This window comes from Lathamus discolor, chromosome 8, assembly GCF_037157495.1.
Source record: "Lathamus discolor isolate bLatDis1 chromosome 8, bLatDis1.hap1, whole genome shotgun sequence".
Lineage (NCBI taxonomy): Eukaryota > Metazoa > Chordata > Aves > Psittaciformes > Psittacidae > Lathamus > Lathamus discolor.
In genome coordinates, this window is record NC_088891.1 from 10,534,427 (window position 1) to 10,641,735 (window position 107,309).

The following is a 107,309-nucleotide window of genomic DNA, read 5'->3' on the forward strand; positions in this document are numbered from 1 at the left end:
ATCTAAATCCTTAGCCTGAACAACTCCAGCTAAAGAAGAGCTCTTTTAGGTAATGAATGGATTAGTTCCTACAATCACTCAGTCATTCAACGAGTTACACATAGCATCCAGAACAAGTTATTTCCAGGCATTAACTGTGAAGTAAGAAAAGGTAAGAATTTACAGTGCATTACCTAATCCATGGCAGCTATTCATGCGTGCATGGCTTTCCCGTGGTGGGTGCAAGGTTGCTTTCACTGAGCAGCAAACTACCTGAAATTACTTTATGTTTACTGAGATGTAACAGCACATACCCCAACCATTAGCCATGCAGTACCAAATCCTACAAACTACCACCCCAGCTTGCCTCACAGGAATTTGTTCCCACAGCTATGTGTCTATATGCACTAAGCAAGGGGACTGCAAACAGGAAGAGAGGAGCACTGAGTCATTCCAAGACCTCTTAGTAAAGCGTGGGGAAGATACACAGAATTGGAAGAGAGGAACAGAAGTTTTTTTAAATGACAGATCTGAATCTGATCTATTTCAAGAACAGTAAATCAGGATTTTCTATGTTGAAGTCTTATGAAGTCTCCTCTGCAAGAGTAAATTTGGATCCTATATCAGAAGTGCAGTCAGACGGGATTTTTAAGCACTTGAAAACAAAGCAGAAGGGTAGGGTCTTGTTTTTTAAAACAGGGTATTTAAACTGAGCATATAGTAAAAGTCATATGAGAATGCAAGACAGATTTCTAGTTTAAAAAGATCATTTTTTAATTTGTTTGTTTTTTACAGTATAGACAATTCCTCTGAAAATTTCATCTACCACTTACGATTTTAGCCTTAGCACGCTGCAAAGTAGATGTATTGAAAGACGCAGCCAGCATCTCGTAACACCCTTTTGATGTGTGTGGTCAAGTTCACATCTTGCAAAGTTTAATATTTCAAACCCAAGTTGTGGGCATAGTGCTTCTCACACTCAATTTGTCAGTGCTGTGCCATTATCTATATACTGTGGGACAAAATAAGTGCTTTTTGCAGCTCAGTTCTTTAGTGTGAATTACAGAAATAATTAAGACACGGCTTTGACTTAGTTATATTTGAACCAAGCAAGTTTTAATTAGGAATGTGGCACCATTTTTTGCAAGATCCTTTTTACGTCATGGAGAGGTAACTCTTCAAACTCTGTACTTCTAAGTAAGTTGTATATAAAATATACATTTCTTACAGATGCGTAAGTTATGCTGAAATGTGTATTTTTACAATTAAACTTATATCTCTTTTCTGGTTAGAATGTATATTTATTTGGAAATGCATCTCACATTTGTTGGGCTGGCAATATTTGCTTTTCAGTACTTCACTGTTCTTCGGAATTTACTGTGGTTTCCTGTGAAGTACCATCTCCAAATCAAGAAAACTGGTCTCATGACTCAGAAAATATGTTCACCTATCAGATCTACTGATTTTTCTCTGTTGCTGGCATCAAGTCTGCCCAGGCCTTGGAACCTCCTTTACGTTATCAGGAAAATAACACTTCCTTTCTTCTACTTTTATTCTACAGGGTCTATTTGGCTGCAGATACAGTCTCAGCATGGACAGTGCTCAGCACACTGGGATTACAAATCCTGTTAGGGCTTCTTAGCACTAAAAATGGATGATAATCAGCCTATTTTAAGTTTCAAACAAAAGCACAGCTATCCAAGACATTTATATAGACAAGTTAATTGATACACAGAAGTACTGCAGCTTTACACATTCTTTTTCCTCTAGTCTGTAAAAATGACACTTTTAGCTCCTCATTGTTCTTGCTTAGACCTACTTTTCAATTTAATGAGTGAACTTTTCTCTTACCCCTTCACTCCCCTCTCTTTAAGCGTTAATCTCTTGGGTAAAACATTGTCAAATGACTCCTGAAAATCTAAAAATATGATGTCCATGGTATACCCTATCTTGGCAGTGTTATCTTCAAAGAGTTCCAGAAGGCTAGTGAAGCATGACTTCTTTTTTCCTAAACCATGTGTATACAACTAATCAGGCTGAAGGACGCTTTTACTAGATACTCCTTCTCCTAATATGCTAGAACTCTTTCAGATATCATTCCTATAGATGAAATTAGCCTAACTGGTCTGTAATTCCACATCTTTATTAAAGACTGGAGAGAATATGCTTTGTGAGGTCTTGATATATGCTGCTTATTGAGCTTTAAGAGTCAGAAAAGTCCTCGTTTGCCTCAGAAAGTGTTACATGAGTTATTATATCACAATGACTCAAACTTTCCTCTTTTTAAACACTGGAATTACACTGGCCACTGGCCAGCTCTGAAAGAGCCATCTCTCTCCCCGGCAGCAAAAGAGGAGCCCACTAGGAGTCTCAATTGTTTTGTATAACCCAATAAAGCAAAATTCCAGAATACTCTTTTCCTGCTATGTTTGCTACAGAGATAGATAACCAGCAGGAAGGAAAAGAGCAATGGATCTGGTCCCAAAAAAACTGATACATCTTAATGAAAAGCAGAATTAATTAATACTTCGTTATGCTCCCTTTTTTCTGTGTTTTATATTGTCCACTGCATGATGCAGCAATCCAACTGCAAACCCCAGAATGACAAATTAAGAATTCGTTGTTTCATGCGGTTCCTGATTTCACCATTGCCACTCACATTTATGGCCCCACTGACAGAACAATCTCTCAGCTGGCTTAAGACAGACTCTGCAGCTGGCATGGCATTCCTAATCAGCTGTTTGGCTGAAGGATAGCATAACCTTGCACCTTCACCCTGCAATAAAGATACAAGAGGAAACAAGATGAACAAGAAGTGAAACAGCACCGTATCATTTTCAGCAGTATGATTAGACTGTTTATTTCTTTACAGCTGGACATGCGTCCTTCTTATCTACAAGCTGCGGTGAGCCAAAATGCCAAAAGTGCAGAACACAGCTGTATGAGGTCACCATGGCATTACTCAAATTTTTAACTAAAAATATATATATATAAATCGAGATGCTGTTTGTTCTATTAAATTTATATACTGATGCATGATAAAAATCCTACCTCTACCAAAGATTCATGCAGGGAGACTCTTCAGTGGCTCAACATAAATGTGCAGCTAGCACTGATCATGTTTTTTTCCCCAGTGGTTAGAACTGTGATTACTCTTAGGTGCATTTTCCAAAGATTTTAGAATGCAAATTACTGACAAGCTTTGTTTATCAAATGCCACAGCTCATGTTTATTATGAAGTTACAATACAGTAAGTTTTACATGACAAGACTAACTGATTCACAACAGAACTACCCCTCTACCCTTTATTCTTCTGAAAAGTACAACTTCTTTTCCTAATGCAATGCTAAACAAATTATGGGCAAATATTCTTCTACCGTATGTAGTACGCAGTAGCATCTGAGTGACTGTGATGGAGTGAAGTCATCACAGCTAGAGAACAGCAAATAACCAGAGGGTGAAGGGAGTCAGAAAATAATTCAATCTGGAGTTGAAATGTCCCTTTGGCTGCTGGGGTCTGCAGTGGCAGTGTATTAATGAATTAAATGCAAAAGTGAGAATAAAAATTGATGATCTCTTACTTGAGAATTTGACAATGCAGGCTAATGAAACCTCTGGCCTTAAGTTTTATATGTCTACGTGTTTTTACTTTAAAGTTGTAGTCAGGTTCCAAGAGCCTGAAAAAAAGAATGCTTTATGCAGGTTTGTATTTAGTATTGTGCAATATAAATCTTTACACAACTGACAAACCTTCTACAGGTTTCTCAAATTTCTTCCTCAGACAAATATAAAAATTAACCATGAAGTCTGGGTATTCATTTGAAATTCAGTGTTATGTTAAGCACTCCACTAGGCCCAGCCATTCTCACAAATAGTTTTAAATGACCTTTCCCTGGCTTATCAATTTCCTGATTTAACAGTCAATTCTTGTGTATGTCTCTAGGTGTAGGATTCTGTTATATCAACCAGCTGTAACGGTTGCCTGTGGAGATTTTCTTGGACAAAGCAGATGACTCAATGCCTCTTCTTACAAAAATCTGAGGTGTGGTCACCTACTTCAGTATGCTCCTGTCTGGAACAGTAACCTCACATGACATAAAGGAACAAATCTGATAATGCTTTTGCTCCTTCTGTTCATTCCAAATATTCATGATGTCCTATGCCATTTACTTCTCACCACAAACATCAGTTAGAAAATGGTAATTTTTCAGGAATACAATTCACTCACAGTTATGCTTAGGAAAAAATTCCTCCTTCAGCATTGTTCTCACTCAGTAAGAGAGACTGAATTCCTCCAAGGAAGAAATGCTTGCCCTCTTCTCCAGCTCCCCTAGAAAAGATATGGGGAGCACGTCATCTTCCCATTCCATGTACGTTTCTTCACACCGAATGACATTAATTTGAATAATCCCAGTAAGAAAACCCAATATACAGGTCCTGGTAATATGACCTAATACATTGCACCAAAAACCTTAATGCGATTAATAATCACAAAAGCCCACTGGTTGCGGGTTTTTTACAGAAATCCATTCATGTGTTTTCCCAGTCAACAGTGAGCAACAGGAAAATAAAACACAATTTAATACAACTTTTCTGAAAACCTTTAAAGGTAAAGTTTCCAAAACTGGTCTGGAACTCTGAATCATAGCAGCCTTCCAGTATCTGAAGGGGGCCTATAGGGAAGCTGGGGAGGGACTCTTCGTCAGGGACTGTAGTGACAGGACAAGGGTAACGGGTTAAAATTTAAACAGGGGAAGTTTAGATTGGATCTAAGGAGGAAATTCTTTCCTGTTAGGGTGGTGAGGCACTGGAATCGGTTGCCCAGGGGGGGTGTGGGTGCTCCATCCCTGGCGGTGTTCAAGGCCGGGTTGGATGAAGCCTTGGGTGGGATGGTTTAGTGTGAGGTGTCCCTGCCTATGGTAGGGGGGTTGGAACTAGATAATCTTGAGGTCCTTTCCAATCCTAACTATTCTATGATTCTATGATTCTGTGATCTCCTCTGCTACTTAGTGGTGGCTAACCTTGCTTGTGGAAGTAGATCCACTGCCTTGGCTTCACTCTGTCTCTTTTTATTGAACAGACAACCTTTGAAAAGCAGAAAGGACATACTTGGAAATTACAACTCTGGCTACACCTCAGGCAGAGCTCTCTAGGTGAGGAAATTGCACACACCTCTCCATTTCAGTATGTTCATGTTTTGAAGAGAAGTGTTCATAACATATTTGCATGCCCAAATATTCACATCGATTTCAGAGTACCAGGATCAGTATTTAGCAAAATAGTGGGTGGGAAAAAAAAAAATGCAAGTAAGCATCTCAAACACCCCATTTAGGTTTACATTTTGTGCAATAACATGCATAGATGGTCACAGTCCTAATTCACACTCTCTCTTTTGTAGAGGCCAACTCTTTACTCCAGGGTTTAACACAACGCGGCACCATGAAGGAAACCCTAGGTCACATTCCAGCCCTTTACTAAATGGAATGGAAATTGTATATACTCATTCCAGGTATAAAATTAATCTCTTCCTAGTGCTCACCAGACTATTAGCTTGGCAGCCTTTCAGCACTATGCTTTTAGAGCATCAACTCATTTCAAAGAAGAAAATAATGAGTCTTTAAACTCCTGTTTATAGAATTGAAGATTCTTTGATTCTGTTTGAGAATCATGATGATCATGACATAAACCAGGAGAGTTGTGTATACAATGAGTTGTCTATAAGATCTCTATTATTCACATGCATCTTAAATATTCTGAATTTGAAAAGACCCATTTACCTGAAGAAGAAACATTATGGCTTAGGGAACTTCACTATTTCATGATCATATACTAAGCATTTATAAAAGATTCATTTAAGAGATGTTATTCTGTTGTGTATTTCCCACATTTTTAGTGCAAGACTAGATAAAGAGTGGTAGGAACTTCGCTCGTAGCATTAAATCAATACAACTTTTTCCCCCAAAGCAAATGCTTTGTGAATAATTATAACAACACCTGGCATTAAAGAATTTCTGTGCAGATACGTATAGATATCAAACCCCCCATATTACATGCACAGTTTGCCAGCTGTAATATGCTTAATTCGTTTATTTGAATATTTTTGTCTGATTAGTAAGTTGATTCTGTAAACACTTTCTCATGTGATTAACTATGGATAGTTGGTTGACTTCTGTTACTGTTTTCACTAAGACTCAATGAGATTGCAGAAGGTGTAAAGTGATTAAGGGGTTCACATTTTTTTTTTACACCATATGAGCATCTAACTACATTTCCCTGTTGATATTGTGGAAACATTTACAGTGCTCCTTGCTAAGTATATATTATTTAATAAAACTGTAAAGGTGCAAACTGATCTTCCAGAACTGCAAAATAACTTTAGCCTAGTTTAAAAGATACTACTTATTTTGGCAAGAATGCGCTATGGTATTTTTCCCCTTTGTTCTATGTATACGGTATGCAAAATTTATAATTTGTATATTGCACCCAATGAATATTCAATAGTCTCTTTTTTTATATGTATGGTGATCCATACCTTGGGGTCAGTATTTCTAAATGACTGTATCTTCTTTGAAAGGCAAAGAAAACCCAGAAAACTATGCACTTTTCTCTTCCTGACCACACTGGTGGCCCCTTTGCTAGGGAAGCTTCTAGAAGAGAAGATTAATTCCCTTGTCACTTGCCCCAGTTTCACACTGATGTAACTTCACGTGCTGCTGTGGGGTCACTCACACTCTGCACCATTTTAGAAGTCGAAGTCAGGCCTTTCATGAAACTCTTCCCAAGCAGATGCAGGGACTGACAGGAAAGGTCACCTCTGGTCAAAGGCGACCGAGCATCTTCCCTCAACGGGTGGCAGCGCTGGAGAGGAGCCTACTCCGCAGGTGGCCGGTGCCCACCAGAGACCGCCTTTCAGCACTGTGTCGGAGGAGGCAAGCACCGTGCTCCTCACCATCCCCCGGCGGTGACCTCCTCCAAGCCAGAAGCAGCCTCCAGGTCCGAAGCGGCTCCGAACCGCTCAGCCCACCGTGAGGGAGCTCGAGGCCCGGCGGTGCTGCCAGGCCCGCGGGGCAGGGCCGGCCTGCAGCTGCTGGGCGCTCGCCCGCACTGAGGGAGCGGCGGGGCCGACGAGCCGGGTGGCGGCCCCTCCAGCCGGGGCTGCAAAGCGGTGCCAGGTGTGGCGGGGCGGAGCGGGGCCGCCCAGCGGGGTGACAGCCGCAGGTGACAATCAGCCTGTCACCCTCCCCCGGCCAGCGCACAGGGTGTTAAATCATGAGGGGGAGAAGGCCGCCCCTCTGGGGAGAGGAGAGGAGGCTGCCGCTAGGCTCGGTCACCTCAGGCCCAGCCCCTGAGCGGGGTGCTTCGTGGCCCCGTCGGACATGGAGCTCGTAAGTACCTTCCGGCGGGTTAAGGGGGCAGGCGGGCGGCTTCTTCTCCAGCGGCGGTCTGAATGAGGGTTCTCCTCGGCGGGGTTCTGTGGCGCGGCGTTGGGAACGGGGGAAACCCCGCCGAAGCCTCCGGGAAGGGCCTGCAGGAAGGCCGCCGGGTCCCTGACTGGGACGTGCTGGCGGGTCTGCCTGGGGGACGACTCGGTCCCTGCGGCCGGGAGCTCAGACGCTGGCGGGCCGCCCCCCGGAGCCGGGCAGGCCGGACCCAGCCGCCGCTATCCCGCTCCCGCACGGCGGCACGTGGCAGCGGCCGCGACGCCACGGCCGCTTCGGGAGACGGGAGGGGACAGAACGGAGCGGAACGGGACGGGGACGCCGGGCCCGTGAGTGAGAAGGGGCGAACCGCGTCGTGTAAACGGGAAATAGCCCCTGCGGCCGTGTCCCCTCAGAGAAACGCCTCACGGGCGTGGGCAGATTCCGCCCCTTTCGATGCTCCGGGAAGGTTGCTTCGGCCTCAGTTTCTTGAATTGGTTTCATGTAACTGCGAGAGGACATGGGGTTTTGCCCTTTCTATGGACCCTCGAGCGTCACGCAGTGAGATGATGGTTAATTGCTGCTTTTTAAAGACTTTGATAGCAGTAAAGGAAATGTTTCTGTGATCATAGGAAGTTATTGAAATGTACGTGTATGTACATGAAATCACTGAAAAATTGACAGCAACAGTATAGGCTTTAACGTTAGGAATCTTCCAGAGCCCCTCTGGCTTCGTCTCACTCATTCTGCTATTTAAGGTAAATTCTCAGATTTAGCTTTGATAGTCAAGCTTTAAGGAGTTACACAAACACTTTGGTTTTGAGTTATGAGTTAATGTTTAAGGTTTCTTTCCTCCTGCATTCAAACGTCCCATCTTGTGTTTTGGGAGTGCCTTTTCTTTCTCAACTACTGAGAGGCTGGAACCCGCTTGAGCTCTCCTGTGAGCAAACTTTCTGATTATGTTTATTACTCATAGGTGAATGTGACCTTTTCATGTACAAAGGTCTCTACAAACAAACCAAAAAGGCAACTCTAAGGGAAGGCAAAAATGCTTTTATCCTTTTTTTTTTTTTTTTTTTTCCTTTATATCCTAATGCATTTTCTCCTGGAACCCTTTTTGCAGTTCCTGTTGTAGCCAAATCAGCACATGTGTTACCTTCAAAAGATTGAACTGCTTATCTGTGAAGTAGATTGTCTTAATTACACCATTTCATTTGATGTCTGCTTCAGTTGGTCACTTCTTCAGCTGCTGTACAACTGCTTTGAAGGGCAGTTTTGAATTAGCGAGGGGGTTTTTAATCTCTCAGGAATGCTTCTATTAAAAAAAAGGCAACTACAAATCAGTCCTCTGGCTCTTTTATAGTCTCATGTGAATAAAGAAATGGATAAAAAATATCTCCTCATCTATTGCTGTTCATACTGGCTGTCCCCATTCTAGGTTTTTCTGTCTTCTCCTTTATTTTTCAGTCATGGTAATTAGAAAAATAGTGCTGGTATTAATTCTGGGTGGGATAGCAAAACAAATATATGAACATGTGCCAGGTTTAATGATTTTAGCTAACATAGCAGTCTGTCAGCGATATGTGCTGGACAAGAACCTGTGGCAGATAAATCATGAAACACCATTGTTCAAAGTTAGATGCCAAAGACAGCTTTGGAAGTTTTCAGTGAACTGAATTCTTAGGTGAGAAGGAAGACTGGTTCTAAGTTTTGAGCCTTTTCTGAGTGCCAGCAATGGTCTCAAATATGTGTCCATCTTGCTAATGCAGAAAGCCATGTGTCTGAGAGAAGGGAAAAGAAAAGGCTGCAAAGCCAGGTTCTCAAATTAGGAATGGTGTTTGCCTGGACAGTCTTAATGTGGCTGCCTTCTGCATTATGGTACTCATTTAATTATTTATCATTATGTGCCTTCCAGGGAGCATGGTTCACTCAGCACACATAAAGGATAATGCTGACTTATTGGAGATCTTTGATATGTCTTATGTCCTTTTTAATGGATTAATCGGATAATCATACTCTAAGACATAAACCCAAATTGTGGTGCACACTTACATGCAAACCCTTTGGCATTTCATTACAGGGAAAATTTGAAACCTGAACTTTTTTCTTTCTTCCCCCCCCCCCCCCCCCCCCGCATGTCTTTTAATGTTATTTTTCACTTAAGCAAAAAACTTTGCAGTAAAACCCATAGAACCGTTGTTCATTGGCTATACAATAGGATTTAAAGGGCAGAGCCTGTAGAAGGAACTTCACACCCTGGGACTTCACCTCACTGGGCTTATTTGATAACAATAAACAGGCTGTTAAATAAGCTTAACTGGGGAAAGATCACAATTCTGTTTTGTAAATGTATTCGTAGCTGTTTGCTGTTGTTTAGAGAAATCTACGTTCCTGAGCTCTGAACCCTTATGCATTGGTCCACTATTCCTATCCCTATCTTCCCTGACGTTCGTCACCTAAGCATGCTTCTTTGCCTCTTTCCCTACAGTAAGAGCAAATTTTATTTTTCTTCTAAATCATCTGAATGTTTTGAACATGATGTGTTAAAAAAAGGCATCCTTCCTCCACTCTGTTCTGGTGCCTCTTGTTATACTGGCCGCTTTTTTCATCAAATAGGGGTATTTGAATCAAAATTCATGTTCAGTTCTTGCATACCCTGCAGTCCAGAGCTTTTGCAATCTCAAGTGCTTTATAAATGTTTATGAATTAACCCTTGCTGTACCTTTGTAGTAAGCAAGCATTTATTTTCCCATCTGCAGAAGAGAGGGAGGAAGGCGCACTGACAATTCAGAGGTGTGAAGCACTGGCTACTTCATAATCCTGAATCTGGGAGCTGCACATGAAACCCATAGTGTTTTACAATCACTTTGCCTAAGATTACAGAGATGCTTGGGCCAAGCCCAGGAGCAGAACTTTCACCCAAGAGCTGTGCTTTCTTCACCTCTTTCTCCTTCCTCGGTGGTCAGACCTTGTCTGCTGATGTTTTTCTTAAATCACATTCCTTCTTTAGCACTCCATCACAGAAGTATCATGTGCATAGTTAATGGAAGGAGCTGCCCTCCAAAAAGGAAAAGCACACAGCTCCATGCCTGTTCACCTTAATTTAGTCTGTAGCTTGAATCATTTTACAGGGGGACATTTATATCCTGAAATGCACAGCATGATAAGTAAGTAATATGATGCAGTAATAGATAAATCTTCTCCATTAAGCATAGGTTTTGCTAGGAAGCAAGACAGGAAGAAAAGGGGGGGAATTGGGATATTTCCTGGAAAAGGGGAGACATAACCTCCATTTTTAAAAAGGGAAAAAAGGAAGACCTGGGGAACTACAAGACAGTATCACCTGTGCAAGATCCACCTGGAAACTGTGCTAAGGCACAAGGAAAATAAGGAAGTGACTGGTGACAGCCAGCATGGCTTCAGTAAAGGCAAGTCATGCCTGATGAATGTGGTAGCTTTCTATGATGGGATTACAGCATTGGTGGACTTGTGCAAAGGTTTTGACATTGTCCTACATGACATCCTTCTCTGTAAACTGGAGAGATATGGATTTGATGGACGGACCACTCCGTGGATAAGGAATTGCCTGTATGGTCACACTCAAAGAGTTGTGGTCAATGGCTTGGTGTCCAAATGGAGACCTCAGGTGTTCCTCAGGTGTCAGTATCAGGACCAATCCTGCTCAATATCTGTCAGAAACATGGATAGTGGGATTGAGTGCACCCTCAGCAAGTTTGCTGATGACACCAATCAGTCTGGGGTGGTTTGCATGCTGGAGGGAAGGGATGGGATATAGAGGGAAATTGACAGGCTTTAGAGGTGGGCCCATGTGAAGCTGATGAAGTTCAACAAGGCCAAGAGCATTGTCCTTCTCATAGCTTGAGGCAATCTCAAGCACAAATACAGGCTGGACAGAGAATGGCTCAAAAGCAGCCCTGATGAGAAGGACTTGTGGCTGTTGGTCGATGAAAAGTTCAACATGTGCCAGCAGTGTGTACTATCTGTGGCCCAAGAAGCCAACTGTCTGCTGGGTTGTACGAAAAGAAGTGGTCAAGGAAGGTGATTCTCCCCCTCTACTCCACTCTCATGACACCCCATCTGGAGTACTGCATCCAGCTCTGGGGCCCTCAACATAAGAAGGACATGAAGCTGTTGGAGCGAGTCCAGAGGAGGACACAAAGATGATCAGAGAGCTGGAGCACCTCTCCTGTGAAGACAAGCTGACAGGGTTGGGCCTGTTGAGCCAGGAGAAGGCTCCAGAGAGACCTTAGAGCAGCCTGTCAGTACCTTCCAGGGGCTGACAGTAGAAGAGGGACTTTTTCAAGGACATGTAATGATAGGACAAGGAGTATTGGCTTTAAACTGATAGAGGATAGATTTAGATTAGATATTAAGAAGAAATTCTTCACTGTGAGGGTAGTGATACAGTGGCATAAGTTGCGCAGAGAAGCTGTGGCTGCCCCATCCCTGAAATTGTTCAAGGCTAGGTTGAACAGGGCTTTGAGGAAACTGGTCTAGTGGAAGGGGCGTTTGAACTAGGAGAGCTTTAACCCAACCATACTATAATTCTTTGTAGAGCAAAATATATTTCAAATTAAAAGAAAACCATAAGCTTAACTCTTCAAGTTCAATCTCTGCCTAATAAAAATTTCAAACACTTTTTAATTATAAAAGATTGGTTTTCTGTCTAATGTAATGTTTGCAACGCTTTGCAAATGGCTCTGAAATACTGAAGTATTTTAGTTCACAAAGTTAATATAGTATCTTTGAATACTACGGTTTTATAGAGACTTTTGCAGAAATCGTTAATTTGGGTTTTGAATAGCCTGGAGAAGTTGAGCACTGGCAAGTGGAATATTTTTTTTCTTTTTTTGCCTGTGTACTTCCTGGGCAAGTTCTGACACACACACAGGTGACAACACACCCAGGATTGTGTTTGAAGTATCTAAATGTTTTGTGACAAAAAAATCTAAACCAGAAGTCAGTGCCACTGTTTTTGCTTTTGCTTTCACACTGTTGTTCCAACAAGTTTTACCTCTCCTCTTCAGAATACACTGAAAAGAAACGATACTGTGCCTTTATGCTGAAACCTTGGTTGGTTTCTGCCAGCTACTTGTTGGGCTGTTCCTGCTTCAATCTTGCGTGTAATAATTCTTTTAAAAATAACTTTAAGTTTTATGATTGTGTTTAGCTTATATCTAACAAGTATTTTTAGTGCAAAGCCCTCAGTAACGTTAGCATTTCTTTGATTCTAGTCCAGAAAAGTGTCTTGTCACTCAGAATATTTATACTCACAGTTGGTTTTTTATTCATCTTCATGTGCATAGACTTTCTCTATACACATCTCTCTGCCCATTTTTTTAAGTACAAACATACATATATATCAATTTGTATATCACTATTTAGGTACAGGCTATTTGGCAGATGGTGATGCACTTTAATTTTTTTTCTGTCTATCGTGTATTGCTTCATAGTTCCCAAGTCAGGTCTTACACCATGACTGGAACCAAGTGTTACTTCCTAGTGAAAAGTAATGTATGATACATGGAGTGTCAGGCAATTCATCAGGAGTAAGGAGGAGATGGCCCTAAGGCAAACAGTTTGCTCTTTAGAATATAATGGTTACTTAACCCTTTAACTCATATAGCACTTGTGTAAAGGGCAAAGTTAGGGAAGAAAATTCTTCTCAAGATATTGGTGTGAACCGTGCAAAGAAATACTAATTCTCAGTCTTCACATATTAGTAAATGAGAATAAGCCCTCAGCCAATCAGTGTTGACATTTAGGAGCGGTTCATTTAAATTATAAAAACTCCATCTGTGTTTGTTTCTTCTGAACTGTGGATTCTTACTTTGAGTGTTTTTAACGTTATTAGTGGTATGTTCTCCAAATGAAAAATAGTTGCAGGCATGTTAATATTTCTCAACCAAGTTCAACACTGGTTATTATATGTTTGTTTTAAACAAGAGCTGAAATAACTATTACTTTCAGTGTAATTTCTTCCATAAATGATGGAAACCTGAAGTGTATTCTTTATAAGGGTTTAAAGAAATACTTGGTGTTCAGCTTGAATCCTATCCCATTGGAAAGGAAATCAAGAGTAGTTTTAGGAAGTGCACTCTTCAGAAGTACATTTGTCAATAGTACTAGCCTTGCAATATTTTTTACTGAGTTCTTTTGGGGGGGGGGGTAAATGAAAAGCCACACACAAACTGCAGAGGTGAACATATTTTTATAGGAGAGACAAATGAGATTGCCTCAATAGCTACTTTCAAATCTATAAAATAAACTAGGTGAAGAATAGGGCCCAGTCTTACTATGAGAACTGTGATCACTTGCTTGCTGTTTATATCCACAGATTCTTTTTCCCTACAGTAGCGTACAAAGAATCTCGGCTACAGTTCAAATTTATTACTATTATTTTGAAATAAAATTGTTTCTGCCCTTTTATTTGAAGTGGCATGCATTAATGTTGGCTGATGGCTGTAGCTGCTGTTTACCTACTGTTGGGTCAGTATGTGCTTTTAGGAATCAGTATGTTTATTTTGTTACATTTTTTTCCTTCAGTACAATATTTACTGAGGAAAATTGGTTTTAACAATGTTATTCTTTACATGGCTTCTGTTTTCATTTTAAAGTAGCTGTCTTAGACCCAGACTGAGCAAAGTACTTAAGCACATGTGCAACTTTAAGCCCAGGGACTATTCACAAACTTAGAAGTTGCATGCAAATTTATGTCCCTGGGGCCAGATCAGACCCAGAGAAATAGTTATAGAGTTTACGGTGCAGATTTGGAATTGGAAATCCTGTTGATTTAAGGCCTGACTTGTCTGTTTGGCTGAAGGGCAGTTAATGGGCACTCTGATTCCAAGAAGGTAAAAGACCAACGGTCTGAAAAAGTGAACATAAAACTGTTTTGGAACTTTTACTGTGCCATTTTAGATAAACCTGTGCACCAAAGCATGGTATGAAAGAAGGAATGTTGTACAACATTAAGTTTTAACTTCTAATTCCCATTTTTAATGAAATATAAGGACTATTTGCTAATTCTTACTGATAGCCCAATATCTGTCTTTCCGTTAGTCAAAGTTTTATTAAGCTGGATCAATCATGTTGTGGGTTGTTTTTTTTAACTCTTTCTATAAAAAAAAGACAGAGCAATTACTTTGTAAAGGCTCAGCACAAACCCCTTAGTATTAACTCCTGAAGGGGTTAATACCACAGAACTCTTCAAGACATCTGGCAGGAGCTGTGGGTGTTGGGTGTGGCAGATCCCAGGGCCGTACCAGTCTCTACAAGGGAGCTGTCATCCTCGCTGATTTATCCTTCCCTAATGTCACGGGGTATGGATGTTGAAACTGTGGCTAGAATGTGAAATACGAAAAACATGAAGATTATGATTTAGTGTCTGGGGAGGCTCATTGTTGGCCTCTGTTCACAAGTTGTAAGCATTGGAGGTAGCTTGACACAGGTTACAAAATCTGGTATGTAGCACCAAAAAAAAGGCAAGAGTATTTTGGCGTTTGGAACTCCTACATGTGTTAGTGCACAGAAATGAATGATGGCAACAATTAAATCAAAGAGCACACTGATGATATATTGCATTGGAGGCACATCGAAGGTGCTTGTAAATAACATTTAAATAAATGTACTTTCTGTTCCTTCACTGGCAAATAAATATAACGGGTACAGTGAATGAAGAATGTAGGGAATGAACTTCTTTAGTAAAGACAGTTTGGATAATTAACTGATGGAGCTCAGATGTAAGACTTATGTTCATGGTTTGGCATCTTTCAAACTGACATTTATAGGAAGTTAAGTTTCAATACAGGTTTACAAGCACTTGTTTTCATAATGCAATTGATGTTATTCTTTACTTTTTCTATCCTGACACAATTAAATGTTCAATAATTACAGTAGTTGGAACAAAATATGTAGCATGAATTTTTGTCAGAATACCCCCATATAATAAATGTTAACTAAGTGAAACAAGTTGGTTGGGTTTTTTTACACGATTCTTAATTTTCTCTCAGGAAATAAGTTGAGGCATACCCCCAGCTTGCAGAAGTGTAATACAAAAGCAGTGATCCTGTTTAGAGAATAACACTGCTTTTTCAGCTTCATTTTCTTAAAGCATAATGATAAATGTGATTGTGCTTTCATAATGGTGAAACATAGTGCTTAAGTATCAACATAATTTTTAGTATCTAAAAACTTTCTGATATAGCACGATATAATGTGTAAGGGTTAAAGTTCTATTCTTTTGGACGTATTTATCATTTGGATGAAAATTCCATTGTTTTCTATAGAAGTAATGTATTTTCATAGAATCACAGAATGGTTTGGGTTGGAAGGGACATTAGAAGGTCATCCAGTTCCAACCCTCTGAAATGGGCAGGGACACCTTCCACCAGGCCATGTTGCTCCAAGCCCCATCCAACTTGGCCTTGAACACTGCCAGGGATGGAGCAGCCACAAAGTCAATTAAACTGCTTTTTGCAATTCAGTTTTCTAAAATACTGTTTGCTTAAAACGTATTCCAGGACCTCAGAGCTCAATGTGATATCGATTCCTGAAGAAGTTCAAAATTATCCAATTGGGTCTGAAATTGGAGCCTCATTCATAATAAATAAGTTCCAAATTGGGAAACACATTTTGGTGGATTCAGGTCTGAATGACATTCCAAGGAATAAAGGGTATTTGTGCCAAAGCCAGGGATGCTATTTTTTAGAAACTTATATTATATATTTTGTATGTTATATATAAATAATAAAATATATTTTATCATTTATTATTTTATTTTAGTTTGCATTGGGATAAATCCCGTACCAGGACCTTGAGAACCAATTCTGCCTTCCTTATTGTCATAATAAAACTCATATTGACTGTGGAGCAAGAGCAATGTTAAATCCTTATTGACAAAGAAATACAATTAGGTTTTTAATATATAATGCATATTATATGAAACAACATGTTTAAAGCTGTATTTTAATTATTATTTCCTGATTTGTCGAGGGGGGGGGTGTTTTTGGGTTTTTTTCCCTGTGATTTGACTTGTTGAGCTTGCAATTATTTTAATGGAAAAAAGTAGTGTTGTGCTGTTATTGAGCTGTTTTAAATTGGATTTTTGGGTTTTTTGCTAGACACAGTTACTTACATGGGTAGCCGGGTAGTTCTTTTCATATTAATGCACAAGGATGTATGATAAAAATGCTACAGATCAGTTTATACATCTGCGAAACTACTGGGTTTAGCCATTCTTTGTCAAAAGTGTTTAGAAATTTGCAGTCATTTTTGAGATTTAGGGTAGGATTGTGTTTTCAAACATTGCTGACATTAGCCTGTTCCCTAAGATGTTATGCAGCTAGAATTGTATTGGGATTCCACATTAACCTGCTTCAAATCAGGGAATTAGCTGTTTCTCTGGTACCTTTCTTTGTACACCAGAGGCTGTCTTGGCATCACTTTATATTGACTTTGCACAGGTCTGGGTGATACACCTGATGCAATAAAAGCTGAAAAGCAATGAAGACTTAAGTATCAAATATGTATTACTCAGTGGATTATCTTTCTGATTATCTTTGCTGTCTGAATCTTGTTTGGATTACCAGGTCATTTGATTTCAGTTATATTTTTTGGGATCTCTTTATAATCTTATCTTTGTCTTGTGTTCTCATATAGTACCATCTGAGCTCATACACTGTAACTGTCTGAAGTAGTCTGGAATAGTGGAATATGGAGCCAATAAGAGTTTATTAAAACAACATACCAGGAGTAAGAAAGAAAAAAAAAAATCCAACCCAAAACCAAACAAGAGGATCACAATACCATAGGTATTCTCTCTCAAAATTATGTAGATTTGGACTAGTCAGGACTTCTGGAGGGAGCCTGAAGCCAGAAATAATGGCTCAGCTATACAAGGCCAAATTAAAAAAGAGGGCAGCTACACAGATTCATTATATGCACAAACCAGGAAATGAACAAAGTGATGAAGTGTAAGATCACACAGTGATGTGCTAATAAATAATGTCAGCCTACCCAGCACCTTGCATAAATGTGGTATGTTTATAAAAACATAAAAATCAGCATTTTTCATAAACAGAATATCCACTTTTTAACGAAAGTAAAGCTGCCACCCCTCTGTATGCATGAAAGTAAAAGGTTTGAAAAAGCATGTACCAGCAGAGTTCTGCTTCCTTTGGCGTCTTCACTGTTGCCTGTGTGACAAGAAATACCATGTGTTGCTCTGCTTATGAATTATGTTACTCATGTCTTGTCATGACCAGGCAGTGGCCCTTTTTAGTGTCCAAACAGTGTTTTCCCGGTAAGTATAGGTCTGGGTGTCTTAACAACCAGGCTACTCCGCTGTTTTGCATCACACTTACCTGCAAAACTGAGATCAGCTTCCTTTCCATTTATGGATGTCTTCATTTAGGAAATACGTTGGAACAAGCTAAAAGTTGTCATGGAGAGAAGGCTCATTCCTACTAGCTACAGAAAGCCTATGGGCTCATGGTTTGAAAGGCCCTTTTAAGAAAGGATGTAGGTACACACATAAATTCAAACATGTTGGACGTTTTTTTTCAAAAATCTTTGGATCTTTCCAAAATGAGTGCAGCACTTGAAGAAGTTTAATGCATTTTTAAGAGCTCTGTTTCAGATAATGAGAATAATTAGAAATACATTTTTACCCCATCTTCCCCTGAGTTGTTTTTGTTTACTTAGCCTACTCTCTACCTTACATACTGATAATGAAGAATCCAGAGACACAAATTGAGGGTGTATGAATTATTATACCTGTCTTTTTAAAACAGTGACAGATGTGGAAAATTCAGCAGGATGCAGGCAGAAAATAATTCAGTGACGAAACTATCACACACTTTTCTGAAAGTTGCTCTACATAGCAAAGCAGCTTTATTTGTGCAAGAAAAGGTAAAGTTTTTTTAGAGCATGAGATTTTCATATGCAAATCCCATTCAAGGCCATTAATATTTTTGCTGTCCCTGAACAGGCTTTCAGTCATTTCATTCTTAATAAATTAATCTGTTTGGTTTATTCATCCTTATAAAGGGACTGTTTGAATCACATGCTTAATTTGGAACATCCAGTTATTTTTTTTTTTTTCATAATGATGCTAAAAACAACTTGTTTTGTTGTTGTTTAGATTATGTCTGTGGGAAAATATACAGGAAAGTATAGTATATAGCCTACTTCAAGTCTAAACATGACTGCTAACGTATATACAATTAAATGAAACACCTTCAAGATTTGAATCTAAGCTGTCAGTTTGTTGCCACGTTACAAAACTTAAAATCCATAGCCCCTTCTTGGGACAGTTACTATTAGTAATCCGGAACTTGATGTAAATTTAAGCTTAGCATATTATCTTTGCTGTCTGTTTATCCATTTTAGGATGCAAGTTCATTATAGCTGAGAATTCCATATATTTTAAAGAATAGCAGTTTTATCTTAAATTCAGGCTTTTGGGAACTTCTGGTGAGCCATGACATATTTGACCACTGTGATAAATAAGATTCAGGTTGGAAACTACTTATTCAAACTGGAACTGTTCCTCCATTAAATTAATAAAATTATTCCTTTGAGTAGCTGTTCAGCAGTGTGGATAAGAGATTCACAATCTGCCTGGAAAACCACATGCATATTTTCCAAGAGTGTTACACATTAGCTTCTGTTAGGTCAAGCAGTTGCTTTCTATGTAGCTAAATCCTCTTCAGATTAAAGTAAATACGATATCCTTTGCTTTCTGTCCTAAACGTTACGTAGGAGTTGTGTCTGCTGTTAAATAGCTTTCATTCTCCACCCAGATGTAGCTGTATTTCAATGAAGAGCTAAATGATCCTTGTATATCTCTTTCCTCACTTGCCATAGAGGCAGGCGGGAGGGTAGGAAGGGGGGGTAATGAATTGGTTGTAAAGGAGCTTGCAGTGCTTACATGAAGTACGCTGCTACGGAAGTTTGAAGTTATTTACTTTAAAGATGAATAGTTCTTTAAGAGATGGTTTAAACAGTCTGGCTAATATACAAAACATTAAGTCTGTAAAAAGTCATTGTACATATCATTTGCAACAGCATAACCCCTCCCTCCATCTTAAGTTTATAGCAATAACAAGCTTTGCAGATGCTTTTCCTGGGAATTAAGGACCAGCTGGGGTAAACAGACCTCAAACTATCCTCTTAGCCAGTCATTAATCTTCAGGGAAAGCCTGTGCTTTGATCGTTATTGCTAAAATATGCTTAGTGCAGCCTGGTCTTACATGCCAGTAAAAGCAAAATAGTATTTTGCCAAAACATGAATATTCTTTTGTTTTCCAAGTAGCCCTGTGTCTTGGACTCATTTTTCACGTGTGTAAGCATGCTTGTGTATATGTGCACACATACAAACAGACATGAGGGGATGAGTTTCCAAGCTGAATTATTCATTCTGCGTTTATACAACTGTAAGTGAAGTGGGGTTTCTCACTCAACACTGTTGTATTGATTAACCTTGTAGGTAGCTTTGGTTCTTTTCAAAACTTGTGAAAAGGTATCTTTGCTTCTGAAAATTGGTAAGAAATATTTTATCCATTTATGATCCTATGGGGACTTACTTTAAATTATGCCAGTGTATGTCACTGAGGACCAAAAATAATCAGGAGCTGTGTAACATATTCCACACCAGCTTGGCTTTTCTTTGTGCAACTACTTGACTGAGAAGTATGTGTTGGAGATGTTGGTGCTTTAAGTTAAACAGGTGACAGATTTCCCAAACCAATTTTTGCTTATAGTTTTTGGAAGGGACTTGTGGCTATACAATGTATCTAGTAAATAATGACAGGCTTTAGAAGTCAGATGTGGTACAGCATTTCCACATGCAAGTACAGAGCTGAAAGTCCAGCAAGCAGCCTTCCTGAACTGCCAGGCTTTAGTCTTCCTGAAGAGTGCCAAATGCAGAACTCTGTGAGATCAGAGGTCTCATGAATCACCCTGCTTCCCCGATTATCTTGCCATGTGTTATGTCTTCTGGTCAAGAACTAACATGAGAACAAAATGTACTTCAGACACTTGCTGCTTTTTGCAAAATTACCTTTATTACTTTTCTATATTTTGTCATCTTAAGCCTGGATTAAGGAAGGTATTCACTGTTTGTAGTGTTAAAATGGTGAAGTGTCACTAGAAGCAGCAATTCTTGGTGAATTTCTACAAACATCCCTGAATTTGAGACTATACTGGTATTCTTGAGGGAAGAAAATTCCCCTAATTGCCTTTTGTAGTAACTCTCCATTTATTGAGGGAGGGGGATTACTTTTTATTTTCTTCTGTTTATCAGAAGCAGAGGTTGTGCAGTGCCCTGCTGAATGAGGTGTCAGGCACTGTAGCAACATAAAAGAAGGTGTAGTGAGGTAGATGGAGTTTACAACTGAATAGTATTGAATAATTCCAGAAGAGGAGAGCTTTTCACAACCTGTGTCCTTTGCCCTAAAAGAGACTTTTGGATCTTTCCCGCTACCACCAGTGTTGATTTTCTTTGTTCTATGTCCCCTAAGGGGAACCATCAAAGTAGCAAGAGAAGGAAATCATTCCTACATCTTCTTGCCAAGAGCATTTTCCCTATTTTACTATAAATGAGCACCATGGAGGAAGTGGAGAGGGGGAAAAATCCTGCAGGTCCTTACACACCCTGAGCAAAATCTCAGCTGTTACAGAGTATGAAGCTTATGATTGCCTTTGAGAGCCCTGATGGACCTTCTTGCAAGAATCAGGCAGCTGGAATGGAGAAGGCTCCTGCTGGTAGAGGGCTGGGTATTGATCACTGTATGGTGTGATCAAAGATAAAAGTACATTATGTACAGCATATATAATGGGAACTTAGAATATTTTTTTACATGTTTAAATCCTGTATTTTAAATGGCAGAAATTTACCACTTTGATATATTGCTGTTAGATTCAGTGGGCAGAATTTTGCACTTCTTTTGCTACCAAGTGCAGTTGTCCATGTGATTTTTCATCATTGTATGAAAATAGCATTTCAGAAAACACCAGTCTAGATACTATTGCTTCATCTTGTGTCTTCGTAACCAATTTTAAGGTGGGGTTTTTGTGCGGGTTTTTTTTTGGGGGGGGGGGGTTTGTTTGGGTTTTTTTTTTCTTTTTTTCACAAGCCCCCTCTCCCAAAAGTAAAAAGCAATAAATAGTTAGGCTGGGTGCTCTGTAAAAGTAGGCTTTTGACCTTTCTATTTATTGGTGTACTTTTAACCTTGCAGGTTTCTGTCAGTCTTTCAGCTTGGTGCCATTTTCCCCTGTCAAAGTGTGGCAGCGATGCAGTGTTGGATTATTTTCTGAACAGTTCTTGAACTGTTTCTCATATATTAAGGGTGTCTTTAATTAAAATGAGCAGTTGCAATTTAATATTTTGTATTTCAGCTCAGGCTGACTACTTCCCATTTAAAAACTTGCTCCTGCTGTGCAGTGATAGACTGTGCAGGCTTTTGGGGTTTAACTTCTCTGCCTCTATAGAAACTTCAACTAGAGTAGGTAAGTAAATCGAGGTGTCCGATTTAAATTCATTACAAACGCTGCATCATTATTGTTCAGCCAGTTTCCATCATCCCCTTGCAGTTACTTTGGTTTCCTTATTAGTAGACATCCCTGGATGTTCCTGGCCCGGAAAGTCATTTGAAAATTCCTGTCGTTTCCTGTGCTGCAGGAAAACTGCCTGCATGTTCCCCAGTCCCACAGAACCATTGCCAGCATTTTTCTTTTGCTTCCTAGCAACTGCCAATTTGGCAAAAATGAATGTGTGGGACCTGGAACTTTCTAAGCTGCAAGAGATGCAGAAACAAGGCTCTGTTTGTATTGCATGGATGTGCTTTATAGTTGCTTGAATAGTAAAGAGGTGTCAGTGTCACCAGCCTGCCAGCATGAGAGATCAAGGAATAAATTTTCAGGGCAAAAGATATCCCTCCTCTGTAAGAAGTGTTTGTAGAAAAGAGCAAAGGCAACATGAAGAAACCACTACTATGTAATGTGTGGTACCATTTCTCTATGTAACTAATGGTCTCCAGCCTTGGCCACTGCAGTCAAAAGTGTGAATGCAAATTTAACTGGGATGGTTTTCAAGAACTGTCTTATTCAGATGCAGTGTTTTCAGCAAAGAGCTCATGGTGAGATAATCATCTCAGTATAAAACTGCCTGCTCACTTGAATTCTGCAGCCCACACTGAGCTTTGTGCATCTTCCATTACATTAGTTTTGGTTTAAACTCAGTCTGAGGCATGTTGACACTAGCTGCCAATACCATGGACTGCAGAGCGCACACGTAAAAACTGTCACACCTCTGGCTCATCCCTCACTTCAATGAGGGAATTCTGCATTGTCTGTGTGGTCTTTGCCCTACTTAGCCCTACTTTCTACTTTTAAGAAAGGTGTTTTGTTCCTCCCTCCTTGAAATTGCAAAGGTCACTGTCTCTTTTTGATCCTGCCAATCCCAGTTACAAGATTGCTTGGTGCTTGTTTAAAAAACCAAAACACAACCCCCCCAAACATTTTGGATTTTGGTTTCCTTATTCCTTCTCTCTACTTGCATAATCTGCAGTCATGCTTCTGCATAGTATTTCTGATGGGGACCACGAAGCAACTTGCTGTGCACTGAGAATTCATAACTAAATGTTCTCTCTTTTTTTAATGTTTTGTCTCTTCAAGCACATTTAAATTCTAACATTTGAAGCACCTGATTCATTTTCCTTCAGAATGTTGGAAACAAGTTCTCCCCTGGCTGAGATCTTGCACAAAACATTTCAGCCTGCAGCAATCTTTTCTTTTTAATCTGGAGTTTTAGTAAACCCTCAAAAAATTGGGTTTATAATTGAAGTGACAGCACAACCCTAATTGTAGCACTACTGGCACACCTCCATGACCAGAAGCATACATTGCTGTGATTTTTAAGAATAAAATTAATCCCTGCTATGCTGGGCAGTGGACTTTGTGCTCCCTGCAGTTTTCTGAGTTTATGTTTTCATCCAAGTCTGAAAGTTATAATTCGTGGCACTGAGGATGGACCAGCTACCTCTCCAGTTGGCATAAATCAGCGTGATTCAACTGGAGGCAGAGATACTGTGCAGATTAGCCTGAGGTGATAGAGTGGCGTAATAAATTTAAAAATGTGAGTTTGTAACATGGAGGGAGTTTGTGTTTTCTCAGGTGGAACAGTTGGGTACGTTTGATAGGGGGGTTTAGTGTACAGTAAGCAGCTGAAATTTCCAAGTCCCATTTTGTACTAGGAAACATCTCTTCAGAAAAGAAAATGGGGCAGCTTCCTTAACCACACTTTATGCAAAATCTTATCTTTTCTGTGAGTTGCTGAATTCAAGAAAGATCAAACTGTTGTTTAAGAACTTGGATCATGATCAGACCTGAGTAGCCTGAGCTGCTGGGTGGGCCCAAGGGTACTGTAACCCGCTGGCCAGAATTTAAATTGTACAGTGACACATATAGGGAAGAAAAATAGACCAGTGTCATCTTCTCTTCTCATGAATGTCTTGTGATACTAGTTGGCATATGAATATGTAACTCTTTATATAATCACCTGTAAAACTCTGTGGTGTAACGCACCTAGCCGTGGGACTCCAGGTCTTTGTCAGGAATGTAATGGCATATAAGATACTGCTTGTTATTTCCAGTTGTCAGGAGTGACAAGGCGAGCAGAGTGTCACAAAAGTCATTCTAACAAGTGAGGAAAAAAACCAACAAAACCTACTTTGAAATGGCTTGCACTCAGCTCAACAGACAGAAGTCATGGCCATGAGGGCAACTGAGGGATCTATACTAACGGTTCTCAAGTAGCGGATAGTCTAACCAGCCTGGAAGAAACAGGCAATCTTTCACACCTTGCCAGGACTATTGACATTTGCTTCAGGACTTCTGCCACTTGCTATCTACTTTCTTTACTACCGCCAGCAAATCTTCTGCTGCCACTGCTTCCAGTTCAAGGAGCAAGGTGCAGGCACACCCAGGCTTAACCCGATATGAAGCCAGCACAGGTCTAGCAGAGTTTTTTCATTTGGGCTCTACACACATGACAGAGGGTGCCCACTGCATGCCTTGTTCCTGCATCCTGTTTTATAGAGGTGTGCCAAGGACACAGAGGCAGTTGGATACCCCTCCTCCCCGTGACAGAAGGGAAACTGAAGGGTCAGTGTTTATAGAAGATAAATGATGGCTTTGTCTTGGAAGGGTCTCTTCTGAACCAGGCTGAGGTCAGATGCCACAGATACTATTGCTTGTCCTGCCTTTTTTGAATGGACTGATAAATGTTTTGTCATTTAACATCTGTTAATCTGAGACACCTCACAAGTATCCCTGTTAAAGGGCACATAAATGACAGCATAAATTAATGTGTTTAGTGCTTGAGGCAAGCCTGCATGTATATAATAGATTAACTGCAGTTATGAATTTAATATTGCATTGCTTAACATTCCTTGATGGCTGTTGGTTCAGTATGAGTCCTGCCCCTCAGATCAAATAGCTCCATGCTTCCACCATAATCCCTATGGGGGGTTGTTCAAATCATATTTGATTCTCCCTTGAAGAGTATATGGGGGAGGCACATGACAGAAATCACTGTAAACACACCAGTCTGCTTCACTTCCACCAGCAGTTCCCACTGGTGTTATCTCTGACACTCAGGCTAACTTTTTGTAACCATCATGCAACATCATGAGTAATAATCTGTTGTTAACACACTGTCCATCAGAAATGTTTACTCACAGAGTGACAGCTAACACATCTGGACTACATACTGTGTTTGATCTGAAATACCAGACTCACTCTACTGTAACAATGACAAAACCATACCATGGTTGTGCAGTTCAAAGCATAAAATGTAAGGACTGTATTGATGTCTGATTCAATTTAAAATATCTAAGTAAATATAATTCTATTGGGTATTATAAAATATGTAGTAACAAATATTGTATATAAGGAAGAAGACAATCTTGTAGCAAGAGAACTCTAATATTTTCTGCAGTGTTTACCTTTACAGTGTAATTGGTACTACTTAAAAATTATAAAAATCATTCTTTAACTAGGTTTTAGAAGAGTACTGTTTAGCGAATGCACTGTAGCAGCATAAAACATGTATGAAGTCTATTTTACTACTTCTGGTAAATGTTTTGTGTCAGACCATCTCCACAGTCATCAAAGCTGCATATTCATGTAAATGAAGAATTGTGCTCCATGCTTTATTACAGAGGAGGCTTTTTGAACATGGATTATATCTTTTGCAGATGTAAAGAGGGACTCTGTAGACATCCCTCACCACCTGGGAGCCTCACACAGGACTTTCTGTTGCCCTGAGTGACTCTGTGGGAATACTGCAGCTGTCCTCTGCTGCTTGCCTTTTTTGGTGTCTTTAGGACCCAAAGGGGAACAGCGGCTTAGCCTCAGCCTGCATGAGTCCCTGGTAGAACATCTCCAGAGGAGTTCACTTTGCCAGTGAAAATAGTAGCTGTTGTAGGCTCAGGCAAAGCAGGTAACATTTGCCCTCAAGCCTATCAAGTGGACAAGCAAAGCCTGACCATTTGCCCTATCCATACCCTTAATACATTTGGAGTTGCAACTGCATTTTTCTCTAGGGAGGCATTCTTTTCTAACTATAGCCTGTAACTTTTCTAGTAGATACGGTTGTATCTACAGGACACCGGTGTAATACTTGCGTATGTATACAGAACAGAGCTTGTAAGCTAATAGAATATGTATTAGAATAAATGGTAACATTTAATAGAAAGACCATAATTTCAGATCAAGTCATTCAATAAATCGTTAGGTAGGACATAGTGGTTTTGTTTCCTTCCAAAAACATATGCTTCAAACTGATGGCTTGTGACTTACCCTTATTAAAACTCACAAGTTACAGGTTTTCCTTTTAGATTCCTGATTAAGTTTTCTCTCAAGTTTCCCTTTTATTTACCCATAAATTAAATAACAGCCCTCACAAGTAGATATTTTTGTTTTCAGAATGTAAGCGGAGGAGATGAGAGCAGGGAAATGGAGATAACTGGAAGGGGACAGATGAGAAGTAATGACTTTCATTTATTTCTCTAGATCATGTTTAGCAGGATTCTGTGTAATGAGGTTTTTTTGTGGTCTGAAGAAGTCTGAGATGCATATGTTCCTTGGTTAAGGTGAAGAATCAAATAGTGCTGGGTGGTTCATTTAGAATGATGCCGTAAGGCAAGAAAAAACACTCTGGTGTGTCACATGAAAAGAATGATCAAATAGATATTTCATGACTGGAAAAATGAATACTAAAGGGACTTACAAGGCAGAAAAAATAATTATGTAGAGTTGACTCTCAATTTTACCTTTAATGATCACCCTCTTTTCTAGAGAAGCTCCACCTTTAGACAAAAATAATCATTAAAAGACTCTAATTTATATAATTTTATCCTTTGAAACTGCTGTTCTTCATAAGCCTAAGAGTGTCCTTTTGCAATAATTATTCATTCTAAGAGGTAGGGATATATGGTGGGGGTTTTCCTTTGGTCTTTTACACTATAGGGGAAGAGCTTGTTCGGGGATTTTTGTAGTGCTAGATGGTATATAAGGTATACAGAAAAGATAAAGAGGAAAAGGTAAAGGTAATCTTGGCATCTAACTGAAATTAGAGTCTTACCTTCAGAGTGACACTGAATTATTAACTGGCAGGGAAGGTACTGCAAAACAAAGGAATGGTGTGTAGGTATTCCCCAGAAAGACCTGATTCATGTCACAGTCTGAAATGAAGCCTGTGGAAGACTGGAGACCTGACTCCGAGCTCTTTTCCCTGAAGAGGCATGTAGGAGTGTCATGGGTTTCCTAACTGCAGTCATGATCTAATCATTGGCAGCAGCTTTCAAGCAACCTGCCTTTTTCTAGTTAGTAAATAGATTTCTAGAGTGAAAGCAACTGGATGTGTGGATCCTTCCACATCAGATGAGCTGTTACACTGTAGGTTGTATGCAGGTGAACTGTTTCTGGAAATTGCAGCTCTTCATGAAATTCCTTATTGTCTTGTAGCTCTAAAACTGTAGATGAGTGTATGTCTGTACTCTCTCTGGTTTCTGCAAGGGGGTATCTGTGAGAAAAGCAGGAATACAGCAACTATTGTGACCTTGAATTTCCTGGTTCTGGACTTGCAATGTGAAAGTGGGACAGTCACAGCATTTTGTTGATCTCTTTACCTGCTTTGTGCAAGGTGTAGTGATTAAAGTAATAGAGGCTGAATGATGTTACCTTTTATTTCTCTGCACAGAAGGTACTCTTCAGTTTGTACTCTCTTGTTCACTTTATAAGTAGGTGGAACTATGTATGCGTTAAAGGCACAAATTTGATAAACACAGCAAAGTTAAAACCAGCATTGAGAAAATGACTGAATCCCCTGGGCTAACAAGAGTCCTCTTGTTTATGTTTTCATATATTTCATTGGACAGTTTTTATGTTAAAGCCAGCTGTCACAACCTGATGTTTCACAGCCTTCACTGTTGGAACATGCGTGTGTTCTGGCATCAGTCTATGTGGAGTAGCTGTTTGAACAAATGTAGTATCACGGCATGCCAACTATGGCCATTTGCATTTAGTTATAGCAGTTGCTGAGTGTACCTTGAGGGTCAGCATTCAGCAGGGAATTAAGTCAATTTTGGCATCTCTCTAATAATACTTTGACTTCAAAATTATAACTCAGCATAGTATATGGGGGGAAAAATAACTTTTCTATTGAAGCTGGAATAGCTTGCCTGGCTGCAGGACCAACATAGCTGTGACGACTCAGTTTGCAGTTGGATTGTGAAGGACACTGCAAAGGCTTAAGTGAAATGTATTCTGAACTGAAACACTGATCCCTAAGACCACTGTAAAACACCCCAAACCATTAACTGCTCCTTGGATTGTTTCCTTCCACAGACTCTTTCTAGCTACAAGAGGATTTCTAAGTAAATGTCCTGCTCCCATGAGTAACACTATAATAGCAGCACAGGTTTTTGTTGCCCATAATCTGATTCTTTTTACATTCTGTAGGAATCCTTGTATAATGATGCAAATAATTTATTAGAAACAATAGAATATGTATTAGGCCTAACTGCATTCAAAAGCTGAGAAAGTTCTCCTAAAATAACCCAGTGAGGTCACAGCTTCATTCATGGGAATGAATGTAATACATGTGCAATGCCTACCATAAATGTTCCTTTCTAAAATGTGCAGCATTCTCACCTTCTTTGCAGTGTTGACTGAAGTGAAAGAATCCAATAGTCTGTACTAGACTAGTTGTACACAAATCCATTCATCATGAATCACACTTGGGGAGAGGGTGCCCTTTTTGGAGTGAATTATTGTCAGAAAACTACAAACAGCACAGCCAGATCATTGTGTAGAACAGTTTCATACACAAAAGGAGTGACAAGAAAAGTATTTGGCAAATCAGAAGAGTCAGGTCAGTGAATTAACTTAATTTTTAATAGAAATGTTCTAATTAATCAATTGTACCTGTAACAAATGTTATGTCTACAAGTAGTCTAGATAAAAAATAGTAAAGGAAGTATTTCCTTCCACAAATGTAGAAAGGCAGATCCTGACAACTCCCACTGACCTTATATTCAAACTCAATGAAATAATGGATCACAGTTAATTTGGGGGCCTGTCTGTTCCTGGTGGGAACAATATGGAGCAAATACACCTCAGGGTGGTTCTGCTGAGTGTTGTTTGAATACTGTCTGGCATTCCTGGGGAGCACAAGTGTTGCTCCATCTTGTGTCTACTTTCGTAGTTGTGGTGGGAATTAAAATGAGACTTGTTTATATCTGGTTGTAACACTCCTCTTGGGGTGCACTGAAGGAGCAGGAATTAGTTTGTGTCCTCTGAAGAGTGCAAGGGCTGTAAAATCTAAGTGGTCCATTAGTATGACATAAAGGGATAGAAAAAGTCCTGGTTGGTTTCCTTCAGTTCCACATGCTAAAGGAAAAGCCAGCTGGATCAAAGCATGTTGAATACACTGAATCATGACTGTTCTTAAACCACTGCAAGTTAAAAAAGCTGAATCAATGAATTGCAAACTGCAGGCACCAGTCTAATGCAAAGATGCCAAATCTACTTTATATTCTGGTGTGCAGAAGGGCCACTTACAGCAGAGGTACTAAATTCTGCACAGTTATACATAGATAAAATCTAAATTTGAATACCAGTATGCTGCTCCTTGATACTTGGCACTGCCTGAACCAGTTTGGGACTGATTTGCTTTGGGCCATAGCTACCCTTGCATAGTGTTTCTTCCTAGCTTAAACCCCTGTGAGGAAGATGCAATGCAAATATGAGATTACTGCTTCCAGGCTTGAACTGGAACCTCCAGACAGGTCTGCAGAGCTTCGTGAAATCTTATGGCGTGAGTCAGCGCTCTGCCCCATGCACTGCTATGCAGTTTTGACATGAGCCAACATTTACTGGGAGTCCATGGGCCAGGAGATGTTTTGCAGACTAGGTAAGCCCACCAGCTGTTTGCTTGGCACTCATGCTCTAATTCCATCTTCAGAAGTATTTTTTCTAACTTGAGTTACAGACCTCCATGGTACACCTTTGTTGAGGGAAGGTTGCTCATGGGAGAAAATGTTTTGCAAGATCAAGCCCAAGGAAAGGAAAATGTGTGGTTACACTGAATATAAGATAAAAAGCATGTATGTGTTACACAGAATTTGTATTGAATAAGGTATTACACAAGGAAAGGTCTGGAAAATGGAGCAATAAAAGAGGTTTCAAGACTGGCAGCAGTCAGATACAGTTTTCAGTGTTTAATTTCTCTCTACATAGTATTCCACTGCAAGGTATAAATATTGCTTTATATCCACAACTAGGGTATGCAGTTAAAAATATTTATTTAGGATATTTCAGATCCATCTGAAATAATTCTGAACTTGTGTACACACATCAACATGTTTTGATTGGGATGTGAAGGTCCAAGTTTTAGATTTTTTTGCTTTACTGGTAGCTGAGAGAGTTTTTCTTCGTGCAAAGCCAGAGGATTTTGGTGGTTGACATAACATATGTAGTGCTACAGAACGGCTTATTCCAAAGAAGCAGAAGGACAGCCATGATTATTTTTAAATATTAATATATGTAAGTTCCCAATATAAATCATATAATGAGCCTCTCTGATGGAGAAGTGGAGCACTTTGTCAAATATGGATTAGATTTCTGTTGGCAGCCATGTATTTTCCTAAATTCAAATGACAGTTTTTTGTCCAAGGAGACATCTTTAATTTTCTATCTGACCTGAGTGATTTGCATACAAAGGATGTATGGCAAAAAAAAACCCACTTAAATGTTGGTATTTTTATTGGTTTAAAAAGACTTGCGTCTGCACCCTTCATTTCAGAAGATGAACATCTCTCTCAAGATCTGTATATAGATAGCAATTACAGAAAGCAGTTCGCCCACACATACAGTGGCTTAACTCTTTAATAACAGTTTATTTTTGCAAAAAAACGTAAGCATATCTCAATTGATGCATTCTTGTTATTCTGCAGAATTTCTTGTTTCCTTATACTCTTTGGGAGCATGACCTAATAAGCAGTGTCAAAGCAGTACTACTGTTGTGCTCACCAGTAAAAAAAGTGGTAAGCCTGAAAAGCTTTTCATTTATTTCCATCTTAGTCCCAATAAAGAAATGAGCAATGAATGCTTCTGCAGCACATAATGCAGAAAATTGATTAATATCTTATGAACAAAGAATAATTTAACTTTACCCTAGCTAATACTGAGACAACATATATAAACCCCTGAAAACAAATGCTGTCATGTGGGGTTTCAGTGGCATTTGTGTAGTGCAAAGCCATGTTTTATCTTATACTATATGAAAACTCAATTCCTGCTATTTTTTTGTGCTCTGTTGTTTTGTTATCTTTTCCTTCCCATCTCTGTTTACACTTTTAATATCTTGCACAAGTATTGATAGTGTTAATTTGAATTCAGACCCGCCATGACAATCAAAGCCTTCAAGCACCATAGGGAATGTCTTGAGGACCCTTTCCACTTCCATTCCTCTACTAACCTCCAGTTATTCTTCCATAGGAGCCATAGCACATCCTTTACCCTGTTGAGGACCAAAAGCCTTTTGGATAGGGAAAGTAGCATTCAGCAGCTCTTTCACAAAAGGTGCAAGAGAGGAGGAGTTGTGAAAAAATCATAGTTATGGGGCTCTACTTTTGTCTCACTCATTTTCTTTTGAAACCATTTAACTATTCTCCCCTATTTTTTCTTCTTACTAATGCTCCGGCACCAGAATCAAATAATTTGCCCTGAAACCACCTCTAAATATGCTTTGGTTTAGAGGAAAAGCCTATGAAGCTGTGGAAATGAGAGATGGGTGCCATTGGAGTGAAAGTGCAAATCTGCTAATGGAGACTATGGATGATGCGAAGTATCATATAGCTGACATGCAAAAGGTATTTGGTTTAAAGGCAGTTGCCAGAAATCTTTCCTGGCCCACTATAAGTTGCAGGTGGGAAGGGCAATGGAAAAATCGGGACAGAACCGAAAAAAAAAAAAAAAATAGAAAACCAAACCCCTACCCAATTAATTCAAAACTGTTTTGATCAACATAATTTAAAACATCCTTCATTATCTGGGTAGGAGTAACACAGGAGACAAGCATGTGTGTGTGCATACCTGTGTGTGTATGTATGTACTTTTATACTTTGTATTTACGTTCCTGGCAGTACGATCTGTGTCTTGTATGTCTGCTCTCTCTCATCCTGTACTTAGCTTATATAGATTTTGGTCTTGTGACTGTCTTTTCATAATAGATACATATGATTCCTAGCACAGTTACCAGCTTAATCCTGATTTTAGACTACAGAAAGCCTCAGTTAATAAGCAATGGTAATATTCACCACATAAATGGAAAAAGGAGTTGGGGGGGGGAGAAAGCTTCAGATGTACAGTGGGTGTTTCCCCCTTCAGCTGGCATGGACTTTCTTAACCTCTGATCTATGGCAGTTACTAAAAGAGTTAACTTTTATATGACCAGGCATTGTTTTTGGCAAAATGGATTGCAGGATGGACTTTTCTGAAGGCAGAGGAGCTCTGTTGTTGTTTGAACTTGAATATTATTTGAAGTTACTCTTCTTTCTTTTTTTTTTTTTTTTTTTTTTTTGGCCTCTTGGGCATAAATGGAACAGGTGTGTGTTTGCCACAGGCCACAGCTCGGGAAAGCTATGTCAAAGCACAATGAGGTCATTGTGAAACATCAGTATTCTTCCCGAGACCTGGCTATTACAGACAGGAATACTTCAGAAAGCTCTGTGAACTGGATTCCAGGTGATAGACAGAAAAGACTTCAAGAAAAATCTGTATGTCTGCCTAATTGTGTTTGCCCAGTGAGAACTACATCTTATCACCTATCTCTGAACAAGCTATTTAAAACAACTGCTGTTGACAGTGAAGTGGGTTTGCACACATCCAGTGCTGGGTTGATCTCTGAGTGCTAAGGAGATCTGGTTTCTTTAAACAAATCATTCTGCATGTGAACAAAGTGAATATTTTCAGTGTGAAGTGTGCTTTGACTTTGAGTGTGTCAGGAAATACTGTACCTGCTAAATGATTATTAAATGGAGAGGAGGGAGGAGTTCCCAGGCATTACAGAGTCAGCTTTTGCTGCCGGAGTCCTATCTGACACCACCAGCACTCTGCCAGGAGTGAAAGAATATGTTGTATAACTCACTGGCTCTACCATGTACGTAGTGGTACTCTGCAAATAAACTTTCTATCCAGGTATTTTTGGACTTCTGCCTCAAACCAAGTGGATAAGGAGCATTTATGGCTCTAGCAATAAAATAGTGCAGATGTTCTTTTTCGTATGTGCAGTACTAAAAAGGAAAGCCATGCTATGCTTTTATCAGATCAACTTGAAGTCAGTACAAGCGTAGCTCAGGGTTGGGATTTATGCTTTCACAGCAACGTATCTTTTTACTCCAAGAAGGCTTTCAGTGTTTGTGCTTAAAGTCCCATGTTAAGCCGCCCAAAGTGACAACAATATGGTTTTCTTTGTGAGATCTGAATGTGTCTGGATTAGGTCACTTCACTCTTTTATAGCTTTAACCAGCTTCAACTTGTACTGTGGTGACACACATCTGCTGACTCGATGGATCAGTGCATTAAGCTTCAGGCTGACTGGTGGGCCATGCTTGAAAGACTTTTGGCATGTGCTGGTGCCTGCATTTTTCACCCTTGACTGAAAGCATATGCTTCATACAATTGAGACAGTGTTAGCATGTGGGTCTCAGGCAGCCTCCTACACATCTGGCAGAGCCTGGCCCTCCTTCCAGGTGAATCATCTCTCCTGGGAGGGTGGCTTGCAGCACTGTGGCATCTGCAAAGTGGCAGGAAGTGTCTGAATTCATCTGAGAGTGATTTTTATCTTCACATGCTTTTCCAATTTCATCAGGCCCCTCATGCTACATTCCAAGTGACATGATTAAACCTGCCAAAGACAAAGGGAGGCTGATTGATAAAAATTATCTTTGACCCTTCACAATCTGTCATAGCTTAAGATAGTAGTAATAATAGTAGTAATGATGGAATGAAATAAGTGTTATGCAAAGGAAGCTATTATTGTTTGAATAATATTCTGTAAAACAGGATTACTTCCTTGCTTTTTGTTTCCATTTTATCACACAAATTAACTTGTCATCAGCATAATGGAAGAATGGACTGCAAAGGATTATAAACTTTACGTTGACTTTAAGTGGCACTTTACCGTGATTTCCATTGGCTTGATTTTATTTTAACATATAGGTTTGAAGGCACTAATAAAGATGCAGACCAACAGCAAAGGATCAGTTTTCAGAGAGAAGGTTAGACATTTAGGCAGGAGTGTTTTTTAACAAGGAGTGCATGGATCTATTTTTCTCAATATGGAAAGGAAATCCTTGAAGGAAGGTTCTAAACATACCCAGTACTGCACAGCAAATAGAATATTTTATAAGCACAGTACATAAAAATATTTTTATTCTTCAGTCTGCTGCACTAGTCCAGGCACTTGTGTTTTATTTCCTCCCAACCAAGCATCTGGACTGATACAGATGATCTGCAAGAAAGGAGATTAACTGTTTGCACCCTGAGATGTGTTGCAGAGCTGTTGCATGTGCTGGTGTTTCAGTAATGCGACTGAGAAAAGGTTCTGATAGAAATATAGTCGGGCTTTTGTTGTCTTTATGTACCCTTGATTTTGCCAGAGGATAATGAAAAATAGGCTGTCAAGCATATAGATACGTTTTGTACAGTTACGTACAGGTATCTGCATAAACTACGGTGAAGAGAGCATAGTGCGCATTTAGCTCTTGGTTAGTGTAGTGTTAATGACAGATAATTCTGTTGATTTCGTTTCACTTATTCTGAATGAATGCATCTAGTGAGGGCAGAATCTGACCCACTCTGCTTTGATGTGTGCTCTGCTCTGTCAGGAGCTGCTAGGTTCTTTTGAACAGATGCCTGTATTCTACTGATATGGAGGGTCATTAAAAAGATCAAGATGACCAAGCCAGAGACACTCGGATAGCTGCAGACAGCTGCGCTTTGCCTCTGCAGTCTACATGAGGTAGATTCTCTATGAATTTTCCCTCTGAGGTTAGTAGTGTGTGGGAGCATTTTGCATACTGACCACTGCCAAGCCTCAGCCCAATGGCTGGATGTACGAATCTGGGCAAAGACTACAAGTTACAGCTCTTTCTGAGAAAGCTGTAGGTTCCCAGGTACCATGTAGGAGGAAGTCCATGCAGGGCTTGTGTTGGACAGGCTATGAGAAAGTTGCAGGGCTTTTCCCAGAGAGACAAGGCAGAAAGTAAATAGTTGCTGAGTCCATTGTTTCTGTACTTGCAAAGGTTTGCTGTTTAGTGTTCTGTAAGTACAGGACTTTGCAGTTCACTGCTACCACAGCAAAGCCAGCTGGTCACCAAGTAGCTGAGTCAGTGTTAGATAGCCTCCAAGGCTTCCTTCCATACACTTTATGGAGGAGTTAAAATTGCAAAGAATACCAAGATATCCTCAAGTGATTGCAATGGGTACCAGCTATCAACTGTATCAGGAAATAATATTTCAAATCTTGCCAACTTGCTAATGAGAAACTTCTTTGGTCCTCTGTGAAGAAGACAGTTATATCTTCTCAAGAACCAAACGTTTAATTCTACCTATTCAGTGTTGGGTTTGTGCCTTTTTATCTCTCTACTGCTGTTGTAAAGTAACTTAATTCAGTGTAGATTGTACCAGTGTGCATTTCTTCATTTTGTGATTTTCTTTTTCATTTAAAGTCTATTGGAGATAAAAGGTGAAAGTTATTATTGCTTATGCACAAATATATATGTAAGCAGAATAGCATCATTTAGAATAGTACGTATGGTGTTTGTTTCTCAATGCAAATAAAGTTCAACTAAATTCAGCACAAAACATTGAATACTTGAGAGCAGAGTAAAGCCACGCTTCCGTGTTAGGATAGTGAAGCATAATCTGCATTTTTTTAAAAGGCATTTCACACATGGGATCTTTCCCAGCCACATTTCCTGATTCAACAAATTAGTTGGTAAAGGCAATAGGAAGAGGCTCTGAAGAGCAGGGCTAGATGCAGCTATCATTTGGATGTGGGATGGCAGAGCTACTTGGCTTTGACTTTTCCACATGACCCAAGAAACAAGCAGTGCCTTCAGCAGTGCTCTGGGGTGGGAGGAAAGGGTATCACACTTCCACCAGAGAATCCATGCCAGCTGAAAAGATAACAGCCCAGTGATGAAACTGGGCCACTTTTTAAGTGCCACGGTGGAATCCTGTGAGATGGCAGCTACACAGCCTTTCCCATTTGGACCTGCATGGTTTTGCAGAAGAGAAGGAGAAGAGGCAAAATATACTGACATTTGATCCTTCTCTTGGAAATCCTCTTTCATTAAGTAGCTGCTGATAGGAAGTGTCATTCAACAGCTATAAAGTCCAACAGTTGCAGATAGGTTTCTGGAAGGGCCCTAGTCCAAACTGAACTTGAAGCCTGCAGAGCCAAGGTGGGGACAGAGGTGCAGGCGTGCTGAGGCACAGCCGGGCAGGACAGCACTCAACGGGCAGAGCACCGTGCGCTTGTGTGCTTTGTCCACTCTGCAGCCAGGCAGGTAAAACCGTCTGGTCTTTAGAGATGTTGCAGTAACTTGTGTTTATGGCAAGCTGTGCATGCAGTAGTCGTTGCCTTCCTTCCGACCTCCCCTCCTCTAGTTAAGCTGCTGAGAATATTTTTAAATGAATTGGTATTTCTTGCCATTCACCAATAGCAGTTTATGTGAATATGTAAAGACATACACACACCATGCTTCTTACATTCAGTAGTGCATCTCTTTGAAGATAATTGTAATAAGGCATAAATATTACTTCATTGTGGCAGAATTATCCCTTGCCTATAATAAAAGAAGTGGGGCTGCAATTTTTTTTTTTCCCCTGAAAACAGAGGAAGATTTGTTTCAGAATTCCTGTTTGCAGTATTCCAGACCTGGCCACCATTTCTTTGGTCTTATGCTCCCACTTGGAATCTCTCCACTGTTCAGTTGGGCTTTCCTTCTTTTCTTTTATGCTTTAAGATTTCCAAGATAAGGGTTTTAGATCAGAAGTTAAGACTATGTGCAGTTGTTCATATATATTCATGTATGTGAATTTAAATGTACAGTGGTACATATTCTGACAATGTATGTATCCATCTTTTCCCTACTCACTTGCAGAGGTTGAGAAATCAGTGTTTGTGCGGTGACACTGCATGGGCAATTGTGAGCTAATTACCAAAATATAACATTCTTGCTGCATTTCTTGGCACTTAGATTTAACTGTAATCATAACACTGTATGATGAATTGATTAATTTACTTCGCTAAGTGGAGGGACTTCTCTAAAACTTACTCCCCCCATCACACCTCTGAGTGCCCTTGCCACTAGGCAACACTCTTTTTCTAGCTTGTGTTCTCCTCGTCTGGTAAAAAGGTCTGACAAATAGATGCTGGGTGTGTGTGTGCATGCACGCACATGTGCGTGTGTTTACTTTGCTCTCAATTAGAGCCATTAAAAACTCGATCCCACAGGGTTCTGAGCATTTTTATTTCCTGCTGCCTTTCCAGGGTGAGCACCTTGTAGAAGGCCTTGGTGATACCATCCATTGTGGAAGAAAAAAAAGAGGGAGTGGGGGTAGGAGGGGAGATACGAGAGTGAGCAGAGGAACATGACCAAAACACTGAATTACCGTTCTTATTTCTGTCTGTCCAGTGTGTGTTCACTGCCGTTAGATTCCTGAGAGCCAAACAGTTTGGAGACAGGACTTTCAATAGGTTAATAGGTGTGCATGACTTTTATCTGCCACTGCCCTCTACTGAATAGAGATATGAGATATGATATTTCAGCTATCTGTAATAATTTCAGTCTTGAGGTATCTGAGACTCCATTAGCTCAGACAGCAGAGGTCACATACTTCTGAACATCTTTAATTTTGTGCGGGAAGTGATATACAGCCTTCTGTCGTGTAATACAAAGGCATGGGGCTTGGAGAAAGCACTCATACTAACATTAAAATTGTAATAAACTCCTTGTATTCTGTGCTTGTAGAATTAATAGCTCTCAAGTCAATGCATGAAATGTATACTTGGCTTTAGGAAATGCGTAATCGTCACCAACGCTTGTCACATACCAAAGGAAAAAAGGCACTAGGCAGCCTGTAAGCAGAGCGAAGTTTAATTTTCCTGTAGTATTCCTGTCTGCAAGAAATTAATTGAATAAATTAAAAAGAGCAGCAGTTGTAGCTTTAAATTTCTTTGCTTTAGACAGCTCGTGGCAATAATTGCATTTGTGTTGTTTTCTAACCCCTAATACGGAGCAAAATAGTGACTGAAGGTAGATACGGTCTTGGTTTCTCCTAGTTATTGAGGGGAAAAAAACCTGTTTTGGGTTGTCTCACTATTTCATTAGCTTTCCCTTTAACTACAGCAAGGGACAGAGTTTCATGGTGAAAGAACAGAAAGAAGTAAGAGAGCTTAACAGGGCCCTCCAGGTAACATGAAAGAGTGCCTCAGTCATCCTCTGTCTTGTTACTCTAAACACCAACTGCATTGTCTTGAGTCGTTTTCCCTTGCGGGAACACTTAGCCTTACCAAACACAGCTCAGCCTTACAGGTACATTCCCACCAATTAAAGAGGAGGGGTTCCTCACAAGTCCTGCCAATGCACCCACCTAGCTTGAGCAAAGATTGCCAAGTACAACAAACAGTGCCAAAGCGTGTGGTGGTTTTGGGCTCTGCTCCAACGGGGACCAAGATGAGACAGTCACAATTTAGCCTTTACAGAAAGCCAAATCTTTGTGTATTCCTCCGGATTAAACTTGGAGCCGTCCTCATCATGTAATGGAGCTGTACCTGGGCGGTTGCTGGCCTCTTCTCCTGGCAGAGCTCCACCCTGAGAAAGACTGGGCAGTGGTGCATGCTTCTGGTTGAGACTTAGGTTGGCAAGTCTGGTTTGTGGCAATCAAAATTGCAATTCTCCTCCCAAGATTTTCAGCTGTGGAGTGTATGAATTTGATGAGGCCTCGCAAAACACCAGCCTCCCAGAAGACAGAAAATAGGTACCTTCCAGTCTTGGATCTAACAAAGAACTGAACCCAGAGGGTGGGGTTTGGATGAAGGTTCAGATCTGGATTCCCTGTTTAGTTTCAGTATTGTGGTTTTGGACTATCAGTAGTGGTAACATACGAATGATTTTTCACTCTAAAGAGCACTGTAAAATGCTATTATACTTGCTAATCTCCTTTTTTATACCTTGCCAAGTGAGGACTGCTACTCTGCAGCAATATAGCTGGCATAGGGGAGGTGCCTGTGTTTTTGCCACTTGTTTTTTCATGGTGGAATGAGGACAGTTTTCTGTACACAGTATTCTGCCCTCCCCTTAAAACATCTGAGTCACACAGCTGTTTCCCAGTTAAATCACAGGCTTGATCTGACTGTACATTGTTATGCAACACATGCTGGTAAACTTGGCCACTGATACAAACAGCACAGAAGCATCTGAAGATGGACAAAATCCCTAGAGGTGGGTTTACTTTGTGACAGTGACACTTCCATTATAAGCTCACTTGCCTTGGTTTACTGAGAGGTTTGGTCCCCATTATTCCTCATTGCAGTATGCTCTGCTAAAGACTGCTTTAAAATCTTTTTGAATCTCTCTTAAGAGGGCCCGCAGTAGAAGATGCTTTACACCGTAATACCTTGGCCTGCCATAGCTGTGAACTTGCCCTGGGCAGGCTGCTCTCTCTTAGTGCTGCTGCATTTAGACCCCCAACAAAGAGGAAGGCTCTGGGTGCTTTCCACCGCTGCAGCCTCTCCCTTCTTTGCTGGCAGAGGCCGCGTGTCCTGGTTTACATTGGCAGAAGCCAGCATAGCTCAAGGATGAATTTAGCCCTTGGCACTCCTTGGAGAGCTGACTCAGATGACTGCACATGAAAACTACAAGCTGGTCTTTTATTTAATTCCCCTGAATGTTCAGTGTTTTATTTTTTTATAATTATTTTAATTTTTACTTCTTGTAAAACCATTTTTGTGTTCAGTGGCAGAGATTTGCTGTTGGAGTCCTTGGGATGTTCTGCAGTTACTACAAGAATGGAGTAAAAATAGTTTTCATACGTACAGTACCTTATCCCAGAACATCTCAAGGCCTTGACAAAAACTACACACAGCCTGATGAGTGACGCAGCTGATAGATGATGTTTTTTATGTTGTATGCGAGAAAAGAAAGGTATGGCAATTTTAGGTGATGTGCTCAAAAGTAAATGGCAGATCCGTTTCAGAACTAGGACAGAAGGTAAATACCATAGTGCCTTCACCTGAAAACTGTGGGCAAAAGGATGACTTCTGGAGCCAGAATTTCTTTTCTTCTGCCAGCCACTGCTGTGGATCACGTCAGTGATCTGTGTAACTACACCAGTTTGTGTCTTGGACATCTCTCGAAATTGACTGATTTTTGAATTTAAGTATCCTCTGGTCTTCACTTTGAGCGGGGAAACTTGAAAATGTGGCGGTAGTATAGACTGTGTAGTAGCCTCTGTAGCAGCAATCCCTAGGCGGTATCTCAGGGAACATACCAACGCTGCTCAGTCTGCTACTGCTGGCGTCCAGTGCTGTTGGGGGCCTGATACACAAAATCCTGCGCTAGGAAGAAGTGATCAGTCTTCAGGCAACCTGTCTGAACAGACACAGGGGATCTGCTGGGTACGTGTTGTTGAAGGTCTCAAGAAGGAGAAAGGAACCTCTGGTGCCAAACCTACAAGTAGAAGGGAATCTTCAGTTAAGTATATTAAATACCCACGAGTTTAAGGTAGGGGAGACTTGTGCTGTCCCAAGCAGGTGACAGGGTCACATCATATGCATGTTATGGCATTTGGGAAGCTTACACATTCCATGTGAGAGGGTATCTTTTCATCAAGCAGACACTATCTGTGCCTAGGTCTTCTTAGAGACTAGGAGTCCTTGCACCGTGTCTGCTCTACTGGCAGTTTTGCAGCATGCAGCACATTCCTTACATTTTGAGGCATAAAAATTGGAGATTGTTTTTCATACTGTGCGAATATTTTGGCCTTGGAGAGACCTCTAGACAAGGACAGGAGGGAAGAAAGCAGAGATTTGCTTCAGAAATAAAATTCTGCTGCCCTTGTTGCCATTTGCCCATGAAACTGCTTCCTGCCAACTCTGTGCCTGACGCACAATTATGTCGGAAGCAGAATTGGTTGGGGCAAGTTTGTGATTGTAGCTGGCATTTCTGTCATGCCTCATGCTGAACGCACAGCCTCTCCCGGCGTCCTGGGTGTCTGAGCGCATTAGGAGCACTGCAGGAGGAGGGCCTCAGAAGCGAGTGCCAGAGGAGGAGAGCCACGGGGCAGGCGGCAGCAGCGGCTCAGCGAGCGGCGTGCAGTCATGCTCCTCGGGTGATCAGAAAAGGTGGAGGAAAGCCTGTTGGAACTGTGATGGGAATGTGAGAGACACCGCTTGCTCATATGGTCTATGAACAAAATGCAGCTACTAAGTGTCAGTTCTGCAAAGCTGTTAAAGATTCTTTTTTTCTAACTTGGTCCCATGCTACATGCAGATACATTAACGTTTGTTTTTTAAAAACTCCAAACTTAACTAACAGATGAAACTGAAATCACTGGATTAGTTTGCAGTGGAGGGACTATACTAATTGTTCTAATAACATTTGACTGAAGAATTACCCTGCTACTCAGTAGTGCTGGGTTTTGTTTCTTAATCCAATCACCTCATGATTACTCTCAAAGCCTTCTCCTTTCTTTTCTATTCTTAACATGCAATTAAAGTGAAACTCCCCTGTGTTATTACTGCAAACAACATGAAAGTAAGTGAAGCACATACTTTCCAAATGTCAATGCTTTGCTTACTGCTATCAGTTAAACTGTATTGCTCTGACAGTTGATGTTATTGGATTTATGCCAGAACATAATTTGTCCCTTTACTAATAGAATAAGTAGATGTTGAGTAACAACTAGATATTGTTTGTCTCTGATGGAAAGGTGGGGTTTGCTCTTGACTTAAATAGCTGTAGGAGTCTTTTACTCCATCCCCTGAGGAAGACACAAATGGGGGTGTGGAACTGCTAAGCTACAGAAATCTGTCCTTTTGGAAGTTCCCAGCTTTATTCCACATTTATTTCCTAATATTAAAAATTATATGTAATACAGAAGTCTGAATGAATTGGGCAAAAGAAATGTACTTTCAAAGCAGAATATTTCATAATTTAATTCAAACTAAGTGATTAATTCCATCTTTTCAATGAAACTTTGTCATGCTACCAAAACACTCCATTTTAACTAAATTTCACTAAAACTCTTCCAGTTTAGAAAGTCTTTGACGCTTCTGTGAGCTGCTTTAGTAACTTACTAAAAACTCTGACTGAATTCTTTTGTTCCTGAAGTTGGAACAAAAGGCAGTAACTGGATTCTTAGGCAGTCCATGCTGCCAAACTGCTTCTATTACTTCTCTGCCCAATAAGCCATGACTTGGACCTCAGTGGGCTTTGTATCATGCTCTTTATGTGTGCAGCAATACCTTTGATAACCTCTGAGGGAGTGTCTTTAAAGACAGTTGTACAAAGTTGGCTAGATGCTGTGATTTTGGTGATGAGGGTAAATATCCAGTAGGAATTAAGGTGGATTAGTCAAACTACCTTTATGTGCTTGACAAGCTTTCAAAAGCGAAAGGCTGCCACTAAGCCACAAGACCCCTACTACAAGCAGCACCATGCTACTGTAACGGGTATTTAAATGACTTCAGTGGGAGGTATCTCTTAATAACCATATTACTAGTGCAGAGTTGCTTAATGACTTCACAGGCAAATAGATAATTAAACCATTAAACAATATAGAACTGAAATTTGTGTCCCCAGCGAACTTCAAAGTTGTCTCCTTAATGGACTGTGAAACCCAGGCCTGGGCCTGAATCACTTAGGATGTGAAGTGGAAAGGAGCATAAAAGAACATGGATTTAGATTTTGCAGCTTGAGCCATTCTTCTGATAAGTCTTCCTTTTATTTTCCAAGTTATGTCCTTTGTAAACATACCTGTAGGTGTTTACAGAAGAGCAACAAAATTCTATCAAGTCTTGAACTATGAAGGGGTTTCAGTTTATACGGTGTTCATCTTTTGTCTCGGAGGCAAATAATATGGAGTTCAATAGGAAGATACTGTGAGAGATATAATTCTACTAGAGTTCTATTTTGGGGTTTATGGGCACAGGATTTCACAGCATGTTTACAGCATTTGCGTTAGGTGCATTTGTATCCTGAGATAAGGCAGAAACTACATTCTGAAACGGGCCCATTTCCTCACTGGAAGGGAAAGGGTGGATGTTCCTGTGTGTGTGCGAGCTTAGGATGGGAAAAGGCAGATACTTTAGTGAGGTCTCCAGTACTCCCTGGAACTCCAAGCACATAATCTGACTTTTTTATCTTTAAATTTTCAGGAACACAAATAGCAACAAGAATGGCAAATAACTTAGATCTCAGCTGGCAAGATCTGCAGTAGTAGTTGGTTTTTTTTAAGAAAACAAGCCACGGATTTGTTCAGTAAATGCTGTGTCATAGGAACATGTCTTATTTAATGTACGTTTCTGTTCTAGTATATGCATGCATCCTTTTTGTAGGCTAAAATTAAGCATTTAGATACAGAGCTAAAACAGACTGCAGTGTTTGTAAGATTAGAAGATGAGGTCATCAGGCCACAGGGTGTCTTCAGTTTCATCCTCTGAAAATAGGTGAACATGTAAAAAACCTATGGGAGAGTTTTTATAAGTGAGTAAATCTGACTTCTATAACAAGATTTTTATTTCTTGTCACCTGTCTGGTTTTATTAGATTTTTCACTTCTCAAATAACATTTTAAAAAAGGAAAGAAAACCCTCTGAAGAGGACCGTTGCCTGTAGCAGGAAGTATAATATCCCCGTTTCTCTCTTTCTTTTTTTCTCTTTTTCTCTCTCTCATTATATGCTGGCATGAACACTCTGACATTGCTAATTGCCTCCACATTACACTGGCTGAATTCCAACAGTAGTGGCATAAAAATTAATGAACAAGACAGAGCTCACACATAGGGAACATATGGTGCAATAGCGGTCAATTGCATTCTAGTTTAAAATAATGTCTTGAGAGAGTCATGATCAAAGCAGTTTCACAAAATGAAAAGGGCCAGATTCTACTTGCACTATATATCTATGCTACCTCACTGTCCTCAGTGAGAGTGTGTATATGATCCCACAAACTGTAAATAGGCAATGCCAAAAAGTTATTTCTTTTTCAAATATAGTAGGAATTTCCTCCACCATTCTAACTGTGAAAAATACTGTGAATTTTCCTTTGGGAAGCAAGGCTGGGGAAAAACAATCTTAGAAATGGAGAGAATTCTTCAAAGATTTTATTGTCTCTGCTAACAGCGCCTGCCCAGAGTGAGCTATGCAGTTTACAGAAGGGTGACACACAATTATTTCCCATTATCCTAAAACGTGCAATTTAAAGTTAACATGAATTGGTTTTATCTGTGTATATGCTTCATGCAAAATCCAGATTTCAAAGCAATTAAGATAGTGTTAATCCAAGGTACTCTCAAGATTCTTTCAAGTTGAAAGCTTGTGTAAGATTAATGTTAAAATTCAGATTTTATTCTCTTGCCAAAGTACATGCTAGGTAACCTCTTGTTAACATTAATGGGAGTTAAATATTTGCACTCAGAGGAAAATAGACCCAGACATGATACAAACTATGGGTCTATTACATAATATAAATAAACACTGCTTGTTTAATAACTTTTACTGACTTATAATGGAACAAACTGTTACAATAGTATTGCTAGGCCTTATGATACAAATTATTGATTTTTTATTATGCTGGTGATTTCCTACCATTATAAATGCATAAATGAGGTGTTATTTGTCTTACGAGATTTGAACACTAACTTTAACTTACATGGGACAAGTCCTTCACCAGTTTAATGAATGGCCCAAATAAATCACTGTATCAGTGCAGTACTTCATATACAAGAAAAGGAGCTTTATGTCACTTCAGCATCTGTATCCTTAGCCAGATGTGGTGCTTGGGTCTGCACCCCAGGTTAGAGCAGCCTTGGGTGTTGCCCAAACTGAAATGTGGCTGCAGATGGCCCTGTTAGGTCATTACAGCCACTGGAGAGAGCTGGAATGCAGAAATGCTCAAGCCACATCCCCAACATGCCTCCTGCTACTCTGCAGGAATTTCCTTGGGGCTAACTCACACTGGCTCATAGCCACTTATACTTTAACTCCTAGCAGGATAAAGAATAGGTAGGACAGCTTACTGGGGCAGTGGGAATGAATGTTATACAGTTCTTTACCTATCTGGATAAGAGTCTTATTTGTATTTGAATTTTATTTTTTTGAGTGTTTCTGAAAGAATGACTGAAACATCCTTTCAGTAATCCTGAAATAGTAATTGCTTCTCATCTGGATTCTCTGAATATGATAGAATGTTGATTTCAGTTTATTTACTTATTTTAAGGTTTTAACCTTAAAATACTTGATTTTCAATCTTGGCCATAGTTCAGATTTTTGCTCAAGACATTACCAATTATATTTTAAAGGAAGTCTTATAAAAGCTGAGAGCTGAGTTCAATGCAGTGCACTGGCTTCAGCATAACCCCTTCCATTTACAATGCAATTAGATGCTATTCTTCTGCAATTAATGGGCCAGATGACACTCCCACTTATTATAATAGGCTGTCTGATATAAATCTGAGATAACGCAGATGAATACCAAGGCTTATGGAAATGCCTGTGTTCTACAGAGGTGCAACTGGGAGAGAAAAGCACCAGCTGAGCTGCTCTTTCTGCTGCTGTTACCATAATCTGGTTTTGGCCCACAGTGTCTTGGTCTATATATGAGGAAGCGGTTTCTCTCTCTCAGCTGCCTTTTCATCAAAAGAAGGCCAAGGGTACCAGATGGCATGTGTTACAGGGCTTTTCCTTCTAGCATAGAATTTATTTCCAAGATGTAGAATTGCGAGGATTCCTTCAGTCATCCCCCTAGAGTCACAGGTTTGGTATCTCGCCAATGGCATGTAATACACTTCCTGGCATGCTGTAGGAGAAGTAAAATTAGTTCAGAACTTCACTTTACAGTTGAGGCTGGTTTTGTTGGTTGGTTGGGTTTTTTTTTTTACTGCATTATTTGAACATGCCTGAAGAAGGATCCATGTTTAAGATTTAACCACTTAATTTCCAAGTTAGGCATAGCCTCCTCCCATGCTGGTTGTGGATTTGGACAATTGTCAAAATATGCAAACACTTGGAGTCTTGTTGCTTAATGCCATATGTGAGTATCACTTGTGCTTTGTTCTGTTTCCTTAGGACAGACTAAAGCATTGGGAGGGAACTGGAAGCAATATTAGGAAATATCATCTATGTAGCTTTTCTTACAGAATAGTACAACTGGTAAAATCTATTTTTCAGGAGCTGGGGTTTCCAGGTGTAGTTTCAAGGTTGCTTTTGTAGATAGAAAAGAAAGAAAACAAACTAGAAAACTCAAGTGAGTAATTACTGTATGTTGTTTCCCTTAATAGGATTTCAAGTGAATTTAAAGCTATGTGGAAAAAAAAACTTCATGAAAGCGTTGTTACAACCCAGTCCTTAATGTGTGCAAATAGATATTTCTCTGGCTTGCAGGTCTGGGTGCAATTTAACAAGTTGAGTGTCAAAAGAAAGTTTATCTTAAGCAGCTTCAGCAAAATACTTCATTTAGCTATTGGGACATGACAATGAAATTCTTTTACGACATTTGCCTCCTAAAGGCTTTCGTCATATTTTTTTAAACGGAATTTCTTAGTTGTGTTACATGGGTATGAGTATTTATTTAGTATAATGAGGCAAACTTCCTGGGTTTTGTTAGGGTTTTTTCTGTATCTCTCTTACATTCCCTTGCCATTTTATGGGTGTGCTGCGCTGTTATCTCAGGAACAATACACATCACACCGTATGCATGTAGTTGAGTGAATGTTTATATGAAAAAGGAGATTGTTTCTGTCTTGCTATAATCTATGTTTGTACAATTCTTTCAATGTCTTTAATTGTTTTGAACTTTAAAATGAAATGACTCCTAGATAAAATGAGCTTTCAGCTCTCTCCTTTTGTGACAGATTCCAGAGCATCTCTACCTCAAGGCACGTTTGGTCACCATTTTGCCTCTGTGACCCTTCCTAACCTGTACCACTCAGCAGGCTAGCACTAATGTCAGTACTGTTTACTTGGGCAAGACTGATAGCATCCAGGTGGAGTTTCCAGTCCTCTTTTTTCTCCCCCCCCCCCCCCCCCTTCCCCCCTGCCCCCCCTTTTCTTTATGCAGCCATGGAATGCATACCCTAACTGAAAAGTCAAGCAGCAAACTATTTTGCAGATCTGCCAGGTCTTTTTTTACACACCAGTTAATGTTGTCATATTCTTTTTTACAAACACAGAACAAACCTCAAGTCAGTGGAAAATGGCACAGTTTAACTGACCTCAGTGGTCTTCTACCACTCCGAGGTATACTACAGATCTGGCTTGCAAATCTGAATTTTTCCCTTTATTTGACCTTTTCCAAATACAGTTTGCAGTGAGCTTGTAGCCCTCACTTCTCACTAAAATACTAACAACTTTATTTCATTGATTTAATCACTTGTATTCTGGTCAGTGATAGCAGTTTACTCAGATACCCTTTCCCTGTTTTAATTTCATTATTTACAGATTTCACCTAGATGAACAAGGTGTTGTGCAAATTAGTATAAATCGGCCGACTTATAACTTCTGACGCTTATGATTTAAGTACTGAGTTACTGTCTGTGACAGTTGAAAGTTGCACAGTTTCTCACCCCTCCAAATTTAAGACTGGAATGTAATTCTTGGCAATTAATAATAGATCATTAGCAATAACTCTGAAAGTATCCACAATTGAACTGTAAATGTGGTGCAACTGATCAGAATCCTGCAGAGTACTGCAGCAGCGTCTGTCAGAGAAAGAACATTTAACAGCGAGTGCTTGCTACATCGGCTCCTCCAGCCAGCATAAAAGAAGAGTAGGGCAAGTCCCAGTTACGTCTTTGGGGACAACCTTTGCAAAGAGCTTAAATACCATTAGTGTGGCAAGCTGTGCCGGGTACTTCTCACAGTGAAGTACAGGAAGTCCAGTATAACCCCGCTGCTCAGCTGAGGTTACATTTCTTTAATGCACAAGAGAGTAGGAGTCTGCCACTGAGATGCAGTATGAACCTCTGTCCTTTGGCTCCAGTTGTACAGCTCATGCTCCTGCCTCATTTCCAGATAATAGCTAATATGATAGCTGTTTTCTAAGCCTTGAGCAGTAGCTTGATGCGGATACCTGTGTAGGTTCCTTGAACAAATTTACAGATGCAGCACACTGAATTTTAGCAAGAGGAAGCTGAATTTTCCCATTCAAAAAAGGTGGATTTTGTCAACAGGTGAAAATCTCTAGGGATGAGATTTTTTTGAACATATTTTTCTTCCTTACATTGGTCTTGAAAGTGGGTATTTCCCTTTTTGTGATTGTAGGAGTGATGAGAAGCACTCTGTTGTTCTGTGCTCACCTAGTTAGTGCTGCAGCACCTTTGTAACTTTGCCACTGAGGATTTGTGCCCTGATAACCTAGTGTTGAGATGATAAAACTAAACAAAGTACTCCAACAATAATTATTTTCCTTAAGTTTAAAATGGGAGAAGAGCAAAATACCAGTGACTTTGTTTCTCATTAGAATTGCTGAGTTTTAAATATAACTGAGTCTTTCATTGTCTGTTACATATTAATTTGGTGTTCTGTCTGTTTAGAAGCTGATGTTTCTTGCAATATGATGAAAACCTGCTTATTGTGCCTAGTGTGAAAGGGAGCTGCAGCTGGTTTTGTTATGTTTATGGTAGTTGATTGAAATATTGAGCAGAAACCCATTTTTGAGAAGGTTCAGAGATAGCATTTGTGGACTTGCTATAAAATGGCCATCCAGTTGAGATATTTAACACTCAAGCAAAAATTTATTTACCACAGAATATCAGTGTGTCCTGATACCATTTACTGTACCTTTGTGCAGGAGCACAGTCACTGTTGCTGCTTTTTATCACTGATAGCATACTGGGACCTAATTTTAAATATGCTTTAAAAGGAATTTAAAATAAGCAAACTGTTGGTGACATTACCTTGATTTGGTAGTGTTTTCTTCAATATTTTTGGAGGCAGGAGATGAGAGAGAGGAAAGATGATGCTTAATTAAGCTAATCTTCCCAGGCCCCCTGTATCAACATTTCTGTATAGTACTGTGCAGAGCTATGCAGAATATCTGCTCCTGTTTTGAAACATCCACAGAAGGAGCCTCTTTCTCTGCAGTAAAGATAGAGGAAGCCTGGAGAGAATAATCTTTTGGAATATCGTCTACTGGTGCTTACTAATCATGAGAGAAGTCAAGAAACTGTTGTGCTAAAATCAGTTTTCTCAAGTTCTGTTCTTTTGAACGTATGGTTTTCAAATCTTTACAAAAGGTTAACTAATGGAACAATAGCATTAGACTATCTGGCTCTGAAACAGCCCATAGCAGCACAGCCCAAGGTACTTTCTTGCTTCTGCAAATAGGGCAGGCAGTAGTGGGGAGAGAGAGAGAGATGGAATCACCTGCCTGTAATTGCACAGTTGTCTGGTAGAAGGTTGGCAGTACAGTCCAGGTCTCTGAATCCAAAGTCAGCATTTAGGTGATTAGGCCAAATTCACTTGCAAACTGTATAATAAATGTATAGAAGTCCAAAGGTACTAGTTTTTTAAACTTGCATCATAAGGTCTTGCTTTGTTATAGAAAGAACCATACAAAAAACTTTCATTTGGTGAATGCTGCTGAGGGAATGACCTTTTTGCATGTAAGAGTGATCTGGACCCTGTTTCTGCAGAAGTTAGGTGGTTACTTGCAATGCTAAAACGGACACTTTCTCCAAAGGTAAGAAAAGTCTGGCTTCATTGCTACCTCAGGAATTAAAAAAATAAAAATAAAAATTACACCAATAAAAAGGTCTTGCATCATGCCTAAGGTCATTAGCATCTGGCTTTGGGAAGCTGCCAAAGGGAATGAATTTCAAAGACTGAGACTATTAGTTGAGAGCCTGCCAGTCCCAGGAGATCTTACCTCAGTCTTAGAGCAAGAGCTTCCTGGCAGATCTTAATAGCTGTGACAGTACTTTCAGTGCGAGGATATCACTTACCATCGAGTCCAGAACTGCACGGGTCTTGGAGGAAACTTTGCTAACACAATGAATGGCTCCAGGAAATCACCTGAACTCAGGGAACGGCCGGCATGCAGGTTTTGCCTGCTCACAGAGGTTCTGTCTGCTCCAGGGGAAAACAGATGCTTTACTGCACCTGCTTGACTTTCAGCCCAGCTAAGAAGAATGCACTGCATCAATCTTGTATAGAGGTGACCAAGGCAAGGTGAATCTGCAGGGTCTCTTCCCCAGCCATAAGCAGGCAGCTCACTAGATGAAACTGTTGTATATAAACCCATAAGCCAAGAAGAGTCAGTATGCAGAGCAGGCACTGCTCCTACACAGTCCTCCAATTACTTCTCCAGCCAAAAAAATCCCTATCTCATCTAGCTCATCTGAAACGAGTGACACTCACATTGTTTCATGAAATCCTATGTCTTTGTTAGGCACTGAGAAATGGGTCTGTGGTTGAATGTTATCTGCCTGTTAATGTGACACTGCAGATCAAAATAGGTGCCTTTGCTTTCCAGGACCCTTTACAGACACAGTAGTGAGGACAGTAAAATGCAGGCTTTTCTGGGGTACAAACAGCTGCCCAGGGGTGTGCTTTGGAGCACATTAATTCATTATAAAAGGGAGGAGTGTGTATGTGTTAGCACATAAATAAAACCAAAAAGAACTTTGGCTGAAAGGCATGTGGGAAGTGAACTTCCAAAAATACCTTAATAAATATATAAAGCAAACCTGCAAGTCAGATACATCACTGATGTAATTCCTTTTCTTCAGTGCTTTGTGTCGCTTTTCCAGTGTACTTTTGTAGCCAGTGTCTGTTATTGTCTCCAGACAGAAAAAGCTAGTGTCCTTACCTTATTACTGATGGAAATGTGAAATTTGGTGATTACAGCGGACAGAGGTCCTTGGTTTCTGGTACAGATGGTAAAACAAGTGAGCATAAGCAGAAAAGTATTTAACGGTTCACCAAACCCTGCCTTGCTTCACTTTCAGGTTCACCTTCCTGTTGTTCTCACCTGATCTTAATAGATCATTGGTAACCCATGTAACTGAAAGAAGCAGCTAACACTACTTGCATAGCAATGTAAGTGGACAAAGAAACATGTGACGTTTGTTCCAATAATGTACTGGTGTTGCTGTCTGTAAAGAGATGAAATATATCTTCTACAAATAAAAACCATCATTGTTCCACAGAGATAAAATGTTGGATTTTAAAACTTAACCTATGGCTCATCACTTCTACATGAGATCATTGCACAGCAGAATGAATTTCACAAAACATGGTACAGATAACTTCAGAACAGGATGGATTACTGTCTGTCTTTAACCTCAGTAACGATGACTGGAAACTATTCCACCATGTAGAAGTGAAAGTTGATAGGTGTCAGTTCAGCTCCCATATGGATTCAGTTTAGTTCTCACATGGGAAGGTGTACACATCGCTGAAACTGCCATCCTTTTTTCTGTTCTTTTTTTCTTTCCCCTGGTAAATGAGATCATATTCAGCAGGATCAGGGAAAGGAGAGTTGAGTGAGCTGTAAAAGAGAGCATGTTTTATAGAGTTTGTCTCTTCAGAGCTAGATTTGGGTGGTAGGTGGGACAGGGCAGGACAGCGTACACACCTAGTCGCTGCCTGCAGGTCCCTCCATTTGATGCTTTCCTTAACAGCTAAATTCAAACAGAATTTTAAATACCTGCTTGTGCCACCGTGGGACCTATGGATTTTGTTGTCTGAGGAGCCAGAGGATTTTTTTGCAGGGAGAAAACCTTTCACTCCTGTGGTTGAGGTCTGGTCATTTGGTTTTTAATTGCAGGTTCAGTGACATCCTTTGTGCACTTTCATCTGTAGGGTGAAAATTTAAGTGACCCACAAGTCACCTATTTTAAAACCTATTATGCTGAAATTTAATTTAAAGAAACCATCAGAATCTGAAATAATCCAGTTTTGACACAGATTCAGCAGTTCGACCCAAAATAAAATTATGACGAGCCGCTCAATTTAATTTTACTTTTTTTTTTTTTTTTTTTTTTTAAATCATACCTGGAAAATAATTTGACAATCTTTTTACTGTTAAGAGAAACACAAGTTCATTGATTAAAAAATGCAATGATTATAAAGCAAGCAAAACAAGCATAAATAGTTATAGGTATGTTGAAAGGAGATCAGTGCAAATGTCACTTCTGCTATGCAGCCCTAACTGCTCGGTGCAGATACTGGCATTGGTAATTGGGTGGTTTTTTTGCCTGAGGCATCACAGCAGGATACCAGACCTGGTGTCCCCTCTCTGTTCCCGAGGTGTATGCCTGAGTGATAGTTGTGCTTCCCGGTAAAGAACTGTGGGATTTCAGAGAGGAGGAGCAAATGCTCTTTTACATGGATGTCTGTCTTTTCCCAAGATTACTGTTATTTTATCAGCTCGTTTACTTGTCAGCCACGTTTTGAAGTTAGCTGAGTATTCAGCACTTGGTATATGGTTGGTAATTTCCAGTCCTGGATACAGCTGTTAGTCACCCGAGGTTTGCAGGCTGCAGGTCTTTGATAAATACTTGTTGTTTGAAACTCTGCGTATTTACTAGAGAGATAATAAAGTAGGTATCTGCGGTACTCCTGGTTACAACTGTTGTTTACTTATGCTCCATTGTGCCAGTTTTTCCAATTATGACTGGCTAGGTGCAATGCAACACTTCAATTGGGGAGTAAAATAAGCAGCATGTTCCACTGCTAATGGCTGGGCTGTGCAGAGCAGTTTCTAATTAGACTAAAGAAGCACCAGATACTGGCATTGTCGCAAACTGGCTTTTCAACAGCTTATTTACATCACAAAATCTGTATATAAAAGTGGCTTGCATCCCTCCTTTCCTGAAAACACATGTTTCACATTCTGTGAGGCTGATGGTTCCCAATGAATGTCATCCAGATAATGTAGTTTGGAGTGTGGAGGAAGCATCTTGGTAAACAGAATACAATTTATATGGTTAGAAATGAGTTTTTAGAGCTTTCTAAAGAAGCTATTTTTTAAAATAGATGTATTGCAAAGGCTCTGCTATTTCTCTTTACTGGCCAGTATAATATGATGGTTCTACACAAAATCATCTGTTTCTAAGTCTATAGAGGAAGAGTTTCCAGCACTCTTCAGGCAGGGGTTGTACCTATAGTCTACTATTTTTGTAAACAGCAATTGTCACTTACTTGCTAAAGTGGGGGTCAGGAGAAAGTGCTGTTCTTGGGAGGTGGATGAAGCCACAGGACTGACTGAATGACAATGCTGGCTCTGTCACAGGTTTGTTGTATAACTTTGGGCAAATCACAGATTTACCAGTTTGTAAAACAAAGATAATGGTAAGCTTAGAGTCAGGCTTTTATTGGTGGTTTTATAATAAAATGTGTTGAAATTACTTGAAAAGAACAACTTGGAGTTACAGGGAATTTATTACAGACCTGTCGTAAATTGCATCTCTTGGAACTAAATGGATTTATACCATTGAAGGTTTGAATATATTCAGAGTACAAAGGCATTTCTTTCTTAGTATTGCTTTCTACAGAGAAAATTAAAGATCACACCAAGTGTTTAATTAATTTAGTTTCTTTACAGTTGCAACAGTTTTTTAGTAAAGATTGTGGTGGCAATATCATGGCCTCATTTTAGCATGAATGATCTCGAAAGAAGATAGCACTAAATGCTGATTTTGAGTTCAGTGTTTCTTGCCTATTCAGGTTGTTGTCAACGTAGAGGTTTAGTGTGCCTTTACTAGAGAGTCACAGATGCTGGATGTCAGCTGCATCTCCTGCTTGTAGAAAAGACAGTTCAAAAAGAATATTCTCTTAATAATCTATTGGGCAAGCTGTGTATGGCAGAGCCATATTGGGGTGAAGAGTTTAATGCAGAAAAATTTATGACAAGCTGCAGGCTTTGGAACAAGGCATGTGGCTGGGCTAATCAAAGTGTCTCAGAGTTATTGCTAGGGGGCTTGATCCTGCTTCCCTTGAAGCAAGTGACACAAGTCACATTGGCAGTGCAAAGGCAGGATGAAGTCCTTTAGCTTGTGGAGACCCTCAGCAGGAGGGGACACCTGTCCCAGCCGTAGAAAAAGGCATCAAAAGTAATCCTGAACTGCCATTAACCCCATGCTGCTCCAGTACAGCCTGTTGCAGTATTGCTGCCTTACATCCTACAGGGCAATGACCATTCAGCTCTTCTCTAAGGAGCCTCAGGCTCCTTCTTACCACCACTGTATGGTTTATTTTAACATTAGGACAACATAAAAGAGAAAAGCAGGTTTGTGAGAAGTCACACAAACTGTGTGTGTGTTTAGTATACCTGAAGGCTCATTACTTCCTTGTGGTAATCCTGCCAGGCCCCCTTCTTCAATCACTTCTGTGTTGGTCTGGCAGTCAGCTTCCTGCAGATCTTATACCGAAACCACTGCTCTATAAGAGACTTCTGTTTTACACCTGCCATCCTTCTCTTAATTGTATGATTTCGCACCTTGTTCCAGGCCTGGCACTCCTCCAAGCAGTTCCCAAGCGTTCACTAAAAAGTGGTTGGTCTTGAAGCACTTTTCTTGTTTTCCACTTTTCATGCTATGCATACTCCCCTATTATTTTAAACCAGGGTAGCAATGGAGGGAAAGACCTGGTAACCAGTCCAGTGCTTCAACATTTTTAACAGGGCAGCTCTGGTCCCACTCTAAAATAGGCTTGTGCGTGTTCAAGTGTATTTCAAGCATGGGTGCTAACATTTAAGGGACTCAGTAGCCAACACAACACTTATTCATAGCAACTTTCTGTGTTCCTTGAATTGCTTCTACCTGTTGCAACATTCAAACTTTCCCACAAGTTATTTAGTTCCCAAAGTCTAGATGTCTAAATAAGCATCCCAGCCACTTTACCCAAGTCTAGTGTCCAGATCACCCAGATAGATACAGCTTGAGCTGACAGGGAGTTTCACTCCGGTCTGAACACATTGAAGCTAACAATTTCCAGTGCAAAAGTCTGTTATTACTGCTGCCTAAAAAATACCGGGGAGCAGAGAGGTTCTGTTTTTTCTGTATAAGCAGTCTCCTGTCAGAAAGCTCAGTGAGACTGGGATTGGCAGGAGGGAAAGGGGCTGGAAACCTGGGTGTGTGTAAGTGGAGAAGGGCTCTGTGCTGGACGGCTGCTCTGCATCCTGGGTTCAGAGGAAGGCAAAGTGGTGAGGGGATGAGAGGAGGGGAACTGCGGAGACCGCCTGGGCAATGGGGCGAGGCAGCATCGGAAAATAAATGAGAGTTCACGGCAGATGCCGATTCCTCAGCCAGCTGTTCTTGGCAAGGAATAAAAAGGTTAAAGCAAGGAAGAGTTATATTTATTTATATATGTATATATGTATTTTATTTTTTAAAGGTTGCCTTTATTTCCAGGTTTTCAATTATTTCTGAGGTTGCCTGTATTGGAGGTGCCACAATAACTCAAAAGCTTTGCAGAGACAAATCCATTATTGCTTATATCACAGGAATGCCCAGAGGCCTCTTGTAGGGACAAAGCCCTATTGTGTCAGATGTTGTGGAAACATCATGTATATCTTTGATTCATAGTAGATTTTGAATCACCCTTAATAGTTTAATATTTTTTTCCCATCAGTTAATTTCAGTTTTCAAGCTCTGAAAGGGGCTTTTACATGGCATTTGTAGGTTCTGGCAAAAATCTCTACAGATGGCTACAGCCACCTCTGCATACCATTTCATACACCACCATTGGCAAATACCAACAGCAGGCAATAAAGCTAGATATAAGTGATTCGAGAATATATCACAGTGGTAAGTTCAAGCACTAATTGAAAAAAAGAGTAAGGAAATGGGGGGGGCAGGGCGTGGTGTTTAGGTTTTTTCTTCCCCCCCCCTTTTTTTTTTCTTTTTGGGTTTTTTTTTTTTTGTTTTTTTGTTTTTTTGTTTATGAAGTAATCATAAGCTTGAAATGGCCCTTTACTAGTAAAGTGTTTAGACATTCTGTGACCACAACTGAGGGAGGTAAGAGTAAGGTAGTGAAAACGGTGAAGGATCATTTGGAAAAATTCAATGTAACATTTTGAGTAAAGTATTGTCAGTTTTAGGGTTTTTCTCAAGAACCATAAGATCTCCCCTAGCTGCTGACAGACTTCTTTTTTTGGATAATATAACAGACACGAGGTTGACTCTGCAGTGTAAAGATGTCCTATTGAGCAGGCAAAGAGTTACTTGCACCATTTAGCAGCACACTGCAAATAATCTTTGGATTATTCCAAAGATTTATTCCAATATATTTATTCCAAATAATCTTTGGAAGCCACTGAAACTATTCCTGTATTTTAAACATGTGCCTCTGTGAAGTTCTGGCCTTGGCCAGGAACGGTAATTTTATTCATTATGTGAATGCAGCAACTTAGAATTTTCAGTGCAATAAAATAGCATCCACTATGCACAAATGTTGGAAGACATTTGGACTAGGGCTGCATAAAGTGATGGTTTGTGTTGTTTAGACTGGTGTTAGGCAGAACTTCAACGTTTTTATTAACACCACTCACATCATCAAGGTATAGCCAAGGCTACCTCCAACTACAGCCAGGCAGCTTTCACTGCAAGGTTTTCACATATTATCCTTCTGCACTTCGCTTCTAAAGTCTTACCTCCCTTGTTCATAGCCAAAAGCTACTAACTTGGAACAAAGTTCAATCAAGACCCAAACATAATGAAGAAGGAGAAATCACAAAAGATGGAGTTAATGGCTGCAGCTACCGCTGTGGATCCTTTTGCCACAGGCTCTGAAAGTCTGGAAAATTAATCAAAGTTCAATCAAGGATGTATGATATTGCGGCTGCTGCTGCAGCAGTGCTGGTGTCACCTGGGAGCTGTCCATTAAAAACAGCTCACTGCAAACCATCCTGGTATCGATGTGCTATCCTGGTTGAAGGGGGTAGTTAGATGCTACTCCAGGACATTGCTATACCTTCTGCTTTCACTCCTGGGTAAACTTCAGAAGTTCAACATGTATTTTAGACATAAAAAGAACAGGCACATGTCTGGGGTAAGTTAATAAAAGAGGAAGTTTTAAAGGAATCTGAGAAGTGGAGGATGGGTGACACTTTCAAGGAAGTTTTCTTGGGATTTCACTGTAAAATAGGAACCTGAAATTTCTTCCTCCCAATCAATAAGAAGAGGATGTAGATGGAAAAACGTAACAACATGAAGTTTTGGCTAAAACATGAAGTTGTAAGAAAGCAGAGTGGGAGAACTGATAAATATGCCTCCATAATAAACATGACTTGTCCTACTAGCAACAGTACTTCAGGCATGGTTGTTAAACTCAACCATTTGGTCAGAAATTTGTAGCTTATGAGCTTGGGAAATAATCTTCCATAGTAATTTTTTGTCCAATAATTCTTCATCCAGAAGTTCATTTAAAAATACAGAATGTTTGCTTCCTATTTCATTCCCTGGAAAAATAAGTGTCCTGTAACCCCTGTGATGTTTATGACTAAAACTTGACAACACTTGTAGGCAGGGAAAATTCATCTCTCAGTTTATCAGTCTGCCACTGAGACATGTCCTAGTCATCTTTGTAGTATTCTAACACTCCCATGAAACAAAGCAAAATTGCCACCACTGCTATTACTGCTGTGTTACTCATCAGTTATTATATGCCATAGTTTAAACGGTTGAAAACCACTACCTGGTATTACAGAACAAGGAGGACAGAAAAAAAATAGAAGAAAAGAAACTCAACAACAAACCCACAAGCAAAAGGAAGGAAAATGCTGGAGGCTGTGAAAAGAAATCCTCAGCTCCATACTGTAGGTGAAGTGTCTCTTGTACTGGTAGGACTAAATTGTCTTTGGAATAAACCCCAGCAGCATTACTGTTTCAGGTATCATATTGCCGACGCTTCTTTTCTTTAGCCATGTGAATATGAGTGGCTAAGTTTTATGGCAGGCATTTCATTCTGACTTCAACAAACCTCTGGCCCGATGTCACACCCTTTGGCCTGGGGGCACAAACGTGGTTCCTGACTATTCCTCTTATGACAACACGATGTCTCTGGAATTCTGTCTCGGCCCTTTCAATCAGATATGGTAAATATGTCTGTCTCCCCATTGTATTTCTGCCTAGTTCATCAGTATATCTTAACTGAAATTACTGGTATTCTTTTGATAAACCATTAGTGTTGGGAAGGGGGGTGAATTTTTTTGTTAATTACTAAATCTTGGTGACAGACAGAACCTGCCTGTTAAAACTTGTGCTGTAATTTGAGGATTAAATGCTGCACCTCTGAGAAACATCAGTATCAAAACTGATTTGCTCTAAGAGACTTAACATTAGGAGCTGCAGTTTGACAAAGTAGATTCCTTAATGATAGAGTTAGTAATTAAATGTTTTAAACTCCTCACAGGACTTGCAAGATGTGAGGGCGGTCAGTAGAATTGTGCAGAAGTGGAAATGTGTGGCCAATACAGCTCCTACCTTAATCCCTGACAGAGAAAGTTTTCAACTCCCGTTATTATTTGGTTATTAGATAATATTTTGGAAATTGCATTTCATTTGGTAACATGTTTTCTCATCTAGCCCCAAAGTTTGCAGGTTCACGTTCTCTGATCTCTTCCATGTGAGCCCACCCCAACCTAGCCTGACCACACAGGGAGAGATGGGCAGTGCTGCTAGAACACTCAGGTATCTTGTCCTTGCTGCAGCATTCCCATCTCACTGTAGAGCAGTATCTCTAGCTGGGCAGGTATCTCATACATACAACATTCACATATGACAGAGTTATGCCATTCATTTAGATGGAAGTTGTATGCTTCATTGTAATTCAAAAACAATAATTAGAAAGGTAGAGAACAGAACCCCTGGGTGAGTGAGTTTGCTTTCTCAAAGCCCAGGGTGGGAGGAGGGAACAAAAAAAAGTCCTTTATTCTATGACTAAAACTGTTCTAATTCAGGAGACTCACTAAATATGCTTACTTTGGATGGCAATGTGTTGCAATCCATATTTTTGTAACAACTTTTCCAATCTTTACTGCATGTATATACATGTATATACAAAATGTCTCTATTTCTGTACTTTCAAATAAATATGTTTCTAGGGGTTAGACAAACCCCTAAGTTAGACAAAGCACAAGTTGGTGCTTTTTAGCCTGTTTGCAAGCCTTGGTTACAAATCGGATTTGGACTGTGATGCTCTCTTCTCCTTGAAGTTAGAAATTTGTGGAGGTTGATTGGCTTTACAAAACATTTTAAAAATAATCACTATGTAAGCTTCTTATAATTTCTTTTCTTCTACTCTTGGGTTACACATGTTGCAATCCAAGTACAGAAAGCTACTGAGCAAGAGGGGGAAAGGTTATATGTTTATTTTAACATTATAAACTGCCAAAACGAGGAAAAAAACCACAATAGGAACAACTGGCGAGTTTGCAAAGGGCTGATAGTTTAGCTGGGTGCTCCAGGCTCTACATTGGGTCAGATGGCGTTTGTTAAACAGCTGGGGAAAGTGGAGGGGAGGAATGCTGCTTGCAGAGAAGATACATGTTTTAGACTCATTAAGATTCTGAATTGCAAGCTCTCCGAAAGGATCGGAGAAACCTACCTAAAGAGCAGATGGAGCTGTTGAAAAACACAAAGTAGAGCATGCTGAAGAAAAGTCATTTAGAGTTTTTGTAAATGTTGCCAGGTCCTGGAATGAAACTGTAAGCATTCAACAGAATGGTCCAGTTATCACAAAACTGGGTGAACTCACCAGTATGGCAGATGTGAACGATGAATTAACTCTAGTGCTTTCATTAGGAGAAAGTTTAGTATCTCTCTCATTCAGTGCAAAAAAAGCATTAAAGGGAGGAAACTAAAATAGTAGAAAGCAAAAGAGTGGAATAGAGTACTATTTAAAATACCTTAATGCTGTCCAAAAGTCAGGTGGAGCAGTGTATGTCTTCTGGTGATCCTAAAACATCTCTGAAGAGTTTTAAAGAATGAAGAATGAAAACTGGGGACTCAAAATACCCAACTATAGAAATCATTGGAAGCAGGGGAAGGTTTTGTTTGGAGGATCATCAGCAAGACCACCTCCATTAGCAGAGAGATTAAGAAGATACCACGTGATATTTACTGACAAATGTAGTGATTAGCACAAAGAAATCAAACCAAGTTCTTTGGTTTATTCTGTTTCACATTTTAAAGCAACATGTTTGAAAACCAATATATTAAAAAGTTTTTGCTGTGCAATGCATAATTAAGCTATAATGTATAAATATGGTATCATTCATGCTGAGAAATTGGCCTTGGGAAAGGACTTAAAAAAAACATGTAACTTAAAAAACCAAACTATATTAGATTGCAAACTCTTATAGAATCATGTTTTTCAAGGACAAATACATTGTGGCATAAAGCAATAATTCAGAAATTATATTTTAAAACTTTACTATTCAGACAGGTTTTTGCACTATAGGTAATTGCAGGGTTTCTTGATCCTAGTGACTGTTTCAGTGGAGAGGCAGTTCCACAGGGAGGAATTAGTTGTATGATCTGATATTGGTGATGTCTTTCTAGGTCTACATAGGCACTGCTTGAAATACTAGCATTTGGTAATGCTGGTGCTCACTTGACTTCATTGCCATTTTGAGCTACAGAAGAAAAGTAATGCAGTGAGCAGTTAAATGAAAATTGGTCCTGAAGCAGGAGTGCAAAGCCAGGTAGTGTTCTTGGTTTTGTTGGGATTTCTTTTTTTTTTGTTTAATTACATTAGAGAGGATGTAAATACCAAGACAGGGGTCAACATTTGAACTCTGATTAAACTGTTAGTGGCAAAGTTTTGGGCACATTATAGCTCAGTATTATCTGCTCAGGCCACTTTACAAAATCAGCTTACCTGGAATTACTGAACAAGAGATGTGGGGTTCCCTGTTGCTTGAATGGGAACTGGAGTGCTCTACTTGACCTTCCACAGATCTTAAGAAACTTTATCAAGTATTTTAAGCCTTTAACAGGCCATGCTGCAGCACACTAAGTTTAAAATTGTTTTCACTGGGCTTGCAAATTGTTTGAAACCCACAGCTGTCTTTATATCTTGCTGACAGAACCTCAGTTCTCCTGGTTTTCATGGTCTGTTTCCTCTTTCCCCTCCTACCTTGCCAAAGTCTTGTGTCCCTTCAGCCCTGGACCGAACCCCTTCTCTTCTTGGATTTTTTCCTGAAAGTTAACTCTGCGAATCTGTATGGTCATGGGGCTGACCATGACTTCAGAGAGGTGAAATGTTTAATCCACACATTTCTCCAAAGCGATAAGTGAGCAGAGCATTAAATTAGCACTAAGATATTTGCCAGCACTGATTTAAGTAAGAGGGACATAGTGTATTATGTGTTTGGAATGTAGGCCAAGCAGGGAGGACATGGAGGTTAACACCATTTTGCAGCTAACTCTGGTAGAAACAGTGTGAAGCAGGCAGCAAGTGTTTGTGGAAAGTATGGGTGCATTTGCCTAGAGAACACAGCAGCAAAGACCAGACCTGCTCCTAATGTTTAGTTGGTTCTTGAATAGTTTATTAATATTCTTTTTAGAATGATTTTTTTTTTTCCTTTTCTGGAATCAAACACCAAAATTCAGGGCATGATTTAAATTGAAAAGTCAGGAGAAAACTTTTCCTGGATATTTTATTGTGCTTTTGTGCTGTATCACACTGGCTTAACTGTAGTGATTCCTTAGGATTAATACCCATATTTTTAAGTGTCCCAAGGTAACGAAACTCGGTAAGAGCAGCAGCTCATTGTTTATAGTCAGTTCCATGTGTGGGAGCCCTTCTTCAAACTATGAATACTCTTATATTTGGTTAAGTAGTTTTAACACTCCACAATCTGCCCTACATCCTCTTACGCTCATGCTGTTCTGAACACACAGGCTGAGACATGGAGAGGAAGAAACAGGCTGGGGCAGGTGGGAGGAGAAAGCAGCTTTCCTTGGACCGTTGTTACACTGTGATTCTGGGTATTTATGTTGTGACTTACATGGAGTCCAGACCTGTGGACCCCTTTACTTTGCCCTTGGAACTGTCCCTGAGAACACACTAAGATGCTGTGGTTTCCTCAAAGAGCATACAACTCAAATAGATTAAAAAAATAAATAAATATTCAAAAGTGAAGACATAGAAACCAGAATTGAAATAGCTTGCCCAAGGTCACATAACAACTCAGTGGCAGAGCCCCATATGAAGCCCAGGACCTCTGGCTCAAGCCTGGTGCCCTGGCCCAGTACCAGTTTATGTACATGAGAAGCTGGTTTTCCACTAGATTTTACTGGAAAAGGAGTTATGGGAGTCACCCTCTAGTTTCTATTTTGATCGTTCTTCAAGAAACATCTGAGTAACTGTTCTGTACAAGCAAGCGTGAACTACAGATCAGCTGAAATTACCGAAAACACTGATAATGTGCCAGTATTTCTTTCCAAGTTGACCTGTAGGTACAAACTGTGCCTTGCACGTGTCAGTCACATTGTGCTAAAGATTGTTGGATTTTACAAAAAGGTGCTCAGATGGTAACACAGTGAAAAAAGGCTAATCAGTAATAGTGGATAGCTTAAAAAGAGCAAGGTATAAATATGCTCCCATAAAATATTCATTGAAAAAGCTTGAATAATGAAAACAATGCTTAAAATAAAAGACTGTTAGTAATTAATTAAGAAAAGTAAATTGGTCTTAAATTGTTCGCTATGGATAGTTAGCCCATTTAATCAGAATTATCGTCTTCCAGGCAAATGGCAGATAGCTAGTAAATAGGTTTTTCCTGAGAACTGGCTAGAGGGGAGAGCAGCTCTCCACACATCTAAGTTTTAGTCACTTATCATTTTGAAGTCAATTCAGAGCTTCTGGCAGTTTATGTAATCTTAAACCACTCTTCCCACTTTTGTTGCAGAATTCTCAATCAGGTAGAGTCCTTTTTACTTACATCGCTGCTTATTTCATTAAGAAGGTAATACAATTTTAGTAACAAGGTGTGGCTTCAGCTTTGAGTTATCATCATGAGAGACCAGTTAGGTTTTGTCCTCATCACAGAATGTATGCATTTAAAACAGTGCTGTTAAGAATCACTTCAATCAGCATGATGGTCGACGTGACTTCTTAGGTGCTTTTTCCTACCATTTACAAGGCGATTAATCCATGTGTAACTGTTCCCTAGAGAGAATGGTCCCAGGCATGTTGCAGGGAGCAGAGGTGTCCCTGGAGCCCCCTTTCCCTCTGCTGGGAAGGACCAAGTGGTGGTTGGCTCTTTGGTTGTCCTCACACTCCAGTGTGTTTTGGCAGAAGTATCTGGCAGACTATACTGTGAAACTAAATCCCCCTCTCTGGTTTTCCTACTTGTTCAGTAGCTCGGTGAGAGTAATGAGGTATAGGGTGGAGAAACCAAGAGACTTAGGGAAAGCATGTGCTTCATGTAGCACTTTGTGGGACCAGATTCTGGTTATCACCAATGTGATACCAATGTGGAACCTCCTGGCCTGGTTCCAGCTACCTCCATGGAGTTAACATGAAGTTTACTCCAGTATTTAGTAAAATGTAAATTGCGTTCCCTCCTTAAGCACTGTGCATACACCTAGCAAATAGTAAATGGGATTAGAAGACAACGAATTAACCAACAGTAATAATATGTTAGCTGTCTTCTCCCTACAGCCATCTTATTTCCTGCTGCCTTTCCTATGGCTTTACAGGTATTCATCTGGTCAAATATTCTCCTGGTATGTTCCTACAAGGATTCCCACTGAGTTCAATGCAACTTGCTCATATGGGCGTAGTACAGTGTATTCCTGAGTGAGGAGAGTGCCAAGAAATTATCTACAGGAGTCAAAAGCAGAGTCGAGAGGAGGGAGAAGTGTTTTGTTTGGGGGTTGTTTTGGTTTTTTAAATAGGTGAGAAATGACTATGACAAAAATCCTGCTGTAACTCACGAATGCAACCCAACACCTGAATAACTGAAACCAGATTTTGGCCCAATTACTAGAAGGTAATTCTCCTGTCTTTATGACCTGTGCTTCTGTTAATAGGAAGCTTCAACTTCATAAAAAGAAATAAAATTCAGCCCTAACTCAAAGCTAAGCTGATGGGGGGGAAATATTGTAACTTTAAAAAATCCACACCCCAGTCGGTGGAGCTTTGAAACCTGCAAATGTTTAAAAAGGAAAAAAAAAGGAAAAAGAAACAAATTCCACGGCAGCTGCAATTTAAAAAACAACAGTCTGACGCTAAGAAAAAAAAAAGTAATTTTAATCATAAGTACCTCATAGCTTATTTGCAGATAGTTGTACACTCCGGGAAGAGAAAAAAAAAAACCCTGTAATAGGCCTTAGGTCAGCTGCATTGATTTAACGCATTACTTAGGCTGCCAGAGCAGAGGTAGAATCTCCTCGCACTGCATTAGGAGCGCCTCAAGCCTCCTTTTGATCAAATCTCTGTGAAAGATGAGTGTCATGCCCTCTTCAAGCCAGCTGTGAGGGGACTGCCCTGCGACTGGAGGAGCGCGCTGGAGCACACCACTGCGGGGCAGCGAGGTGAGAGCTGGCTGCAGAGGTGAGAGGCAGACACAACTTCGTACTGTAGGTCTGGAGAACACCAAGGGGGAGGATCTTATTTCACTCCCCTGTGCACAGCCTGAGCATACATCAGACCTTGAGGTGCTCAGAGTCAGACAAGAGTAAAGAGGCGTGTGATGGTTCTGCCTTAGTACTTGTACAGGCAGGAGTGTTTCCAGTACTTCTTTGTACAACTCACTGAGGGAATGGGAAACTGTTTTATAGCTCTGGAAACATAAGCACAGTAAGAATGTCTGAGGTAAGGAAAGTTCTTTGCAGTTCTATATGAATGTGTGTTTTTTTTTTTGCTGTGCAACTTTTACTTGTGGTTATGCACTGTGGAGATATAAAATCTTGAAATGGTGTTGTTTTGGGTAATGAACAATGGAGATGAGAGCTGTAGGGAGCTGTACTCTCCATTTCTTAATTACAAAAAGGTACTGTGAAAGTAGAAAACTAGTTTATGTGAAAAATCCTGGCTTTCTTTCTGCTGTGCACTGTAAACAACTGTATGACTTTTCTGTTCTACAGTAAGTAATGCAGAATTGCAGGCTGATTATAATAAGCAGAGCCATCACTTGTGTAATTGTTTTCCAATTGAAGTAGTAGCATGTAAATCATAAATACTTGACAATGTTTAATTGTACGAGTCCTCAATATACATTAATAGCAATAAAATCTGTGATTTGTGACTCAGATGTGTTCTGAGTCAAGTGCTTAAAGAAGATACATTATCATTAGCATGACGTATAAATGCACTGGAGAGCAGACAACAATGTAATTTCACTACGAAGTTCTTCAGAAATTACCACTAAAGTGGAATCTAATGTATGCCCTTTATATACAATTTATTGTTGACTATTTAGCATCCAGAAAATAAGGCCAGTAATTTTCTTAGGATCAGTCTGTTTGTATTTTGGGGGGGAGGCAGGGGAACGGGGGGGGGATGGGGGGGGGAGTGGAGAGTGAGTATTTGTGTGTTTGTGTATTGGGGGGTCTGGCTTTTTAAATACATTGCACTAATTAAGAGGTTAAATGCATCAGGATACAAGACGCTTATTTAATTTATTTTGATTATTTTTTTCCTCACATAGAAAAATAAACATGGTTTAATTGTCAGCCCATACATAATGAGGGTTTGTTAGATGTGTTTAAGATACAGCATTTTACTTTCTGGTTTATTAATTGGCCAAATACTTCTAGTTCTCTGCGTAACGAACCCTTGGTTTAAAAATGAGGCGAGGGCAGATCGGTAACCCAGGGGAGGACTACTGATATACACAGGCTGTGGTTTATCCTTCTGTAAAATCCTGCGGATAAAAAGTGACACTGGTTTTTCTTTTCTTTCTTGTTTTTTTTTTTTTTTCCCTAATGTTTTTCATTTTGAATAACCTGGGAGCCAGGCAACATGCAGGTATTTGGGGATGTGGGAGAGAGAAAATGAAATAAACTAGTTTGGTTTTAATTAAAAAAAAAAGCCCCAACATTGTTTGAAAGGCATTTAGCAGTCAATTTTCACGTCTGATCTGAACTTGGAGTTTATTGTGCTCATTTAGCTGAGGTTGTTGTTCAAGCGATTTCTATATAAATTTTTGTAATTCATGTAACTACTTGGCTTCTTGAACCTCGGGAGCTGATTGTTTGTCTTATCTTGGTGAGCTAACTCTGTGTTATGTTGCAAAACCTTGAGGCATGTTGTGTTTCTTCGTGTTCCTGCAGTCTGCAAGTGAAGTCAGCTTCATTAGTTTCATGATGGCACATCAGTGCATGGCTGGTGTTGCCGCTTCCTTCAAGCTACTCCCGGAGCATGATCTGGGCTGCCTTGGTTTGGATAAGCTTGTAAGGATTTGTCAGCCAGATGTGACAAGATTGTCAAGAGGCAAGTAAAGAAGGAGATCTGATATTAATCAGTGCATAGCTTGGAGCCAAACTTTCTCAAATGCAGTGTAGTAACATGTTCTTCTCATTTACTGCTTCTCTTTGTGGCTATAGAACTGCCACTGTCTGAGTTTGACGGTTAAAAGGGATGCCAGCTAATAGTCTTTAATTGTAAGGATACAATTCTAGGTGGGAAAAGATCATATGCTTCTGTTTTTAACATCCTTTTGGAAAATACAGTTCTGTTTACTGCAGTTAGCTGAAAAATATGCAAGCGGTGTGTTAGACAAATGTCTCTGTTTCTGTACTTTGGTTTTAAAACAGTGAAATTGTGGCTCAGCTCTCAGTGCTGGAGGAGTGGGAGGTGGGGAGCCTCACTCCACTTAGGTCATGGTGCAAAAGTAGGACTAGCATTATTTGTAACTACTAACAACGGTGCCTGTTGGTTTTCTTTGTTCTGGTGATTAGAACAATATACACTTTCTAATTGCTGCTTTTACAGAAAAGGGGAAAAATACACACTTTCGAAGAGCGTATCATTTGTATTACATTGGATCTACTTACCATTGTGTGTATACTGCTAGTAAGTTTTCTTCATAATCAGCATAATTTCATTTCTGTTTGATTTAAACTCTAGAGTTTTTAATAGTTTGCAGCTTAATCAGACTTTTATTTGGACAATAGGTGGACATGAGAAAACTAATGTTATGGAAAATACATTTTTGTTCTACTTTATAGATATGTTTTTGCTTGATTGGTTTTTATAAATTGATTTTTCTGATTATTCTTCGAACTACCGAACCATCTCTAACCTATCCAGAACCCTAAAATAATGGTCTCTGCAAACATATCCAAACAAGCCAAATCTTCAAGGAAACAGGAAAAATTATTAAAATTATTATTGGGCCACTTCGTGCGCTTCATTATAGCAGAGAAGAAATTCTGCCTGCTTAGGCTGCAACAAGCTTTTGCCTTTTGATACCAAATGTCTTGACTTCCAGCTTCTGTGCCCGTTCATGATACTGTTAAAAATCTGTTCATACAACGCTGAGCATGTCATTCCATTTCCCATCGACCCAGCCAGTGACTTACTTTGTTTTCAGTAATGAAGACTTCATTATGATAATGTTAAATACATCTCTGACAAGAACAGAAGTGTTTTCATTTATTTTCAGATTACAGTTTTTGCTACATAGACACATTCTAAATGCACTTTTTGGTATGATTTGGCATTGAGTAAACATTTTTCATGCAGATTTGAGCTAAATTTTAGGTATGGAACTTGAATTCATCATTCCAGAAAAACATCCATCCAGGGAAGAAAAACTATTGGTTTGACCCTCTGGATCATTTCCTGCCCTCCCTTACTTCAGTGGTGCAGGAGCTCTCCCAGTTTCTCCTAACATATGCTACAGTTGAAGTTTTACAGCAAGTGTCATTGTCTGTCTTCTTTTTAGTTTTTATTACTTGCTATTTTATTCCTAGTTACAATCTCAAAAATCTGCTTAGGGACTGAAATGTCAATATTCAGCCTAAAAAAAATATTATTGAGGGAATGAGGAAAAGTGTCAATTTCTAACATTCCTCAGTCATTAAAAAACAATGCCATTTTCATTCCACGCTTTAAAACCATGATAGAATTGTTTCTTGAAACAAATAAGCGGGGGAAAAAAGCAGCAAAACACAAACTTTTGAGTTAGAATTTCAAATGTAGCTGATTATCAATGAGGAATGGGTATTTTTTCATTTGAAAGCAGCTGATGTCTGAAAGCCACTTAAGATTTTCCTCACGTGTGTTCACTAAAAGGAAATACTGAGTTTCCAAGTTTTAAATTGTGAAATTACCAATGGAGCCGACCCTGTTTGCATAAAATATTGCGTAACTGCGGCACCATAGATAGTATCATGTGTATGTGTACAAATATTGTTTGGGTTTAAAATTTCTGAAATTGCATTAAATGAAATTGTGTAATGCTGAATGTTTCAGAGAGCTGCCATTTTTTATTATTATTCTTTAATCTATGTCTTTGCTCTGTAACAAGGAAAAAAGGAAAAAAATAGGCGTGAATATTTCATGGCTTTGAGACTTAAGCATCTGTGTGAGGAGCTGAAAAGTTAGGATTGTCTTTGAAACATTAACTCGCCCACACTGTGCATATATAACACTTTATAAGCTAGGTAAAGACATATTTTAAAGGGGTTGCGGTTGATTTTTACTAATATTTTTCATTTCTATGATATTTGTGAATTTGGGTTTATAACACTTATTCCTTGCTAGCACAGGGCTTGGCGTTATGTATTTAATTAAATTTCAGTTCATGGATAGGTCTGTACTTTCACCATTTACCTTGGTATGCATAGCATGGCAATACAGATAAACAGTATGCACACAATTTATTTGCTACATTAAATGGCATCTTATGCCTTATCATAAGACCTTTCACACCATTTCTATGCAGTGACTTATCCAGACTCCTAAAGCCTGAGCATTTTTAGTCATGAGCACGCAGCACTCTGTTACTTATTTTTGGAATGCACTAAGAAGGACAATTCTTCCTGTGAATTTATAAAGAAGGGAAGTCACTTCAATACCTTGTGATAGACACGGCTTAATACTCAGCAAGACGTTTCTGCCCTGCGCAGGCCAGGGCAGGTATGCCAGCAGAACCGTAGCATTGTAGTCGCTTTCAGAATCAAAAGTAAATAATTGTAAGGTAATGATAATGTGACGTTTTTCGTTCCTCAATTTGTATTTCTTGTTTTCTTTTCCAAACCAAACGGTAAAAGAGGATCTAAGTGCGTGCCCAAGTCTGACCAAGCTGTCTGTCAGCACACACCTGTTGTTAACAAGTGAGATTAATTGCACCATAACCCAATGTATCTACAAGCATGTTGCTGAACGGCAAAATTAAGTTTTACTGTCCAGTGCTTTTTGTTTAAAGAGCAGCAGCCTGAGTGTGTGCTCACACACACACCCCCACACTCACATTCTTTTCTCTTTATAATTATTTTGACAGTGCCATTAACAAGAGTTGCCCTAAGGGGCCCTTTAGGGTAAGTGACATGCATGAGGAGTGATTTTCATCCCACAAGTTATGCTGTGATTAAAGTTTGGCCTTGTAGCATGCTGCCTCTCTCAGAAATGGCTCCCTTCTGCTCCCTCACCTTGCTGCTGTGCCCGGGACTGCCCTGAGCTCCTCCCGGTTAGCTGCTGCTGAGCCCAGAGTGGCCCTAGGTTTGAGTCTGATTTAGTTCAGCCTCATCTCAGCTCCTCGGTCTCAGGTCTGTTCTCAGAGAAATTACCTAACGAAGTGGTGACACATGGACTCGTGGCCCGTAATTCCGTAGCCGGCTAAAACTGTCTTTTAAATCCACAAGCATGGTTGATTTGATGGGGTGGTGCCATCGTGTGAAGGTATTACCTAATGTCAGTTCCATCTTACTGAGCTTTCTCACTTCCCCCCTTCACATTTTAGATGGTTTTGAGGATATTTTAGTTAATTATTACAAGGACAATTAAACATTTTTAGCTCAAGGTGCTCAGCTACACCCACGAGAGAGATTTGGTCGTATTCTAGGCCCAAATTATCTTTGTTCAGCCCCACTGAGGGACAGGGTAATGGGGTAATGCAACTTGCTGCAGGATCTGGGTTGTAAATACTCTTATTTACGTGTATGCTCAAGCTGTGGCTGTTTAAAAGGAGGTCAGGTTTTGGTATCTGACCCCAAATAAACAGTATGAATATATACATAAGGATCCAGATAATTAATGGGATGTATTCTGTGGTCTTATCTAGAAAATATACTCAACTTGTGGCCTTTGTGTTCTTTTAGGAATAAAAATCACAACATAATTTCCCCACAGAGAATGAGTAAGTGGGAGTTGAGTGGTATTGGCACCAGCCAAAATCTTCAGCAGAACAGGTGTTGTTTGGCCTCTGAAACAAAAGGTTTTTGTCTGGGTTTTTCAAAGGTTCTTGCACCTCCTGAGCTTGGTAGGAGCTGGTGTGTATGGTTGGTGTGTATGAAAACCAGCCCATTGTTGAGGAGCCATTGTGGATTTAGGCACCGAGTTATGAGTGTAACTTCGTGTTTAGTGGCACTCCAAAAGGCAAGTCATGGCCCATCTTTTTCATTTGTCTCCTGCTTGGTCTCTTGAGCAGGAGACAAGAATTTTGCTAAATTATTTCACTAATAAGCAGTTTGTCAGATGAATCATCGAGGGCTAGCATTTTAAACATGTCCTCTAATGGAGAAGGTTGGAGCTATTTGGTCGGTGCCGATTACTCTGTCACTTCCGTGTGCAACTTTTCTCTGCTTAATTAAAAGCTCAAAATATGGATACAACAAACTGTAAGATTTGTTTTTGCTTGTTTGCTTCTCATGAAAGAAGTTTGTTGTTACTTATTATATTTATTAAATAACTATTAAAGGCAGCTGTTACCTTGTAAGAAACATTTTCTGTGAGATAAGACTGTGGAAATAGTGTGTGCAGCATTCAGTGCAGTATAATTGGTAATCTTATAGGGACCTTTTTCTTGTTTTAATACTTTTATGTAATTATTTTAGTCTTAAGTATTTTAAACTTCAGGATAGAAACAGCAAAGATTGCAACAGCCAGATGTACTTGCGCAGGCATAAATGTCCATGAATGGAAATCCATTTGTTTCAAGGACTAAGGCAGGCAGTGGATGTGTATTATCAGTGATGTGTGACTTACCAGCACGGCTTTGACCTCAGCCATGACTGAGAAGTGTAAACACGTGATAGCAGAAAATACCACAAAACTGAACTGAACAAGTTCATGCCAAGTTGTAGCATGGGCCAAGTCTTCCTTGTGCAGAGTAACTCAAATGGGCCTTGCTGTCAGACCTGTACACATGTAAGTGCGTTTCAGTGCACTATTGCTTGGTGTGTCTCTTTTCCCCATGTGTCCTCCCAGCTCTGCTTACAAGCACTGAAGGGTTTCCATGTTCTGTCCATCCGCCAGGTGTCCGTTTCATCTTTGAAGTGAGCATGTCAGGAAGAAGAAAACTGCCCAAAGCCTTTCCTTGAAGGTGCTGCAGGGGCCCTCCTAATGTTCTGTACAGGCAGATGGGATTCGTAGCCTTAGTAAGCTGGGAATACGTTGAAACTTTCAAGGAACAATAGAAATGTAAGATACTTAATTTAAACTCTAACAGATATATCAACGTGCATTTTAGGTTTAATTGTTGAGCTATATCTTCAGTAAGTACTTAACACCATCTGGAGCAGCCCAATACCTTTTGTGATTGCACTTGGAATATAGTGGAATATATTTTAATTTCAGTAAACTGCAGGGAGCTCAACAGTATAAAAAGGTGAAGTCCGTGTTTAGGGAGGACGCACAAGGGCTAAACATGTGCTACAGAGGGCACAGGGTGGGTATAAATACAAATGGGACAGATGATAAAAAAGGTATTAGTGTGATACAGGTAAGCACAGCTGAGTTGTGGTACAGTGAAACTAAGGTGGGCAAAATGTAAATTGAGAACTTGTTCTAAATCATGACAAAAAAGACAGACGGTATTATTTATCAGTGGAATATATCCTTAGGTGAAGTGGTAAAAGTTGCCTTACAAAAAAAAAAGGGCTAAACCAAAGCTTCGCTCATTGTATGGTGTGGAAAAGAGAAGCATTGACAGAGGTGCTTAAGATAAAGGGGGTTTTAATTAATCTCTGCTTTCAGTGGTTGTTCAAAGGATTCAAACACAGAAGTCATCAAATGTAAATGGGTGGTGAAAAAGGAAGACTTATTTAAACTTTGCAACCACAAGAAACCCAGTGGATAACAGCACTAACAGGAAAGAAAGCAAATTGGCCAGGAAGGCCACTTCACTCTCATATATAGTTACTGTTTTCTTTACTGAAAGGTGCACATAGATTTGGATTTGTCCTTTACCTGTGGATTGCACTTCTAATTTAAGAGATAAATGTATCCATCCCTTTACTTCACTTGCAAATCTCTTACGAAGTGCAAGCAAGAAAGTATTTCCTAATAACCATACATATGTCCCATGTTTAATTTTAGTTCTGTAAACAAAACAGAGCTTAATTTCTGTGGATTTTTCTTAATACGTGAGAAAATTGTTACCTGTACTGTAGGAAGTACAAAGACTTTCATGTTTTAGCTGATTGGCAGACAAAACCAAAAATCCTAATGCTTTACAAATTGATCTTCTTCCCCTATTATAATTCTTGGCTCTTCCTCCACAAGTGTTCTTACTGTAGAGGCCCTGCAAGCTTATTCTATAGAAATGGGACATGTCCCTGTTTTTTCCTATAGGATATTTTCTCACCAGAGCGCATAACTTGGAGGGTTACATATATTCAGTGGAACTACTTCTTCTGGGAAATGAAGATGAGATGGCTATAGGAGATACAGCTTGTTGCTAGAAGGACTTGAAAAGTTATGTCTCATCTAGTGGAAGTTTCACACATTTCTTTCATGTAATTTCTATTTTTATTTGAAACCTGCATTTTAAATTGACAGGAATTTCTAATGCCTGATTGGAAAAAATGCCCCTGTAACACAGCATCAATGGCAGCATTTTGTCATTAATCCTCATAGCAGAGTAGCAAAGCTCTCATGCTTTTCATGTGATGGCAGTAACTTTAAAATAGTTTCTAAAGGGAGGGGTAGCTTTGTGCAAAGAGGACAAGGGGTTTTCTTGGATGCCAGAAACAAGGGAGGCTGCTGACCTGTGCAATACCAACACTAAACACTGCCAGGGTAATCTGGGACTTGCTCTTCCATTTTAGTGGTGTCTGCATTTGCAGCTCTTACTGCATGCAGAGAGCCAGACCGGCTTTCCAGTGTGAGCAGAGATCTCTAACTCGGTCCTGACAGAGTCTTCAATACTTGCTTACTTTTTAATTTATTTCCCAAGCCAAAGTGCTGTCAAACCAGAATCCACTTAACACTAAATGAGATTTGATACAGTTATACAGCCCTTCTCCTCTTGCTGCCTTGTTTTAAACCTGCTGATAGCATGTTACAAGCAAGAGTAGGTCCCAAAAGGCTTCAGGAGAGTATAGATGATCTCAAACTTGCTTTAGAAATGAAGCCTGATTATATCCCACAATGAGAATGAATTTGTCCCATTAGCCTGTGCTTTTCTGTGAAGGCGGCGAGTGGGTTGCAAAGTAACGTTCAGTAAGTTTTAAAGCATAATCGAAGCCACATCAATATCTGGCAAAGAAAGATGTCAGCAGTCATGACTTTCAGGCAACAGATGTTAAGGTTTCTTTTTCAGTGATTCGTCCTTAGATTCTTTATAGTGGCCAGTTTAATCGTTCATCTGTTTCCCTCGTAATGAGGAATTATTTGCATTAAAAAATCTGACATTTGGATTTCCACAGTCCTGCTGGTAAAACCACAGGAAATTTTGATCAGAATTTTCAACTCTATTAAAAAATAATACATAAAATGAAGAAAGTGTTGCTGATAATGGATTTAGAAAGATCCATTTGTGAGGGAGAGAGTGACTGGAAAGCAATAACAAGATCCGTGATGATAGCATAAGATCTATTTTTTGAAATATCTGCCTTATGTTTCTGGAAAATGAAACTAAATTAATAGACCTAAACAAAAGGATTGAACTTTGAAAAATTTCCACTTTAATTTCCATCTACATTTTCAATCCTTTAATTACAATTCTGAAGTTTTACATGTATGCAATATAGAAAGTTATTCCTTTGTTCTGTAGAATAAAATTGTGTGTACATTCCACTTGTTAGGAAAATAAAGCTCATTAAAAGACTTGATATAATTACAGTACCTTAGAATAAGCGTATAAAGGACAGTAGGATTAACAGGCAAAAGACAAGCATATTAATCTCAAGAAGTTTTGCCAAATTTCTCTTCATTAAACTCTGATATAAGTTAACTTGGGAGGTAATCAAAGTGCATCTTTTAGAAGTGCCTTTGTAAGTTGAACAATGAATGAAGATTTAGAATTGTGACTCACTGATTATTTTAAAAGTTAATTTTGCCATGTTACATATTCTCTGTGACTGTATTAACGCAAATGTTGCCGGAAAAGTTTTAAAAGACACAAACTGTGTTGAGCACAAATGAAGGGACAGGCTACCAACCTGAAAATCACACGTGCTTCTTCTAGGGGATTCTTAGAAGCCATTTTTTAAATCAGCAGCAGATCACTGATTTGAGGGTACACTTTGATATGCTGGCAGTGTGCAAGCTAACTTCATCTAAGACTGGTGTCCAGAAGCGGTAACATATTGACTTGAGAGGGGATCAGTTCCATATTTAGAAGAGAACTTTACTCTGTAACAGCTGCTTTCATATACATAAAGCAAAATGTCCTCCTTTTACTTTTTGCCTGTGCAGTCTTCTACACATATGCAGGAAAACATAATAAATACATGTATCATATAGAAAAAAGATGTTATGCAAAGCTCTGAAATGCAGGATTTTGTGCAGTATTATCTTTCTTGTCTCAGTACACAAATCAAGAAGAAAAAATAGTTTTGAAGGTCAGTAGTTTGCAGAACGTGGCCAAAGGAAAAGGAATTTAAAAAATTTTGAAATCGCAATTAACTTATCATCATGACAGCTTTCTTCATTGTGCACATTTCTGGTACTTCTTGCAGAAAAAGGAAGTACTCTTTTGTAATATTGTCTGGAGGGACTGCAGAAGATGCATTCGTGGAATGCACAGCAGTTTACCAAACCTGGCAGGGTCGCTTATGGAAGCGGTTTAGTCTGTGCAAGGCACAGAATATTATGTGTGTACAGAGGGAGAAGACTTCAACTGCATTATTGTTGGATGTCTTGTGATAGAAATGAATCAGCAGCCAACTGTGTCTTTTTTTTTTTTTTTCCAACCTTTCTGTAAAAAATTTATGGCTTTTTGTTGTTATATGAAAGTGTTTTAGCATCTAAGTGAAAATATATCCTCTATTAAAGTGAAGCAATTCACACTGTGTGGGGTATTAACATGTATTTTATCACTTTATGGGGAACACAAAGTTTTTCTCAAGAATTCAGTATTTTGCAATGGCTCCTTTGAAAGATTTAAGGCAAAATGATTCAGAGATTTCAATAGCCCTGTTGCCACTTGTTCTGATTCTTCAAATAAAGATGAATCTCAGCATCAAATCACTGCAGTTTGGAGATGTGCATGTAAGCTAACTCCTTGATAAGCCAGCTACTGAGATTTTAAAATCTCAGTCCAAATCCAGTCATTTAAAGCACTAAGCATCCAAACATCCTGCACAAGCTTGTTTGTAATAGATTGTTGTACTTGTTGTAGTGCCCTTAATCAGTCAAATTCTTCAAACCTAAAGAAATGCTCATTGCAACCCCCAGTGGAATTATCTTTCTCTTAATGTCATTTTCATTTTAAGCACCTCCTGCATTCATTTTCCTTAGTCTGATTGTCCAAAAACTTGCTTCTTTTCATGTTTTCCAAAGCTGCCAATGTGGGGATGCCTGCATTGAAATGAAGTTACTTTTCTCTTCAAGTCTTGTCTTGCTTATTTTATGGGTATTAATAAGTAGAGGAAGTCCCCATTTTGCATATGACCCTCGGAGCATGAGTAGCAGCCAGTGGTGGGTATAACTTTGCCTTATTTCATATTTGCTGTCTGTACTTCAAAACATAACATGTTTCTTTAAAACCAGAAAATTGCAGGCACGTTCCAATTGCATAATCTTTTTTATTTATTTATTCCAGTGCAGACTTTCTGCACATTAATTTCTTCACTTTCCCTCTCTTAATAAATACTCCATTTATGCAGGAACTATTCTCAGTATCAGATCTAAGCAACACAGAATCTTACAAATGCTTTGCTCTATAGCAATCCCTATGGTGCTTTAACTAGGACCTCAAAGTTGTCTGTCTGCCTTTTGCAGCAGATGGGCACATACAGAAGAAAGCATGTATTCCAGGAAGCAAGTTTGTTTCACCCTGTTGATTAGGAATATCTGAATACTTATTTGATTTGCATTATAGATGACCTTGGTGAGAGTAAAGTGATGCACAAATTGAACTGTGCAACTGGTTGCCATCTCTGCGTGTTGTCTATTTTGCCTATTATCTTTCAAGCATTTCTCTTATCAAGTGTGACTGCTATAGTGTTTGAGGAGCTGGAGTACTTTTTCGTGAGCTTTGTTACTGGGAAGCACTAGTGGACTCTTGTATCTTGGACAGGATACTTATATTCTATGTGGATACTGCTGTACGTAAGGGATGGCATCTATGCAAAGATAAGGCATTGCTCATTAGAACTTCTTATATTGCGGTATAGAGGTCCAGCAAAACTCTGAGTGGGGCTTTCATCTGTATGTCTGTTTTCAAACCTTCCTTGAAAAAAGTGGTCTTGCGTGAAAGTGGTAGCTGAGGTGAATGCACAAGAACACTTTATTATTGTTATAAAAGTGCTTCTGCCTAAACAAATCCACAGAAGTGTTGCACGTATGACATTAAATATTTTGCTTCCATAATATTCTAGTGTTCTAGATGGTGTCTGATCATCTTTAAAGCAGAGGTAATCTTGCATAACTCAGGTTTTGCCTAGACTATTTCTATTGCGCATTGATAGGTATGTGCTGGTATGCTAACTCTGTCTTCATGTGGATTTTATGGGTGGATTTTATGTATATACTCTGCACACTCTAGATGGTGCTTATATATTACTTACCATCCTTTCTATTGATTTCTAGGCTATCCGATGCACTCTTGTGAACTGTAGCTGTCAGTGTTTCAAGCCTGGGAAAATAAATCAACGACAATGTGACCAGTGCCGGCATGGATGGGTAGCACATGGTAATACTTGTTCTTGCAATCTATATAAAACCTTTTAGGATCCTCCTCGCTATAGCATGCTTTTTATGTCACCCCTCACCCCCCCAAACCCCAGTATTAGTTATATTCAATTTGATTTATCTCTTGTGACTCAAGTTTATTTACATTTTGTGATTTTATTTTCAGCCCTGAGCAAGTTAAGGATTCCCAGCCTTTACCCATCAAGCCAGGTAGAAATAGTTCAATCCAATGTTGTTTTTGATATCAGTAGCCTCATGTTGTATGGAACCCAAGCCATTCCTGTACGCCTTAAAATTCTGCTAGATCGGCTTTTCAGTGTACTGAAGCAGGAAGAGGTGATACAGATTCTCCATGCCCTGGATTGGACACTACAGGATTATATACGTGGATATGTGCTTCAGGTATTTAGATGGGCTTTTTAAATATAAATATGATTGCTGAGTAGTAATTCATAATGTTTTCTAGCTTAATCTTGTCAGTGGTTCACAATGTGTTAACAATATGATACATCTGAAAGGCAGTAATAGACTTGTACAAGCTTAGTACTGGAAAAAAAGGGTGGATTTTTGGTCATTGCTCTCTCCTTCAGTCAGGCTTACCTGAAATCTTCCTACTTTGTTCAAATCTATCAACAAAGGTAAGCCAAGAGAAAAAAGAAAAGTTACTGGGAATGTATAAAAGTAAAGGCTTCAGAATTTGTGCTAGTATTATTTAAACAGGGAGTTTACTTTTATACAGTAGCATAATACGTTGACAAATAAAACTGCCATCTTTTTAAACACCAGGGACAATATTCATCTCTGGTGTAGCGCTACTGACCTTACTGGAGCTACATCAAGGGTGAATTTGGCCCTATGTGCTTCCACTGATGTTAGTCCTTGCTACTGTGGAAGTTACCTTTTATGTAAAGTAACATTATGATCTTAAATTATGACACGAATCAATATTTAATGGTCTTGATAATCTTGCTTTTTAGTGTTAGGATTAAAAATACGGAATCAATTACCTTGAACCTCTACCACATGAAAAATTTATAATGTTACGTTCTTCATCATCTTAGAAACTCTTACATGCACTGTGAAAAATCTCAGTAGGCCATCAAATACATGTTCTGTGATAAAATATTTATTGTAGTTATTGGGAAAAGTTAGGCATAGCTAGAGTTTGAAAGAACTCCAACACTAGTGTAATTACAGCTGTGCTCTGTGAACACTGGCAATAGATCAATACAGGTTCATTTGTTCTCTGATCTTAGTTGCTTGGAAGATTATTAAACTTGCTATGAAAGAATACTTGACTTAAATGAGGAGCTAAATCTTGGTCTGATTGCTCCATCTCTGCCATCTCTACTTACATGATACTAACTGTTGTTCAAATGACGTGTCTTAATTTTTGTGGAAAAAAATAGTTTATTGGAAAGTATTACTGTCAGTTTGCAAGAAATAATATCACTACTGTAGTAAAATTTGGAAGGAAGTATCACAGAATTGGCATTAATCTCTCATTAAATAGAATGATTTTGTCATTTCACTAGATAAGTTTTAATCCCTGAAAAAATGAGAGATTCAGGGGAGGGTTTTTTTGTTTGCCTTAACTAATTTTGGACTCATTGAAATATTTTTTGCTTTAGGATGCTTCAGGAAAGGTGCTGGATCACTGGAGCATAATGACCACTGAAGAAGAATTGGCTACTTTGCAGCAGTTTCTTCGTTTTGGAGAAACTAAGTCCATTGTAGAGTTAATGGCAATTCAAGAGAAAGAAGGGCAGTCCATTATAATACCACCACCAACTGCCAATTTGGATATTAGGGCATTCATTGAGAGCTGCAATCAACACAGTCCTAATTTTTCTGCTTCCTTGGACAAAATGAGTCCCACCAACATTCATCCCTTTGAGAATATTGTAAATAACATGGCTTTCATGCTGCCATTTCAGTTTTTCAGTCCAGTGCCTCCACCTTTGATAGGTTCACCACCAGAAAGACATTTGATTGAGCAAGGTCAAGACCACAGCGGTGAAACTAAACAAGATGTTCAGATACCATTTTCTGAAAGCAGCTTCTTAACTTCTAGTTCTGCACCATTTCAAGTTGAAAATGAGAGGAGCATAAATGGTCCAGATGTCACCACTAAAACAGAAGATGATGCCCTTTTAAGTGATTCCAGTTCACATAATGCAGCAGCAAAGCTTGAAATGACAGCACTATCTCCAGAAAACAAAATGAAATCTGTTGAAAAGAATGGCGCTGGTCCAAGGAAAGGGCGTGTTTTCTGCACTGCATGTGAAAAGACATTTTATGACAAAGGTACTTTGAAAATACATTACAATGCTGTTCATCTGAAGATAAAGCACAAATGCACAATTGAGGGTTGCAATATGGTATTTAGCTCTCTGCGTAGTCGAAATCGTCATAGTGCAAATCCTAACCCCAGACTCCATATGCCAATGAATAGAAATAACAGGGATAAAGATCTAAGAAATGGTTTGACCATTGCTGGACCTGGAGATAGTAAAAGGACAGAGTTTACAATTTTAGCTCCGGATAGCAGAACTATTACCAGCTATGCCAGCTCTTGTACAGATTCAAAGGGTCAGGCTGGATTTCCCAGTATTGGGCAGAATGGTGTCCTCTTTCCAAACCTGAAGACAGTACAGCCTGTTCTTCCTTTTTACCGTAGTCCAGTCACACCAGCTGAGCTTGCTAATACTCCAGGTACTCTTCCTTCTCTGCCTCTTGTTTCCTCCTCTATACCAGAGCAGCTTGTTTCAAATGAATTGCCATTTGACATGCTACCCAAGAAGAAATCTCGTAAATCAAGCATGCCTATTAAAATAGAGAAAGAAGCTGTGGAGACACCAAATGAAAGCAGTGATGTTGCCAGTTCTGAAGATGATACACATCTGCAAGTGGTAAGCGACGGAGAGCTTGAGACCTGTGAGCATAAGATAGAGAAGCGGGTGACCGACAGGGTGGAAAAGCACCCCCATTCAGGTAATTCATGGAAATCTATCTCTGGGGTAGAGGGCCCAAAGTATTTTGAATCTGTCTTTGCGCCAGATAACAAATACATCAAGGATATCTCTGAGAATGAATTGCATCACTATGAGAAAGAGGTTAAACCAGAAGAAAATCAACCATTAAAAATAGTTTCCCATGAGATTATGTATGAAGATCCAAAACACCACCACAATGATGTTATAAAACCAATGACTGAACCCCCCGTGTATATTAAAGAGCAGTCAAAGCGCAGGATTCCTAAAGATGACTGCCCTGAATTGCAACACCACTTGCTGACCGGGGGCTTTTTCAGCACTTTGTCAAACAGGGGTGCTGCCATTCCTTGTTTTGAAGACTCTAAAGATATGGATCATGTCAGTCAACATGCACTAGGGATTCAGAAGGAAGAAAGCCGCTTTCATTGTGACATCTGTAAGAAGACTTTTAAAAACCCTTACAGTGTAAAAATGCATTTTAAAAATGTACATCTCAAAGAAATGCATATTTGCACAGTTGAGGGCTGTAATGCTGCTTTCCCTTCTCGTAGAAGTCGAGACAGGTAAGAAAATTATAAACAAAATTGTATTTATTTTACCATCACAATGGAGCCTAATTTGAAATTAAAATGAGTGTTTGAGGAATGGAGCCTGCAAAGATTTTCTGTGTATCCTCATATAACAGGTACGATAATTTATTAGAACATTCATGATATGAAAATCCATTGAAAGAAACATTTCCTTTCCACTAGACAAGGTATTAAATAAAGCCATGAAAATTTCATAACTGACAAATACTGCAATAGTTGAAAGAATACTTTAGAACATAAAGGGAAAGCCACAAGGGTATGAATTCAGCAATTTGCCAATAGATGCATGTGTGAACTTACATGTTTAATATGTACTTTCATGTGTATTTTAATATATACAGTGCTCTTTAATGAAAAAGCAATGAGATCAATTCAGGAAGTCTTCACTTGCTCTTGTCCTTGCTTTACTCAAGGATTTTGAACAGACTGGTGGGGAAAAAGCCCATAATAAAAGTAAGATTACACTATGTCGGTACAAAAATTAACATTACATGGTTGCTAGTTGAACTAACACTATCTGGTGTGTATCCACATTGGTAGTGCTTTTATGTGTGATTGCATACTAATTCCTAAAGTATATCATGAGTTTAATTCAGTTTACTGTTAGCTGCAGTATTGTGTTGCTGTAAATCACTTCATTTCAGCCTATTGTATACATAGAAGCAAGAACTGAAGCTTTATTGTTGACTGTCAGTTATGTATCTGAATTGATAAGTGATAGATAACAAACCTGTTAAAGTGCAACTAAGTGTTGTAAGTTTTCTGTCTCTCCTGTAAGAGTGTTACTGCAGCTTTTGGCTGCAGGAAGCATGCCTGGATAGTTGTTCAGAGTGACACAAGGTTTAGATTGTCTGTAATCTGCTAGGAGTGCTGGAGCCAGCTGATGCAGTCCAGAGAGAGGATGAGCTGGTCTCTCAGGACTGGCCGCTGCATCTGAGATGCACAGCTTCATCTGCTGCCTGCATCTTCCCAGATGTGAATTCCTCCCCACTGTAATAGTGATATGGGCCACAGGAAAGAAGGCCAGCAGTAAGATTTGCATTCACATGCCATGAATTCCTTCCTGCACCAATACATTCAGTTAAGTTTTAACAAAAGTGCTTTTGGAAAATGGTTTATTAAAAAAAAAATAAAACAAAAACCAAAACAAAGCCAACTGACAAGAAAGTTAACAAGCTTTGTGCAAAACAGTGGTTATGTGAAACACCTGAGTTATATGAAACTTTGCAGAAGTTTCTAGACGGGTGCTGTGACTGCAAGTGCCACATTTCTGTGCGCATTTGAACAGTTCACAGTTTGGATTAAACCATAATGGCAAAGAGAAAAATTAATATTTTCCCTGTCTTGCAATAAATTGAATCTCCTATCCAGAGCCTGGAAGTTTTCAGTGAGCTGATTGGTTATATTCAGTGGCCAGCAGTGATTTTCATATTTTGATGGTTTTAAACTGAATCTAGAGATGCCCATTTGAAACCTGCAAGTTGCATAAAATGTAAAATTCCTTACTTCAAGGAAAATCCTGTCAAGTGAAAGCTCTGTACTGATGTGTACAGCTGCACCCTGGCACATGGTTACAGTATTTGAAATCATCAGTATTTTTTGCAGACTCAGGTGTCATTCCTTTCCTTCATTGTCCATTGGGAAAGAATCTTCTTACCCCCCTCAGTCCATTCTCTGACCTCAGTTCAGTATATAAGTTTTTGGTCTGTCCTCCAACTCTTTTAGGCCCAGCACTAGACCTAGTGGAGCAGACAGCTATCCACAATGCAGGAGAGAACCTGAAACATTGATTTCTGTAGAGTTATTTCTGATATATGCCAGTGCAAGCAAGTTCAGATAATCTGTGTGCACTCCCAATGTGGCAGTTGGTCAAATTAGAAGTATACAGTTCATGCATGCTACTAAATATTGATTTTTTTTTCTTTGTTAATAATCATTATGAAACTGCTGTTAAGTGAGGCGAAACGCTTTCTTGCTAAGCTTGTCTTTGTTCTTCTAGACATAGCTCAAACCTAAATCTTCATCATAAGCTTCTGACTAAAGATACACTGGAATTCAACAACCATTTCAATGCAACATACCTCTTGAAAGACATGGCTAAGGAGTTTTGCCAAGATGTCTCTTTAAAACAACATGTTGGACATACTTCTGTAATCTTCAAAGGAATGAACAGAACAGGCAGCTTCGTTTTTCCAGTGAGCAAAATTAGAGAACCCTGTTCTGAGAGTTACGGATACGATCCATCGAATGATGGAGCTGTTCTGGATCTAAGCACTACTTCCAGCATTAAATCTGAGAGCAGTGCTCATTCTTCTTGGGATTCTGATGGAGGAAGTGAAATATGCACCATGCCCATGGATGATAGTGATGAAAGCTGTGAAGGACCCAGCCTAATGCCCAATGATGAACTCTACCAAGACTGTACTTTAATTGAGAAAGCTAATCAAAACTTTACAAATTTAGCTTCCAGTTTGCCGATAACTTGTCATATATGTCAAAAAACTTACAGTAATAAAGGAACTTTCAGGGCTCATTACAAAACTGTGCATCTCCGCCAGCTCCACAAATGTAAAGTCCCAGGTTGCAACACCATGTTTTCATCTGTTCGCAGTCGGAACAGGCACAGTCAAAACCCTAACCTGCACAAAAGTCTGGCTGGGTCACCAACTAGCCTACAGTAAGATCATGCTGATCTGCATTTATTTCTGCTAAGAATCATTTCAATTAAGGAATGTGTTAACATTAGTTTTATTTAAACTCATTTGACTGCTAGCCCACTCAAAAAACACGGTCAAATTCTCTTCTCCTGTGTGTGCTCTCCAGCGGTTTCATTTAGCTGGAGTTTTTGTGCAATTGTTTGGCTTGATGTTAAATAGCTAAAGCTTCCGTAAAGAAAAGAACGCATCTTAGAAATGGGGGAAATATGGAAACATTAACTAAAGTATTTTTGATACCTATGAAGTATTACTTGCCAACAATAGGAGCTTCAAATGAGAAACATCATCCCTTGTGTTTACATGTTAAATTAGTTGTTTTGTTGTGGGAGAAATGAGTAAGGATTGGGGTGAGTTTCCTCTGGTTGGGTTGAGAGTTTTGGGGCTATCATTTCGTTCCTGGGACCATAGTCTGAAGCTGACTTGCAGTATTAGTTGAATGTGGTATTTGCATTTTAGTATCTCCCAAAATCCAAAAGATAAATTACAAATTTGGGAAGACTTTGCATACAGTTCAAATCTTCTGAAAATCCTGCAGTCCTTACTCTTTAAGTTGGCATTTCACTTGGATAACGATTGCAGTATTTTGGTTTTCTTAGCATTTAATACCGTTTGCTTTGCAAAAGGAGGGGCTACCTAACTTGGCAGGGCTGCCTCAACGGATCTGAGACATTCTGATAAATTGTAGTGATAGAAGGAATGAATAGGTTTACGCTAAAATTCCTAAACCACAGCAAATACATAGAGGGGAAAAGTAAACCCTTCAGTTTAAAATGCACTTTTTGAGTTCCACTTCCAGGAAAAGAGAAGTTTTTGTTTAAATAAATAAATTAAAAGGGAAAAAACCACCCAAATATCCAAAGTGCTCAAGAGTCTGAAGGTGCAATTCTATGCTTTCAAGAGACAGAGGTAAAATGGATGCAGCAGGTATCTTTCATGATTTGGCAGTTATTGTTTCTCCTACCAGTGGGGGATAAAACATGTTGATCTTTGTAACAACAGAAGAATGCCTATTCTCATTCAGACTTTTTGTTTTTAATGAGAACATTGTTCAGTATCTGTTAAAATGTTTAAGATCTTTGTACTTGTCCCTGTAATTAACAGTATTCTGCATTATGTTCTATGCACTTAAGGAGACTGGTCTTGCATTGTATTTAAAAAACACTTTAATATTTAATTTGTAGTCACATCATACAAATGCTGCATGTGTACTTGTGGTGCATCTTCTTTGACTGAATCATTTCCAAAAAGAAAAAGAAATAAGAAAGCAGGTCTTACAGTATCTTTTTTTCTTTTCCTTCAATTCACAAGCTGAGATCTGTTGATCAGTTCTAGTATGCAAGCATGATATTGACAGCACAATCTGTACATATTATACCAAAGTGCTTACAGTATTTGTGGTTTCTAGAACTAGTCTAGTTTTCCAGTATAACTGGATCTTAGTCTTTATTCATTTTTTGTGACTGAATAAAAATAGACTGAATTTCTGGATTTCATATGTATGTAGGAAGAATAGTACAATGCTATTGCCATATGTCTTGATGTTTAACTTATTCTAAAAAATACTATGGTATTGTAACCATTTCATATTGTATAAAAGAAACAGAAGTGGACTGAATATTTCACTAATTCTTTTGAAAACTGGTTTGTGTGTGAGTATGGGTTATGCAAGGAAAAAACATGACACAGTTGTAAATGTTTTGTGCTCACTAGGTATGGTTTCCATGCATTGTGTAAAGTGATCTTCTATTTTTTTAGTTTACAGTAGGTTTATGTGATATTTAAAATAATCCATTTGTGCTTGAAGCCATCAGAAAAAGTTACTGGCCTGAGGAAAGCTGTGCCGTTGCTTTGAGGTTTTGTGTTCTGCGGGGTTGGTGTTCTGGGACTTTTGGTTTTGGGTGGTGTTTGGCTGTGTTTTGGGTTTGGTTGTGTTTTTTAAATGGGAACTCATATCAGTGGAGATTATGGTTTGAAAGCTAAGGGCACAATCATTACAGACACAATTGCTCCCAGCCTTCTGATAGTATATATCAATGATTTGTTATCCAGCTATTTCAAGCTCTTTTTTTATATATATATATATAAACCTATTTGTTTAATCATAAACGGTGTTTTCTGAAACAAAGTGTGATGTAAACTGATGCTGTAATGCCCATTTATTTAGCTTTCACTGTGTACAAAAAGGAAACACATTTGTATACCCTAATAATTTTGTATGTGTTAATAAAAACAAATAACAATGCCTCTGGTTGATTCAGAAAAGTAGGCTTTTGTGATTGAAAAAAAACCAACCCTACTATTCCTAATTAAAAACAAAAAAATCTGAAACCACATTCCATCTGCAGAGAGCACTGTTTTGACAATGGTACTAATTTATTCCATAATAAGGAAGTGTCATTATTTTAACGAGCCATTAGGAATAATGTAATAAATGTTGCCAGATATTTTATTGATTTTTTTTTTTTTTTCCCCCTTCCTTTGTGCAGTGGGCAAGGGTAGAGATGTAATTTAAATGCCATCAGCTAAAGAGAAGGTAAATATCTCACTGTTGAGGACTCTGCTAAAAGACAAATATTTGGGGCCCTATTTATACTTTGTATTTTGGAAAAGGGTTTTTCCTGTTATTTCTCAAAAATCTGGACAGGATGGGAGATTTATCAGAATAGGCAAAGCCCTTAGTACTCTAGTACAGCATATGTATCTCATGAAGCATTTGTGTAGCTCCCTCCTCCTAATGACCACAATGTGGCTGGACCAAGCCTTAACATCTCCTGTTAGTTTTAAATACGTGTGATGCTTACAGCAGCCTGTATCACATATTCACCACAGATGTTGAAGGAAGCAACCTCACTTCAGAATAGTAGTACCATTCTTTTCTGAGCTTCTCAGAGTTGGTCTGGAAAGCTGAAGCAACTTCCACTGACTGAGGCTTAGTTTCAAAGATATTTATTTACATCTGTGATGCTGCGAGTGTGTAGAGTTGGAGGCTGAAATCTTTACCTGAAATAACTGGGCCTGCACATGCCCTCCTTTGCTACCCAAGTATGTTGCTCCATTTTTTTTATTTGTATCTTCTTTTTTTTTTCCCCTTAGAAAACAAGAGCCTCAAAAACTAGATCCTGACATCTTTCTGTGATACCAAAGGAGAAGGCACAGACGCACACTGCGGGGTAGCCTCTCTGTACGGTTGAGCATCCGATTTCTCAGAATACAGGTATTTTGAATAGTTCTTGGTAGCAAGCTTATATCGCTCTGGAACAATGAGTGTCCTAGTGCTTACAGGAGTATTTGCAGAAATCCTTTTTGAATGGAGTGTAAGGGATCTGGTTTTATAGCTCCAGTTTTCTAAGTACTCTGAAAAGAACTGCAGCAAAACCAGAGGCTATTGTTTCTGATGAATCTTTAGTGAAGTTGTACACTGTAAAACCCAGCAAAGTGGAGAAACAAGTTCTGAAAATACCTGTCTGGTGTCCTGCATTGAATAGGGAAGCCTAAAAAACAGCTAAACGAGTTGGATTTGGTCCAGGGATTTTTAAATAGGGTGCCAGGTCCTCCTTGAAAAGGGTTCACAAGCAGCTTCTGATTAATCAGCAAGCATAGGTTTAAGAAATGCAGCTAAATACAGCCCGTAAGGGCCTGCAAATGAGTGTCCATTTCCAAACTGAAATGAGAGTTTGACTCTGAATTGGGAAAAAGACAACAGTGCAATAAGGGAAGGCTGGATCAAAGAGGTTTTGTTCAGAGCAGCATTTATTGCCAGTCCCCCCCGCAGTTTGAGGGGACGGCAAAACAGTATATCCAAGGTAAGGTTTGAAGTTGGATTAAGCACACATAGTGTGACCAAGTCAGCTTTTACCTACTTGGTAAACTGTTGAAAACCCTATTGAACAGTTTTCTGGCTAGTGAGGTTTCCATATAACCTCAGCAAGCATGTTTCTGAAGGTAGACTGGTTTTTAATTTCCCCTTGCCTTCACCCCCACCCCTCAGCTCCCCATGCCTTCTGGCACTCCTTGGATTACACAAAGTTGCTAACTTGCAAATGTACTGTTGAAACATCACCCTGTTAAGCATTAGCCCTGTCAGCTCTGTTCGTTGTGAGTACCCTTTGGCTTTCATGTGTGTTCTACAAACGGGTGAAAGAAAAGTAATGCCATGAAGGGACAGTCCCTTGCTGGTGAGCAATTCATCTAATTCTGTGCCAGTTTAGAGCTTCACAGAAGCACTTGTAGCCCTTTGTATTGTGTCTCTGTAGCTCCTATCCTAAACTGGTAAAACTGACTGTGAATTATTTGCCATATTGCCTATTGCCTGCTGATGCATGTGTTTAATAAGCAGAGAAGTTGCTTTTAACTCCTGAGTGCAGTACTGAAAGAGTTTTGTCAAACTTGTGCTTGCCAAAGTCTCTAGCAAAACTCTCATTAGTTTGAATTGTAAGGAGTATCACATATCAAAATCTATCAAAATCCTTCTATCATTTTTTGATATTTTTTTTTCCTTTTCAATAAATTGAGGCCTATCCAAACATGTCTTAAGTGTGAGCTGATTCTTTGCTTCAGTCTTTTAAATCTTTGGTCACTAGTCTTCTTGTTCTGTAGTTTCAGCTCATTTAGTGTAAGGATTTCCGTAGTGTGTCCTCTTATTACTGTTATCATTAGTTCCCACCTCTACCACTCTTATGAATCTTACAGATTGAAGTAGAGGCAATCACTGAAGACTGTACACTTAATGGGTAGTTGCAAGTTGAAAAAGCTGTCAGGGTTGGACTTAGTTACCCCTTTCTGGGAAAGCATCTTGCTGTGCTGCTTGATGTCCTCTAGCACTAGGAAACACCTTAGCCTTGCCTGTCATATGATGATATGAGTGAGAGAATTCAGTACTTTTGGAGCTTCCCTGTTGACTTTTTGAGGTTTCAAGTCAGACTGAGTTTCTTAAGACATGTAACACATTTCCTACTTATTCCCTGCCTGCACATTTCCTACCACAGACTAGCATTTCTCAAGTCCAGAAGCCAAGCCTGCCTTTCTTTCTGAAGCCTAAAGCCATAAACCCAGCTACCAGTGAGGTGACTGTCAAGAATGAACTGAACTATCCTGGATTTTTTTAACCTTCTCTTTGCATCCATTCAAATTCAGAAAGAGCTACTCGCAACATTTGTTCACAATCATAAACTGCAATGGCTTCATGATTTTTTTTAATGGGATGCTTGAGTAGCACGTAACACAGTATTGTTAAGGTCTGTACTGAGCAAACTGCACTGCAGTAAAACTGAGCACACAAAAAGATTTCAACTGGAGTTCTCATTTTAATTCCAAAATTATTATTTTTAATTATAGTCATTATATAAGCCTCTTTCTGGAAGAATACTTATCTGAATCTGCTGATTTATAAGAATGACAGTATATATATATGCACTCCGTGCACAGGTAATTTATGCACACATACATCAATACATAGCGTAAGTTGCATATGCATAGGGTTGCATATTCATGTTAAAGATAATTCTACTCTCATTTATGGTAATAAAAGTTGGAAGTAATTTCAATGAATTCAGTAGAACAGGGCATATAATACTGAAATCATGTCTCAACAAGGATCATAAGTTACATGTGTTAGTACAGAGGCTTATATTGGCTGCTTATACTGCTTTGTAATCACTAGCTTACTGGAGCAGATCAAAATATAATAGTTGGAAAGAACTAATAAGTTTTACTAATTTCTACACCCCCATCTCAACTGTAAATGTCTTAGTTTGCAGCTATATTCCTGCATGACCAGTGTAACAAATGTAGTTTGGAAAGTGTTATCTTTGCTGGTAAGATAGCAGGAGACAGATCCTGTATAGACATAAAACACTAACTCTGAGAGTGAGCTCTGCCAGTTTAGGCAAGTTCAAAATCTGGACAGAGATACCTTATGACATTCAGACACTCTCCAGCCAAAAATTCTCAAAGAGAATGAAATGTGTGAGTGTATGGTATATAGAGATGTGGAAGAACCAGGAGCAGCCAGAGTGACTTCAGAGGAGACGCTAGGAAAACAACATAACTTATTAGAGAGGAGACATGTTATTGCTGCTCTGGGAAGCAGACATCTGCACCTCTGTGTGGGATGATATAAACCTTACGTTGGATTCCTGAGCACAGAGAGGCCATGTGCAAGTGAGAGGTACATGCAGGCTTCTCAGGCTGTGAACAGCTTGAATACAATGTGCTCCAAACTAACTTGTCTAATACTATCATATGCACAAGAATGCAGAGCTTGTTAATAATATCTACAAAAATGAGGGCTTCTCTTTCTTCAGAAAGTCACTGTGCAGAGCTTCCAGCCTTCACTGATGTCTTGTAGACTGTTAACCACTGTGCCTTCCTAGGCATATGCAGGAAAAAATCCTTTCGTGAGATCATCTAATAGCTTGCTCTCCCAGCATTCTGCCTCCCTCTGCTTTAGCAAAAACCCATGTCTTTGCCCAGCATATACAAAAGCTGGTGGAGTAGCTAGAGCTTCTGCTGTGCCCATCCTTACCCTTCAGCTATTTCTTCATCTCCTTTGTTGAAGAAAACAGTAGGAAGCGAATGGAGGAGAACCTATTTTGGAAGCTCTGCAGGCACCAACAGCCACTGCTAGTGAGCGGGTGGTGGTGTTGTGGGAGATGAAGCAGGAATGGAGAAAGATCTGCATGTTGATGATGAAAGGGAAAATGTCTGTATTCTCTGATTCACTTTCTCTGTTCTTAGTCTTTTTCCTGTTGTGTTTGAGGGGGCTACTGTCCTTTTTCCTGTGTTCTGTCGTGACAGAAGAAAAAAACACTTGTAAGGGACAGTTGGAAAGCAGTCTCAAGTTCTCACCCAGAACTCTGCAACAATGATGGGTGAGAACACCCATAACATTTCTGGTAAAAAGATGGGGGTTTTCCCCTCATTCAGACCATGCAGTTCAGCTGTAAGAAAAATAACAGTGCCTCCTCTCATGTTGAGCTGCCAGCACTGCATTACACACTCTGCTCTCTTGCTAGTGCCCTTGAGCAGATGTGAATCTGGTACGTGCTCCAAGGACGCATTCTTCTTGCTGAGGAAGGGAAGGGCTGTCTATAGGTAACTGAGCTGGTTTGGAGCCCAGGAGAATGCATGAAAACCCCAGCCGTATCTCTTGACTTTCTGTTTAATTTCAAGCAAGGTGTGTAAAGGCATTTTATGCCTCAGTCAGAATAGTAGTTTCTGCCCTCCTAATAAAATTGTGAGAGTAACTGAGTTAATAAAGGCTTGCATGTATGCTGCCATATTGCAGAATGTGTAAGAATTCAGTTCTACGAAATCCTTTTTGTGTCTCTATGGAGGATTATTGCAAAGGTAGTTTTTGGACTACAGTACGCTCCCCTACCTTTTAATTCCTTGTCTTTAAAAAAATCTTCAGTATTCATAAGCAATCACTTCCTCCATCAGCAGTGTTTTTTGTTTACAGTAAAATGACAATAAAAAGTGAATTACCCTGTTTTCAGAGCTAAAGAGCAGTAGCCACTATTTGATGTCAGCTCCTATCCCATTACCCTTCTGTGTGACTGAAAGAAATCAGTTTGTTGTTAAAACAGTATTTATTTTGTTTTACATCTCAGGCTTATTGCAGGGAGCGGGTGACTTTTGGGGGGCCATTTTCTGAGTCTGCCCTATGAGGACGTGTTCAGCATGGGTATATACTGCTGCACTCTCCTGGATGGAATTGGAACTGGCCAGACCAGCCTTTTTGTTGCTAACAGTGGGAGGTGATTGTGGTTCCACCACATGGTAGATGCCTGTGTAAAATCTGTGCAGATTTTACACAGGCATGCTTTAGAAAAATAAAATCTAAATTTTCTTTCCTCTTGTTTCAAGAGGTTCATTGTTATAATATCCCAGGCAGTGCCTGACGACACAGATTCCTCACAACACACTGTATTTTGTTGTATGAGGCCTGTTGGTCATTGTAACAGACCAAGATCATGAAGTGTGCAGCACAAACCAACTGTTACCACTTCAAACTTCAAGATAATAAATACACATGATCATGTTAAGTAATGGAAATATATCAAGTGTTGCACATCTGGTTTCAGGGATGCATATAACCCAGACAAAAACAATAGTCAAACAGGGAAAGTAGAATAATTTCCAGGTCAGTAATAATAACTGTTCACACAACACTCGGGGGAAATCAAGCATGCGTATTTGCATTCAGATATGTACTGCAAACTCAAGAAGTCTGCACACCCTTCTATAAAAGCATGCCAAAGTTTCTTTGAAAAGTTGTGGTTTTCATCACATTAATTACATGTTGGATTTGGGTAGAAGACCACCATCGTGACATTACATCAACAACTTTTGCACTAATATAAATACCACAAAGAATCCTGCAAACTAAAAGTGAGCAGGCTCTATCCCAGACATCACTGCAGAACAGGGTTTAGCAGAACAGACCAGAAATGTCACCCTACTTGGCACCCTGCTCCTGAAACTGAGAATACTTCATGAAGCAGTGATGCTCGTACAGAAAAGGAGAAGATATCTTTCTGATTTCCAATTTCTCCTTATAGTGTCTATCTTTATATTAAATCACAGCTCTTTCTTAGATGTATTTCTCATGTGCTTTAACATGGATGTAAGTGGAAAATTACTGCAGTGCCTTTGAAAATACCAAAATTGCACAAATTCTGTGAACAGCAGAGTGCACCCCTTTCCTAACTGAACAGCAAAGGAGAGTCTCAGGGCATTTCAAATGAAGATAAAAATGTTTGATTCTGTGTACAGAAAATACTTTCAAGTGAAACACACACTGAAAAGAAAAGCTCCCTCCCCGGTGTTTTGGCCTTGCAGGCTCTCTAGGGACTCGACACTGAGTCACAAGTAGAATCTGGATGTTTTATTTGTTGTTGTTCTTGTCAAAAATAATGACATGCTGCCATATTAGTGAAGGAAGGCTACTGTATGGAAAAAATAGCTAGGGGTAGCTGGATACCTCCCGTATGAAGATAAGCTGAGAAAGTTGGGGCTGGTCAGCCTGGAGAAGAGAAGGCTGCGTGGAGACCTCATAGCAGCCTTCCAGTATCTGAAGGGGGCCTATAGGGATGCTGGGCAGGGACTCTTCATCAGGGACTGTAGTGACAGGAGAAGGGGTAACGGGTTAAAACTTAAACAGGGGAAGTTTAGATTGGATATAAGGAGGAAATTCTTTCCTGTTAGGGTGGTGAGGCACTGGAATGGGTTGCCCAGGGAGGCTGTGAATGCTCCATCCCTGGCAGTGTTCAAGGCCAGGCTGGACAGAGCCTTGGGTGGGATGGTTCAGTGTGAGGTGTCCCTGCCCATGGCAGGGGGGTTGGAACTGGATGATCTTGAGGTCCTTTCCAACCCGAACTATTCCATGATTCTATGATACTGCAGACAGTTCTATGCTTTATAGACGCTATGTCTAAGCTGGAGGATAGTCCAAGTTTCTGGATCCAGATGCATGATCCTGTATCCATCCTGGTGCAAGAGTCCATTTACAGCCTTCTTGTGTCTGAAGGATTAGTGCCCTAAGGGAGACAGATACATGTACCTGCGATTATTTTCGTTGCAAACTGCATGGCTTAAAATGTGCCAGAATAGTATAGTTAGGTTGGGTGTGCTTTAAGCCTTTTTCTGTGTGACACCGTGATTGACTTTTTCATCCCACTTTTCCAACCTAGGGGCCTGGCATACACCAAGTGCTACACTGTACTTGGCAGCCATGTGGCTTCTTTGCACTAATGGAAAACACCAGAAATATTGTTTGATTAAATGAAGGGAAAAAGCACCTATATTTTTATTCTCAGTCCTGAGAATTCTTACAGAATCTGAAGTTAAGTAGGAATTAGAAATGTGAGAAAAGGGACGCAAGAATAGAGAAATTAGTGCCGTTGGCATGTAACAGTAAATGTGGTTTGGGAATGCTCAGATATTCAGCATTTATTCCTCCAGCCAGCCCAAAGCATAATACATTATAATTCCAGGTGTTGTTAGTACTTCTTTTTTATCTGTTGTTTATGGTGTGAAAACGAAGCCCAATGTTGCATCTTTACCCTTGGACTGTTATGAGATCTCTCTTATATGGACTGTGATATGAGGAAAGATTATTCAGATTATCAGATCATGGCTTTCCTATACATTTCCTCAGGCTTTTTGCCCTGAAAAGCTATCTCTCATTAAAATGCTAACTTTGAGTGGCAATACACAGTACATTATTTTATTATTTTCAAAACTGAATGCTGTCTGTGCAACTTTCTCATGCATGAAATTGACAGTGGCTGTTGGAATTACACATCTAATCTGATGAAAGCCTTGAATTCACATCTGCAGGTAACTGAACTAATAGCACTCAGCTTTGTAAACCAGCTAAATAATGGCAGTATTATGCCAAATATCTGACAGGTAGAATACATGTGAATTCTCTTCTGCTGCAAGTATTGAAATATTTCTGAGAACTTAATGTTCATGGCTCCAAAAACTGAGGGTAAAGAATTGTAATCTCATAACTGGCTTCTTTCTCTGCATTGTTCAGCAATGGTTTTCCTATAGTGAGCACTTATTCTGTTGTTTTCCTGTGTTGTGTTGAAACCTGGACCACCTTCCAAGATTAAAAGTGAGGATCTTGCATAATTTGTGCACTTCTGCTGTTATTCCCAGATTCTGCTTTCACATAATAAATGTGTATCTCACCTGAAGTCAATACATCGGAGGGGGAAATAATTTTTTCCAGGTCAATGATAAGCTTTCTCAATAGAAGGACACCTTTAAATGCTTTGGAAGGGTAGATGTTGGGGAAAGATGTGTGCTAAGATGGCTCTGAACCTCTCTGCTAAGAACACATGTAAAGAAAAAAGATCCACAAATCTTTACTGCTTGGATTATTCTGGGTCCTTGGTCCGTTCTTGCCCTATTTTCATTTCTGGAAGGTAGCTATAGCCTACTGAAGGGCCTTAAATTCTGAGCAGGAAGAAAGGAGGGGCCTAACTCTTATTTAGGGACCTAAACAAGGACAGAAATTTCCTCAGTCTCTCTGTTCTTTCACATGAAGTGAATGTAAGAGACACTTTCGGACACAAATAAGGCCAATGCATATTCTCCCTTCTTTCTTATTGCTCTTCTTTTCTTTACTTAATACTTTTCTTCATGCTATGGTCCCTAGTATGGATCAAAATCCAGTTAAGAGTTGAACCCAAGGCAAACCTTTAATCTAAAATATTCTGGTAAGCTTTAAATCGAATAGACTCATTTTAAGCTTCTTCAGGTGCAAAGCATGATAAATGTGCCTTTGAACTTGTAACCTAAGCCCATTTTCAAGTCAATTGTACTTACTGTTCCAGGCCACAGTGGTACTTGTGAGATAGCTGCAGAGCTTCAGAGGTGTCAATGAAACAGTCTTTGTCATTCTTGAGATAGAGGAGAATATTGCTGTTCTTGACTTTAGAGAAGGAGAAGGATATTCTCCTCAGATGTAGTCTCTGCTATTGTTATGACTTTTAGGTAATTTTCAGAGGTTCTGAACATCCGTAACTCCAAATTAAGTCTTTGTTTTGTTCTCAGACAATTATGCCTCCCATTGTAGCTTCTCCAAGGATCTTCCAGTTATAAGATTGTCTGGCAGGGTAGAAAGAGGACTTGCAGCAGCTATGTGGGAGGAAAGCATCGAACTGCAAAGTATCAGAACTGGAACTGAACCCTGATACCCAGAGGTTAAGCGGGTCTGCCACTCATCTGCCTGTTATCATAATCTCAATATGTTTCTTCAGCTAAACACAAGGTAGAGGAGATAGATTGGATTATTTTGAGTTCCTCAAAAAATCAACACACCATCTTAAATCAGAGACAATACTAACAGAACAAGGATTAGCTTTAGCTGGAGTGCAGGTTTTTGCTGGGAGAGAGGGAGTATAACATGAATCAAATTCTACCCAGAGTCTGCAAATCAAAGGCCTACTGAGTTTTTTCAAAGGACTGCAAGAGTATCTACCAGAGTGCCAAGGGACTTCTGTCTCATGGTGAATTATAAGCAGAAGACAGGTGCAGGCATTGGTTTGACTAAAACATTCAGTTTGAGATACAGTGGAACTTTTTGCTGTTTGATTAAAATTCCTTGTGCACAAGCAGTTCCTCTCTTTCACTTTGTCCCAAAGGACTTGCTATAGTGGGGTCACTAAGCAAGTGAGCACATAATCTGGCTATTTGTTCAATACATACACCTCCTGCTAGCTGTGCATGAATAGGAGGGATTGAGTCAAAGCTGAGAAAAGAATTATGGTGGTGTTGGAATTTGTCCTGCAATGGCATCCATATAATGCCATCTTAACTCCAGTAAGATTACTTTTGTGTAGGTCAGAGTAAATTGTGCTCCTGTGCTAAGGTAAGTTGTAGGTCTTGTGCTATGTGCTGCAAAGAGCATAATACCTTTTCTCATTTGCAGTTGTTGTTTTAAGGCTGAATTTCTTTTCAGTATTGTTCTCAGTGCTATACATGCAGCTTCCAGTACTGCCTCAATGCCCCAACTTGTAATATTTTGTGGAAATTAAGTGAGTGAGTGAGAACATGTATGTGTGTAGAGCTACCATCTAATAATGCTAGATTTTATGACATGAGTAAGAGCTATTAAGAAATTGGCTTGTGATTCTTCAGGCATTCCTCGCAAAACCTACTGCTGTGAGTCACACCACTGAAATTGGTGGGGTCAGACCTTGCGTATGCTCCATTGGTAGTTGTCCAGTGGTCTCGTTACAGAAGCTGGTGGTGACACAGATGTGCTGGGCTGATCAGTGGCCTTGTTTCAGTTTGAAACATGGAACTGTGGATTTTGGAAAGCTGGAGATGAAAGGAATGTGCACCTTTCACATCCCCGTTGAAAGACTATCCCAGGATATGTTTGTTGAGAAGCTTTCAGGGTGAACAGCCATTAGCAGTATTTTTGTGTCGTACCAGAGTTACTGTAAAGTTCTCACACAGGAAGGTGTTGCAAGGAGTGCAGCAAGTGTTGCAAGTGCTGCCAGGAGTGCTCCTAGGTGTCCCCTAGGAGCTGGGGAAATCACGGTGATTCTGGTGCAAGACTCTCACATCACACTGTTCTCTGCCATAATAAGGTGTACACACCAGCAGAAGGCTTGGCACAGAGGAGGGTAAAGTTCTTTCCTGAGGTGAGGGAAGGGAACTCGCCCCACCCCAGTGATATTGTTTGAGCTTCAAAAGAACCTCTGTTTGAGACGTCTTGAAATTTCTTGGTAAATTGAGATGCTGCACAGAGCAATTAAACATCAACCTAAAGGTAGAAGTGTTTAATCCTTATTTTTAGCACCTTGCATTTTACCTATGCATCCCACTCAGTGAAGTAGGTAAGTGAATAGAATTAAAGGCAGGGAATGTAGGCATAAAAATAAATAATTTTCTCATAAGCAGACAGTACATTTGTATTGGATGAGAAGCAAAGAGATTGTATTATGAAAGCTAAATATCTCTTGGAGCAGTTCCCCAAGGCCATAGTTGGATGTCAACTTAGGGATCACAATACACTCTGAGAAGAAAGGGGAAGTCACTTTGCTTTACTTGAAATAAACTTGTCTGTTTTGCATCCAGAAGTGTGATATTTATAGCTTAAGAATTCTCTAATGTATTTAACTACGAGGGGTTCTTAATTCTTAAATTTTTTGACATATGTTGGGTTTGGTAGACTACGTGTCCCATACAAACCTCAACAGAGTTATTCAAAGTATCTTGCATAAGGAAACCTTTCTTGAGAATCTCTGTGTGTGTAATAGATGGGCATTACCGCCCTCTGAAGTACATGACGATTTCTCAGGCACTCGGATTCTTGAAGTCTGGGGTTTGTTTCTTAACCCTGAGAAGGGACAAAGCCTGGCAATGATTTTTGAACCCTGCCATGAGTAAGCAGGCCAGCCAAACGTTAATTATTAGTAGGCAGAGACCTCTGCTGGAAATTGTTCAGTACTTCAGGGTAACACAGATTTCTATTAACAGTCAGAGCAAAGCTTGGCAAACCCTCCTGTTGAGAAAGGTCAAAGGCCTGGGAAGCACTACATTAGTGGCAGGATAGATATTCTTTATGTGGTTTTTCTCTCTGTTCTTTCTGTGAGAGCTGAATGGCTCTCTTTAAAGAAAATAAATGATCTAACTTGGATCTGTACATGGGCACAATAATGGCAACACTTTTGGACTGCCTCTGGGAGAAGACAGTCCATTTGACCTCGTGTCTTGGCAGAAAGCAGAATGTCCATGGTGTGGGCAATAGGTGTGCAGGAAATGCACCTTTTCCTAATGCAGGGGACCCCAGGGAGAGGAGAAAGCCCAGCCGGACAAGCCCTTCTGGCAAGTACACTATGGTAGTAGCACCAGCATGTGCTAAGTATCTTCAGAGGAGCCATTAACTGCATCAGCAAATGATCAGCAAAATGCTGAAGTCATGATCCCTGCACTAGTCTGTCCTGCAGAAGCTTCCTCACTGATCTTTTGTTATATTAATAGTTGCAGTGCTTTTGGACACTATGGTACAGTTAGCAGTATGCTGCCAGTTCCTCATCTCAGGGCAGGTTGCATGAAGCTAAGGACTTGATCCAGTAGTTTTCTGACAGTAGGTTGCAAACTTTGGTATCTGTCAGAAGCACTGGCTTCCCATTTCTGAAAAGGAAACCAGTTTTGTTCTGGGACAGCACCAGAAATAGCAAACCTCCAAAGTTCCTGAGGTTTGGAGTGTCCACCAGGCATAATTCTGAAGAGCCCCGAGTTTGTCTCCTGACAATAGGATTCAAGCTCAAAACAAAAAGAGCGTTTCTCATGGAAACCTCAACGTAGAAGTATGTGCTGATTTTGACTCCCCAGATCCAAAAAAAAGTCACAATAAAATGTCCAGTAGCATCTGGAATCTTTGGGGTTGGTCAGTCAGTACCTTGGTCTAGCATGGTAAAAACAGCACAATCAATGCAATTTGGAGTAAGTTATGCTGTAAAATGGCCCTCATGTGAAGTTTATTAGTTAATGGAAAGATTTCTACTGACTTCAAGTTTTTGATTGTGCTCAAACAGAGCATCTCCACCAGCTACATTATACATACATACATACATACATACATACATATATATATATGTATATGAGACCACATTCTAACAATTTCCCTGGCCATTTACAGCTGCAGCTTTCGCTGCTTTAAACTGAGTGTAGCTGGTGGCCATGTGTCCAAGGAATGGTGGTAAAGTTTTCAGTGTGTGTGACAGTCTGACAGGCTGCTTGGAGAGGCTGGGATATTAACTTTTAAACTAAAGTTTCCCAGCGGACTTCTCATTTTTCTTAGAAAAAATTCCAGAACTTTCATGGTTTATCCTCAGACCAAAGCCCAGTTTAGGAATCCCAGCTTTGTAGTATTTCATGGTTTTGTTTGCTAAAGTTTCTTTCAGTTAATTTTCATACAAACACATTTCTGCTCCTATTGACCCAAGTAGTCAATACTGAATAAATACTTGTGGACTACTTCAGTTCACACACATCTCTTTATTTGAATGAATATCCACAGTCACAGATTTTCTGATTAAAGAAGAAATCAGATAATCTTGGCCTAAAGCTCTTTCATCCAGCTCCCCACCCCAAGGTCCAGCCTCTATACGTAACTGCTTGTTCAGAATTCCTTCTCAGTGAGTTTTCAGGTTCTGTCTCTTCTTATTTGGCCCTGTCTCTTTTCCTTTGGCACACCACTTCTCACACCAATCCTAGACATATCTTAGGAATTATTGGGCTGTTTGGCTTTTGAGTTTTAGAAGAAACCATGTGTCTTACAAGCTTTGTCTTACACAAACACCCCACTGACCTACCCATTTCAGTGATGTTTAAGAGGCAGAGAATCCTTTCATACTCCTTCCTAACATCATATTTGACTACAGTACACTATAACATGATTTTTCATTGTAATATCCACACTAACAACATTATTTTTCTGTGGTAAATAGAATATGTGGCCTTGGAATATTTGAAATATACAGAATATATTTCCTTAAATACAGACTTGCATTCATACAGATTAGCTTCCCTGATATGCCAGAACTAATCACTCAAATATATTTGACATTATTTACTACTGACCATGAATAAAATTCATATTTTGAAGCTATGACACTGGGCCTGCACGTTGTTCATTTCTCCAGATGTAGGCAGTTTTCATAACCTGTCTGTACCTAGCTTTTGCGACAAACATTTGTCACAGACATAGGCTCCACTGGACTATGTGCTAGATGGGCAGAGTAAAGAGAGAGTTTCTGATTTCTCTGTATACACTCCACTACAACATTTCCAAACAGTGTGCTGAACTTAGTTTTGTAGTGCTTATCCCTATGAGCACGCCAATTTGCATTCACATTTTAAGTTCCTTTAGCACTCAGGTGACCATTTTAGTGTGTAAGGAGAAAAATTACTATGAATAAATAAAAAGTGTTCTAAGTGGCCTCCATGGCGTCCTCAAAAATATTCTAAAAGGTCTAGTGATCCAAACTGAAAATTATTTGAGCAGGTTTTTTGATGGGAATTGGCAGTACGAGCGATGTTCATAGAGAAACACATGGCCAGCTTAGGATAGCAACTACAAAGCTGCAAATGGACTCTGTTATTTCACAGAGGATCAAACACTAGGCAAAAGTTTACTTACATTGTTGTGCTCAACTCTGATGAAATAATTGAAATTGCAGCTGGAAGGAACATGTAGCGCATTGAATCCTTTAAAATGCCCATTGTTTTTATTAGTATTTTTACCTGTTATGCCCATCATTAGCATTGTAAAGAAAGCAAGAGTTGTAGTACATGTATTTCTGAAAGCAAGCTAATTTTAGAGAACATTATCTTCCTTTTACACTACAAATAAGATTATTAGAAGTACAACCAAAAGGAAGGGTATTTAGAAAGTCTACTTTGGAGGCCACTTTAGAAGCATTTCTATGCTATAAATGATCACAGAAGTGAATATGAAAAAGTGCATAGATGAATTTTGAAATTGTAAAGATTTTGGCAAGTGAGAAGCCCTTTTCACATAGTGTCATCTGGTTTTGCTTTTATACTAGAACAGCCCTGCGGTATCCTTTTAAATAGTGCAGGAGCCCCCAGCTGGGCCTCCCTAACTTCTAGTGCAAAACCCACCAAAATGTAGAAAAAAAGCTTTCCCTCTAAATAGCAAGAGCCATGTGCCAACAGTGCATGTGTGTATGCTATAATATAGACCCAGGTTGTGTGATATTTGTAGGTTTTACAGCTTAGAAATGAAACCAGTTTTGTCACCATATTGGCACCTTCTCTTAGATAAAAAACTCAGACCAACCAGAAAACAAATGCCCAACACTGGCACTCATCAGCCTTAAAGATGGAACGAATTAACATTTTAAAAGCAAATCCACCCCCAGCAGGTTTGTTAGCCAAGAAAGGGAAGGCTCCACTGAATCCAGTAGAGATTCAGCTGTTGACATTGCACAGACATATTTGAATGCATGGTGACACAATATCAAGAGACAGCATCTTTAGTCTTTTCAAGCAAGAATCTTTAGTTTGTAGGATTTTTCACGTGGAGGTTTCTCTATTACAACTTTCATTCTACTCAGTCATTTATATTTGGAATTTTTGTAGGACATCTGGGTGATTCAGTCAGCATGTGAACAGACAGTAACAATAAAGCTCCAGGCCTTACGAGCATCACAACATAACCCAGATCCCCATCAACTGCTGTAATAATAACTGTACATGTTCTGACTTGGCTTCTGCTTATTACTGTAGCAGCATCTCCAAATGCTGCTGCCCATTCAGTGGAAGACTGGAGCTGAGCATGCTGTGTGTCAGGGCAGCAACCTTTGACATGTCTGGCAATGAACTACATGACATGAATCTGGAGGCAAGCATTTAGGTGTTCAAAGCCCTAGTTTTTAAGGGTCTGAAGCATAAGCTTCAAATAAAGGAGCTTGCAGGGGCACTTCACTAAGAAAAACAAGAGAAATGGAGCATTTGTCCTTAATCCAAACCAGAGTGGTTACTGACTGAAGAAGGACACTGAGAGGATCAAAGCTGTAGCCAAAAAAAAACGTGGCAGTTAAAAGAGAGGGTGCAGCAGTATCCTCATTCCTACAGATACTTCCCCCTGCAAAACGCTGAGAGACTGCACATAAACATTTTTATTATCATGTCACATGATGGTGCTGCATTGACGGTGATAGATTTTCTGGCAAATGTTTGTGTAGAAAGGCAAACATATGGCAGAGTGATCTACTATGAGACGGATGTTTGGACCTCCGCCCAGCCCTTCAGGGATTCTCAGGATCAGTAAGAACCACTAGGTTCGTTACAGTGTGTGTGTGTATGAGAATGTGTGTGTGTGAGAATGAGTTCATATTCAAGGAAATAAGGGGATGTGTATCTAACATTCTGATGTCTGAAGGTTTACATCAGCTTTGTGTGTATACTGCACCGAATACAATTTCATGTGATGTATGTATAAGGAACGTGTAGCGTAAGTTTAATCTCCCAGTTTTTCACTAGTAGTCTGTAAGCATGCAGAAATACATAGCATTTATAACACAAAAATTCTGTCTGGAGGACTCAAATGCAGAATCTTGCTGGTTGTGCAAATGAGCAGTCAGAATTAATGGGAGCTTTACACTCAGCAGGCTTGTGTGAGTGTGCTTCCTTTCATCACCTTCTACAGCAGAGGACTGGGTACACCAGGTACACTGGGCAGATTATTCCTTGTATTGGTGTCAGCAAAGTTGCACCAACATTTGGCTTATTGACTTTTGTGACAATACAGTAATTGTAAATTACGTATTTGCTGAGAAATTAATTCCTCACTTTGATTTGTATACATGTCACTTCATCAGCTTTAGGAAATGAACACAAAATGGGAGCATCTTTTGCCTGTTCATTTAAAGACTCATTGCTGAAACAAACAGACAAACAAATTCCACAAAGTGCATACAATGGCCAGTACTAGATGTAAAACAGGTTATGGTTCTCAGTTATAGAATTGCCTGCTGTTACTGGTTTATATTACTGCCCAGAATCTTGATTGTCCATATCCTTTGTTAACAATTGTAATATTATGTTATGTGGACGTTAGTGATATCCAGGAAATGATTCCTTCTATACTGGATGCTGAAGTCTACATGCTGTGAGTTCCCTAAGCTACCATTGTAAGGTAAAAGCTATCCTTGAAGGCTGGTTGTGGGCAGAGGAGGACACTGCATAGGAAAGCAAACTACAACTCACTTCAGTTATCTGCCATTGCTGCCTGAGACTTGTCCTCCACATAGATGTACGGAAAAGTTGATCTTTAACTGTTGACAGGGTCCAAAATGACCTCATTCAAGCTCTGCTTAAACTGAGGCTTGCAGACAAAAGGTCTGTGGTGCCTAGCCAGATGTACCAGTTCTTGCCTTTCTACTACTCCTCTGCTAGCTACGCTCCAGAAATTCACTGTTGACCATTGGATGACAAAAAGCAGCTCTGAGTGTTCAGAGTACTTCTCTTTGGGCACCGTGGGCCACATGGCAGCAAACACTGACTTTTATCTTCATAGGGCTAGCATCTGCCTAGTACAGCAAGCTGTCAGACCCCATGGAGTTGCAGAGGGAGGATGCAATACAAGCAATCTCTAGACAGGCAATATGCCCTTTGAAAGTTTCAGTGGGAGGTTTGCCTGAGTAAATCAGGAGCATCATGTCCAGTGGGAGTAACAGTCCATAAAAACCTGCCCATTATAAGACTATCATTGCCAATTCTGTTTGGCTGCTTCATCTCATAATATTCTCTTTGACTTTCTTAATACTAACCAGCCTAAATATTTTATGCTTGTCTTCCAGCAATATACTAAGCCCCTTGCTGCTACTCAGTGAAGATGATAGGTATTATTTTTCTGTTTATTCTGAAACATTGTAGTTCTCTGAACTACAGTGGGAAGGTTTGAACTACTGTTTATGTTCAATAAGACAGCATCCACTTAAACATAAGTGACAGCTAGAGAAGAAAATAAACAAGTGGCCAGAAATAAGCCATTTCCTTACCAAGTCACTATGTTCTAATTAAGTGGTAATGTTGTCACTTGTCTAGAAATATGTACATCTCCTGGCTCATAATAATTTCTCTACATGTCTGTTAGGATGTGTATTATTTTGTAATATTTATATTGCCTTTGTATCTTACTGAGACTTCGCATTTTAGCAACTCAAGTTTCTCGGTGATATGAATCAGAACTTCACAGTATCCACAGTAGATAAAGAGGCATAAACAGTAGCAGAAACAGACCCTTTGACTTCTGAGAGATCTAGTGCATATTGGCTGTTTGCTAGCAAGTGCAGTAGCCCTGATTTATTATTATTCTATTTATTATTTATAAACATACAACTTTCCAAACTCAGAAGAAGAAAACCGTGCCTTCTTTGAAGAGGGCAGTGTTGAGGAAAACAAAGTCAGACTGCGGAGAAAAGGATACATTATACAACAAAGGGATCACTGAAACGCCAGGCAAGGTAATGTTAATTACAAGTTACAATCTTAATTGTTATTAAGCTCACTAACTTCCTTTCCTCCTCCACATCCTACTCATGACCTTTTCTTCTCATCCTATATACCTCTATAATTCCAGGCTCTTTACATTCTTACTCTAACCCACACTCATTAGAGATGTGGTAGACCTAATCAGCTGTCCTGGGTGTCTGGGAGAGATGGAGTTTTGGGGAAAGAATTCCAAAGAAATGAGGTTGTGATTCTTGAGAAGCAGGATATGAAGGACGTGTCATGAGCAGGGAGTATAGGCTGGAGATCTCTGAAAGACAAATAGGTGAGCAGGATATTAGGTTTGGCATGGTTAATGGGGAAACAATCAACATGTGGCTGCCACATGACAAGATGTAAGTAGGAAGGGGCACTCTCACAGGCCATCACAAGAAACGTGATCTGGAGGTAGTGGGTATGTGGAATGTGTGAAGAAATGTGCTTTTAAGAAGCTTTCACAGGAGCCAGCTGGAACCAGTTCCTGCATTGCACAGGGCGGTGTGCTGATCTGTCAGAGAACACCAGAAGGCTTAAGTGATAGCATTTCAGACCAAGTGTGGTGGTGGTGGACGCAGCAGCTTCAGTCCCACCCTTCCAGTTTCCTTCACTCCCTGGAAAGGAGTGGCTGCCCAGACTGCTGGGTCCCTCTTTGTTGAGAATGAGTAACTTGCCCCATTTTCTGCCCGGCCAGTGATGACTTTCTTCCCCTTTCTTCACCCATTAGGCTCAGTATCATATCTACTTCCCCAAGCACTTCCCCATGCACATTTTCATCCTGGCATCCATCATGGTCATCACCCTCAGCATCACCACAGCCACACAGCCTGAGGAACTCTCCTCAATGCCTTAAACACCAGCAATATCTCAGTCCTTACCCGCAAGTGCTTTGAGCACTAGTATCACCCAGTGGTACAAACCAGCCACAATCTCAAGAATCTTCATGCTAGCCATGTTATTTCTTCTGTTCCTCAGCTTCTAGCATTGTCATTCAGGTGACACAGACATGAAGTTACAAAGCTCCTTAAATAAATATGTTCTGTTGTCCGTGTCGGGATGTAATTATTCATTAAGCCACATTCCAAAAGGTACTTTGACAAATGTACCAGAGGACATGTAAGAGAAATCCTTTTCTCCAGTATTTATGAGGGGAAACTACGATGGGGTTAGTGTCATGAATCTGGCACTAAATTTACTGTTCCTGCCAACTCTCAGCATATTTCTCAGCCAATAAATCTCTGAGGCTTTAGATGACACATTTAAAATATTTCTCCAGAGGAGCAATGTCTGTTGCAGGGTTTTTTTCCTGGGTATTATGAGTTTCTTATTTTAGAGATGGGGTTTCTCACCTGGCCATTTGAAGAGGCATTTTATAGATTAGTATATCAAATGGAGATGAGAAGTCCTTAGTTTGATTGCAATGAATGACACCTCTGCCAAACTTAAAATTATAGGAACAGCAAAGCAGACTGTGCATCTTATCTTCTGCCCAACAAGATAATCTTCATATCGTGTGTAATGTTTACTGCATATTAATGGAAGCGCTAGGTTTTGATGAGTGTTTCTCAACAAGTGGCTGCTAAAGCGTTTCACAAGCCATAAGAGAAAAAGCAAAGAACAGTGAAATTGCAAAGTCAGGTAGTCAAACATTGGGAAATACTTGGGCTCAGGTTGCTGGTGCAACTTTAATTCTGCTGTCTTCTTGGGAGGTCTGTGATACAATCTTTAATAATCTCTTTCTGGGTTGGTTTGTTTGTTTTATCCCCCAGTACAAAATCTCAGATTGGTTACCACTTAGACACTCTACTAGGTCATAGAGTCCAGTATCTTTGAATGCAGCGTCAAGATTTCCACATAAGCTGATGAGTTACTTAGCAGCATAGTAACTGATTATTAGGCTTTGTATGCAGAAGTTGCCGTCAGAGAATGAGACATAGTGGGCCACAGAATTTGTCAGATCATGTGTGGGTTTTCTTGATCAATTATAAGATATTCTGCAATCTTTGTCGTCTTAAATTTGTGGCTGCTTTTACCTCTATCTCCTAACCCCTTTCTGGTTTTCCTTATGTCCTTCCCAGGCTTTAGCTCCTGGTCCCCTTCCAGCTTTTCCCAGTTCTCTCTCTGCATGTGTGCCTGATCACTCCACTCTGGTATACTGTCTAGCCATTTTTAACTCTCATGAGCTTTGCTTCCACAGTCATGAGCTGAATCACATTCACTTTAGCCTAGAGCACGTTTAGTCCAGACAGAACATCTAAGACTTGTTTATCAACCCCTACTGAGCACATATGAATGTTTTTCAGACTCTTGCAACTTGGCTCTGTTTACATGGTACCTGCCAATTTGGTAATTTTACAATGACTTCTTCCACTGTCATTGTCTGAAGAGGTTTGGGTATGTTTTAGCCATGCAGTGATCACGGACACTTTCCATTTTAATGGTTGGATTATGAAAAATATACAAGCAACTGAAAACAAAGGTTGAATTGGAACTTGTTAAGCAGCACTCACCGTAGGCATATTTTGTCTGCTGTAGCTTTGGCTGAAATGCCTACAGAAAACAAGGAATGGCGGCAATGCATACTCGCTGATAACATTTCCATCCCATACAAACCTTTCCCATTAATAATGGAAAGCTCCCAACCTGAGAGAAGTTAATTTTAACTGAAGTGCTCCCATCTTTTCTGCCTCTAGGATACACGTTCACACCTCTACAACACGTAAAGCAATCACCTTAAAGATTGTCTAATTTAATATGATTAGGAGATTGCTACACTGTATAACATAAGATTCATGAAACTGAGTATAGATAACATGCTCCAGCCTTGACACACACCCTTCTCCCTTTTAAACTTATTACAGAGAAGGCTCGAGATCCCCTGGTGAGCTTCTTATCTCCAGTAATTAAGAACATCCTAATGGGCACAGCGCATGTTGGGATGGACATATAACATCACAGCCTCTTTCTGCCTGACACAA

At 39.6% G+C, this 107,309-nt stretch overlaps 1 protein-coding gene and 1 long non-coding RNA gene across 4 annotated transcripts; one reads left to right on the forward strand and one right to left on the reverse strand.

Annotated features, from left to right (window-relative positions):
• Positions 1–1,073: 1,073 nt before the first annotated feature.
• LOC136018936 (uncharacterized) lies at positions 1,074–7,810 on the reverse strand. Its single transcript, XR_010614667.1, has 3 exons — positions 7,373–7,810; positions 4,208–4,309; positions 1,074–2,755 (listed from the first exon to the last, which is right to left on the reverse strand). It is a non-coding gene; the product is annotated as an uncharacterized LOC136018936 (long non-coding RNA).
• On the forward strand, positions 7,193–86,026 carry BNC1 (basonuclin zinc finger protein 1). Of its 3 annotated transcripts, XM_065688624.1 has the most exons (6): positions 64,646–64,788; positions 77,380–77,482; positions 77,648–77,691; positions 77,786–77,883; positions 79,113–81,040; positions 83,067–86,026. In XM_065688624.1, the coding sequence occupies exons 2-6, from the start codon at positions 77,469–77,471 to the stop codon at positions 83,746–83,748; spliced, it is 2,766 nt and encodes a 921-aa protein (XP_065544696.1). In that variant the 5' UTR covers positions 64,646–64,788; positions 77,380–77,468; the 3' UTR covers positions 83,749–86,026. The 3 variants fall into 3 exon arrangements, with proteins under 3 accessions (XP_065544695.1, XP_065544696.1, XP_065544694.1); XM_065688623.1 differs by lacking the exon at positions 64,646–64,788 and adding an exon at positions 7,193–7,364 and having other exon boundaries at positions 77,648–77,883; XM_065688622.1 differs by lacking the exon at positions 64,646–64,788 and adding an exon at positions 64,820–65,049 and having other exon boundaries at positions 77,648–77,883.
• Positions 86,027–107,309: the final 21,283 nt, after the last annotated feature.

Excerpts from the sequence above, each read along its gene's own strand:
- BNC1 (XM_065688623.1), top strand. Across the intron at positions 77,483-77,647 it reads GCATGGATGGGTAGCACATG|CCCTGAGCAAGTTAAGGATT; the intron begins GTAATACTTGTT and ends TTTTATTTTCAG. Across the intron at positions 81,041-83,066 it reads TCTCGTAGAAGTCGAGACAG|ACATAGCTCAAACCTAAATC; the intron begins GTAAGAAAATTA and ends TTGTTCTTCTAG.